Source organism: Falco peregrinus, chromosome 3 (assembly GCF_023634155.1).
Source record: "Falco peregrinus isolate bFalPer1 chromosome 3, bFalPer1.pri, whole genome shotgun sequence".
In the NCBI taxonomy this organism is placed as follows: domain Eukaryota; kingdom Metazoa; phylum Chordata; class Aves; order Falconiformes; family Falconidae; genus Falco; species Falco peregrinus.
In genome coordinates, this window is record NC_073723.1 from 21,830,718 (window position 1) to 21,974,896 (window position 144,179).

The 144,179-nt window shown below is 39.9% G+C and overlaps 1 protein-coding gene across 1 annotated transcript; it reads left to right on the forward strand.

The window, feature by feature from the left end:
* Positions 1 to 6,243: 6,243 nt before the first annotated feature.
* On the forward strand, positions 6,244 to 95,192 carry EIF3H (eukaryotic translation initiation factor 3 subunit H). The gene is made up of 8 exons (XM_055799412.1): positions 6,244 to 6,456; positions 29,304 to 29,460; positions 77,796 to 77,963; positions 79,488 to 79,587; positions 81,031 to 81,180; positions 89,651 to 89,771; positions 92,348 to 92,480; positions 94,931 to 95,192. Exons 1-8 carry the CDS (start codon positions 6,337 to 6,339, stop codon positions 95,026 to 95,028), a joined length of 1,047 nt encoding a protein of 348 aa, XP_055655387.1. The 5' UTR covers positions 6,244 to 6,336; the 3' UTR covers positions 95,029 to 95,192.
* The last annotated feature ends 48,987 nt before the right edge of the window (positions 95,193 to 144,179 follow it).

Here is a 144,179-nt window from a genome sequence, read left to right on the forward strand (position 1 = left end):
GCAGATATCTATACAGGCTTTTAAGTGACTGCTTATAGTAGCAAGTACTTTGAGAATTCTCTGGAAAGTAAGGATTTTGTAGGCAACTTTAACTTTCTTACTACAGCTGAAAGAAATTATAGGCCTGAAAATAATCTGTGGGATTCTTGACAGCTTCTCAAATGTTACACCTCTCTTTTTTGACCTTGAGCTAAGTTTGCATGAATGATGAACAAAATCAGATCTTATCTAATTTCACTAAATCTTTTGTTGTTCTGAATAGATACACATCACTGATAGGCATCATTTAGTTTATGCAGAATTTTTGGTTGATGCAGCTCTTTAAGATGTACATGTTAGACAACTGGTTTCATGCTGCTGTAGGACACCCAAGGGCATCCTTTTGGAGCAGCTCTTCCTCCCTGCACTCTTCACTGAGATCTGCAGTAGTTAGGTGCCATTCTGCATCACGTGTGACATGCTGCAGTACTGCTCTCTCTATACTCACAGAGCTTGTAGAAGCACTTGAGTGATGTAAAAGTGCCATAACCTAGACAAACAGGAAGTTTTTGTGTAGTACCCAGGACTGGAACTGTAACTTCAATTTGGGGAGCAGGAAGAACGCAGAAGACAGGAAGATATCTTGCCAAACACTGATTATGTGATAGCTGATGTGCTAGGTAGATAGAGGGAAAGAACGGAGTGATGCTTTACATCTTGTCTCCTATTGTGCCTATGAAAGTATCCATTGCTGCATTTTGAGCAGAACATCCCTCTCTCCTTGTTAATATTTGATAAAAAGTAAATATATCAGGTACATTTTAGTTCTTTTAAACACCTACATGGTTTTACTTTGGAGATTACAGGAAGCTGGAAGACCTAAAACATTTCTAATTTTTGGCATGCTTGCTGCCATTTGTTTTCTCATTTTTTGTTCTCCTTAGAGAAGGTTGTTATATTCAGCATGTAATGGCTTGTGTGTCATCAAGAATCAGAAGGTGCATTAGTTGATTATGAAGATAAGGCTGAACAAATTGACATCAAAAGAGAAATTATGTGGGAAGCCTATCTCCAACAAGGAATTAACTTTATGGCCCAAATTCTGATTTGTGCAAGAGAATTCAGTTCAATTCCCTGAGATATTATATGTGTCTTTTCACCTTTTAATTGATTTCAGGGAGAAATCAGTTAACTGGGAATAGAGAAATAGAATCTTTACATTGTGGTGGTAAATGATATATACCCTCTATGTTTACATAATTTTCTAAGTTCATACTTTAGGAAGAGTCTGGCTTTTCTTAGAAACATAAAATAACTTTGTGCAAATAACTTTTGGTTTAAAGGTGAAAATTAGCACTTAAAATGTCTCAGTCTTTTTTATTGAGCTCATTTTCAATTAGATGATTTTATTGTTAATTCCTATGTAATTCCTGCTAGTCATATGCTAAAGGTTTTGAGGTGCTATAGTAAATGATCCATTAATAATAAAAACTAGCTATAAACACTTGGAATGTAAAAAGAGTGGATAAGAATAGAGGGTAACTAAAACCACTTATTAGAAAACAGTTAGTGATAAAAGCAGAGAAAAAGTTGAGTGAAAAAAACTCACCAACTTTCCCAAGAAAAGAGCTTTTGTTTTTAAATATTTCCTTCATGTGTAGAAATACTTTATTATGCTACTGTACAGGATAGTTGCTCCATTCTTTTTTAATACAATGCTTTTACATTTAGTCAAGCAAATGCTGAAACGTTGCCTGTCTAAGAGCATGGCTGAAATCACACAAGGCCTCTGAAACCTCCATTCTTACAGAAAACAAACTGAATTTTCAAAGCTCACATTTTGGTCCTGTAGTCCCTTTGCTGTATTTGTTGTTTGTCCCTGGGGGTTTCTATGCTGTTGCAGCTCCCACCCGTATCATTTTTCTATCACTCTTGCACCCTGTTGCTTCCCATTTCCTATTTAAAATAGAAAATCCAATAAACCTATTTCTTCACTTTGATTCTGTTGAAGAAAATTAGGAAAAAAATGTGGAATGGACTTCAGTATTGGTACCAATAACTTCTAAAATCACAATTAGCCTTATGAGAAATACTAGTGCTTAAAAATTCTTTGGCACAAAATGCCATGCAGTTATGTAGGCTAATGTTAAATTTTCACATTGAGCTCCTCTGTGGAAAGTAGTAGTAAGCACTGGATGAACATCTGACACTTCAGAAGATTATTATTTGTAAGTGAAACAGTATGTTGTTGATGCTGTAGAAATGAGTACGCAAAGGGCCTGACTTCAGTAACTTGCATTTGGTGAAGTGATCAGTGATATCTGAATAAAGTGGGTGTAGAATGCTACCTTATTTATGAAGTACAACCTTTGTTAGCATGGATTGATAGGCCAGGGGATATTTAATTTGCTTTAGAATTAAAATGCTATGGTCAGCAGAACACAAATGGCTGAAAGCCCTGAATTACACAAGGCTTATTTGCAACGTTGCTTCCTGAAGCTTGTAGTTGGTATTCGGAATTGCCTGCACATGGCACGCAGCGCTACTGACTATAACTGTAGTTATACAGTTATATATAGTTATACAAGCATGCACTTGACAAAAGTGTATCTACTGGAGACCTGAGGGTCCCTGTTACATTTTCTTCTGGTCCCAACCCGCCCCCCCCCCCCCCCCCCCCCCCTTTTTTTTTAAACAAAGGAAAGAAAACAATGAGCATTTAAGACATCTTGTCTCTCCCATGGCTTCTAAAATGTGATTCACAAGTCGTCTTGGCATCCTTCTGCTCTCTCTCGATCCTGTGGGAGGAGGGCGAGTGAGAGGCTGAGTGGGTGTTTGCCTGTTGGCCAGGGTCAACCCACCGCAGATGCCTTCACAGATACATGGAGGGACCTTCTTGTCATCAGGATGTTCACTCTCCCTATGGGATATGAGAACGGTAGATAAGCAAGAGGCTACTGTCAAAAGGCATCCTGTGAATAAGAAGGGGATTTCAAAAGGAGAAAAGAGGCCATGCCATGTGTAGAATTATGTAGAACAAGTTTTTTACTTGAATGTGGGGATTAAGTACAACTTTATATTCACTATTGTTCTCCCAAATACAAGCCTTACTTTACACAGAAAAGATTCTTACTTAATTTTTAAGCAATACATCTGCCTGCTGAGCCACAGTAGAATGGAACTAGTTACATAGAATGGCACACTGGAAAAGGTCAGCAAAATATTCATATGGAGATACGCCACTTGCCTGTGTTTCTTGACGTTTGAAAGTTTAAGCCTGAATACCTCATCTCTTTGAGAAAACTGAGCTTTTCTGAACTTGAAACTTCTTTAAGGGTGCAAGTTACTACAAGGCAATTATAAGTTTGTGTTAGGATAATCTGTAGCCACTGAGTTTTGAAGATTATTTTACTGGAAACAATTTCTTTTTGTAGATAATTAACATTGTTTTAGGCACTTGTAGTTACTAGCGCAACTTTGTATTTGGGGTGGTGGTGTGTCTCAGTGCAAGTACAGACTGCTATATGTGTATCATGATTCTTCCCTGTTCCTCTACACGTTGTGATAATGAAATTAAGGTATTCGTTATGCTTAGAAATATTTGGAATTGCTGAGAGGGTAGGGAACAAAAACACAGAATTCAAACACGACCCATTCACCAAGTGGTAACAAGTCATTGCAGGTTGGCCCTTCTCTGGTAACTATTCATGTGCATGGTCTTAGCCTGCAGCAGACACAAATGAAATTCGGGTTGGTTTAGCCCTTAAGGTAAAGTCAGTCTGGAAGTTTGGAAGGGATTACAGCTCTGAACCCTTAATCAGGTAATTTCCATTTAGCAACACTAGCTCTGCTCATAGCACTGATACGGTGCAGTGATGCTGTGGAGGGAAATGACAAGTCTCAGTTACACTAAAGTTTTTACTTAAGCAGGACTGGGGAATAAAAGGGTTTTGTTTGGTTCTAGCTGTGTTTTGATTTAAGAGTATCATTTAAAATTATTAATGGAGTTTGTGCACTACTTGAATTTTCTGAAGTATTTTGTGATGGAAGTCTTATGTTTTGTGGTTTTCCCAAGCAGCTTAGGCAATGTTACTAAAATTCTTCAGTCTGACATCCTTTATATGGACTCCTTTTCAAGAATTCAGGATTTTCAGTGGTGGAATTTTCTATTGCCTCTTGCCTGCAGTAATTTGGTGAGTTCTGAAAAGTGGAAAGTTGATATTTCTTTTCACTTTTCATGTTAATCTTAATTAGCCAAACTGACTGAATTATCCTGGCAGTGCATCAAGTAATGTGAGCCCTATGCCAGTCCCTCGAATAGGGCTATTTTGGGTGCTCACAGCAACCTCTTTGAACATGCTGTTGTTCTGTGCTGTAGTTACTTGTTGGTTTGGGGTTTTTAGTTTGTTGAGTTTCTTTCTTGTTTTTTTTTTTTTCTCCTTTATAAATTACATCGAGTTTCTTTCAAAAACTGATAGGCAGGAATAATGTACCACATTTGTTTTATCCCAGGAGTTTTCCTTCCTTTTCAGATCCCTAAGAATTTGCAAGTGGTAAAACACTGTGCATTTACTGACAGAAGGTATGTTTATCCTATTTAAATACCTTTCAACAACATATTTAAAGTAGCCCACAGATCTCCAGCAGTCCATGTACTGGAGTTGAAAACCACTATATTGCCATAATACTGTTTCCTAATTCTAGTTTTCTTTAATTAAACCTATTTGATCATATTTGCAAATTAAAACTGGATATGCATGTGTATATCACAGCAAATCAAATCATTAATATTGAATCAAGCAACTTCTTCTCTAGAAAAAAAAAGTTCTCTAGAAAAACTTCAAAAGGCAATGCTAGTGGGAGTGCAACATTTGGTCATGGAGCCTGCTAAGTGTAGGAGTCAAATTTGCAACACCTACATAATGGTTGAGCTCATTGGCCACAGCATACTGCCTTGAAACTCGGTGTTGTTATTGCATCAGCCTCTCTATAAACCTATGTTTTAGTCCCACTGCACATGCACACTTCAGCCTTTTTGGGGAACAAGGCACATTTGACCTCAGTGGTGCTGCAATTCTAAACTTCCCCTTCAATCTCCCTTGAACAGTTTTTTTCCTAATGGAAAATGAAAAATGGAATTTGTCTCACCCAATGTTAGACATCTATTGCAAAGTGTTCTTAGCTAAGCTGGGTATCCAGGTTTCTTGTTGAGAGTCAAGGCAGGTCTAGTCAGTAATATCAGTGGCATTTAGGATATGATTTGCCAGGTGGGGGTGATTATTATACTAGGTTATTTGCTAGAATTTGTTCCAGCTCCAATGCAGGCAGCTGGTAGGGAATATTCTAAGTGATGTTAAAGTCATTTTATAGCAACAGGCAAATGCTGGGTCTGTGTCTGCTGGAAAACGCAGATACATCTTGGTATTGGTGTTGGTAGATGAGTTCCCCTCCCTTAGGTAGAAATTAGTATCAACTGTTTTAAAAAGGCAAGTTTTTATGAGATCATATACCTGGCATAGTGTCTGGACAGCTTTGGAGTGTTTGGTATGTCTACCTTTCACAGCCTGTTTCATTTTTCAGAAGAATGTGTAGGGCTTGAAAGACTTTAAAAAAACCCCTAAAACCAAAAGAAAAAAAGAGCAGCAAAGCAAACCCTAATACAACACTTAAACCTTGTCCTGACAATAACACCAGGGGTTAATAGTTCAGGGTTTTCTTTGTATCTAATGTTAAGATTTTGTATCCCCTCTCAGTGCACTGATGCCTTGTTACTCATGCTCAACAGATATTCACCTAACTCCATACCAGCTGGCATTTTTAAAGAGTAAAATCTAAAGCCTTCAAGCCTGTTATCTCTTGGAAGCACTTCCCCCTCAACATCAAACTGGGTTATCAAGTGTCCCCACGGGAAGAGCCTCCCTCAGTCCCGGTGGGGAGCCCTCACCGCAGCCCGCAACATGACCATAAGCACCAGACTGGCCCAAGGAAGCCACGGAAATGCACAGCGGGAGGTTCCCCGGTTGCCATAAACGGTTTGCAAGGGGCCAACAGGCATGTGGAGAGGAGGAAGGCCTTAGAAGGCCTCCTTGGCCCCTCTTCCGTCCCAGGCGGGGCGAGTTGGGATGGCCACAGGCTTCCTGCACTGAGGCACAGGGTTTCTCCTTCTCCAGGCGCACCTGAGACTACCGTGTTGGCTGGCGAGGCCAGGCGAGGGCCGCCCCTCGCGGAGAGCGCCGGGGCCCGGAGGGAAGGCTCTGCGCGTGTTTCCGCCCGGAGCCGTTTCCCTGCGCGCCGCCGCGGCCTCGCTGTCGCTTCCGGTGTTTCACTTTTCTCTTTCCGGCCGGTGCGAGGGGAAAGATGGCGTCGCGCAAGGAAGGCTCCGGGGGTGCCGGCAGCAGCTTCGGCGCCTCGAAAGGCAAAGGCAAGGCCGCCGCCACGGGCGACTCGGCCGTCAAGCAAGTGCAGATCGACGGGCTGGTGAGCGGAGGGGTCGGGGCCGCCGCTGGCGGAGGTATGGGCGGGACGGCGCGGCCGCGTGGAGCCGCCGGCGGGGCCGGTCCCGTCCGTGGGGCGGTGCTGCGGCTGGGGGACAGGCCGTCCCGGGGCCGCCGCGGCGACCCGAGGGGCGCGGGTGGTTTAGCCTTCCCGCCGAGCTTCCTCACCCGTGGCCAGCCCCCGCCTCTGCTCACCCGTGGGGAGCGGAGCGGCGCCCTCCCTTGGGTAAGCGAGGACGGGGACAGGGCAGAAATTAATGTTTTTTAAATAAGCCCTTTCATCCTTCAGCTCCTCTGCCCCGGTGCCCGGGTTTTCTGTTTCCACCTTTCATACTTCAGACAGTTGAAAGCTACGCAGGTGTAAGAGGTGGCAAGCACGGTGGGTTTTCCTCTTCTCTGTTAGGGCTGCCAGCACCTACTGTGTTTTCTTCATAAGAAATCCCATGAAGTGACAGACTGAAGGGACTTAGCACAGTATGGAGCCATCCTAATAGAGGCAATCCGTGCAGACCTGAAGTGGAAGAGCATCCACTGAAGTTGGTTCTTGGCTTTGCTGCTGGCTATTTTTGTGTCAGTTCATGTCTCATATGGTTGATAATAACTCTTAATGATACAGTTTGGGGAAAAAATACTCACTTAAACTTTTTAAGGGTAGAAGCATTGTTTGTTACTTCCTATATTTACCAAGTGTCACCAGAACACTTTACAGCTGAAGTGTGAAGGAGAATGGATATACCAGTAATGAGAAGGAAGACATAATTTTGAGGCAAGCTTTGGAGCCTACTTGGCATTTATTAGTGATAGTCCCCAGCCATTATCCTGGAGTTATATGGTGTAATAAATACCTGGGAAGAGGAAGAATAACTTATTTGTGTATAGTGGTTCTTATGAGATAGAAAATTTTAACAGAAGTATTTCTGCAATATTCAGTTCATCTGTCTGATTATCTGGTGCTTTGGTACATATAGCATTTTCAAGGAGTGGTGAAAAATGGCCAGGTGTGAAACATAGCCCTGAAAATATAGCAGCTGACAGCAGACTGCTGCGGTTGCAAGCAGGCTACTGCCAGACGGACAGTGTGCTGTGTGGGTATTTTTATTAGGAAGTTTGGGGGAACAATGAAAAGGAATAGTGAAGAGCAGGATAGAGGTTGGCACCTTTAATTCAGTTTCTGTGGGTGTAAAAGCTGTTTGGTCAGTTTTGGACTTAGTAACAACTGTTACATTTGATTTCTTTTGTTCCTGCTTTAATGAAATATAGAGATCAGATGTTTCAAAACTGTTCTCTATCAGATGTGTAATCTGCTTTGTGAACTACTGCTCATTCAAATCAATTGTGAGTGGCCCTCATGGTCTGCTTCTGAAACTCCAACAAATGCCTGTGATTACTTTTTGTTTTATGCTTCTCCCCCTTCTTGTGTATTATTCCGGTACAGCACAGTGGTGCCTCTTGCACGGAGTCTGTACAGAGGAAGCTGACTTACTGAAAACAGTTGAAGGCTTTCACCTTTTCACCTGCTGAAGATGTCTCCCAGTGGGCCTTACATAAAGTGTTCTCGGGACACTAAGTGTGGTTCACAAACTTCCGTGACACCTGTGGTGAACAGAGGCAGAGGCATTGGCATAAATTTGCTTGCTTTGTAAGGTGGCTCCTATTGCAAGTCCTTTGAAGTCTTACTGAAATTCTGCTAAAATGTTTCTCATATCTTATTTGAAAGTGTCACCTGTGCTGTCACAAAGTAATGAGACTTTGTCAGTCATCTTGGTGATGACTGGGGTGATTACATGCCAAAACTAGGGATGAATTTTAGTGGGCATCATGGAAGTTGGCGATCTCTTTCTCTCTGCTGGCGCCTCATCTCTTGGCATTGTCATAAGTAATCCTTTCAAATGGGACTGCTTTGAAAGGAAAGGTACGGTATGTAGGTTGCTTTTGGGTCTGTGTATCCAAAATAGAAGATGCATGAGACTTCTCTGTGAGAATGTGAAGGTATTTTTAGAAAGCTTGTTATTTCAGAGGAAAAGTAAAGTAAAAGAAAATATTGTTAGTAATGCAGAGAAGTTCTAAGTGTCATTATGTCACCTTAAAACATAATACATAATGATGCACCAATGCCTGCTTTGCTGGCCGCCTCCTTAAATCTAGTGCAAGTAGAGCATCCTATAGTTAAACCCTTTCTTATGTTAACCTGAATAATTCCTTATTTTATTACGTAATGGTATAATTTGGATTTAGATCAAGTGCAATTTTGTTTCAGGTAACAGCAATAAATTAAAAAGCACTGCCATGGCAGAAGTAAAAGCAAACAATGAAACCCTAGCTAATAAGAGAGGCTAAATTCACATAACTTTTAAAAATGTTCATACTATTGGAGTATTTTGCATGTATAATAGCACCAAAATTTAGGAGGACAGAGAGAACTGTCACATTGTAGACACTTCATAACTTGAAGTACCTGAATGCTTGTTTATAAAATGCTCCTGAAATTAAATGTGAATGTAGATTTCCAGTCTTCTTAGTTTGAGAAAAAGGACAGGAAAAATACAAGTTTGTACCCTTTTTTTGTTAGCTTTTCTGCTAGATAGTTAAGGTCTCAGTCATCAAATGGTACATATGGCTAGTTACTGTATCATTTTTGTGTGTAATGCATTCTATTTTTGATAGCTTGAACATGGTTTTATTTTCTGATTCATTTTTGAGACATTTGTAGCAGACAAAACTATCTATGTGTACAGCGATACTGACAGTTTTGAATGGGGAATGTCTTTTGTAAGGTGTGATAAGCACAAGTGGATGGTATTCTTCATCCAGCTCAGGAATGTGAGGAATGACCGCAGTATCAAAAAAAAAATTGACTTTATACAGTTGTTTTTACAATATAGAAAAAGACACTGATTGCATGTGGGTTCAGAGCCATTGATGCTGAGGAGGTTTGTTAAATAAGGCATCTTTGAGGTGTTTGGAACTGGTCATCTTCTGAATTACTGAGCTGTGTGGGTACTGCAGCTTAAGCTAAGTGGTGAATAGAAATACGAGATTTCTGTTACCCCTTTTAAGACAATATTGTGACTACTTTGTGTTTATTGAGTAATAAAGATCAGTAGTGGCAGCCTGTACTTGTTCTACAGATCACTGTGCTTAACTCATCCCTAGTGAGGAGGGACGTTTAAGCTGTATAAGTATGTGTGCAATTGTAAAGAATAATGTGTGTTTAGTTGCATATTATGGGAAGTCCTAATGTGTCACTGGTTGATGCCATCATGAAGTGCTTGGGTGGATTCAGCTTGTATTGGTTCAACAAACAAAGTATCCCATGTGTTTCAGGTTTTATGTTGAGCTTTTGTTGATGTAGCAGCATGTCAGAAAACTTGTTTGCTTAAGGAATAAACCTATAGTGAAAGCAGTTTCCAGTGCAAGTGGTCAGTCTTTCTAAGAAATTAGGAATTGCAGGGTAAAAAATAACTCCAGAAACTTACAGTTATAATGTGCTTTTTCTTTCAGATGAGATGTAAGATTTTGTATATTTGTTTTTGGCCATCCTGAGAAAAAGATCAGAAGATGAGTGCAATACATCACATTTTGTTGTCTTTGCTTGCTGTTGTAGAAATTTGGATAGAGATTCCATTATGTTCACTCCACTCAAGTAGCCCAAAGAAAACTTGCTTTCACAGTACTGGTGATCACATGTACAGGATATTTCTGTCTGCAACCTTCTCATGTTTCTGCTTTTTTGAGAGGGTAGCACTTGCCCAGTAACTCAAATTTGTGATGATTATGACTGCAAGGAGCTTTATGAAGACTCTTCAAAGCCTTCTGGACTTCTTAGAAACAGTAATTGTAAATTTTATAGCAAGTGTCCATCTGCAATAATCACAGGGGAGCAAATGATGATTTTAATACAAGAATGGGGGTGGGGGGGGAAGCAAAAGCATGACTGGGTTTTTACAGTAGGCTTTTGGACGTAATTAGTTCACACCTTCTTAAAGTTTTGTCCATTTGGAGTACACAATTTTTTTTATCTTCTGTGGATAGCTTTCTAAAGGCATTTTTAGAAGGTGAGTGAGCTTATTCTTCAGATGGTCTCTTTACTCAGCTGTCTGTTTGCATGGAGTCCATAGGAAGGAGAGCACTCTTGAAGAAGTAAATTTAGTTTCCTAAGTTTAATGAAATCAGTAGCAGCTTTGGAAGTATAGGATGAACATGACATCATGTAGTGGTTTGACCTTGGCTGGATGCCAGATGCCACCAAGCTGCTTTATCACTCCTCAGCAGAATGGGGGTGAGAAAATAAGATGGAAAAAAACCCTTGTGGGTCATGATAAGGGCAGTTTAAAGAAGCAATAGCAAAAGTCACGCACCTGGAAGTGGAGGAAGACAAAAGATGTTATTCTCTACTTCCCATCAGCAGGCGGATTGGCCACTTCTCAGGAAGCAGGGCTTCAGTATGCATAGTGATTGACCTGGAAGATAAATGTCATAATGAATGCCCCGCCTTCCTCCTCCTTTCTCTTAGCTTTTATATTTGAGCAGATGTCATATGGTATGGAATGTCCCATTGGTCACTTCAGCCGGAGAGCTGACCCATGTCCCCTGCCAAGATCTTGCCGACCCCCAGCCTGCTGGTGGTGATGGGGCAGGTTGGAGAAGCAGCCTTGGTGCTGTGTGAGCACTGCTCAGCACCAGTCAAAACACTGGTGTGTTGTCACCCCGTTTCTAGCTACCAATACAAGCACAGCACTATGTGGGCTGCAGTGGGGCTCAGCCAGGCCCAATTCACATTATATAAGTTTCCCTTCCATAGGGAACTAGACTAATAAGTCTACTGACTCAGTGTCTTGGTATTATTGGAACGTGTGTAGCTGATGTGGTCACCTCAAAGTGTTTTGTAGTTGTGCTTTAAAAGAAGTACAGAGTTAAGATCACTTTATGATAATCTCTTGCCATTTGAGAACATTAATTTAAACAGAATTCAGACACAAGAAGACTAAAAATTACTTTGGTTTATTATTAGTTCCGAGGCTTCTGAGTACTCTGACCTGCCTGGTAGTAGATCAGGGCAGCTAGTTCCAGATGTACCAGCTGCATTCACAGTTGATTGCAGCTGTATTTAATTGCAGGCATGCTACTCGGAGATTGGAGATGTTGTGGCTGTGACCAGACATCCAGGAGTCTCTTGCAGATAATTAAATTTTGTCTCTGTTCACTTTTTCATTGATAGTAAGGATATATAACATACGCTTTTTCTAAGCTTCACATATTGATGAGAAAGTAGCACAGCCGTGGGGGGAGTGCGTGTGTGAGGAGTGCAAGGAAGGACAGAACATAGGTTTTCTTCCCAGTTACTGGTGTGCAGTGGATTGTCTGATCCCTTTTTCCTGTTGAATGGAGAAGTAGCAAAAGATGGAACAAATGTTGTAATTTCTGGCTTTTACTACACTTGCTGGAGGCCATTCTGATTTTTTCTGTAGCTAGTGGGGTCCAGGTATAAGAACTGTATTATAGCTTGAACACATATATTTCTGACAGAATTCATGGATGTAGTTTGGACTAGATTGTGCATGACTTTGTGAGCCATTCCTTCAATGCTTACAAGCTTGCTAGATTTTCAGTTTCAGTTTTGTGACCCTTCAAAGCAAAGGACTCAAAAACCAGTCTCAGGATCTTCCTTAAAGGGTTAATGATTATCACATGCTATCTGACATAAATGTAAAACAATGCCATAATTTTCTTACCTTTTTCTTCTTTTTTGGCAAGAGGTGTTGATGGACTCCTTGTTGTATTTCTAGAAATTCTTTAGTAGGGGCTGATTTTTTTGGAATTCAGCTGCTGAAGTTAATCAGATTTGGTTCACTGACCTTATTCTTTTCCTTTAGTAAGGTGCAATAAATTTCAAACTCTAAGCTGATGGATTTTAGAACATAAGCAGTAGCAGTAGTTATTCCTTTGCATGGAAAGAAATTTTCAGGTTTGCTGAACAGGCCTAGCAGTTTTCTTCTGCGAGTACCTACCTGTGCAGTCAAGTGACCTTCAGTGTTAATCTACGAAAAGGAAATATATTTGTGCATTCCTGTTTCTTGCAAGACAGCAAGGGAGGAGGTTAGGTTACCAAATGATTGCTTTTAGTGATGTCAAAACGCAGAATAAAGTCCATAAATTTGTTGGAACTTTTACAAGACTCTTGTACTTAAAATTAGTCTGAGTGATCTGAATTTGTAAATTTGGGTGTAAATTTTAGTTTTTCTTATTTCTACAAAACTGGTCTTAAATCTGAAGTTAAACTTCAATTGCATACTTAAAACTTTTGTAGCTGTCCCTAAAAATCACATATTTTCTGGGAGTGCGGGCAGTGGGACTGTATTGTTGATTTATACAGAGAGCTGTATTGAAAATATCCTTTTCATGGAATCACATGAACATCTGCTTCAGGGTGGTGGTTTTTTTTTTTTTTTGGTGACTTGGTGTTTGTTTCCTTAAAGGTAACAAACATCATCTTTCCCCTTTTTCATTCTTTTCCCTATACCTATTTGGGATCTGCATTATACCACAGAGATAATGTAACAAAAAAATGTCTGTTTTTGTTTGATGTTATGGCTGTGTCATTAAACACTACTCTGTTGTACAGGGTTTCAGATGTAAACCCACTTGTGGAATATTGCTGTTGTTTCCAGAATGCTGCTGTTTACTTGTTTTCCAGCGGAAAATTTGAAATGAGAGAGGGTAAAAGGGAAATACAGTGTTAATTTTGTGCTTCCTGGATGAATGGTAAGGGTACTTGGATTTCTTGCATCTGCAGTTTTAAAGAAGAGCCATTATAATTGTAGAAAAGAGTGTAATGAACAAGTCTGATCAGCTGCATATCATATTTATTATCTCTTAAGTTTTTTCTCTCTCCCCCCCCCCCCCCCCCCCCCCTTACTGTTCTGCTGGTGCAATTTTTATTTGGCCTCTTACATATGCATTGGATTATAGCCTTTAACTGTATAGGTGCCAGCTGTTTGCTCTGTAGTATCTTTGCATCCTTTTTCTCACACAGCAAAGTGAGTAAATGAGGCAAAGAGGACAGAGAAACTCAGGTACTAAAGCAACTATGCTGTGACCATGAGAGCAAGTGGAGCGAGTTGGATTTGTCATTAAGAAGTCTTGTCTTCCCTTTTGCTGCCTAATTACATTGGAAGTTTGCAGGGTAACCTTGTTTCATGTTTGTAGTGATTCTTCAGCATTTGCTTTTGCAAGATTAGTGTCCTTTTCAACAAAGTGATCACAGGTATGATAACATTATTTAGGGTCAGTATTACATTGCTTTACTGGAAGTAGTAGGTTGATGGCTATAGGGTGTTGTGAGGCTTTGGTGGGTTTTCTTCATTTGCAGGCTCGTTTGCTGTTGCTACGTAGCCTAATCTTGCAAACTTGTACTCTTAGATAAGCTTATTCCTGGGATACCAGAAAGCTGAGCTTTGTATAAGGGAGCAGCGTGCAGACTCTCCAGTTTTTATGTAGTCTACTGTTGGAAGTACTGGGAAATGGTGTAGTCCTAATAAGAGATTCTGAATTTCCATCAAAGCTTGGAGACTTTTCTGGAATGCTTTTTTAGTAAAACTTCTAACCCTACTCAGCTGTCTAAAATTGCATTTACCAAGGGCTTCCTTGACATATTTCTGCAGTTCTCACAATTGTAGAAGTTGTATCAGGCAAGATATAAAACTGTGAAAGCGGAGATGAACTGGTATATCACACTCGGAGATGTAAGATCAGGCAAGATATTTTTACTAGATGAGCACGAAAGCTTTTGTAATACAGAAACTGAACTGATATTCAAAACCAGAATTACTCCATGTGGTGGGTTGTGGGTCATGGCTGACCAGTAGTATGTAGGTAATGGATATATGGAAACTTTCCTCTAGCAAGATAACAGCTCTGAGTTGGGAGATGGGGATCTTTTAGCAAGGCAAGTATGCTGGCTGCTAGGCCAAATAAGTGTTTTTTATTGATCAAGCTTGCCTTCAGAGTAGTCACAAGGAAGTATGTTGTTACTGGGAAGCGTTTGCACTGCACAACTTGTGCATGAGGTTATTCTAGGAAGGCAGAGTAAAAGTAAAGTAATTCCTCGTATGATTAAATTCTTAAGCACCAATGTATGACTTTTTTTCTTTTTTAAATCCTCACCTCTTGAATTTATGCATGCATTCAGAAAACTATATCCAGTAATGCTTTTGGAGAACAGTGTGACTGACTAAGGTTTTCTTACATATTGCTCTTGCATAACAACATGCTAAAGCATATGTGCATTGCTCTTACTTCATTAATGGGGATGATGTTTCCTTTTTTTATTAAACCGCTATGTATGAATTATTTTTACACTTATGCCCATTGCACACATTTTACATATTGTAGAAAATAGCAAAAGTTATGTAGGCTTCTCAAAATGGCTATAGGCTTCTATTCCTTTGTCTTCATAGCTGCTGATGTGGAAAGCCTTAATATTAGTAACAAATTGCCATTCTGTAGTTAATTAAATATTGCTAGAGCTTTTAACAGAAGCCTTCATGGATAGCAGTGAGTGAGGGATACCTGAATCTTTAAATCATCAGACTCTGAAATAAGGATTGGAGGCCATGTTAATACTCAAGATTACCTTCTAATGCCAAGTAATACTTGTTCCAGCTACTTAATTCTGAGTCTTTGAATATATATATTTAGATGTACTTCTTGAAGTTTGTATAGAACTTAAGCTAAACCTTAAGATATACTTGTCAGTTAATTTATATTGAATAAAAATATACATTGGCTAATACACAAATATGTCAAGAAGATGGTGAGAAGCTGTAGGCCTTGTCTGCACTTGTATTTGCACCAGTGTGGCTGTAGTGTAGATATTACTCTTGTGTCAGATACGACTGATTTAATCAAAGATTGTTACTTTAAGCATTGTTACATCATCCCTGATTTGGTGATGGTGTCATGTGCCTAATGGTTTGCATTCTCATCTATGGTATGTAGAGTTCTTGTGTGTTGTTTTTTTTTTTTTTTTTAACATGGGTAAAAACATGTAAGTCTGTCTTTTTAAAAACGCCCTAACATTATTGAATTGTTTTTCAGTGATTACTCTGCTCTTAGCTGTGGTATTTAAGTTGCTTGTGCCTTGTTTTCTATTACCAGCCCTTTTTGTCCTCAAGGTGTATGATAGATAGGATTTGTATCCCCAGCTGTTAATAGGGAAAGCCTATTTAGCTTATTGAGTGAGGAGCTCTTTAGGATGACATGTTTGATCATAGTAAATGAAATAATGTACAATGTTTACTGAAAATCAGTTTTTGAGACCCATCTTGCAAATGTTTATTTAAGGACTTTTTAAAATGACAACTTTTGACACTCCTGGAAAGAAAGTGATCAATTTCCATAGTAATGGAGTAATTGGTAATAACAGTGAAGTCTGTATTGAACTGTCTAAAAACCTTTGACATTTCTTCAGTTGTGAAGATAGTGCATTTCCTAGCTTTTCTTGTGGATTCTTCTCTTATACTTTACCCTTTTTGAAGACTTGGCAAGAATGCCCAGACTCTTGTGTTCTGCCTGCTGTTCTCTGTAAGGTTCTTGACATTGCAGAGCTATAGAATGGGATTTTAGAATATAATGTCCTTCAGGCTGTATTGTTTTGTGTGTCCTCCAAAGGACTTCAGATAAAATTTCAAGTTGACGTTTAATCTCTTTGACTTTTTCCTGACCTGTTTTCTTAAAAATTTAGATTGGATCATGCTGGCACTGAGAGTTCGTGTGTGAATTGAATACTAACTTGATGTGTTCATGGATACCTTGAACCATGAAGACAAGCGTTTTGTATGAGTTGGGTAATATGTATATACTTTCTATTAATCTTCAGGTTCAATGAGTTGCTTGAATCTAACCCAGAGGGGAACTTCTGGCATACAGTCTGTGTTTACATTCAGAAGACAAAGCATTGATGTGTACTGGCAAGCTGAAGGGTCAAGGGCCTCCTTAGAATATAACACTTTTCAGGCTTAGTGAAGATTTCTTAACCTGAAATGTGTTAAGTACCCTCATCATGGTGGTCTGAGGATTTAAAATTTCAGTGTATTTTGTCAATGGATAGGAGGTATACTTGCTAACAGAGCACAAACTTTAAATGATTTGTAAGAGTGCATTGGTGCACTCAGCATCTACTGAGTGTCATGTAAGTATACTCTAGTGAGGCATTTAAAACTAGAACATCTGGTATCACTTCATACCATGAAACTAGTATGCTGACAAAAGGAGTTAATCTAAATGTGGAGGTGGCTTAAATGTGTTGAGGAGTTTTACACTTCAAAATTTGAAGGGGAAATACTATTTCAAAACAACCTTTTTTTTTTTTTCTTTTTTCCCGCTGCGTTGCTGCATGCAAGGAGAATTAATGTGTTGCCTTCTACACTACTGTCTTTAACAGTTAAACTTCTCATTATGTCTTGTTCCTGTTATGTGCATATTAAACTGGTCTTTTGCCTGGTAATTATGTATGTGTAGCTGTTGAAAACAGTAAATCTTGTGATACTTATTTGGCTGTGTTAAAAGTACCAAGCAAAAGCGTATTTCCACCAAATATCTTTCAAATAAACAACATTTTAATGATTAAAATGTTGCATCAGAAACAAATGAGATGATAAGCACTACCTTTGTGTCTTACCTTAGGTGTTAAATTTGACTGGGGTGTTCATTAGTGGGGAAGTGACAATTCCTGGCTTTGCTGAGACAATGTATTATGTCTTCCTGCACACTGAAACATTGTTTAATATTCTGTTTTGGTTTACAGTTTATTGTAACAAAAGTAGACCTTTGCAGCTGACCTGCAGCATGGTATAGTTGAAGGAAGGTTACAAGATAGAGCAGGCACAGATTTTGAAAGGCCCTTTGTGGTATGTAGAAAATATGCATCATTTATGCCCTATTACATCTTAGGACTTTTTCTTCCATCTTTTAAATAAATCTTAGACCTTATGAGAGGCCTTGGAAAAAGAGGATCAAGTCTCTTTCTTTTTTTTTTTTCTCCTAGTCTTTGACGAAAGATAATGGATTTTCAACTTACTGTTGATATAGTATTTTTTTATTAATCTTTTTTTGTCAGAGACATTTTATGGGTATGATTACTTTGTGTGTTATTTTTCCATATTTACCCACTGGTGGGATGGTGGGAGAAGCAGGAAGGGCCTTGGCTCTGTGTAAGTGCTGCTCAGCAGTAACAAAACGTCCCTGAATTATCAACACTGTTTTCAGCACAAATGCAAAATGCAGCCCCATACCAGCTACTATGAAGATTAACTCTGTCCCTGTCAAAACCAGCACATTTTCTACCCATTTTTCCATACCATTTATGTTATGCGCAGGTCCCACACTATCCAGTACATCCTCATTTAACCCCCACCCTCTTCCCTTCCTTTGATATAATATGCAGATAGCATTCTCTTAGTCTGTAGACCACCCCTATATAACGTCTGTAAAATGTCCACAGAATGTCCATTGAGTTTATTTAGTCCATGACTTTGGGGTCCATCTGTTATAGTGGTCACTCAGGACAGGAGAGATGGTGTGTTGGGTGGAATTATTGGGCACCGAAGCCAACTCGGGTACGGTCACTGTTGTACTTGTACTGCTACTGTAGGGATTGTCCTCCCACTGGTTCAGGTGGTTCCTGCTATAGTAATTCCTATAACATGCAACTCAAAGCATGGGTTACAACAATTTAAAGGTATTTCCATTACAATCTCCACTCCTGGTCCCTTTAGGTCAAGTTACAGGGTTTAACATTGCAGTGAACCATTCCCCTTGCTCCTAGCCTGGCTAGCAACAAGGAGTTCCTGCTGTAAGTTATTCCTATAACATGCAACTCAAATCCCAGGTTACAACAGTTTAAAGGTATTTCCATTACGGTCTCCACCCCTGGTTCCTTTGGACCACACCATAGGGTTTAACATTACAATTAACTTCCTCCTCTTGCCCCTGCTCCTGCTTGGATTTATCCACAGACTGCAGTCCCTTAGGGGTGTACCTGCTCCAAGTGGAGCCTTATCATGGCCACATGCTTTGAGGTGCCCCAGCATGACCTTAGGCACAGCCACTGCTGCTTCAAGGTGTACCTGCTGCAGCATGGAGGTATTTAGAGACGCAGATGGTTTGAGGTGTTCCTTCTCCACTGTGGACTTACCCTGGGGAACAATCCTTTCAGAGGTATACCTGCTGCAGCACAGATGTAACCATGGCCATAGATGCTTTGAGATGTACTTGGTCTGGCATGGGCTTATCCATAGCCACAGATGCTTCAAGATGTCCTGCTCCCGTGTGGACTCATCCACAGGTCGCAGTCCCTTTGACTCAAGTTCACACAGGAGTCCATTTTCTTATATAAATATTTGGTGTTTTATTGGAAAAGGAGGGTTAGGATGCTGCTTTGAGAGTGTAAGGCTTGTCAGTCTCTGCCTTTGTTTTACTTAAACGTTGTATCCTGCTTTGCAGTCTGTTTGCTGTGCATCCCTGCTATGGAGCCCCTTACCTGTGCAATATGCAGTATACATACATATTGATTTTAAGCAAGTGTTGTGCCCCTTTGATGTTTAGGATTTTAGTTGGAGATGTAAGTCACTCTTGTCAATATTTGGGTTTTTTTATCCGTATCTGAGGAAAATAAGCAATCTCATTGACAAAATTCTTCATTAACATAGGGCTGGGTTTTGAGGACTTAGGAGCACTCAATTATTTTTTACTATTGCATTATTATGAATGCAGAAAACCCACCTGGTTTAAAGCTTTTTAAACTTTAGATGACTTGTAGGGTATTTACTGCAGCTATAGTATCACTTTTTGGGAACAATCTGAAAGCTATCCTGCCTTATCCATTGGCACTCCCAATGATAATATTAGAATGGTTGTTTTTAATCTCACTGTCACAGTAGCTGTTACTGGAAATGGAGTTGTTCTGGAAGCGGTTTTCACATGGCCATGTTCAGATGGTGATACAAAGGCAAGTCTTACTCTATTGGAAAGGCTGGGAAGCTGAATATTACCAGCAATAATTGATTTTCATGTTTTTTCGTTAGGTTTATGCTTTAAGTCAGCAGGAAAACTGAGGCTCAGTCCAGGCTTGGTTTTCTGGATTGCACTACCTGTTACTACGAGAGTCTGTCACTGTCACAGCTCCTTAGCACAATAACCAAGCATTTGCCAGGAAGGATAAGTGCTTGAATGTGGAAAAAATTGTTGCACAAAAAAGTTATAAATTGTTACAATGATATGGAAGTCGTGTCCAGTAGGGATTTTACTGTTACTTGGAAGCATCTGTTGAATGCATATGGAAGTAATGATTTTAAAATACATTCTAAAATAGCATCCATATTTCAGTTCTGTTGTGCAGGGTATGGTCTTTGAAAAATATCAGTAGTCTCAGATCAGCCCCCGCTCCCTCCTCCCCATCTAGCTCTGCCTTATTTTACTAATTTTTGAAAGCCAAATAGATAAGGGTAACTGTCTTGCAGTTTTTCTTCAGCTTCAAAATGATAACAGTTTGGCACAATCTGATGAAAAAATAGGCTGCTAAATAAAATCTGCTATTGCGACTTTTGGCTGTCATCTCTAAATCTTTCTATAGGAAGCTGCTAGAAGTTGATACTGAAGAGAAAACCTTTTACTTGCAAATACACTAGTAGCTCAGTGAGCACTATAAATATTTGAACGATGGTGATTCACTAATACACAGAACATACGTACTGACTGTATGTTGAAGTGTAAGTGTAAGGCTCTCGTGTATCAAGCGGAAAATATTGAAACTGCTTGCCTTTACTGCTTCTATATAATTTCCATATGTTGTGCTCTAAAGGAGTATATTAATCAACTTTCATTCTTGAAATGATGGTTAGGTATTGAATTCATTAAACATAATAAATATAAATTGTATTGGCAATTTACAAAAATTGCCTGAAGTACTGAATATTTTCAGAAGATTTGAGTTCAGTGAGATTTATGAAATAGGAGGAATGATACACTAAGTAGTCCTGGGGAAATGCTCTATCCCACTTGTAACTAGCAGAATTTCGGATGTTAATCTTATTATAGTCATATCACTGCCTCCTAACAGTGTGCTGATAACATCTAATGCCCTGCTGCTTGCACAATTGAAATCCTGGGGCTGCTTTATGGTTTCTACAAGGAAGTTATTCTGCAGTGCCCTTGGCCCTGATGGTTTCCATGGGAATGAGCATGAATCCATGTACTGTGAAATGTGTTATGAAACTTTGTATTGCAGAGAAATACATTATACCAGTGTGTGAACAGGGCAATGCAGAATTTAAATACACAAATGTAAGGGTGCATTTTTATTTGTGTTGAGGCAATACTGAAAGTGTACAGCCACTTGTGAACAACGATGGAGATTGTTGTTAACCAGGACTGTTACACAGTCTTAAAAAAAAAAAAAAGTAAAAAATGTAGTGAGACAAAAATCAGGAAGAGATTGGTCTGTTTAAGTAAAACACGCCTTGATTAAGATTTGATATCTTCCTGTGTTTCTATGTTTTAATAAACTCCTTTTCTCCACTCTTTAGTGACTTTTTCCTTTGGTGCACTGCAGTTTAACTTTCTCCTTTTGCAAGAACAAGGAGCTTGCTTGGACATAAGTAAATAAATTACTTAAACAGATGTTTCATGGTACCTACAGGACGCTAGCTGTTTAACGTGAGTTCCTGACAGAGTCAAGGAAACCATAGCCTATGAAAACCCAACAGGCCTCTAACCAAAACTCAGTAATCTCCCCTTCTAATGTATTTGTACAGAAACAGGCTTAGTGTCTGTACTATTTCAGTTCTTCAGGCTGAATTCCATGTACCTATTTATGTTCGTATCTAAAATATAAAATGAAAGATTTTGCTATTTACCAGTTTTAGCTCTAGGTATTAAGTAATGGTTTGTTTCATGTTCTGTGTCTGGCTTTATATAAAATCAGTGATTTTTATAATTTGGAGTAACTTTTTTTTTTTATGTTTTAAGTTTGGATTTATTTTTTTTTTTTAAATCCCTATAGCTTTTGAAGTATTCCAGTAACAGAAGAGTGAGAAGCTCAAGTTTACAGCAGCTGGGTGTTCTTCCAGTAAATACAATATATGTGTCAATCACTTGGCAGTGTCCTGTAATGAGCTGGGACTTGCGCTGTGTGAACGACCACCTTTGCTGGAAGACTGACTGTTGGAAGGTGCAGGCGGGCTGTATCGTTGTAGAGGAAGGCCCTTCTTGTTATGCTGGGTTTCCCTCTTGCTTGAAGGGAAATTCTAGAGCTCTTGCATTGCAGTGGTTTGGAAGTAGTTCTTCTTAAAAAGCCAAATAACAGAACAACTAAAAGAGCAGATACTTGGGAAGTATTTTGTATGGGGCATTTCCTGGTGGTGGTTTAAGCTTTGCATTCAGTTTGCATTGAACGTGTTGCTGAGATATGGGTAATCTGTGTAACTTGAGTTACATAAAGTGAAAAATGAACTGAATGTCTACTTTTCTAGACTGAGCTTCAGTGTAAGCAAGGTACAGCTTTTCCAGCCATGCCCTGAAGAGTGCACATAACCACTTAATGTTCAGGAAGGAGCAATAAAATGCTTCTTGGCCTGTCGCTGACTTTGAATTGTGCTTTGAGTCACCCACTTACTGAGATAAAATGGCAAGTTATATCTAGCTTAATGATATGTATGGATGTTATCCCCTTCTTCATCCTGTTGGGGAAAAAAAGATCTACAAGAAAGTGTTGAGTTAGGACTATAAGCACTATATAGGCATGGTATGCATGAGGCAGGAGGTAATATGGAAAACCATCTAGATACCTATAATTACAGGGTGATATAATTCCTAAACCAAGTAGAAGTGACAGAAAATAGTGGGTTTAAATCAATAACCTGTTACCTGTTATGATTTGGGTAGTTTTCTCAGCATAATGTACATGTTTAGAGCTGCACTCCTTTTTGAAGGTTACTGATGTTTCCTTTTGTAGTGAAATCATCTGAAATCTTGGTGTTTACAAACTAAGCAGGTGGTAGGGTACCAATTGATGTAGTAAGTCACCCAGGGAATAATAAGCTTTGGTGCTTCCAAATACTCAGAAGTATTCAAATAGTACAGAAGCATGTAACATCCTGTCCCCACCCCAAGCCCGACAGTTCAAGATGGAATTTTTTTCATTCAATATAATACAGATTTCCAAAATTATTTGGTACTGACAACCTACATGAGACAAAAAGAACAGAATCCTATGATTTATAATTTCTGTGTGAAAATATATGTAGTATCCTGTTTGAGGACCACCTCAGATTGATATGCATCATTCATAATAGTTGAATTCAGGCTCAGCTCCAGGAAACTTCCACTCTCATGTCAGAAGGAGATTTGATAATTTGCACCTGATTGAGATGGTATGAAGCGGCATGCATCATTCTGTTACGCGTCCTGTATTATTATTGATTTTATACCCTCAGATTTCTGTCAAGTTCAGAAATAAGACTTTAACATCTGGTGTTTATTAGCTGTTGAATGACATAAAATGTAAGGTTACTATTCCAAGAACTGTATTTTCAAAGGCTTTGTAACTGTTGGTGTTAAGGCTCTAGCCAGTCAAGATAAAGGTAAAATATTGTTGGATGTTTGAGGCCTTCTGTCCAAAGGACAACTGTTATTCTTGCTAGACAGAACAGTGAGGGCCAAGACTCCTTATTTCTGCACTTGCTGTTCAGAAACAGCATTTTTCTAAATTTACCTTGGTTTTCAGGTCTACTCAGTCTTGTCCTTTTGGCCTTAGATTTTGGACAGTATGTTCAGATTAAGTATCTTTCTGATTACTTTTCAGGGAATTAAATTACTTTTTTTTTGGCCACCAATCGTAGTTAGGATTGAAGATACCTGTCAAAGCAATTAGTTTAAGATGTTGTAGGTCTTAATGGAAAACTCTTTATTTATTTATTTATTTTAAATTTCTGAGATAAAATTGGTCTAACAGTGTCAAGAGCTTTAATTCCAGTTTGAAGCACGAGGAAGAAAAGAGTAAATGTTTAGACATTGATCATGTCAGAATGGTAAAAAATTCAGCACTATTGAGTAAGAGAATCTAGAAAAATTCAGAAATCTCTGCAGATGAGCTAGACTGCGTATTTAAGTGAATTCAGCATTTGATTGTCAGTAGAGTTTGTGATTTCTCGAGATTAGTGTAACGTGGAAAATTCAGTTTCACTTCTCATCCTCAGTTCACTTCATGCCGCAGCTTTGTGTGGTGGCAGTCTTACACCATGAAGCTTCATATCCAACACCTAAAAGACTAGGGTATAAACCTGTTAATTTTGTGCTTTTGATACCTTACTGTCAGACTGTTTTCTAGAACATGTTTTTGTGGACTGCACTGGTTAAGTTGGAATTTCTTGTGTGTGCCTGTAAACATCTATCTCCTTAGTCATCCAGAGCAGATTGTTACATGTATTAGACACATTTTCTTACCCTTAACCATTGCAGTGGTGTCTGTACTTCACTTCAGAGTTCCTTTTCTCCGGGCAGGAAAGTTGAGAGGCTTTGTTACTGTCTTAGCAAGCGGTGCTATAGCCAGGAGACAGATCAGTTCAGGGCAAGGTTTTGCCTCGTCAGCTTCTAGAACTTGTCCTTTTAAAGTGTAGGATAAGCACTTACCGGTAGCTTATGGGGGGAAAAACCCTCAAAAACCACCAACACTGCCCTCCCAGCCCGCATGTCACCACCCCGCCCCCCCCCCCCCCCCCCCCAACAACAGACAAACAAACAAAACAAAACAAAAAAACCCAAACCACATATCCCACCCACCCCCCATCTGGAACTCTTCAAGTTGGACATGTTTTGTTATATTTTGCTCTAGTTTTCTGGTTTTTTTTTTTTTCCCCCTTCCCAAGTCTTTGTTTAAAAACAAAGGCATTCAGTGCTTACCTGAGTATTTCAGAGCTGTTTAATTAAATTTCATTTTTGCATACCTAATTGGATAAGTTTCAGCACAACGCAGGTTGTAGATTTGCTTTTAGTGTAGTGTGAGCTGGGGAAGCAGGCAAGACAACTAAATTAGTATAAAATTTGATATGTAAAATTTGGTATGTCATCATCTGGATATTACTAAACAGCTTAAGTAATGCTTTTTCCAGAGGTGATATATATGCATTTTATATGTATCAGGTAGATGTCTTGATTCTAGGCATCCTTGAGTTTAGCACAATTCAAACTCAATTGCATGAGTCATTGTTTGTAGTGATAGTTGAGATCTATCAGTTTACAAAACTACATCAACAGTTATCTCTTGGTCTTTGTCTACGCTAGGAGTTTAAGTAAAATTACTCATGCTGGAATGCTTAGATATAAAAGTTCTCTGTTTGCATTTTACAAATTCCTGTAGAGTCCATATGTGATACGGATGTATTCAAAGTATTTCAGATGCTATTAGCAGTAAGAGCTTTCAAGACTCTTTTGCCAAACTAAATATTGATCACTGTTTCACTAGTATTAGGTATTGAGAGGACGTGGGAGTTGTGGCACCTTCCACATTTGATGCCCATGTCTCACTTATGGTGGGTTTGAAAACAGCTACATAACACAGTCTTATTTATACTGTCTCCCCATCCTCTCCCCAGATGCTGGCAATTGGTGCTGGCTGTGCCGACAGAGCTTTCTTGGGTGGGAAAAATTGCTGAGCATTGAAAAAGATTTAAATGCTTGATTTAAGACTGTAAATTGGCTCATTACATCATGTATCCAGTGGGTTACCAGAAGCTCTCTTGTTTGATATTGCATCTGTAAGACACAACACAGGTACTGGAAATCTGGTTTCAACGTCGTGACTTTCAGCCCTCTGGAACACAATCGTAAATGAATCTTCAGTGCTTTGATTTGCCGTTGTCTCTCTTTAGAGAAATACAGAAATGTGTGTCTTGGCATATTCATGACCCCAGGAATCTTCTCAGGACCTCCCAAAGGCTTATGATACTTCAGCTGGTGATTCATGTTATAGGTGTTTCTGTAATGAGATACAAACTTTTGAATTTAACAACTGTGATGTCAGGATGTAGCCAAAATTAAAAATTGGCATTATACTCTTACAGCTGAAATATATATCTTTGAAGATTTTTAATAGTTTCAGAATGGTTCTTTTTTGTAGTATGACTTCATTCTTAATGTTAGAGCAGTGCTTTGAAGATCTGAAGATTAGAAGCATGTTGAACTGCAAACTTTTTTTTTGTTAATTGAGGATTAACGGCCATTAAAATCTGTCAAGTGGCTACTCCAAGTGATTGAATTGCTTTGGTATTTTGAACACAAAATTTACAAGGCTGGGGGACCCGAGTTTTAGGAGTTATTTGTGTATCCTTTTCTAGAGTTTTTGTATACCTGAATATTTCTTATATCCTAATTCTATTTAATAAAACAAGCTGCATACCATTATTGGTTTGTGTGTTCAGACGTGTCAGAATTTAGAAATCTTAAGTTTGTTTGTTTGTTCGGGGTGTGTGTGTGTGGTTTTTTTGTTTTTTTGTTTTTTTTTTTTTAAATTCGTCAAATTACTTGACCCATTTTCTACTTGAGTACATAGCCTTTCCTGGCTGGCCAACTGCATTACTTATTTAAGTGAGTTGAAATGTGGTTTAGTTACTGTTAATTCCATGTAGCAATTGTACAGCAGTTAAGGGTCTAAGGGTATTTAAAAACAACTACAGTTTGTACAAAGGGGCACTATCTCTTATTAGATGAATAGGAGGATGGGAATTGTAAATAGTGTGTGGAAAGTGAATCAGCATTGGATGAAAGATGGGTTATACTGGTGTTCATTTAGCTTTCTTTGGGATATTTTTTTTCTATGTGATTTGGAAAAATTTATTTGTATTTCTCAGTGGGTTGTGTTACTTTTAATATTTATATTAACACTTTATGACATTTATTATCAGACCAGTAAAACTATTCTGATTCTGTTCTGATGCTTCATAAACATAATGTCTTTTTTGGGAAATGTCTAGTACAAGTTAGTGCTTTTCTTTTTTGTTTTGGGTGTCTATGTCGTTTACTCAATATGAAGTATTGGTTTGTGCAGTCAAACAGGGAAATGTCATGGTATTGTCATTTGTATAGTGATCAGCTCTCCCTGCTGTACCTAGACTAGCAAACAAATGGAAATGAGATTTTTAATGTTTGAAACTGATCTTGTTATCAGTAGAGAAACAGTTCTACTTTATGCTTGAAGGTCTGTTTTTAGTACTGAAACAAAAGCACCAGTGCACGTTTCCTTGTTGGTCGTATGGTAGTATTTTGGTGGCAGGTTTTTCAATCCAAGTTTAAGAGCCTGCTGTACTAAAGACTTGTGTCTTATGTGCTAAATAAAACTCTCCAGAACAAAGAACAAAAAGAAAACAAGAATCATGTGTCTTTGGATGCATTTCTCAGACTTGTCCATTTATCTTTTTAAAAATTATTTCAGTAGCTAATGTATTTTCCAGTGCAGTCATAAACCTGAACTTCTGCAGCTTGCTAACGGGTGTGAAATTGAGAATAGTGAGTTCATGACCTTCTCTGCTACCTTTCTCAGACTCTGTTAGAAAACAAACTTGCAGGTAGGCCTGAATTGGAGTCTGTATCTCCCTGGATAATATCTGCTGTAGTCTTCAGGCTGGAGGTTGAAATCTGCAGACTTGTATAATAACTTTGTTGTGTATTGGGGTATTTGGTTAGCATTTAAAAGTTTTGAACTCCTAGTTTTATCTCCCTGGAAAATCATCGATACTACATGACAGCCCATGTTTATTTCATTTGCAGCTGCTTTCTGTAAGCAATTGTAATCAGAAATGCTGCAATAAAATTGTCATCGTATCGCAAATGCTCCTGGAATGGAATCAAACAGGTGAACAGGAATTGCAGTGACAGGGAGAGCTGGTGGGTATAGAAAACTCAGGAGCAAATGAGGAGAAAAATACTGGAAAAGGTGAAGCTTACAAGATTGTGGAGATGTTGAGAATAGCTGCATAGTAGGCAGAGAGCATGCTGTGGTGTAATCTGTCTGGTTAGTTATGGATTCCTTGACCGTGGAGCTTATGGCAAATACATGATAAAGCTTAACTTTATGCTAAATGCAAGTTGAATGCTATTTATGTGCTGGCTCTCTGGTGGTAGACAGCTGTCTTCTGCATCCAGGTGATCTCAAACTGGTATTTGCTGTACTGTTTTCAGCCCTGTTAAATTCTCCTTCAGTGCTTGCTGATCTTAATTTCCTTACTGTTTTCCCATGAAATGAGATTTATATAACCGAAGTATCTATTTGTCAGTCTGCTCTGTAGACCTGTTCTAACAAATTGGATAAAAAGGTATGGCTTCAAAGGACTCGAGGGACAGATGTGAATGTATATTGGGGTGAAACAGTATCTACCTGTGATTGAGAAGCTTCAATGCAAGTGTGTCTAGATGCAAGAGAAAGCACAAGTGAGTGATACTGTGAATAAACAAGGCAGCACTGAGTGTTAGCCCTGTTTGGTACTTAGATCCAACTTGGATGAAAAATGTATTTGTTCTTCATTCCCTGCTCCATCCTTACCTTTCCAGCAGGCTGTATATGAGGCTTTTGTTTTCCCATTTAGCCCAAGAAGGCAATGTATTTGTAAAAAAATTCTTTTCTACTCTTTTCTCCCCCCCCCCCCTTCCATTTAACCTCTACTGTGCTGCTGTAATTCATTAATAGTGTGTTTACAACTGTGAGATAAAGTTCTGCTGAACAACCAAGGAGAAAGCTAGGGACAAATGTATGTTCCTGATGTATAAATATGACCTTAACTTTTTTTTCCTCCCCTGCAGAATGTTCACCAAAAACCAGTATTTGTACAGAATCTGTTCTTGGGGTGGTTGAACTGTAATCTATTGGATTAATCTGTTTGCCAGCAGGCACTGAAGTACTATTTCTTTAATGACAACACAGCCATTGGACATTTTCTAGTGTGTTTTTGCTGGGTGGATTAGGGTTTAGTGAAATAAACCCCACTTATGCTGGACGAAACATAAGTTCTTTCAAGTCTGTGTTTGTAGGTAATGTCTTGTTCTGGTTCGTGTTGTTAAGTGTAAAATGTTATGTAGGTTTAAAGTGTTTCTTGCAAATGATTGACTATTTTTGAGGATTTTTTTCATACTGTTCCAATTTACAGTATCATCTCATGAGAATTATTCATTGTAGAGTTCAGATTTAGGGAAGGAAGTGAAAATTATTAAAAACATGATGAGTAATTTTTGCTCCTCTTTCCTTTCTGTTATCATTCATTATTCTTAAGTAGCCTGTGACACACAGTTTACAAAATATAAATTAGACTATCATCTGAAGTAAAACTGCAATGAGATGTAATTTTGAAGGTTAATGCAACTGAAATTTTGTACCTTTCAAAAATTTTCTACCAGTTTCTGCTTAGTTACTTTCAAGGAATTTTGTTAGTTTCTTGCGCAATGTTTCCCTCAGGAGAGAGCTTATTGCCCCTGTAAGATAGCTTTTAACAGTTATAGTAACAAGGTAAAGTAAAAAAGATCAATATTTCATTTTAGAAGGGTGTTTTAGAAAATTGGTTTAGAACTGCATTTTGACCATACATTTAATGGTCTTTTTTATTCTCTGGTAATGTTAGGATGGCTGCCTACTTTTCAACCCATATTAAAACTGCTGTTGTTAAAGCCAGTAGCTCACTTGGTTTGCAGCTCTAATTTATGCAGCACTTCAACCAATTTGAAATTCCAAATGTGTAATTTGAGGACAAAAAAATCCATTGCATGTTATGATTTTCTTGTTTTGTGTTCTAGGTTGTGTTAAAGATCATTAAACATTACCAAGAAGAAGGACAGGGGAATGAAGTGGTCCAAGGAGTGCTGCTGGGTCTTGTGGTGGATGACAGACTTGAAATCACAAATTGCTTCCCTTTCCCACAGCATACAGAAGATGACGCTGACTTTGATGAAGGTAATGTTTACTGTTTTGCAAAACTTTAGGTAAAAAAGAAAATCCATATGTGCAAAAAAAGAAGAATTTTTTTCCCAGTGACCAGAAGCTTGAATGTGATCAGAGAGTGTTTTCATTTGACTTGAGCTATCAGTGGATTACTTGCAATGGCATCCTGAATATCCAACTGAATGCCTGTCTGTATAAGGAAAGTTGTAGGGATAAATACTGTATTACATGGACACAGTTTAGAGTAAGACTGTCTACACAGGAAGTTACATTAGTTTCCAGTCTGTAATTCATGTAGACTTTAAAGCTTTTTATTAAAATGGCTCTGTGTATAGTGTATGTGTGCATAATATATGTGTGTACGTAGTCAGGCATATAGATTGCCTCTGTCTGGGTTTATTTGTATGTGTTAAGTGCTCATTGAAAGCCTGGTGAGCAGAGCTTTGTAGCCTTAAGAGGATCTGGTTAACTTGAAATCTGGGTGATCTTTTTGCTTCTCCAGGTGACCTAGTAGTAGCATCAGTGGTTTCTGTCTTGGTGTTTCCTTGCTGGTCCTAGTGATTTTTTGTTATTGCCACTGTAAATCACCATAATTGGCTTGACACAGAATGATATAAAATCTTTAAAATAAACTTGAAGGGCTCACAGTTCTAGTCTTGGTAATACATATGTGTGTGTATTTAATGGTATTAGTGGAAACACTTCTTTATTAGGGGTTAAAGAGAGACAGTTTAACTTCAAGAGTAACTAAAGAGGCAATGTAGTCAAAGTAGTTGGGGTCGGAACCTTGATTCTATCTAATTTTGGTAGTTTGGCTTGAGCAAGATTACTTAATCTTTAAATATAAACTGCTTTTTCTTGCCTATAATGAGCTTAGGTATTATTAAATTTATCTTATTACAAAAGAATCATGGACCCTGCCTTTAAAAGAGAGATCATTTCAAGAATCCTTTGCAACTTGGTAATATTTTTTAGTTGTTTATTGCTTCTGTTGTGGGATTATACACTTTGCTGTATGGAAAAAAAAAAAGAAAGTGCAAAACACGAGGGACTCTAAATTGTGTTACATTAATATGGTGCTTGAGTCAGAACTATATTTTATTAAAGCCTAAAAGATGCTTTAAAGATTCCTTGTCTTCTAGAGCTCTTCAAAGCACTGGAGTAATCTAAATTTTTAATTGGAGCCCGTGCTTCAGTTTTTCCTGTAGAAAATGGCTGAACTATTTCCATGTAGCTGATAGGCAAACAAGGAGTGAAATACATTTCTTAGTTTCAGAGATTAATTAATCTCACTATATGATGATTAGCATGCTGATGCTGTAAGCCTGTGATCTGGTATGCAAGATTAAACTGTTCCTGCTTGGGAGAAACTCCATTCCAAGAAAGTGGTTTTTGTTACTGGTCTGTCTTTTTCCTGTTTTAGAAAGTAGGCAGTAATCCTGGCAATAATTAAGGTGCAAAAGGCGATGCTTGTGGAGCTTCCCTCACCTGGATGCCTTAGCTTGTCAACCTTCTGTTCCCATGCTGCAGGCACAGACAGAAGAGCAAACTCTAGCTGGAGTGGAAAGTGAACCTGTTGCAGTGACGCTGATCCATGCCTCTAGCAGTGCCAGCGAATTTGCAGCCAGGTCAGGGGAGCTTGCCTGTGCTGAATCCTATAAACCAACCTCAAAAGCCATTTTGTGTTGGTTTTCATCTTTCCTAGCCTCTATGATGTGGGTCACAGAGAGGTTCTCCCTGTATTCTTCTCAGTGAAATACATTTAAATAGACTGAACCATTCAGGACGCGCACAGAGCTCACGTTCATTATGTGTCCCCTTTCCTTAGGGCCTGTTCAGCCCTCTGACCTATGTGGTAGAGGCTAGGGAAGATGAAACCCCAAATGAAATGGCTCTTGACGTTGCCAGCTTGAGCGTTACCTACCTTTTTAGCCTCTATATAGGGTTGTCTTCTGTCTTGCCAACGTGAAAAACAAAGTTTTATGGATACTCTTTGTTTGTTTTCCCTGGAGCTATGTTTCCCTATGCAAACGCCCTGCCAGATTTTCAAAAGATTTTTTTCTTCTAGATACAGATATTCCAGCAGAGAAATCTTTTGTTGTATGCCAGAACTTTAAAATGCAGGATGCTGAAACCCAAACCAAACAAGACACCTCCCTTCCCCCAAGACTTCTATGTTACATCAGTATCGTGACTGGCTTTATATATTTGAACAATTCAGGCCCAGAGATGCAGAAGTATGAGGGTCTTGGCACTTCAGTGCCTCCATCACCCAGAATGATACTTTACAATGTTATTCTGACTAAAGAGAACAATGTTATGTCTTTTCTTCTTCCTTAATTTGTATTTTATTTTGTAAAAATGCCCCGCCCCCCCCCTTCCCCCCAGATTCTGGAATAGGAACAAGCCTATTGAGATACCAAGTTTCTGGGCCTGCGGAAAGCATTTTTTTGTGGACTGTGGTCACACTTGAACTTATGTTAAGGCAGGGATTGTTTACCAGGCTGAGGGGCCACCCTACCCCAGCTGCCCTTCTTCTGAGGGGAGGAAACGAGGAGCAACCATGGTGTGATTATGTGTTGGGAAACTCCTAACCTGCTATGCTGAGAATTGAATGAGTACACCTGTATCATTTTGCAGAAGTTCTAGGAACAGGTCACCTGAAAAATACTCATTTGCCTTGTGGTCTTGAGGTGATCATTGTTAAGAGACTTGAGCTAATGTACAGGAGGGTGATATTTGAGCAAACAAACTGTTGGATAATTGGCAAGACACATTTAAGCTAATATTTTCCTTTTTGAAACTGAAAAAATTAATATAAAACATGTTTTTGAGGGTGCTGAGAAAATATCCTTTATTTGAACTTGAAATAGATATGCATGTCATTTAAGAATTGGTTTTATAAAGATTTATTTCTAACTTGTAGCAACAACCATTTCTTCAGATATGCTTAGACATGCTTTTGTTACGGTGCCATTTTGTCTCTTGCTGCTAATTCCTGAGATAATTTTAACTTTTGACTGTTTGCTGCAACAGAATTCCTACAAAAATGAAATTTTTGATTTAAAAAACAACATACCCAAACTTGTTCTTTTAATGCAAGAACATTTTCCAGTGCCGTTTCAATTGGACTATTTCTAGAAAAATATAGAAAACATGAGAGGATATTTTGTTAGCTTCAAGTAATTCTTACTACAAATCTGGGAGGATTGTCTACCATTTATGAGTCCACAGGTGTTTTTCATCTTAGTTTCTCCTGCAGTGTTGTCTTCCTATGATTCTTTTTACAAAGTGTAATTTTTTGCTAAGATTTTCCTGTCAGGGAAGTCTTAAACACTTAGGTTGGCCTGCTGCAGCACAAGATCTTTGGAGGGGGTGGGAAGGTTCAGCTCAGCTCTCTGTTAGAAATCTGTAGCTGAAGTTTAGTTGATGATGTGTGAGCTAATGGAGGGAAAGTGCAGAACAGGGGTACGTTGTTGAGTCTTCAGCAAAAGAAGCTTCAACATGAATGTTTGATATTTTGGGGCTGCACTCTGGACTTCTGGTCAGGCGTTTACTTTTCAGGTAACTGTGTTTCCTTATTACTAGTGCACTTAAATCCTCATAGGTGTTGAAATTATTTCTCAAAACACAGATCTTTAAGAAGATTCTTCCTGTTGTCTACACATACAACCCCTATTCCTGTGGCCCCCATCCTCCACCTGATGGATTCAACTCATTTATGGAAAATCACATTTCTGCTGTAAGGATTTTTGGCTTAGGCACCTCTGTGAAATGATGCCATACCCCAGCTTGCCTTTGTGAGGGTAGTTTTTTGAGAATTACTTTCACTTTAGGGCACTTGCAAGCTTTTGTCTGAACATATTTTTGCTTTCTTTCAGTTAAGGTTCAAAAAAAAGGTGTCATGCATGAGGTTTTCTTGCTAAGAAATACATGTATTATTCTTGACTATAAATTTTATGTCTAAGTGACATGTTAGGTTCAATGCTTTGCACTTCATTGTTTTTATCTTCAGTGCTATTTATTGAGTAGCTATTCCCCCTGTTTAAAGGAAATTTATATTCCCTTCATGGAAAGCAACAGTTAAAAATGTAGTATACATCTTGTAATTCATTATAGCTCCTGTGAGACATTATTTTGAAATTTATATGCCTTTCATGGAAAGCAACAGTTAAAAATGTAGTATAAATCTTGTAATTCGGTATAGATCTTGTGAGACATTATTTTGATAAGGTATTTTGAAAGATTTTATTTCAACCTGATAGATTTTAGTACCTTACTTGCAAAGCTGAGATAATAAATTAAGTTCTGTGATAATTATGCCAATAGAAACTTCGAGGCAGTTATGTAATACATAACTGTATGTATACATGAAAATAAGTTCTAGAAGGTTGTAGCTTTTTCTTCTTTTATAGCTATGCAGAGTTTCCATTAGATTCCTTCTGAAATGCTACAGATGAAAAGTGATGCTGCCTTCTCCTCTTGCCCTGCCCCTGATGATTTTTACTTTCTTACCTGATGATTAAAGATTCTAATAACTGTATTTTTTTGTGCTGCAGGTTGTGTTTAGTTGTATCATCAGTCAGTAACAACTGGAAATAACATAGTACAGGATTTTCACAAAGACACAGTTTCCTTTAGTCTCAAATGAATGCAGCTGCATATGGAGAAATGTAGCTCCTATATAGTACTTTTTCAGGGTTCTAATTGGCCAGGGCTAGCAGCAATTCTTACTGCTGAGCCTTACCTCCAGTGTTGCATGTACAGCCACCTGTGATATGTGTTCCATGCAGAAGCAGAGTGCTTCAGGTAGCTGAAAAGAACATGCTGACAAAAGTTAATTTAAGATAAAGCAATGAACTAAATGTGTGCTTTTGAACTTTTGCCTGCTGCAGTGAGAATGCTGTATGTGTTGCTGTGTTGAGGCCCCTCCTGTTTTATTGGAGAACTTGTTCTTGAGGTTGCATTTCTTGAAGTAAAGCTTGTGGTCTGCTACACTGGTTTGACGTTACAGGGGCTTCAAGACCAAAATCACAGGATTTCGCTTTCCAGCATACTGGGTCTCAGTGCATAGGTATGGTGGTGTTTAGTGGACCATTTTGGCTTTTCAAAAAGCATCTTTATAAAGAAAGGCTACTGTCGTTTTTCTTCTTTTACCAAGTTAATAGTGTAGCACCACAAACAGCCTCGTTGAGTACAACTGGAGAGGTAGTATGAACCCCCGAGGTGCCTGAAACCCCTGTATGGTCAAACCATAATCTCCCAGACAGTATGTAGATAGCTATAAGGACCAAATGGACTCTGTGAAGGTTGATTTCTTGTGCTGGTATTGCTGTAGAAGTCCTCATATCATTAAATCACAACCCCCTAGGTGTGTTGATTGGCCTTTCTGTGAAGGCATCTGTCAAGGCTAAGTTTTGTCAGTTTCTCCTGTGAAAGCACCTTCCAGTTATAATACTAGCAGATTTAAAATGGGAATAACTCAAAGGTTTATCATTGTAGTCATATCTTTTATTTCTTTTATGTTGTTGCAGGACAGAACTTGAGCATGCTGTAACTGTTCTGAATAGGCAGATGCAGTTTTAGATGACAGATTTTTTTCCTTTTTTTTTTTTTTTTTTTTGTTTAGGTGTATTCTCCTTAGGTAGAAGGTGGCAAAAATAGAGAAGGTCATCTGTGTTGTCTTCTATTGTAAGAGAATGAAGTGCTTATGAAATGCACAAATCTAGTTACATGAAATTTTAGGTTTAATTTCACTAAGGACAGGAACAGATGACCCAAAAGCTCCTAAATCACAGCCCTGGTTCTGGCTCCAGTTGTAGTCCATTTATCTGAATTCCTCAACCGTGTTTTTCATAAGTTCCAATAGTAATTTAGGAAGAAAGCTATACTATGTAAATGTTGACTTTTCAATTACTAAGTGCTGGCAAAAGTCCATCAGGTTTGTGCATGCATTTATGAAGTTTCACTGTGTGCTCTGTGTAAAAAAGCATATTGAATTTTAAGTTGGATTTTTTTCATTATCATTTGGGTGTAAAGAACTCATGAACTAGTCTGTTGGCTTGGCAAGGATTAATTTATATAAGCAATTCAGATGGTTATGACAAAGGGTGGATGGTCAGTTGTTAAATACTCCAAATGGTCTAATCTAGTCTTCCGTATTTCAGTTTTTTTGGTGGGTTGCCAAAGTTGATACTGGAATATACTGGTTGACAGAGAGATTGGGTATTAGGTGTGCTTAATTGCAATGTGATAAGATGTATCACCTAATCAAGGTACTTTAAATCTTCTAATCACAACTGAGTTATTTTGTACTTTACCTGTCACTAGTGCGAGTTCTTGATTTGTTTCCTAAAAGGAGACTAATATTGACACAGCTTGCGTAATTGTAATGGTTCAGTGGAGTAGCAGGCATGCAGCATGTTAAATGCTTCGCATAAGTTTTCGTACTTTGCAGACTTATCTCTTCTGAAGGTGGTTGTCTTTATTGGGCAAAGAAGAAGAAATTCAGATATTATGGCTACTTTTTCAGTGCATAGCCTAAAATGCCGTGTAGGTGCGGATATGTGGACTTACCTGTATCAGATACAGCAGTTTACCGCAGAGTATGTTCTTGTAATAAAAAGTCCTAAGAAAAAGTGCTTTTAATTACCTTAAATACTCTTCCCCTTTCTCTGCTGTATGTGCGTGTATCTTCATCTCCATTTTAAAGCGCTCTCCGATCAGACTAGGGGCGGGCAGCAGCGTGAGAGCCGGCGGTCCCGGCGCGGCCCCCGTTAGAGGGCACTCGTGCCCAGCACACCGCCTCCAGGCTGGGCTGCTCTGAGCCAGGGAACCTGGGGCGCGCAGACAAAAGAGGGATAAAAATTATTTTCATCTGATAAGGTTCATACGGTCTTTTATACAAAAAGTGTTAAAAAGTGCATGGAATTAAATACAGCCTCTACTGACTCAAATGTCTCTGCGTTTCTTAAATCAGCCTAAATGTGCTGCATGTTCTAAGGAAGTACATAGATTGGTAGCATTTGATTCAGAGACTTTTGTGTGTGTATATGTATTCTAAGAGCAGAACAGGAGCTTTCTAGTTTTGCAGGTTCTCTTCTTCGCTTCCCAGTTCTACCACATGTAACTAAGAAAGAAGAGATAGCACTTGTGGTGGAACTTCCTAGGTTGTTTAAGTGGGTTTATACTACTGGACTGTGCAGACTTAAATGCATATAAACGATTGCTTCTCTGATAGTATTGCACAAAATGCCTGAAATGCTTTGTTTATTGCATTTCTGGATTTTCAAGTTGGTTTTTACTGTAGAGTCAATGCTTTAAAGTGGTAGGTAAACCCTTTTGTTCAATGTCTAATTTTGAATCAAAGGAGAGAAAACATTTTGCTCTTTAGAGCACCAGGCGTATTAAAGTTTTATTTAAATCCATTTCCATTAAAATTTTGTTGCAAAAAAGTTACTGTCATTTGCTTTTAAAAGGAGGGAAGTTATGCTATATTTTATCTGTCTCTCTTTTAAAAAAAACACTTTTATTTTAAGAAAACCTATTTCATGGCATTTTCCCTTGAATACTTTTAAACATAAAAACCTTATGGCTGTTCGATTCTGATAAATCCAGTCATAGTTTGTTTGATTTTTTTTTAATGTAATCCACTATTGCAATGGATATTGTTGTCATATCGAATAAACTCTCACACTTTACTAAAAATTATGCTTAAGAATAATCGTTTAGTAATCCTGAAAATGAAGTTAGAGAAGCATCTATTTTAAGTGATACTTTGCTGTATGTAACTCTTAGCAGCGTTAGAATGAGCTGGAAGATTGTATCCAGCTCAGTTTTGCATTTAACCATTTCACTATATGCAAGTTTTGAACTTGAAACCAGGAGATTTTTACTTCATAGTTTGTGTTCTATCTTAGCTGTATTTTTTATTAATAATCATTGTATGATCATTTGGTTTGCTATATGGATATTTCATATAGTTTTGTAACTTGCAGAAACTCATTAACTTTTATGTAATCAGTAATATGAAAGCCCAATTTATTTTACCTGCAATTTGGGTAAAATATTACAAGTGAACTATTCTGAATTTGATCTTTCTTGCTAAATGTCAGAGCTATGTCAGCTCGACGGCATAAAAGTGCACAGAAGATGATAACCAATTAAATAATAGAAATATATTCAGATGTTTAATATCTGTTCTTTGATTTCAGGCATTAGTCTGAATTTTATGCCTATATTGTAGTTCTGTGATAGTGATTTGGAAACATTAAACTTTACACTCGCTGTTTATTAGGGGATAGAAAATTTACAGGTTATTTACTCCGAGTAATCAAAAGTTCTTAAAATAATTTTTGATTAATTACAAAGAATCTGAAGGTTATTTGATTTTTACAAATCCATTTAGTGTAGTATTTGTTCATTTTTGGGAGTAGGAAAGGGCTCTGAAATAAGGAGATATTTTATATTCCCTCACACTTTAGATTGCACAGATGCAGATGACCTCATGTTTGTATTTTATAATTGATTTGTGAAATATTATGGTAAACAGTATCTAATGTGCTAGTTGCTATTAAAAGCAGAGACTCCTAAGTAATTCTTTTAGCTGTTCTGCTACAGATTAGTGTATGAAACGGTATTGCTGTGAACATATGGCAAAGATGAAACTTGCTGGCTCCCCCCCCCCCCCCCCCCCCCCCCAAGATACGCTCTATCTTTTACTAAACATTTGAATTTTGCTGTACCAAAATTCAGGAAAAAAAAGTGTGGATATAACCATTTGTATTTTAAGGAAACAGAGTTTTTCAGACAATTGCTAGAATATATAATAGACATCCTGGTAGATCCTGTGTTCATCTTGCCCAGCTGAGGTAGGTGCTGCCTTGGGTGCCTAAAAGTCAGAAAAGCAGTAGCTTTAGGGTACCTCTGTGTTTGGAGCAAGTAAAGCTTCATCCAGAAGGAAATCTAGACCATGTAAAGATGATGATGATGTAAATTCTGCTAAACACTTTCTACTTCTTCATCTTTTATTATGGTTCTTCAGTCTTGGACAACGTGCTACAGGAGTGGACGTTTCCGTTGGACTGCCTGGATCACACTCTGTGCTTTTTTGCATGTCTTGTTTTGGTCTGTAGCATGTCCTTTCTTAAGAGACCAATTGCTTGTGGTCCCTGTGTTCCCCTGTAGCTTTGGCCAGATATTTTGACTATGCTCATTTGTTCCTTTGGTAACACTTCTCCCAGTGTGACTGGACCAAGAGAAAAGAGTGTTCTTTTAACACCTTCTTATTACCTCTTTCCATTCCCCCTCCTTTCCTTTTTTGCTAATGCAAGTATTTAGCCATTTCCTTCCCTGAAGAATGCTGCAATAAACTTGAGGGAGCTAAAGAAAAGCTCAGCAAAATGAACAAATCCCACGTGCTAATATTTCTTTTTTGGGAGCCAAAATGAAGGAAATGCCAATAGTTCTATTGAAGAGCTGTTCAAATCAATACATCTGTGTGAAAAATAATAAAAACTGATTAAAATAAGTAGTAGTAGTAAATTAAGAAGAATATTTTTGGTTCTTGTTTCTCACTGCATAATGTCTTACGGATTTCTCAACTCCATAATTGGAAAAACTATGTAGCATTATTCTCTTCTAGAAGAAAATGATACATGCTGAAAGTATAGAACACGTTAAACCCAAGTAATCCTTTTTTTTTTTGTTTGTTTGTTTATTTTATTGATGGAAAGACAGAGACACGTTACTGGCCCAAAGTTCAGTACTGAATATTGAATTGCATACTTCAGTAACAGACTTGAAATCCATTTTGCTAACAGGAAACCTGCTGCAGCAGTGGAATTGAAGGAATAAGAAATTGATTCACAAAGATTACTAAACAAAAGATTTTCTAGACAAACACTCGTCTTTGGTAGAAAAGAGAAAAAGTCCTTGGTAGAGGTGAAGTTTAGATCTATATTTTAGCATTATTTATTTGTGATTAATATATATTGTTAAATGCAGTGGTGCCATCAAAAATATATGTAGAAACTGAGAAAGCACAAACAGAGCAAATCTTGCATGTCACTGTAGTCTGGTAAGCCAGTGTATAGAAGCTTAATAACAGTAATATTTAAGAAAATAAAAACTTTAAAGCTTTGCTGAAGATGAGCAGGGTATGCATAGCTGCACATGTGATAGTGTATAGTAGCTTAAATTTATATAATTCTTTATCAGCTGTATCTACAAAATGTATTTATTGCAGATAAAGTTGTTCTCACCCATCTAACTTCAAGACTGTATTTTGGTTTGTGGTGTGTTGGTTGAGAAGTTGCTGTAGCACGCAGCTTGTCTTTTGTTTTACTGTTTGCTGAATACACAGTTTGATTTCTTTTATTGGATTACATGCTTCAGTTCAGTGTAAATTCATGCAGTAGAAAAATACACATTAAAATAGATTGTTTACTCTTCAGTAAAATACTCATACGATTTTGTACATTTAGTGTGATAAATCCTCGATGCACATATTTATAGCCAACACGCAGCATTGTGGAGTTTTAGTCAATAATAGAAATGGAAAGATTTCTTAAAACTTTTTTAGAAGGCATGTTCTTTGTGTGATATATTTAGGTCATAAGGGACATCTGCTAAGGATAATTTTTTAACACTTGCTAACAATCCTAATATAATATGGCCTATTCATCAGTCATATTGTTCCTGACTTGGCTAGTGTAGATTTTAGTGATTCCCGATGTGCATCTCCTAATTGCTAGTTTCTTGCTGTTCTATCTTATTGTTTTGTAGGACAATGCATAAACGGGCACAGAATAATCAAAATGGTTTCCCTGGCCATATTAGGCACCTAACAGAGATATATTTGCTGTGCAATGTGTGCATGGTTTTGCAAGTGGAAGTCTCATTGAAATAAAATAAATCTTAGTGGGGAAGTAATTCAAAATTTGAAGATGCTATTCAATACGTGTCTGTGTGAAAACATATATTGATATATGTGCATATACATATATATTTATATATGAAAAACTAATCTGTATGATGTATCTTGGAACTTTTATAGCATGCATTTATGCAGCAGAGAAATTAGAGGGTTGAGTTAGGGAGGCACTACAGTGAACATCAGGATTTTAGAGTTCTCGATAAAGTGCTAAATTGTGCTAGTTTTGTGCCTTTGGTTGGGAAAGAAAAGCTGGTTCAGAGATATTTGCAGTGTAACTGAGATCTAATCTTTCACATTCCCATGAACTCGGAATTTCACTCAGCTGTAAGGCGCTTGACTCCTGAAGAGGTGCACGGAATGTTCCTTGAACTAGCACATGTGAGGCAGGTAGTGAGATGGGCAATGCAAAGCTTCATTATTTGAGAGGAGAGAGGTTATGGTGGGTGTTAGGTTTTGATTTTGATAGTAGTGAAACAGGAAAACTGACCAGCTGAAGTCTGGCAAAATACTGAAAGGGGTGTTAGTGATTTGACTCCCACGTGTATATGGAAATAGACAACCCCCCTCCCTGCCCCAGCATGTTCTTTTTTGTTTTTTTTTTTTTAGCAGTTTGTATTGCTCCATACCGCGTTCTTGCTTACGTATAGAGTAATAGCTGTTTAATGTTTTAGGATAATCATTCTAATCATTGAGTGTTTTATCTTAGTCCAGTTTGTGCAACTCTGAACTGTTTGTGATAGTGAAAGAAAAAAAAAAAGAGAAGTTGTAGCTTTTGCAGAAGGTTGGGGGAAGCTTTTTTATAGCTTACTCCAGGTGTTAAATCTTGTTCAAATCTAAGTCTTATCCCTCTGACCAATTTTGGGAAGAAACTTTTATTTGCTAGATTTGCTTGTCTCATTTTTACTCAGTTGTCTTAGCCAAGCACAATAGATGATCTTTAAAGTCCTGTGTAACTGCAAAAAGTGAAATAGATTCTAACACACACACCCCCCCACCATTTTTTAAGTTGATTTTTAGATCTGCCCTAACAAAGTAGGTTTAGGGAAACCGGTTTGGGCTATTAAAGCAATACCAGTGATCAGGAATAAATCAGCTTATAGCTGCGAAGTCTGTTGTTGAGTACAGTTGAAAGACCATAGTCTGCACAAATGTTGATTTCATTCAGAGTTTAAATCTGTAGCAGTATAGCTTAATTGAAGTATTTTATTGGACCTGGTAGTTGTTCTCTACATTAAATAACGGAAAATATGATTCATCTATGCACTGTTGATTAAAAGTTTGGCAAAATTTTTATGTAAACTGCTTTACTTAAAGTGTACTTTATGAAATGTACAGTTTAAACATAGAGCTGCTGATTTTCTGTGGCTGCAGCCTGGGAGGAAGGAATGAGGGAAGACCGTTTGAGAAGGAAACTGAAGACGCTGTTGTAAGGATGCAGTTTGGACACTGGGTGCCACTCCTGGTACACACTGAGGCTCAAAAGCTGTTTTCACACAGTGGAACAACAAGTATTCTTAAAAATGGAGGTCCTTGTTTCTGGGGAAATTCTGAAGATCTTCATCCCCTGAGCCTAATGGTTCTTCTAGTTGAAAAACATATTCCTGAGTCCTACAAAAAGTAACTACAGATACAAGGGCAGGTTGGTTTTTTTTGGGTTTTTTTGGGTTTGTTTTTTTTTTTTTTTAGATTATTTTACTTCTATTGAGGATGATTTTCTAGACTTGATGTGTTGCTCTCTAGTTACATAGCTCCCATCGTTTGCAAGAAAGACAAGGTTGCAGCACCAGGTATTCAGGAACTAGACCAAACATGGCAATTCTCCTCTGGAATAGGAAGAAGTAATTTCAAAACAAAAAAAAGGAGTGAAAGGTCTCCCTGGAAATACATCTTTTTTTTTTCTTTTCTTTTTCTATCATGTGCTTGTTGCTTCTTAGAATGGTACAGTGTCAAAATCATTGTGTGGTGTGTTCCCAATGGAAGATTAGAGGAAAGGACAGCTGAGGACTGCTTTGGGGTTGATCAATTTACAGACAGTAGAACTGGAGGCATATAGTTGTTGTTTCCAATAGGCACCAAGTGCTGAAGATAAGAGGAATGCTGAGGAGATGGAGTGAGGAGTGGGAATAAGAAATGTTTAGATGTAAATTGGAGCAAGGTTAGTGCTCCCATCCTGCCTCTCAAACTAGGAAGCGCAACCTGATTTATGCTTTACTGTGCTCATGCCCAGAGGCGTCAGCTAGCTCTGGGTGTCCTAAACATTCTACAAACACATACTTGCTCAAACATTTTAGAAACAGCACAGGATTTTAGGTGTCCAGGTCTTAATGGCTTTCAGTGGAATATTGGCATCTCTACCTGGCTAATTTGGAAACAAATTTCAGTTATAACTGAAAGGCAAATGGGGATTTGGAAGGTTAAATGCCACAGCATTTAAAAAATGTTAGACTTCTAAACCTGATTTCTATGCAAACTTTTTTTTCTCTTTTGCTTGAAAATGAATTGAAATAGTAGGTCAGAAATTAAAATGTGCTTGGGGGGGTTGGTTTGCAGAGGGGAGGGGAGCAAGACACTACTTGAAATAATGAGTAGCAGGGTGAGGCATGAGTGGGTTCCTTGTAAAATTTTACTTTGATATAATGATGTAGAATTAAAAACAAAAAGTCCCTTTGTCCTCAAATATAGAAATTTGAGCTCTTGGTTTTACTTTTTAAAAATGATATTTGAAAGTGGGTTCCTCTTATTCACTGTGCTCCATTCTGTGTCATTTGACTGAATCTTCCAAGACACTTTTCTTATAATGATGTTTCAAGTGAAAAATTAATTGTATTTGACAAATAAATGTCAAATAATCTTTTTTTTGTGTCTGCTTGCTGTCAGAGCTTATACTCCTTTTAAAGGTAAAGACTTTCAAAAGTAGTTAAAAATATTGACTGTGTTTTTAATTGAAACTTGCAAGTTAAGTCTCTTAAAGCTGCCATTAAATTTTTTGGACTTTCAAGGACAAACACACAGAAAACTATGGCAAACATGAGTCATTCGGTGTCTCCTTTGTAATTATTTAAGCTTTATGTAGATAGCAAATAATACAAAGCCACACTGGTTTCTGTGGTTTTGCCAACTGTGGCAGAAAACATGACTCTTAAGTTTTAACTTTTCTTTTTTAATTAGACTTTCTTATCAAAAGGCACCAGATACATAAGCAGAGCCAGAAATGAAATAACTGGCAACAAACCTTTTTTTGACACCTGGAAATCTATTAAATGGGCCACTTGAAATAATGAGTATGGCATATGATAAGCTAGAGCCACCTGGGTTTTATTAGGCTACTTAATGCTTTGATCACAACTTTATTTAAAGAGGTGTCTGTTTATAGTGTCAATGTTCCTTGTCATCGCTGTGCTTTAGATTTTAATCTACCACAATACCAAGAGGGACTGCAAAAACCAAGACAGTACTCAAATCAGAAATTGTATGGGAGCGATGCTAGTTCAATGTGTCAACCTTGGAACAAGAGCACCTGTTAAATGGCATCTGTAATCTGGAAGAGCATTAGGTGATTTTCAGCAGATCTGGGACACATCTGCATCGTGCCGTGGAGAGCAATGGTAATAACTTATGCTTGCTGGGATCAGACAGAGAAGTTCACATGGAGCGGTGCACTGCCATCTTGGGTGGAGGGAGGAGGGTGGTTATCGATAAGGATGCGTGTGTGTTAGCTTGCTGCAGCCATGTCCCTTAGGAGCCGGTGTCATGAGTAAGCATGGCTGTAGACCATCTGCACAGTTCCACATTGCATTGTGAAACAGCTGGATTCTGGTCTAGTTTCAGGTTCCCAGCACTGCCCTCTGTATGATGCAGAAATGCTCCTTACGATTTTCCTTTGATTTCCCTTCATGCATTTGAATGGTATTTTAACATGAAAGAGGGAACATTTAGGTCCATCCTCTGATCCTACTTATTCTTGCTAATAAATTAATAAAATCTGACCCATCTTAACTTGAATATGGGAAATACCGGTCTTTGTTCTTTCTCTTAATAAAATTTTGATGCAGTTTCACAGTCATGAAATAAAACCATCGCAATGCCTAGGTTGTAACTTTTTGAGGCTTTGCTGATTGACAGAGCTAGGAGAACTGCTTGTTTGATAGCATCAGTATATTTGGTTTGGTTGTGGATACTTAAGTGTATTATTCAACCTCTAAAAATACTACTTTTCTTGCTGAGTTTATCTGCTACTGAAAATTCCCTCCCCTCCCTTTTTTTTTCCTTTGTATATAACACAGTAAAAGCTAGTGTTTAATAATAAGGATGGCAATAGCTCTTAATTAGGGTTGACTTTGTTTCTATTAGTGTTTTTGGCCTCTTCAGAGTAGATAGGGTGAAGGGACATTTGATAAAGTCTCCATTAAGAAAGAAGTATCTTGAAGAGTAAATTTTTTTTTCCTGTGTCCAAGATGCAGTGGGTTTACCTTTTATCACGGGTGAGTCACGAGGAGAAGCACTGTGAGGGTATTGCTACACTACCACAGGTTGAGGGGAAGTCTGGGAAGGTCTCAAAGGATACATTAGTGTGCCACAAACAGTATAGAATAGGAGGAAAGGGCTATCAAATGACTTTTAACTTTGTCCCTATGATTTTGATATCCTATTTATCCTGAATTTGAAAGAGACTTTTAAATTACTAAAATCTATGCATTTCAACTTCTGTAATTTGATCAACTTGTTTGGTAATATTTTCCATATATACCTCTACATGTGGAAGTCTTCATTTGTGCAGGGGTTGATGTGAAAGTGGTTTGATTTCACTGAAACTATTTAGGGTTCTGAAATTGAAAACTGGGGTTTGTATGAAAACATCTCAAACATTGTAGTTTAACTATCTCTCAATAGGATAAAAAGATATTATGTTTTACTTTTCATTATTTAACATTTTACTCAATTTTATGTTTGGCAGTATTTTCCCTTTAACAGAGGAAGGTAGTTGATACGAACATGGTAAACACAGCGTAGTGTTCGTATGATTTTGAGATGTACTAGGTTATAAAATGAGAACACATCATCTGGAGAAGTTTCTTGGGGATTGAGGGGGAAATAGGGTGAATACTCCCCACTTTGAAATGTTTGATTTTGTTGGTTGGTTTTTTTCTGTTTCCAGGTTACAAACAAAAGTTAGTTTCCATATATATATACACATATTACTGAAAATCTAACTTTTCTTGATATTTTTTAGCGATTTTGAGGGTAAAATCTAATGTTCATTAAATACATGCAAACAACTGTTTCATTAATCCACCTTTTCTCTTTCAGAACAAATAAAGTTTAATAATCAAGCTAAATTTTTAATTAATTTTACTGTTCACTTTTTTTGCATTGAAGGAAATGTTATAATCTTAGTTAAAGTACCAGTAGGTCTGTATTTTCAGGTCGTGCGCATGCACTGTATATATAACCTTCTTGCGTATTTCACATTCTCCTTTCTTCAGAAGTTCTCTTTGTGTCACTGTACTTTTAACTTGGTTCAGAGCTTAAATGAACCTCTTTAAACACGTGTCCACAGGAGCTGCTGGACTGACTTGTATGGGCCTAAGTCCTGTAGTTCCTTGTAGTTGTGCTTCTGCAATTAGCAAGGGCTCTGGCTGGTTTGCAGTTAGTGCTGCTGCGTGGTCCTGGGTGGGCAGGGGCCCTGGTTGCATGGTTTGCTGAGCAGCTATTCCAGCAAGACCTGTAGCCGAGCCCTCGCTTGTACAGCCGTGAACTGGAAAATGCCATGTAAACGGGAATAGATCTGTGACTGTCTGTGGTTATCTGGACCTAGCCTGTGTATTTTAAGAGACTTCCAAATATCTTTCATAATGAGTCTATTTCTGTTGGGATCAGCTCTCAAATATGGTACCCTGCTTAACATTAAAAAGGTGTTGGCCAAACGAAGTAAATGTTAGCGGTCAATTTTTATATTCAAGTGTCAAAGCGTAGTATTTATGTGCACTCCCAATCCCCATTAACTCTTTTTAAAGTTAGCTGAAACACTGACTCAGCTTCCACTATGCTTACTCTTTCTGTCAAATGTGTTTGTGTAGGTATGGAAACTAGTTGATCCAGTGCTTTGTTTATCATAAACTAGGACAAAAGTAGTGGTAGTTACTTTTCACAACAGGCTTTTGTATAAGCTGTTGTTAGGAAAACGTGCTGCTAAATTCCGGGCCTTCAGCTCAGGCAGGCTTTCTTGTTTTCATTTCCTGGTAGGGTCTTGCAGATCTTTGGCTCGTCCCTAATTTTTAAAAAATTACAGGAAACTCTTAGGGGAATAAGTTCTTCCACTCTCATGAAAGATCACGATCATATCTTGATAAGAACAAGATCACCATTCCAGTTTTATCAAGAAATGGCTAGAAGTGTTGAGAATTGTAGATGTGGTTGAATAACTAAAGCTTTAATTAAATTTATTTAATAATACTAAATGTATTTTGCCTATGAATCCATTCAAACTCTTAGAAGTTACCCCCCCCCCCCCCATTTTTTAATGTAGGAATTGAGTTAATATATCATGACATGGACAATGTAATTGATCAGGTGTTTTTAAACATTTCAGTGGTCTTTTAAATTGAAAATTATTAAATATTTAGAAGTGCCATTGGTATTTTTCTTCCTAGAATACTTTTCTTCTCCAGTCAGAACCTCTGTAAATGTATATGCATGCTTCTTTTTGTCTCTGTATAGCAGAAAGGTGTATAGCGCACTGAATATCTATAAAACACTATTGCTGTTGGCTCTGTGGAAAGGGAAAAGTACTCAAAAGAGACTTGGAAGAAAAGAATGGAAAGGGACCTCGGTTTCAGGCCTGGGGAACTGCAAAGCACTTTTGAGCTGCTGGAAAGAAAAAAAAAAAGGCTTTGTTTATACTAGTAAATCATAACTATAAACTACAGTGAACCTACAACTAAAGTGGATTTAGCCAGTGTTGTGTAACTTTGATCATCATTATGGTTTGTTTTGCATTTCCTTCATACTGTCCCACCAGGCTGTCTTTGAATCAGCTTTGTTGTCATCATGTCATCCACACGCGCAGGCTCCAAAACCGCTGTTCTTCCATCCTATCTGGGACCTTGAAAATGCTGTATTTTCTTTAACTTTCTAAAGTGTTTCACTTTTTGTTTCATCTTTTTGTATGGAATATCACTTTATGGTAAATTAATTTTTACTGTCACCTCTTTTCTAAAGTCTCTCCCATCTCCCATCCAGATTATGGCATTAAGGGCAACAGTTGATTTACAACTATTTTCATTTCCCTCCTTGATCTTTCTCTTTCCTTCCCCCAGCTTGTCCTGTTAACATAGAGCAGATCTGCCCTTGCTTGCACTGCTGCTCTTTCCCCTGCACTTCCTGCTTTGAAATTTTTTCTCTACTTGATCTTGTGACCTGCAGACCAGGCTGATAAAAGCACTATCTCTTTGTCACACCGTCCTTTCTGCTGCCTCTGCTGGATCTGTGTCACGGGTGAATCATGACTCTGAATTTTCCAGTGTTTATGTTAATGCCTGCTCCAAGCTTAAGATTGTTTTATTAATTTAGAAGGAAGTCTTTAGCTAATATATTATTTAAATAACATTATGATGAATGAAGTGGAAGCATTCTGACTGGTTATAGAACTAATGCACATTTTGAAAAGTATACAATTAAAAGTTAAACTTGAAAAGATGGCCGGTGGTCTTTTTGCTCCTTCTACGCTACAGTTTTTATGCAACTTAGATGGTATCTGGCAACGTATGTTACATGCAGTGACAGAAGTCTCATGGATCTTGTAATATGGCAGCCAAAACCTCGGTGCCTGCGTGCAGCTCACAGGCTGTGTGTTCGGGCAGTCTACCTGAAGCTGCAGATGTCTTGAACCAAATGCCCTGCTTTATGCAGGAAAGTGTAGGTAGCTGAACCACAAAAGTGCACTGTGTCTAAGATGTCTGCTGTGGGGAGCCCAGCCAATATTATGTAGTAGAGAGTTTAAACGGTTGTAAAGCTGCCAACACTAGGTAGAAGGTGGGATAAGAGAATGATTTGTACCTAGAGTGTGAGATTAATACCCTGCACTTGCATAGCACCTTTCATTTGAGGATCTTGGCACGCTTTATGATCAGTTAATTGCCTCATAACCTCTCTGTGAGGTAAACTATCACTGGTTTACAGTTAAAGAAACTGATGCATAGAAGAATTTCAGTAACTTCTTTGGGATGCCTGGGTAGTTGTGGGAGAAACGTGTGAGGTTTGTCCTGAGCTAATTTTGGAATGTCTAACATCGCAATGCTTAATTTCCTTAAACAAAAGGCGATAACGGATTCTTGCTCTTCCTTGCTTCTCCAGCTCTTCGGTTGTGTGCGTTCCTTTCCTGTGGTTTTTTTCCCCTGTGGTTGTTTGAACTGTGGTCTTACAGGTGGGAGCTGTAGGGAACTGTTGGAAAGGGAAACGAAGTGCTCTTGTAACTGAGTTTATAAGCACTGCAACTTGTCCATCTTTTTTAAATGCTGAAGAGCAGAGTTTTATCATTAAAAGAATTGAAGTCTTTTGATTTGCTCTCTTAAAGCTTCTCTCCGTGTTCCCTATTGTTCTTGTCACTTAGAGGAATCATAAACCAGTAATCCTGTGGTGCCTGAAGTTTTACTGTGCTTATTCGCTAAATGTGTGTGCTGCTGGTGACAGTCTAGCAATGCTAGGTGAGCTAGACACTACTAGCTGGTAATTGCTTATGTTAAGGCACGGCTTTGTTGCTGTTAGAACTTTGAAACATTAAATAAAATTGCATTTCTGTTTTAGTGTATGAGTGCACCTCTCTGTGGCCCAAAGAAAACTTTCACAGTTAGTTTATTCCTAATTGGCCTTTTTTTCATGTTAGGAATAACAAAATCAGAGCTATCTTTTTAATTGTTTTAACGATGTGTGTATAAAATTCCTGCTTGTCTATACTAATTATATATCAAGGCAGGAGTTAGCAGGAGTTAATATGTGCCGGGAAAAGGATACATTGGGTATTCAGCTTAAGAGGTGTTAGAATATGAAAACTAAATTTATCTTTTAGGGAAACAGTGTCACAGGCTATATCCTTCATAGTATCTTTAGAAAGGCAACAGAGTATTCTTAAGATAGAAAAGTGCTTCAAAAATTTTTTGGAACTATGACAATTCATATTCTGGTTCAAAGTATGCAAGGATAAAAATGGACACTGCATGCACACCCACAACTTCATGAAATGTGATTTCCTTGTTACATGCACCAGTTCTTGTGTAGTAGTGACTTTCTTCTGGTTTTAAGACACTGGACAGTGAGAGGTGGTGGAAGAAGGCTGGTATTAGCCATGTGCTCAATAAGCAAAACATGTTTTTTGACCTTGGCCTTGGAGAAAAAAAAAAAAAAAAAACCACCAAAAAAACCCACCCCCACAGGATTTTCCCTTAAGATAATGCAGACTTGACAAGACTGATAATTGGTTTTAATCTTTCATTTCAGCTGCTGTTGCCTCACAAGAAAAAGTATTTTTTCTTCTGCTTCTTAGTAGGCAATAATGCATCTCATGCTGCAGGGCAAAATCATAAGGTCAAGTATTCAGGATAGACAAAATTGTTATTTGCATATTTCTTTATCTCAAACCTGCTGTTTAATTGTTCTGCTTTTGTGATATGCATCTCATTTAGCAAAGCTATATGCTACCTCTTCCTTAAAATAAGAGCAACTAAAGCTGAACATAATTTAGGTAATTTCTTAAAGAGAGATCTTTTGAAACATTTGTACAGAGCTTGTCTTTCTTACAGGAGACAACTTTAGAAACTTTAGATAGCACAAGGATGACTTGTGATGGGAAAGGTAATGGATTGTCTCCAGCAAGAAAACTTACCAGCTTTAAGTTCAGAAAACAAGTTTGAATGGTTTTGAGCTGAATGCATCTGTTGATGCTGTTTTTAAAATTGATGCTTTTACTCCTGTAATGTATTGTGTATGTGTAATGTTAACCAGCTCACTCTAGCTTATCATCTGATCTCCGAGAAAGTTAATTAGGGTCGTATTAGTTATGTTAGAAATTTCAGAGGTTCATACTGGTAAGTGTTCAAACTTGCATGATAGATAGCTGAGGGGAATTAATCCCTTGTCTTGGAAGTATACCTGCTGCAAACCTTCTGACGATGGCTATTTTCTTTCTGTGTTTAATGGTACCTGTTGGGATGTAATTAAAGAGCAGGCATTGTTGGAGTACCCGTTGCTGTAGCCTCAATAAAGTTATGGTTGTCTTGAAGAAAACCAAATACTTCTGGTTGGTTTTCTCTTCTGTGTAGTACAAAATGTATGATGTTGTGGGGGTTTCTTTCATTTATGTGCTCCTTCTGTGTGGGGTTCCTCTCCCGGCTAACTTGCATGCGTTTTTCATTGTTGAAATGGTACTGATGCATCACCCATTTTCAGTGCTCAGTTAATTTGTCACACAGAAGATAACTGACTCCACTGGCCATAAAATTTGTTTTATTGCCAATACATTTAAACACTTCTGATTAACTTTTATTGAGGTCATTTTATTAAATTTGATGCCTGCAAGTATCATGCTGAGGTAAAGATTGCTACTTCAGATGCCACAAATTTTATTAAATTGTTATCTGAGAGCATGGTGGTTCTTTGTTCCTGGCCTGGCCATCAAGTTGATTTGGAATCTGGCAAAAGAACATGTTGTTTTCTTTTAAATTGGTATCATGCCAAGTAGCAGGGCCTCTCAAATGTTTTACACAATTATTTTTAAAAGATGCAGAAAACCCCAGAAATATGAAGAGACTTCTTTTAAAAGCTTGGATGGCTCATTTGAAGGACAGATTTGTTTGCTTTGCCTCTTCTACAAAAAAACTTCACAGAATAATAATGCTCAAGAAAATGTACCTCTTTGCAGGTAATTTTATTGTCTTTACAGAAAATAATCCAGCTGACCTATTTGAAACACATACTTGCTGTTTCCCTTCACAGTGGGCTGGAAATGAAGTTTTTAGTATTTAATGATTCAGCCCTGGAGGAGATTATTTTTTTTTTTTTTTTTTTTTTTTAACTGAACTGGCTACTTTTAGTGCAAGTTAATTAGATTTCACTCAAGAAGAGTAACATGGTAGTAGTCTCACTGCAGCTCAATATTGATTTGAAGATTACATTTTATTAATTTATACTTAAAAAATAAATACGTTATTTAAGAAACATTGCTGTTAAAGTAGATGTTCTCATTTTTATTGATAATAAATAATTTTAATGTAACATAATGGAAGTTATATGATTCTGTATCATGAAGACTTTACATAGTAATTAATTGATATCATAGCAGTCAAATAGTGTTACAAGTCCATTTTTCTGAGGAATAGAGACATGCCAAACAGTTTCATACTGGGACTGGAACAAACCAAATAGGTTATTGATTTTAAGTAGGAAATGCTTACCTACAATTTATACTAGGGAAAAAGAATGTTCTTAATAGGCTTTTGGAGAAAATTTTAGATGGATAAGCCCCAGGCCCCAGCAGCAAATTGAAAGAGAAAGAAAGATTGGCAAAACATATCGGAGTAATGCTTAAGAGAAATGCAGATGATGATAGAACACCACTTGTATGTTTACAGGGTGATGGTCTACTACTTTTCTATTTACTTGGTGAGAGTTGCATAAACGTAAACTAGCAAAATTTAAGCAGCAGGGACAATGGAAAGAAATATGGGCGTTAAATTGACTAAGAAAGAGACCACAGAAAAAGTGGAGAGAAAAGAGGGGAATTTATACATCAAGAAATAATGTATTTGCTGTGGTGTGAATTGTAATTTGGTGTTATTGGGCATGAAATGGTGATGGGAAGTAGAAGTTATAAGCAATGTATTAAACCAAAAAATTATTTTTTACCATAGTCTCTCTTTTCATAAAGATAAGGCTGAAATGGGTAAGTTTATTTCCTACATTGTAAAAATGGAAGGATTTGATTCAGTGCATATAAAACCAGCATTTGAGAAATTTGATGAACTGTGTGTTAAGTGATTATTTTACCTCCATGAGAGACCCTGAGGACCTGTGAGTTTTTGACACTGAGGGAAATGTGTAATTCTTTAAAATAACTCCTGCTGCTAACCTAAGTAAAGAGAGAACTTTTGTATGGAAACCTAATATGTGTGTTCCCTTAGCCATGCCAGAAATGCAGTTATGGTGTTTCATGTAGGCTTTTCTGTGGCTCTCAGTAACACAGTTGCTGAACATCTGACAGCAGTGAATGTATTTCACCATAAATTGGTAATAATCTGTATTTTGGATGAGATGAGGATAGCAGTCTTTTGCCTTGTGTCATCTAATCTGATTTTCAGTTCTTCAGTTACATAAACACTACAAAATCAAGATGTGGGCATCTGTTCTAGAACATTTGGTGATTTCTTTTTTAACAGTGTTTTCTATTTTCATTTTGTGTCTTCTGTTAAAAAAAAATTTTAATTTCCCCCCACCCCCACCCCCCCTCAGGCTTTCATGGACTAATCCTTTCTCTTCATATTAAACTATGGCTTTTCTTTTCTGAAAATGAAGGAAATAGCTGTGAGATGTCAAATTTCTTGAGCATTAAGTAGTTCTTCATGTGAAGAGCTAAAGCATACCAGCTCCCTCCCTTTTTTCAGAGGAACATCCTTTTTGTGCTTTTAAAAAATTACTAGATATACTTTATCCTTGTGTGCTCCATCATGGTAGACAGTATATCATGATAAACACATATCAGGTACGGATTACAAAATCTTAGTGTACTGCATAGACGTTATGGAAAGTGATCTGTCTACATACTAGGAAAGGTGTTTGCTTCTAGTCAACAAAACCATATTATTTTCTTAAGCAAGAGAGCTGTTCATGCAAAATATTGTCACTTCAGAACACGTATGAAAGTAATAATTAAATGAATCTGTTTGAGGTGCCATCAGGTGGTGGTATGCATTTTTGGCACACTATACTTACTAGTATTCCAATGTTTCAGGCCAGAATTTATTTTAAACATAATTTATCTGAAAACTGGGCATATAAATGGTGCGCTCTACTCCTCCTTTAGTTGAAACATGCTTTTTAAAAATATTGTCTGAGATGTTTAACTATGTTGTTGTAAAACCAACTGGAGAACAAGACCCAAACAGGTATGAGAGTCACAGTATTTGAAGTTTGCTCCTTCTGCTGTTTTTTGTAGGAATTTTTTTTCTTTACAAGTAAGAAGAAAATAAATTGCCATAAATTACTATAGCTGGATGGCCTTCATGGAAGTTGAAAAAGAAGGAAAAACAGCTGACTTGCTAATAGATTGTATAATTTGTACTGAAAAAGAGTATACTTCACAGCTATTGGAAGACAGTGGACAATATTATAACCAGCTAGAGGAAAATGGGTTGTAAGTCATTCCAAAATAAATAAAGCTTGTGGTTCTTACTGTGATACTGAAGGGGGGTGGGGGAAGTAAGAGCTTTAGAAATATTTTAACATGTTGTTTTTCTAAGTATAATTAATTAATGACTCCTTAGTTTTTTTCCATGTAATTTGTATAAGTCAATTACAACTAATGGGGGAAAAAAAACCCCAAGTCTTCCAGTTATTTTGTATAAAATTCCACAAAAGATGATGAATGGTCTGGTAACTGCACTGTTCCTTGCAGTGGGCAGATTGAAACAGGATTTTAAAGTATTTCTTTAGAATAAGACGGCTACCTACCCAGTTCTGAAAATTTTACTAGTGTCAGATAACGGAGGGAAAGGACACTGACAAATTGAGTTGACCCTAATCTAGTCACACTCAACACTGTGGACAGAAGAAATCCTGCTGTTTTTCAGACTCCTTTTTCGACTTTCTTAAATTACATGAAACGTGAAAGTTTTTATGGTACTGAGAGTCTTTTGAGGGTCTTGGAAGTGGTGGGCAACTGCGAAGGGAGCAGTTTACAGAGGTGGGAGAAAGATTGGGTGGTAGCTTGTGAATGTTTCTTGACAATATCTCAGAGGCCAAATTTGTTCTATCTAGACAGCTCTCCTTAGACTTGCTTTTCATTTATGAGAGGGGGAAGCCCACAGAGAGTAGCTAATTTGGTGGCGGGGAAGATCTCAACTGACATTTCGCCCCAGGATGGGAAAGGTATCTGTGATCTAGCCATAATAAAGGCATATCATTGAATGGAATTAACCACAAATGATAAAAATAAAAGCTTAAAGCAGTGCATAACTAACCTGTTAAATACTGAAAGTATTTACTGAAGGAGATGATGATTTTTTCATTCCAGGTTTAAAAGGCAGTACTTTGTTACACCCTCACAGAAATATGCAAGTGAAGAGAGAATAAGGGGAGATACTTTGTATTGTACTAGAGACAGGAATTGCTTTTCAATTTATGAGAAACTTTCTGTGTAACACCATGTGTTTTAAATTAAGGTACTAGCTTTTAATCAAGTCTTTCTTGTGCTTTAGCGGATACATTTTGATTTTTTGCAAAACTCCTCATAAGTTCATTAAGCACTGTAATTGCACTTAACAGCCCCCTCCATCTCACCAGAATGTGTCTGTGAGTGTTTTTTGTTTGTTTATATACTGAAACGGTTTTTTACAAATATTCTACTGTTTGTGTCCTTATGGTACCTCAGCCTTCCTAGTATCAAGTTTAATGAACTGTCTCTGTTCAAATACAAGCATGTTTTCTCTGCTGTTTCTTACTTGCCTAAAAGCTCTGTCTCTCAGATGGTTTTTAGAGTCATTCATAAACTGCTGACTGAGTTTTCATGGAATTCAGTCTTTTTCCCATAAATTACATTTCAGTGACTCAGAAGTTGTAAATGGGTCCTTCAGTTCCTAAGTGCATAGGAAAGTGTCTTCCTCCCTGCAACATCCGTTGGGTGGTGTAGCGGTTAAAACCTGTATTAGAAAGGTGGGCCCGAAGGGGTTGCTATACATTTGTTTATTCACGTTAAGATATTTGTCAAACCAAAATGCGATCATGTTGCATTTGTGCAATGCACCAACTGCCATATTTCCCTGCTTGTAAGTGTAAGCAACTTGAGCATGGGTATTAAAATAGACCTGATAGATTAATAGACTTCTATCAAGCTTTCTTAAGCATCCTGACAGAGGAGTGGCTTCTCAAAAGAATGCAAAGGATTTGCAGCAGGTTTTGGACAGCTCTTCATGAGCATAAAGGGCAGGTTTTGCGCTTTTCTTAGTAAGTTTAGTTGAAATACTGCAAAAAGGTAATGGAGATGGGATGTAGTAATAGCAAAAAGTAAATAAGCCTTTCTTTCTTTCTTGCAGAAAATGGAAAGGCAGACAAAAGCCTTAAAAATGGAGAGATAAGTCAATTTGTTCTAACTATAACACCTCTTCCCTTCTGCTCCAGTCCTCTTTATACTGTAGTACAGTGCATTGAAGTGGTTGTATCGGAAACTATCTGTATTAGCTTTGTGAATTGATATGAAGAAATTATCAGTATACTGGTCAAAGTCAAAGGAAAGCAGGTGTCAGATTTAGAAGCAAGAAAATATCAAGAGACTGGGTCATTTAATTGCCCATTTGTTGTTCCTGTACATAGGAATGGCTGTGTTTTAAGTTGTGATTGGGTTCTCTTAAGGATGGGTCTCGCATAGAACTTGAGAGAATCCCCAGGTGCCGCTTGCAAGCAGTATATTTAGTGAGCTTTACTTATCAATAAAAGCAGATGTATTCCAAGGTGGTATTTTTCATGTAAAGTAAAGTTTGCTTGGATTGACAAGAAAATGAGCCGTAGATAATGTCAAACTAAGGAAGGAGGCCAACGGGGAAGAATAAGAAAATATGCTGGCTAGTTTTCATCAGCTGTCCAATTTAGTGAGGAAATTGAGAAGTTTTGAAAAACGGGGAAAAGGTGCTTCAGACTATTGATATAAAGCCTGAGCTGGTGAATTAGTGTTCATTCAGTAGGAAGACGCTCAAAGATGCCACTTCTCCAGAAAGGGCATGGAAGTGTTAGCTGGTGCTGTGGGAAGATTCATACTTTTGTGATCTGATCTGAAGGATCAAACTCTGTTTGGGGACTTGATCCTGCATTTGCTGCAAAATTAAACATATGGTTCAATCCTTTTAATAGTTCTGCTATTTTCCCAGTCTCCCAGGCACAGAAATCTCTTTCTTTCTCACAAGAAATGCAATTCATGGTTGGAGTTTGAATAACAGTCTTTGTGATTAGTCTTGTCTGTACAGAGTTCTGCAGAGGGGAAGGCATTTTCTTTGATGGTTCCTGTCTTGACTTATTTCATGTAGTTGTTGGTCACAGAGTGCAATATAATGTGTACCATTATTTCCTCTGCATAATTCGACCTGCCGACAGCACCACAAAGCTATGTATGTGGGGGGACTGGTTTTCATGCACTGCAGGGTGGCGAGAAGAATGCAGAATGACTTAAAGACATGTCAACATTTCCAAGCCTTGCAGCTCTGCTTGGCAATATAACTTTTCAGAGAGTATTTCCAATAATTTAATTTTATATTAAAATACTCAGATCAGTAATTTTAACTTCAAGCAGCCAGGAGACCTTGAGTATTAACACAGTCTTCTATTGCTTGTTTTTCTACTTCAAACTGTCTTGGAGCTTTCCATTATCATTAGAGTACTTTCTGTATTTATACATATAACCCCCCAAATACCTCTTTAAGTTGACAAAACAAATGCTTACCCTTCACATAGCTTTATACATGGAAGACCTTTTTTTTTTTTTTAAGAAAATATTTTTTCTTTTGGAATTCTGACACTTCTTTTTAATCATTTGCTGCGTAAATCTTGTATCCATACATAGGGCACTCTGAGTATGGATTTGTCCTCCTCCACATTCTAAACTTTAGTGAATTAGTTTCCAGTTAGTGTTGCAGAGCTCTTGCTTTGAGTTTTACAGTGTTTTTTCAGTTTCTCATATGTGAAAAACAAAGTAAGGCTGTACATATGTATTATTTGATAAATTCCTTAAGTTCTGGATGACTTTAAGTCATTTTAATGCTATTTAAGTTTCTTTCTTTTGATTCTCCTAATTAGTTATAGCTCTTGTTAGGGCATGCATTACTAGGAGCAGACCATTTCATTGCACTGCCATTTCTGAAGCAAATGATCATTGTTACAGGGAGACCCTTGTAGGTAGTGTTTAATTTAAATATGTTCTTACAGCAGTCTCTTGGCTGTTAAATTTTGTAATTCAAGCATCTGTCATTGAGCTCACTCCCTGGCAAAGCGAATCTTAGGTAACAGAGGCATTTATATTGTGGCCTGGAAGCAACAGTGTATTGATTAAGTTGGATGGTTTTGAGAATGGTAAATTAACTGTAATGTATAATTTAGCCCTTCGTTGTTATTTTATTAGGACAGGGTTTTTGAATGATATATAACAAAAAAAAATATTGATTGGGTGTTTCTAGTTACAGTACTGTTCACTCTAGAAGGAGTGATTTGTTGTCTGCAGGTGAACTGTAATATATGTAATCTAATCTAATAGCCAAGGGATGGGAGGGGTCCCAACTGTTCCTCAGTGTGCTTGGCTGAATGCTCCTGCCTCCTCCCTTGAGTAGAATCTAGCGATTGCATGACCACAAAGTCAGATTTGTTGTTCTGCTGGAGAGTGAATCCAACAAGCTGCTGCAGCCCACGTAGCAGGAGGAAGAGGAGGACTGAGTAGGGACCACTCATTTCTGCAGCAGTTTGGGGTAAAGGAATGAGTGTAACATGAAACGGTGTAATTTTTGTTCCCATCATACATGCTTTGTTGTCTTTTAACACAGTGGAGATTTTATCATAAAATGATCAAGAGCTGTAAATGTTGTGGGAGGTGACTTGTTTTACTCTTAGCTTAAATATCTAGATAATGTGTCAGATATAGCAATTCTGAAATAAGCCTGAGCAAAGTATTATCTGTATCACAGCTGTAGACTTATTTGTCAAATGGTGTAGAAAAGCTGAGCAACTGTTGTGTTTCATTAAGGGAAGAACTAAATTTGAGCTCACAAAAACAGGTTAGTTGGGTATTTATCTTTAAATGATACTTAGCTTGAGATTCCTCCAAACTGCTGTACATGGAGAGGGTAGTATAAAGAGATAATGATTTATAGACCCTAGCATGTAAGTTTCACAGGGCTATCCATGTCAGAATAACATTTTGGTCATTTGTACTGGTTTTATTTTGGGTTTGGGGTCGTGTCATCCCTGCCTCCCAGCTCATTTGAATTACGAGAAGCTTTTGCATCACACTTGTCTTCAGGGTATTCGAAGTTACATTGCAAGGTAGACTGTTTGCAACAGTTATTTGGAACAGAAGTTGAAGCTTGCTTGCTTTTCCTTAAAACTGAACAAACGTGAGTGCCCCCTCTGCCTCTTTGTTTTCATTATGTCAGAGGTGGTCCCTTTCTTTATCCATTCTTCTCCTGGAACCTTTCATCACTTTTCTGCAGGGTGTCAAGGAGCAGGACACAAGCCTATCGACACCTAATAATTTGGTATGCTTGGTATCACAATTCTATTTCTGTGTAATAGATTCTTGGTATCGTGCATGATTTATATCATGACACTATTCGCTTAACCATGTTTTCCATGGCCAGTTCTTAATCTCTGTTTTCCCTAGTTGACCACATTACATTCATCTGTTCCCTGTTATTGTCTCATGTCTCGCATTAAGTACATGTAAAATTTTTTTATTATTGTAATAAAGGCTATTATGCAAAGGTGAGTGGGAGAAAAGGTCCCTGTACTGAAAGAGTTCTCTGCGATGTATTTTGTGTAAACGTGTGGTCTATTCAGTGGAAAAGTTTCAGTGTTCCTGTGATGGCATTAAACATTTTAATTGCTTTCAGTTCTGCTGTGAAATTTTTATCCAAGAAAAATAAGTGTGGGTCTGGATATCACTTCTTCATCTTCTAAGTCTGACTAACCAAATGCCCATAGGGTATTTATTCTTCTGATTTTTGTCCCAGGTTTGATGTTGGAATTGTTTAGTGACCAATTCTGTTTGGTCACTAAACAATGTTTAGTGACTAGTTCTGTTTCCACTGTCAGTAATGTTCCTACCATTTATAACACTGTGTAAAATCCAGTCTCTCTTTCATCAGCACTAATGGAAGTGAATGATAGTATGAGGTGATGGAAACATTTTATTTCCTAAACACTTCTGAGTTTGTCGTTGATTTCGGTTACTCTGGAGGACTGATCTTTCACAGCTGTTGCAAAATGTAAGTGGCTTTTTTCCCTGCTGTGCAGATATCTGCCTTTTTCTAAACTCTGGTGCAAAAGGGTCTTTTTAAAATGTCACGAATACAAAGCAATTTATGTTGACATTAAATGTAAACATTTTGCTGTCATTGTTTATGGAAGAAATTGAAAGTTTAGGAGTGAATGGGTAAAAAAAGATAAATATTAAGCAACCTTCATATAGAAACAGGAATGCTAGCTGCACATAGTTTATTCCTTAGAAAGCATCTTACATTCAGTTTTATCAGTTACTACTTGAAAATACTTAGGGCTTCACTTTTGTATAATTAACAGCAACTGTGTCTTTTACTGTCTACTCTTGTTTTTTACAAATAAGTTTTGTCAAATGTAATGACATATGCGTGAATTAATTGTTGTAAGTTTGCTTGTGGTCTAAGGCTAGTGAAAACTATATCTATCTGTCTATATGTATGTATGTCTAGTTTTATCGAGAGAGAGAGAGATATATGTGTATGTATATAAATATGCCGAGATAAGTAGTTGCATATGCATAAAACTGCCTAACAACCCCCCACCCCCCCCATGATATAAAATAATAGGATAGGTTTTAAATGAGAACTTTAAGAAATTATTTTCCACTGAGGGTTAGTGCTGGACATGAATGCATACATATGGAAGCACAATGTTGATTCAGATGGAAGAGGAAATATCCATTTAGATTGAGAAATGTGTTCCCTATAATCCTCCCTGTTCTCAGTTATTCTTATAGAGCTTTGCATAGAGCTTGTAGTTATGGTGCGGGAATACTAACTTCAGTAGCAGATGTGAGCCTGAAGCTTATTACATGTTTCACCAGATGTTTCATTTATCTTTAGGGCAACCTTCTGGTTTGTTTTTTATATCAAACACTGTGAAAAATAAAATTCAGAATGTATTTTAAACATGTTATGGGTATTTGGAGATAAAGGAACCCTTTTATAACCTGAAGAAGCATTGTAATGTCTCATAGTAAATGTATTTTTCTTTTAAACTGTATTTCAACAAGATACTTTATAATTTCATGTATTGATCCAATTTGATTTCTACTGAGCTTGCTTGTAAAGATAACGTAACCCTAAACTGACCAGGTTTTATTTATTTAAGCTCATTTACCTACTTTTGTATGTCTTCATTATTAACTCATGCAATTTAATATCTTGCATAGATGCCGTTAAAATTTTAGCAGCTCAAAATAATCTTTCAGTTGAAGAAACCTCAGTATTTTCAGTAATAATTATGACTCTCAAGAAGAGATCCCTTAGAGTGATGCAGTTGGTAGTTGTGGAAGGAAATTGATCTTTGGGACACTTCTGTGGCTCACGGTCTTTGTCTTTGCACAGCAGCCATCACCTCTGTGCAGGATTGGAGGTCAGAAATTCAGCTTCTGTGTTCCTGCACCTGCTCATGTGCATAAAACAGTGTGCTATCCCTGCCGTGTTTGAGTTACAGGGCTGTTCTAAAGCTGATGTGTGTTTGGTGCCTGTTAACGAAAATTTTAGTACTTGTGATTTGTGGTTTAGGAGTATAACAAAACCACATTTTGGAAAGTTTTACCAGTGAAAATTGTAGGGGACGGTGAGTAAAATGTCTATAAAGTCTGCTTAGTGTGACTTTTTGTTTCTCAAGTACATTTAATGGTGTTGCTCATCAGCCACTGTCTCTGCCTTCTGTCTTTTCTTTCATCACTTGTATTGGCTCCATGAAAAAGAAATATCCCATTCTCAAAATTCACGAAAAACCCAGAGTGGGTTGTTAGTCAGCTTCAACTACAGGGTAAGTAGGAACCGAGTAAACACTTAAATCTGACTGTTCTGTAGATCTGAATATTACACTTGAGTTCTGGAGAAAAAAACAGTCAGACTGCAAAATCAAGCAAAGATCAAGTGCAGTTCTTGCACTTGAAATGCAGCATTGGAAAACAAGTTCGTTATTGCTTTTGTCCTTGAAAGGAGAAGTAAAGAGATAGTCATGTTAAAAACACTTTAGATCGAGAGTCTGTGAACGCTTGTGTAACATGGAGCAGGCCTTGACAAAGACTATTCTGTATACACGCTCTTCCGTTTGTGGATCTCTCCTTTGTGGCTGTGCAAACGTCTCTCCCCTTTGGGACTTAATTACATAGCCTCCTTGTAACAGCTACAATTGCTTACATAGAAAAGTAATATCAGGGGAGTATTTCATGTATTTATAGCTATCTTTTAAAACGACAGCTGGCTACCAGAGCCAGTGTGATGTGATCAGCAATTGCTCTCCAAAACAGAATTTGGAAGTCTATTTTAAAAGCTAATTGGCATATCTTTAAGTCCTGGGTAGTATTTCTGTTCCTCCTCGTGCTTCCAAAGTAATGCCTGAGAAAGGAGGCCTGGAAGATAGACTTTCATTGCCACATGGCCTTGTGGTAATAGAGGAGTTGAGGAGAACAGCATGGGCTCCACTGCTCCTTTAAAAAAAAAAAATAATAGTTGAACAGGCAAAGTTTCAGTTGTGTTGGAGTGATCATATAGCTGATTTAGCCAGTTGCCTAAAAATCTCACTGAAGGGCTGTCCATTCCAGAAATGGTATAGTTTACCATGGACTGGGTTATGCTGACTTCCCTAGTGGAAAGTCTGGATTTGTGAAACTGTTGTGGATTCAACTCTCCCATGCTGAGGTTTTGATAGTGCAATTGTCAGTTTGTCGAGTGTTTCTAACTCACAGGACTCTGGCAAGGCCATTTTCCATGTGGCTGTTCCACCTGCCAAAGGAGTGGGACATGGTTTCCAAGACCCATCAACTCAGAGTGTAAAAACTCAAGATGATTTGTAGAAAAAGTGTATTAGACTCTTAAGCTAAACAGTAACTGAAATGATTTACTGCACAGAAAAAAAATCTTTATTATGCTACCAACCAACACAATCTAGTTGGTGTTTTATGGCTAAGGACTCTGTGCATATGCCCCACAAGCTCTGTGTCTATGCGGATGCATTAATGCTCTCTAATCAGCAGTGCTGTGGCTCACAGTCTTCCTACAGAAGGAAGAATTTATTGTTTTCTTTTTCTTTTTTTTCCAGTCCCCTTGAGTATATTCTTATGATAAAATATGGAGGAGGTGTTGGAAACACAAATTGCAATTTTTAAGTAGTTGTTTGGAGACTCTGAGAGTAGTATAAACATCTTTCTTCTCAGGAAGAGAAAAGGTTTGCAGTATTTCCTGCTGGCACCTGGTGCTATGAATGCGATACATAAAAATAAAATAATCTGGAAAGCTTAAAATAATGATTTAATTTATATAATAATTAAGTAAACAGAAATGGAGCTTATTCTTTCTGAATTATCACCTTTCCAGATACCTCAAAGTTGCCATTGTTCAGATTATCAAACTTGCATTGTTCTGATATGAGTGTGTAACTGTGGCACATGTAAATTTTGGTTTTCTGTGAAATACTTCAGAAAACAGGATTCTTTGTAATATGTTGCAGAGAAGGATTCTTCAGCAGTTCATCTAGATTTTATTCTGGTTATGTTATTATTCAAGAGAATTTACTGACTTTGCTGTTGATGGCTGCAATAGTATTTCTCAATTTTCTTGATTTAAGTGCAGCTTTAAATGGAGGAGATCATGGTCACTGTGCTAAGATGCTTTTTAATTTGTATTTCATTCTGCCATGTTTCCCCATCTGTTGAACAAAATGAATTCTCTAAGCCTCTCTTTTCCAAGTCCTCTTGAACTTGCAGTTCAGTGTTATTCAGTCCTTGGCTTTGTTTCCTTTCTGTCCTTTTGACAGTTCTGTATTTTCATGTTTGCTTACCATATTGAACTGCAGTCCCAAAACTAAGCACAGTTTGGGAAACAAAATATTTTCGGACTGGCTTACCCATGTTAATTTTTTGAAACTGTTTCTGTTAGATTTTTGACATTCAGTGAGAATGGCTAAAATAAATATAGTCTGTGACTGTTAACCAAAGATTTTGTACCTATTGTGACTAGTGTCTTGTTTGCATTTGAAAAAGTATTTAGGCTGAATCCTTTGAGGATTATATAGTGCTCTGCATAATTGCTTTTAACGTTTTCAATAACCAACAAAAAGATGAATGCAGAATGAAAATAACTACTTTTAAAACGACAAAAAGTTGTCTTTGCTGAAATTTCACACTATGGTTGGTTGTTTCTAAAAGCCTGTATTTTACTCAAACCGAACTTGGTTTACTTGGATTGCCATAATTTTTCTTAACGATGTAGCAGAACGTTTGTGATCTTGGCCCCATTTAAAAAAAAATAAAAAAATCAAGCAATGATTTTGTGACTTGAATTAAGATTTGTTGGGGTTTTTTTATTTTTCCTTTTTTTTTTTTTTTTTTTTTCTTCACTGTGTCCTAACTTACTAAACCATTTTTTCCAGTCATAGGTTTGTTGAATTGCTGAGGTTGGAAGGATGTCTAGAGGTCTCTGGTCCAATCCCTCTGCTCAGAGCAGGTTCAGATAGGACAGGTTGCCTACTTGGCATGTCTCTCCTATACTGGGGAGCCCAGCACTAGACACAGCACCCCACATGTGTCTTACCAGTGCTGAGCAAAAGGAAGGGTCACCTCCCTTAAACTGCTGGCAATGCTCTGCCTAATGTAGCTCAGGATGCAAAATGGCCTCCTTTGCTGCAAGGGCAGGCTGCTGGCTCATGGTCAGCTCTGTGTCCACCAGGACCCCCAGGATCTTTTCTGCAGAGTTTCCTTCTAGCCCGTCACCCCCAGCATGTGCTGAAGCCTGGGGTTATTCCTCCCCAGGGGCAGGACTTTGCATTTCCGTTTGCAGAAGTTTGATATTCCTGTCAGCCCATTTCTCCAGCCTGTTGAAGTCCCTCTGGATGTCAGCACAAACCTCTGGTGTATCAGCCACTCCTCCCAGTTCTGTATAATTACAAACCTGAGGAGAGTGCACTCTGTTGTATCATCCAGGTCATTAATGAAGAAGACAGAAGAGTATTGGACCCAGTATGGACTCCTGGGGCACACCACTAGTGACTTTGTGCTGCTGATCACAACCCTGCATGCCTCATCATCACCACGTCTTTTATCTGAAGTCTGTTTGGGTAGTATTAATCTTGATGAACTTTTTTTTCCTTCAGCTATAATTTAGGTTGTAAATATAATTTAGCTACAAAGGCATTTTGGCAGTCAGTGAAATATAGGTACCACCAAGTGATTCAATGATTCATCTTTTCCTCAAACAAGGAAGCTGTTTTGCTTTGGGGTGAATGCTGTCCCAAGGGTTTATAATCTTCAGAGAAGAAGCAGGAATGGAAAGAATTGACTTGGCCAGCCCCCATCAGGGAGTCCTTCAGCTGAGCGAGCGGTGGAAGTGCAGCCTCCTCCCTCCAGCTCTGATGTACTGCACATTACACTGTGCTTTTACTAGTTGGAGAATTGATTACCGTGGATTTGTCCCTCTGCTTCCCAACTTGTTTCCCATGTACAAAACCTACTTTAAGTTTATAACTTCCTCCTTGGCACAGAGCACTTTTCTGCCTGTTTAAACAGGGTGTGAGTTTAGTTCTTGGCTACTTTAAAAGAACAAGCCACATTTAGATATAAAAGTTGCAAGTGCTATATTGCTGAAATATTAGCTTTGGCTTGCAGAATCCTGCTGTATGATGTTACAAGCCTTAGAAAGGGGAGAAATTCACCCTAACCACCCTAACTTTGTCTTGTGTAGCATGATCTAAAAGCCATGAGCTTTATTTTCTAAATCTAATATTCTTAAATTGTTGGCCATTTTAGTTCAAATTATTTGATTTTTTTTTTTTTTGCATTTGAACATAGTGCATGATTTCAAGTTGTTAGATGCCAAAGGCTGCTTGTGAGAAGGCATGGCTGTCTTTCACCTCAAATATCTAACCACTCCTGTTTTTATTGTTCCTCTTGCTGTGCTATGGAAAAGGCTTTGTGAGGCTGGCCTGAATTCATTGTTTCTTTGAGAACACATTGAAGAAGTTATACTAATGACAGGCGTCGCTGGTGTTAGCCTGGGCTTTAGAAACTCTACTGAGTAATACCAATGGTACTGCCATTCAGCAGATACCGCTCAGTGTTACAGCTCCGAACTGCAGCACTAATGCACAACGAGATGGGGTTTTTTTGTTCTGAGTTACCTTGGTCTGAATTCCCTAACTGTCAGGTTATTATCTGGGCAGTGGTGTGAAATCATAAGCTGTATTTTTTTTTTCTTTTTTTTTTGTTTTGGTGGGGGGGAGTGGGATAGAAATGAGCCTTGTAATACTGCGAACAAGCACATGCTGTCAGGTTTCTGTCTTGTTCATGGCTGAGAAGTTGTTTTTCCTTTGATTACTGTTGAACTTGCTTTACAACATCCTTTTTCCATGTATATAAAAGTATGGCCATGTGTGTTACATTTACCATGTTCTGTCCACCTTGATTCTTGGTTAAATGCACATTTAAATACAGGCAGGGTTCTGTATATTCTTGCCCACCCCTCCCACCCCCCCATGCGTGTGTATACACATACGTATACATACATCAGTGAGAACAAGGAAGCAATAAGTGATGATGTGAACTCTGATTTCCTTGGGAAGAAAATGGGACCTGTAATAGCTAACCATTCAGTTGTCCAAGACAAGATGGAAGTCTGATACAGAAATAGTTATGGGATTTGGAGAATGTTAATGCATCAGCACAATTGGGCTGGATCTGTCTTGGCCAGTTAAAATGTCATTTAGTTGTACGAGGTTTTACTTTCTTTAGGTCCGTATGGAAAGCCTCTAAAGATTAAACAGTGCTTGTTTAGGTACCTCAGTAGATTCTTGCGTCTTAAAACAAGGACTGGTGATGGCAGCACCCACCCTGGAAGTGTGGCATGCTAAATAGTATTTTTCTTCCCCAGATTAAGGAGTGAGCGTTCTGGTGGAAGGGTAGTGGGAACTGGGGGGAAAAAAAAAATACTTCCATGGTTCTTGTGTCAAAATTGTGTAGTTGGTGCCAGCGAGTCTTTCAAAACTGTCTGGTGGCTTTCCATGGCACCTGTGGTGTCAGTTGCTAACTCTGTCTTGAAGTCATATTGGAGTTATTTAGAAATCTGTATGTTTATGCCTGAAACTACACTTTTAAACTGTTAAGTACCTTAATACTGTTTAACTAATCAAATGTTGCACATGCTACTTAATCGATAGCTGTTGCAGCAGCAGTCATGTGAGGAAACAGTACAACGATGTGAGTGATGTCCTTTAACATCTTTGTGTTGGAATTGGCATAAAACCAAGGTTTCACCTAATGAGGCATGACATACTTCCTCAACTGATTTAGCTGCAAAATTCTTAACACATTGTTTTTTCTTCTAACAGCGGTGCTTAATTGTATGGGATGAGATGTGTTGAAAATTTGGATGCTATAAGTTCTGGATGATGATTTTCTGATCAGCAAGTCACGTGTCTCATCACTGTAAGCTTTTGCTAGCATCCATGGCCACTAAATAACTGCATCTCCAATACCCTGCTAATGCTGTTGCCTGTCATGTTGACATTTACATAGTGTTATTTGGCTTCAGGAATTGAAGGAGGCAGGTTTTCACATGCAGAAAGGGACTGTCTATCAGAATTTGATTTAACCTGCTGTTTCTTGGTGCAGCTGGCAGCTTCCAAAATGATTGTGCCATGACCATTGGCAGGGAGGATTTAATAAAAAAGCGTGAGTTTTCATGAGATGTGAAAATGTCTTGTCATATAATTGCAATAATGTAGGACTCTTTTAGGCAAATTCTTTCACAAGGTTTGAACCACTGGTACTACTTTTCCTGCAAAACCAAGTATTTTTCTTCAGGCTCCCTAGAAAATGTTAATCGGGATCTTCTATTCTTGAGCTCACCTACAGTCAGTTTCCTTCATATTATTTCACAAACCCTAAACTATCCTAAGAGAGAATTGAGAACAGCTTTTGGTAACCAACATGCTACAATAAAATACTAGTGTTAACATGTATCCCTGATGAATATTTTCATGTATTAAAAAAAAGGCAGTTATTTCAGATACTCAGTTCTGGCTCTCATTACACATCAGCTAAGTATGGATCTACAGCCTCCACATGTGCAACACAAGCCTTTCACTTCATCTATAGAAATGTTTAGATGGAAGCATTGTTCAGTTATCCTTTCAGAAACATGCATGTTAAGAATTTTTTGTGCTAGCACTAGGATAGTAAAAATTGCTGCTTTTTAGTTTTTTCTGCCCTCTTCCCAGTGATAAGAAGTGATGTCGAACGTCTGTCTCCTGTGTAGTGGTTGGATCTGTAGCTCGAGAACTTAAATCAGCAGGGAACCTCTCACTCTCAGATCTTTCTGTCTGCAAGCAAAAGAAGGGCAAAGATTTTTATCTTGGCAGGGATTGCAAGTGAGAAGTCATTTTATCTAGAAGTTGGTGCTTGGTAAAGTGAAGAGCTGTCCCCTGGATCTTGTAATGGAGAGATGTTTTCTCATCTGTCTACTGGGTAGTACTGCCTGGATTTGGACTTACTCATACCTTATGTGAATTTTTATTACTTATGGCTTGAGGACTTGACTGACGAGGAGTGTGCATAGATGGTAGTACAACAGAGATCCAAACGAAGCTACTCTTGGTAGGAGCTTTCATATAGTTTAATCATTGCTCTCTAAGCTAGTTGAATGGGATGTCTCCATTTTCCTTTGTGTTGTGGACAGTTAAATGGCTACCTGCTCAACGGGATGTGTTACAAAGGGGTGTTAGATGGTGTTTTAAGAGTGTTGTAAGAGGTATACTGAAATGTCCTTGTGACATTGTGTTCATCTAGGTATTATACAGAGCTCCCAGTTGTTGCTTTAAATGAGAGATGAGAGTTAAGTGCTGTTCTTAGTGGAAAGAAAGAAGTTAATATGACGCCTTTGATTAGCCAGTAACAGCACCTGGGCTAGATAAAAGTGGTAGATTTTGTAAAACTAATGTGAATTTTGGGGATTGTGTGTGGGACCTCCTTTCTTCCTTAAAGGAGCAGCAGCTGTTAACTGCCTCAAGCCTTGCTGGTGCACAGGGAGATCTTGCTCTGCACATGTAGACTCCCAGTAGAAGAAGCTGTAAGCCTGAGGCTGAAGGCATGCTCATCGGGTTTTTTTTTTCTTTCTTTTTCCCCCAAGAGCACTTAACACATTTGAAAGCTAGATACCTGTGTAATTTTGACTCAAAATGCATGTGTTTAACGGGGTAGTTACAGTTTTGCCAAAAATTGGAATTTTTCCTGACTAATTCTCCCTTCCAAATGTTTAACAGTGTTGTCCCTACATGATGGGTGGATAGAGGTCATAGAAAACAAATAGCTTGTGTAAATTTCAGTTGAAGAAACAGTCTGTAGCAATGAATTTTCTTTTAATGAATCCTGATTTACTAGAAGAACAAGTCAGGAAAAATGTACGAGGGCTGTGTCTGCTTCAGTGTTCAGACCATGTTTTGTGAGCTTGTAACTTAAGAACAGTGTGAGAGAGTCTTCAAAACAGACGTGTGGATATTTAATACCAAGGCATCAGAAAACCACTTGCTTTGTTGTATCTGGTAAGACAAGATGGGTGTTTTGGCTTCATGTAAGCTGTTGAAGATGGCTCCTCTTCCCCCTGCCCTTTGAATTTTTGCGACGGAAATACTAGGAGCGGTACAAGATAGTCAAACTTTGAAGCTTTACAAAAAAGAAAAATAGTTTTCTGCCATTCAAGGGGAGGTGGGGGATTTAAAAGCCCCAAAACCCCTTATGTGAAGTCATTATTGTTTTTCTTCATTTATTGAAAACTTATTAATAAAATGAGACTGACTTTCTTGTGGTCTGTACTGTATGACAGTACTGATTTTGAAACTGCAGCGATTACTAAGTTGTTTCCATTTCAGTGTTGTCCCCAGTCTGCTTTCAAATTGTTGAATGTGAAAACTTTGGGTTAAATTAAAAAAGTAGAAATGACTGTGTAATTCATTGATCTATAAACATTTCCATTTTTTTCCCCAGATAATTTAATAACCTCTCTGATCATTTATGTAATACCAAATTTCATAAAAATACATTAATCTGACTGATTGACATTTATGTAGGAAAGGAATTAGATTTTCACCACATTTTTCTGTTATTGTGTGCTTAATTGCTTTGTAACTTTAGCACTAAGGTAGGCATGTTGAAAATATTTTATAAAGAAAGAGCTTTAGTGAGGCTACACTAACAGATTAGAGTAAACAAGCAAAAATCAATGTCTAGTAAAGAAACTTAAGGAAATTTTACTACATTTTAAATTTTTTTTTTAAAGTTATTAGTGTGAGTTTGTTCTAACATATAGTTGGGTTTTGACCATGTTGATCCCTTTCGTGCCTTTAATCCTACTTTGCATTTTAGTGGCTAGAATGGGACCCATTGGACAAAAACTGTCAAGTGAAAGCTTCAAGGTGCTGGAGTTTATGGGAATGCATTCCTAATAGAAAACATTCGAGGCTTTCATTACGCATTTGATGTTATTAGGAAATGAGATAGCATCTTCTTGCTCTTTTACAAGGAAAGCAAGAATTAAGCTGCCCAGATGGCATTTTTAGTAGTATAATTTACTGCTGTCATGGCAATGTAGGCTGACTGGAATTTTTTTCTCGATAAAGATTTTAATCTTTTATCAAATCCATGTTCGGTCAACATAAAAATAGTAGTGTAGTAAGCCAAATGGATGCTTAGGTATGGATGTTTACCTGCCGTATAAGAGAAGATTGAGGATTAAGTGGTAAATGTTTGTAAGATACTGTGAAGGTATCCATATAAATGCCAAGAAACCTACTCTGGATACATGGCAGAAAACCTTCAAAATATGTTGAATTTTCTTCTGGCAGTCATCTTAAAGATCATTGTCAACGAAATAGGGAAATTATATTGCTTGATTCCAACTTTAATTTCAAGATGCTAGTTTAAAATGAATTTTTGAATTAAAAGATGCTTTTAGAAGACTCAAGTGTTTTAGTATTTCTGGAAGATGGTATTATAATGCTTTTATCCTTTGGTATAATGTTGAATACCTTAGAAGACAATTTTGCAAGTTATCTTGACAGGTCTACCCATGTTCTTTAGACTATTCTTGAGGCTTGGGTGTTTATTTTAACACAGTACAAGTTAACATTACCTTGAGTAGTGTAGAGAATTGGGTGATCAGTGAGATTTATTTAGTTTGTCCAAAGGTTTATCTAAGTGTTTCCTCGTGTGTTAATCAAATAATATGATAGCTTGATTGGTTTGATTGCCTCCCAATTCAGTGGTTATGTGCTCAGCCCCAAGCTGGCTCTCAGAGAACGCTGGGTGAGTGCCAGCACATGTGCAGGAAGTGGTGTGCTTCCATTTGCTGCTTTCCCGTTGTGCCGTCACGCACATCCCCGTGCTCCCCATTCCCTTGTTTTACAGCTTTTCTCTGAAAACTTGTCCTTACCCTCCTTTATTCCCACCAGCAAAAGAGCTACCCTCCCCTACCTTGCCCTGCTTTGGTAGGTAGTATGTCCTTGTGCTGGCCAGTGTCTTGGAACCACCTCTGTAAAGCAACAAGGTAGTGATGGGCAGTTACTGCTGCATTGGTGTGGTGTCCCAGACTCCAGGAGAGTTACCTCTGCCCATACTGCCAAGTCATCAACTCTGGTAGAATCTATGCATGGGCAACTGCTGGCTAAACTGGTAGTAAATAAGTCTGGAGACACATGCTTGCTTACGTCTTGGGTAAGTATCTCCAGACAGAAGCACTCCAAACGCTGTTTTATTTCTATTATGTTCCAGCTACTTTTCACTGTTCACCTACTGAGACCTTCTCTGGGTGTCCGCACGTTTTTCTGTAAAGCACAATTAATATCACACAGTGCTGTAGTAAAACTAACTCTGAATTGTGACGAAGGTTAAAAATGAATGAGTTCACTGCGCATACACAATGAATAGTTACTTTAGTTTTCCCTCTTCTGTTTCTCTCCTTTCTCATAAAGTGAAGGACTTTCTGCTTTAGAAAGCATTAAGGCACTAGCAAAGCCTCAGTTGCTGTAATGAGCATCTGCTCATGGAAGACGATTGAGCTTCCTCTGACTAGAGCAGTAGCATCAGTAGCATAGGTGGAGGCAATTGCTATAAAGAAAATGCAGATTTGTAAGGCATGCTTTTCAAATGGTGTGCAGTTCTTCCACCACAGTTGCTAACTTACTTAAATATGACAATTCCTCAAAACAAATTTAATCCACTTTGGACGAATATGTTCTGCCCTGTTCTTCATCCTTGAATTTAGCAATTAAAATAGAGTTGAATTAAGTCTTCTGACTCACATTTGGTTTTGTGGTCTTGTGATTGACTATGACTCTTGGACTTTTGCCTATTTTCAGGTGATTTTTTTTTTTCCCCCATCCAGCTACTTACAGGCCCTGGTCTGCTTAGCTTCCAAGTTTAGAGGAGATCAGGTGCTTTCAGCCCAGTATAGCAAAAGTGCATAAAATAAGAGTACTGTTTTGTAACCCTGACTTGATATTTTGGAGGAGGAAATGAATATTATTGAGGAAGGCAATATTTACTTTTAATTTTTCTCTGCCTGAATAGGAGAATTGTTGAGTTACTGAGCTTGTGCATTTGTCTTGGGAGAAGTGTTGGATATAGATAAAAATCTGCAAATATATGCATGCATATGTGTTGCACACTTAAGCTTAAGAAATATATTTCAGCAGTATCTAAAGGCTTTTTCAGATAAAGCAATGCCTTTGCCAGAATTAACTGTGAATTCTTGTTTTCTCTTTGCCCATCCTTTTAATTTGCATTTTTTTTAACCAGAGTAAGTTAGTTGTGGTACTAATTATATTTGTGTCTTCACAATTGGAATTGTTATCAATAGATGCAGCCATTGTGATTCATAGTTTTTTAGACAAATAATTGAGATTGTGTGTGTGGAGGGAAAATGAATTAATCTGTTGTCTCCATAATTCTTCATGCTTAATTAAATCAAATAAATCAATTTTCCTTCTTTTCAAATGCATACGCTGGTTCCTTGAACTAGCATCTGCTAACTTGTTTTAGTCATTGAAGATACTGTCTGAAGCATACATGTGGTTTGGCAAAGCTTAATATGTATAGAAAAAACAGAATTTTTTGTGCTGCTAAGTGTATAGCACTTGTTCAGTACGCATGCTACCACATGGTAGCACTTCAAAAGAGACAAGTAATTGCCTTAAAAATACTATCCACATTAGTAGTAGTGTTATGAAAGGAATATTTTAGCTATTTTCGTATATAGTTTGACCAGAATACCCGAAATTTGCCATGTTCATGTTGCCAGTTAAATTCAGAGAAGTGTTAGCGCAGAGGCTGGATGCTGTTTCTTCTGATGGACTTTCATGTCCCTTGGAAGACATGCTCAGTCTTGAAGTTCTAGTTAGTGGCAACCCTAGGTTTTAGTTCATCTGTCTTCTGTATGCCCAAGATTCTGCAAGGAAACTATTCATCCTCAGATACTCCAGAGTCTTTTGAGGAGGCTGTTGTAGGTGAGGGAGCCGCGAAGGTCTGCCTTGTTCTTGAAGCAGTGACCTGCCCTCATGGAGATGTGTAACTTCTGCTGTTTGGGTTCACACTTTAAGGACAAATTTGGGAAACTTGAGTCAAGACAAACACTTCATTGTGAAACCCAGACTGAAGGCTATGCAGATATTAGTGGTTCATGGCACAGGGTTAGTTGTTACCTCCTTTGGTAATGCTGCTTGTGTCCAGCATGCGCTGCAGCGAGCTGGTGGGCAGCAGTGTAAAACTGGTCTGTGACAGCACCTGGCACTGGGTACAAAGTTCTTCCACTTTGGTGGGTCTTGGCTTTTTAGACTCGTTGGTTACTGCTCTGAAAACCATATCTTTTAAGGTGTATCAACTTAAAATACATTTCAGAAATTAGGACCTTAAGCATCTGAGGTACCATTAAAAGTATTGCCTTCAGGCCATCTTTGATCAGGGTTTCGCATGTCACAATGTTTACCAGCAGTCTGAATGTAGCCAGGCTGCAACGCGTCTCATCTGATGGTAACGGTAACTATTGAAGGAATAAATTTTGGCAACATGTACATTGTCATGTGACCTGAGAGCTGGATTTTAATGAGTTGTTTATAAAGAAATAAAAATAATATGGTTTTACTGATAAATGAACTTGCATCATGTATCAAGTTGTTGCAAGAACACTTGTTTTGGAATCGTTTAGAAATAAGCTGTTATTGCAAGAAGGATGTGAATTTGTCTGTTGTTTGTAAACTCTGGTGTCAGACTTGTTTGTGTTTAAAAATCATCACATGGCCATTTTTTCCTTTTTTAAAGTGCCTCAGTTGAGAGAGTACGTGGCTGAGTTGTCCCAGTGTTGAATGGGTCATCACATTAGTGTTCAGTTCTTGGCCTTGCCTCTGATTTATTATGTAATTTTGGGTATGTTATTTTCTTATCGGTAAGGTAGGGTGTATACCTCCTCTATGTTAAAGCCCAGATAAAACTTCTAATTTTGCCAGTACTTTTTAGAAAAAGAAAAAGTGTTTACGTAATTTTAGTATTTTCTTTAATCTTTTACAAGTTTGTGAAAACATAGTTGAATTCAGGGGAAATAATACCCACCACACAACTGTAATAGGGTTTGGTTTACTGTTTTCGGTCAGTGAATTTTGTTAGTAGAAATTCACAGAAATCAGTCATATTCAAGCAAAACACCGAAATTGTATTGTTTTGCACTCCTGCTTCCAGACAAGTTATAGTAACACTTTCTAGCTGCATTAATGCCCCTTCCACCCCAGTTTATTTGCAAACTAACAAAAAAATGGGCTTTTTAGGGGAATGTTGGTGTTTTTTTTGTTTGTTTTTTAATACAAGCAAAAAAGAGAATCTTCTTTCAAAAAAAAAATAATCCACTGCGCAGAGGTGTTTGGGAGACGGGGGCTGTGCATTCTCTACGCAAGAAGCACACTGAGAAGTGCAAGCATGACTGTTGGCTGTCCTCATCATAAGGACACTCCTGAACAAATAATTTGCTTGAAAATATAGGTGGACTGTTTAAATATGCAGGAGAGGGGGGAAGCATCCTGGTCTGGCTGTTCCCCTGCCCTTTTCCTTGCTCACCTTGGTTCTGGGCTCTCTCAGACTTGGTGGCACTTTTTAGTGGCACCTTTGTGGCATGGGTCCTTGGGAAGGACTATGACTTGGAACAGTGAACTGTTGTGCATGACTGTCCCATCTCCTAGCAGACAGAGGACTGGGACAGTCTCATGCCTAGTCTGTGCTAAACTCCTAGGTAAAAAGTTGATCTGTAGATTGGACAGAAGATACAAAGAAACTGTGGTAACTATACCAACAAAAGCAGCTTGGGGGCTGTTATCCATTTGTGCAAGTTGGCAGCTTGTTGGAGCTATCTAGCTGCTAATACATGTTATAAAATATATATATATATGTTTGGTTAAAAGAGTTTCCATTTCTCCCTGGTGGGGACTGCATCATGTTTTAATTTCTGCAGTTGTTTTCCCAAGGCAGATATGTTAGCTATTGATGCTTTATTGGTTCTTTCAGATTTTTCCGCTGTTGCCTTCATTATCATCTAACTGCTTACAGTCATGAGAGGAGGAATTGCTGACTTGAAATCTGGGTGGTTTTCAGTGAGTCCTTTTTCTTCTGGATGTTATGTTCAGTTACATATTGCTGGTTATACGGTGTTTAAGAAAAGGAGTTGTCCTGGAACTTGTTTACTGGTTACCTCTCAGATGAAAACTTTTAAGAGCATGATATGCCTTTATTCAAGTTTGTAAAAGATCTGGATGTTTTCTTAGGGTATTCCCTCTCTTTGACATTACACCTCTCAAGGGAGAAATGGGTCAACCACGTGATTTCATAGGAATCTATATAAAAGTATCTTTTTCCTATCATTACATGACCATCTCTACTTTGACAGTGTCCTCAATTACAAGAGAAGTGTCACTGCAAGAAGCAGTCTGGCTCAGCTCTCTGAAAATCTGTATTTAACTTCATTCTCAAAAATCTTGTATGTCTTTTAGCTGCTTTTAAAAATATCTTTCTAGTTTCTCCTTTTCATGACTTCATTTGGCTAGAAAGGATCTAACCATAATTTCATCTTTTAGCTTGTTGTAGCACGTCATGTCAAAAGCAAGTCTTACTTGCTTTCCACACAGATACGTCTTTGAAAAGCTTCTTTTAACTGAAATAGTTTATTCTAGCTACATTTAATACATGGATCGTGTGGCTCTTCAATTGAAAATCATGGTAACAGCAGGTCTTTTTTAGTTTGTTCTGAGGGAGGTCTGTGTTCTTTATGTTTTAATTTTAAAATTTGGAAACTTTACAACTTCCCCCCAAAAAACCTGAACAAAAACTTTAAGTTGAGCTTCTTTGACAAGCTAGATCGTAGCTTTGGTTTTGTGAGAAGCATTGAGAGACTATCCACTAAAACATTGCGGCTGCTGTTGAAGGAGTATGCCCCAAACTGGCCACTCTTTCTGGAAGTTGTGCAATGAAAGTGGGATTAAAATTTATTTTGATTGTGCCAGGGGGAAGGTTTTTATACTGACTTTAAAATACCTGTTTGATCAATTCTGCTGTCTGTCCTGAAGAGTGTAGATTTTCAGATTTGCCTTGGTTTAGAGACAGCCAAATGGTATGGGCCTTTGCTTTGCTTGCAGCATATTATGGGATTTCAGGCTGTATCCCAGATGGTTCTGCTGTATTAGTTTTGGAGTGCTCTGTTATCATGGTGTCCTGGATGAAACACAATTTGCAAGTCATTTCTATTAAGATATTATGAAATAGAATGCAAGCACCAACATACGCTGATGGAAAAAGTCTGCAAAGGTTTATGTAAGTGTATGTAGATTACTTTAAAAATACAGTCAGTAAGATATGGCAATTTAATGAAAAGGGCCAGCAGACTGCAGAATGTAGTTTGTGCTGTAAGCGTGATAAGTTGGAAAAACATTTGTCCAATCTTGAAAAATGTCTCCTCGTATCTTTAAAGAATATGGTTGGATTTTCTTTTTCTCTTGAAAGGATATGAAGTGGGATCTGAAAATGTACATTGTGTTTTCTAATTTATATTGCTTTCTTTAATAATGAATATCATATTTTCATCTGCACAAGGAGAACTCTTGAAAAAAATTAACAAAAATGAATGCATAGGAGGTAGTTGTTTTTTATCTTTGTAAATTTTGCAGCTGCAGACAAAACTGAAGGGTTGTGTAGTGTTGTTACATTTGATTTCCTATTAGTTGGCTGTGAGTGTTAGTTCATCCGTTAATCACACTGAAATGTTTCCTTAAATTTAACCAGCAGGCACAGTGTCTGTCTGTTTAAAAGGTCTGATAAGTGATAAGGTGTGTTGATCTGCTCAATGGGATTATGTTAAACATTCCTGAATAGAATTCTGTTCTGTCAAGGCAATCTGAGCGAAGCATTTCGTAGAAATGGAATTTATGCGTTGGTACAATGAAACATTACAGCTGTTAGTGTAAAAAGCCTGATGAAAAATGTTCTCTACTGTCAAAAGTAACTTATTGTATATAAATACGTATGTGTATTTTGTATTATATATACATACATGCATACTTATGCATTTATAGACATCTAAAAAGAAGAAAGTGTAGAAAAATTGAAGATAAATGCAATCAAAACTGACAGCTATAGCTGATCCCCTAAACTCTAATACTGAAAATGTAGTTTTACATTGTGAAAAAGACATACTTTATTTTCTATCTCATATACTCTTTAAATAATTTTCCCATTTGATTCCAAATGTTATCTAACTCCAGACAGTATTACAACTTAAATCACAGTATTTCTTTGTTATTAAACAGTAAAATGTTCCTGCTTAATGAAACCCAGTATCAGAATTTTTTTCTTTTTATGAATGACCAAGGTAATACACACTGTAAATGATGTGTAATGGTTTGTTGATCGCTTTAGCAATTAACTGCAGCTGAAAAAAGTTTGCTTACTCAGGCTGGTCTTACTCGCGTTCTGTGAGGAAGCTCTGGATTTTGGCAAAGACAGTCTGGTAGTGAATAAACAAATTTCGATACAGTTGCAAAAATGAAAATAAAATAAAATGCAATTTACTCATGTAATGTCAAGGTCTCTCTAAATCATGCAGATTGTGTAAGTTTACTTTTTAAACATACTTTTCATTTAATCTAGTTCAATACCAGATGGAAATGATGCGAAGCCTTCGCCACGTAAACATTGATCATCTTCACGTTGGCTGGTACCAGTCCACGTACTATGGCTCTTTTGTCACTCGTGCCCTCCTGGACTCCCAGTTCAGTTACCAGCACGCAATTGAGGAGTCTGTAGTTCTCATTTACGGTTAGTATGAGGTTTCCTTTATTATTCTTTTCCCCTCTTAATATTATTACTACTATTTTTGTATTCTGTCTTTTGCCTGTAAGAGTAGCCTGGCAGCCCTTTTCGAGTAAATACCAACCCTGTGTCTACGGCAGCCTCAGCAGCAGCTAAGTCTAGACAGGGTTTCCTTCTTTCTGTTTATTTTTCTTGCTATCAGAGCCCTGATGTGTACGTTTTGGAATGCTGGAGTAGCTGCTTCATTTTTATTCCTTCATCTCCCCTCCCTCGTGGAAGGGGCTGGTGGAACCCGACCAGATGTCTAACAAACCCTGCTTGCTAGCGTGTCTGGCTCTGTACGTGACTGACCAATCATCGCACGAATTGCCAAGTTTTTTTTTTTATACCTCTGACAGAAGCATACAAAACCTGGACTGTTTCTTAGCACAAAGATTTTTTTCTTTTCTGCCTATTTAATGGTGTTTCCTCAAGCTCTCCAGACCAGATGTTCTGTGCTGTATCAGAACCGTAGGCAATTTAACAGCTTTATAGCCTCCCCCTCCCCAAACACTCACAGTTTGCCATATCTGGCAGACTTGCATATAGTTTCCAGCTGAGAAGTAAATGTAACGTCCTGAGTATCTGTCAGAAAAAATACTAATGAATACGATCAATCTTATGAGCTGCCCCAAAATTGTTTCAGTATGTTAACAATTGGATTACAGTAAAGAACAAGTTGTTAAAGTATACTTATATTGGCTGGAAACATTGCATCATCAGACCTTGATGAATTTTCCACTTGTTTCAGTCTATTTTGGTTTTCATTTTATCACCGATTGCTAAAAGTTTTACTGTGTTAAGTTTCAGACAACATGAATGTTAACACAGCTTTTATTGTCATGTTGGCATGCTTCAGCCGTTATCATGCTGCAAGTGTTAAGCTTCTTTGTCCTAGGAATGTAACAGTTTGTTTAGAAAATTTACCCCTAAATTCAGTGGAGTATGTCAAGGCAGAACTAGTCTGTTTATATACCAGTTACATTGTTGTGCGTGAAGCAGCAGGGCATCTTCATCTGAATTAGCTTATTACTACTGTAAATTACTTTTTTGGGTCTAAAATGTAGTTTAATTAATATTTTAATTTACTGCACAGTGACTGGAGGCAAAAATCTTTGTTTAAATGCAGTAGCTCTTACATAAGCTCTGTGGATAGTTCATAGGAAAGAAAAGAAACGTGTATTAGACCTTTAATGAGGAAATAATGTGAGTAGAATGAGTCTAGATCCCCCCATGTTCTCCAAGTTAAGTTTATTAATTAGCTTCACTCTATATAGTTGGATGTATTTTACATTTCAGTACAACAGGTTTACTTCTGCTATAGTGTCTTTTCTGTGTTGGTTGTCTTAATTTTTTTAATAGGACTACCTAGTTATTTTCCTATTGTTTATATCATTCACATATTTAAAAAAAAAAACAAACAACAACCCCCCCCCACAAAAAGGCAGTCTGGGGTTAGTAATAATGTGCATCCTCCATTTTTAATTATAGATCCCATTAAGACTGCCCAAGGATCTTTGTCACTGAAGGCATATAGGCTGACTCCCAAACTGATGGAAGTTTGCAAAGAAAAAGACTTCTCTCCAGAAGCGTAAGTAACTTAAAAGAATGTTTTCTCATTGATTTTGCTGGATTATTTGGGAGGCACAAGAGTAGGTGGGATAATGAAATACCGTATTTTAAAATTTCATGTAACTGTGTGCTGGCAAAGCTGGATATATATAGGTAGCGACAGACATGCACTGATACAGTGGGCTGAGAATGCATGAAAGTCTGTCTTTGGGCATCTGAGTAAAGGTTGAAATGGTGGAACTTGAACCATTGTGGAGATGGTCAGCAGGCTGGCTGTAAGGACTGTGGTGAAGATAGCTGTATCTGGGAACAGAGTCAAAAAATATAAAAAAAGAAATGGAGAAGGGGAAATAACTGGTCTGTCATAAAGCTCTTTTTTTCCAGAAGGAAAATTGAACAGGTATTCTGGAATAGCTGCTCTTCTGTATTTATTCCAAATTAACTCCCCCGTGTGGACACAATCTTTTGGAGTAAAGTAGGATAATTATTCTGTTTCGGAAGATTAGCTGCTTGTAATAGATGTAGGCCTTAGCTGTCATCTTTTTCCACAAACAGCTTGGTGTTCAACAGCAAAGCACAAGCACTTGTTAAACTGTCTGCATTGAGGAAAAACAGAGTAATTTCATGGCTTGGTGTCTAAATGTAACATTTCCATGATGAGCAAACAAATTTGTGCTTAGTCAAAAAAAAATAAAAGGGGGGGGGGGGGGGGGCGGGGGGGGCGTCTAACAAGGCAAAAAGCAAAAGACTTATTCCAAAATCCAGTATGCATACTAAGAAGTTGAGGATATATTTCCTTAGAAACTTCTACATCAGGGCTTTATTTCCACATTTTATGACAAGTATTACTGCCTACTTGATTGTAAACCTATGACAATAGTTTTTATACCTATATTGTAAAAAAACCCCCACCCAATAAAACAACTCTGGAAATTTGTATTTGAATATCCATCACAGAATTTAATTACTCCAAAACACACACTATTTTATCAATCTAATTTTTGGTCAGTAAAAATTTTAATTATTCAGCTATTCAGGAAATTGTTTTTTCATTGTAGTATTTATGATTTTAAAGTTATTTCAGTGTCGATTGGTAACTAACTGTTCACTTCTATTTAAGAAATGCTGATGGCAGGGAAATGAGAAAAATATTTTGGAAGGGGCAGAGTTAATCCTGTCAGTACAGTCTTTTGCTGGAGGCTTTTTCATGTAAGTAATGTACTAGCAAGCAGAGCGGCCGCTTGACTTCTGAGAGTTTTTTCCTAGAGCAGCTTTTCCTAGTCTTTGTAAACGTGAGGTTTTGCTATACAAATGCTCTCTTACCAAAACGTGACTCTTTTGTTTGATTGTGGAACTACAAGAATTTTTACCAAATTGCCAGTTGTTGGAGCAACAATTCAACAAAAAGAACAAGAGAATTACTGGTTGTATTAAATAAATACTTTTAAACTTTTTTTCATAGCTTGAAAAAAGCAAATATTGCTTATGAAAACATGTTTGAAGAAGTGCCCATTGTAATTAAGAATTCATACCTGATCAATGTGATGTTGTGGGAACTGGAAAAGAAATCCGCAGTAGCCGATAGACATGAATTGCTCAGTCTGGCTAGCAGGTAAGTACTTGTTACAATAATGGATGTATTTTTATTCGCTTTCCCAAACCACAGTTTAACACCTTGGGTGAAATCCCAGTCTCATTACAGTCCATGGAAGCTTTGCCTTGACTTTTAATGGGGTTAAGACTTTACCCTTCATGTTCTTTTGCTGAAGGAAAAACTGCGTGGTAAAACTATAGCATTAGATTCAAGGACTAAATTTAGTCTGTAATCCACAAATACCTATACTGCTTGAAAGTGTATAATCTTTTCAGTAGTATATATTTCTTCAAGAAAATATTAGCATTCAGAAAATTCAGGCAAATAGATCTGGAAATAAAAATTGGTTTTGTTAAATATTTCTCAAGTAATTGTGTAGATTATTTTAGCAAAAAAACCCCCTGCATTTGTTCTGCTTTGGTAGCAGGGTGCACTTGAAACTAAAACAAAATAATAAAGCCTCTACCTGAGAAATACTCAAAGGGTACAAATGATCAAACTGATTGGCATGACAGCCACCATTCATGATGTCAGAAATTGTTTAAGAGTTTCTAGAATGATCTCATAATTTTTTGTTCTCATAGCACTTTGCCCTGAAAATACATTTATGATCACAAAGTAGGTATGACTTCTAGCAATATGATTTGGTGATGCTTAGATCTTACACATCTCAGTACAGTTAATTGGATTATTATTGGGCTGACCAAACTAACCAGGTACACAAAACGATGCAGTATCTTGTTCCATGTTGAAACTGCAATGTATTCACTAATAGGCTTTTGGGATGTAACACTTCTTTTTACATCAAGGTGTTGCCTGCCAGATTCTGATCCACTCTGACACCAAGTTTTCTGAATACTAGTGGTGTCTGTCTTTCTTTTCCCATTTTTCTGCGCCCCCATCATGTAAGGTTGTTGTTAATGGATCCGTATTGCCTAGTGGTCCTTATGTTGCCTGAGTGAGCAGAAATTTTCCACTCTGTTTTCTTGAGCTTATTTGGATCTATTGAGTGATCTGATAGCTTTTAGAGAAATTGGTCGAGAGTGTAAAGGTGTAGGGTTGAACTCTGCCATGGAATTTACAAGAGGTTTCCCAAGAGATACTTGGTCTGTAATTTTGTTGTGACTTTGCACCTTGGAATTAAAGAAATGAAGAATTTTTGCCAAGATGTTCAGCCTGCTTGACTTTGCAGTCTTTCTGTCAGGCTCTTCCCTTGCTGAAAGATCACGAAGCTGTTACCGTCTGAGGAGAGGGTGGGCACTGGGTGTAGGAAATGACAATGATTTGATTCCTCATGAGCTCTACCACTTAACTGTGAAAGGATATTAACTTAACTGTGCTGAGGATATAGAGCAGGTTTCCGGGTGACCTGACAGCATTGCCCTTGACTGTTTCTATGGGCTTGCTCCTGTAAAAAGGGTTGGGATTATCCAACACCCTGGATCCTAGCACAGGCTGCTGCTAGTCACTTCATACAATTCTGGAAATGGAAATGAATTTGCACAGATCACAAACCACAGTTGAAGTTTCTCATCAGCTTTACATCTTATGTAGTAACTGGTACCGTACCACTGACCTGACTCAAGATGAAAAATAAGAACTGTACAAAAGAATTTCTTTTCTGGAATGACAGTGTTAATAGCCTGGTGTAAGACAGGCTTTTGTGTTGGTCCTCTTTATCAGTAAATGAGATGAGAAGTGAACAATAAAAACAAGGAAGCATCATCATTTATGTTTTGGAATCCATTACAACAAGAAAAAGAACAAGATAACTTTTTCCTCAGTGAATCAAATTTTCTTTTCAATGGGTGTTTTCTTGGAGCAGTGCAGTGCTGTTCATAACGATGACACAAGTGGAACTGGATTCATGATAAACCTGGTTAAAAGTGCCTTTTCAATTAAGTTTGAACTTCAGTTAAGTTACTATCCTGTATACTGGCAGCAATTTCTTGAGCTTATTGAAGTCTAGAATTTCCCACTCATAGAGAATTAACTCAACAGATTCATCAGTTTTTAGAGGTATTTCTGAATTACATCTCCTGAGCTGACTTTCCTGGCAGCTTTCTTCTGGTTTACCTTGTCTATTTGAGGAACTTAAGGTGCTTAGTTTTGTTTGATGGGGATTAAGTTTTGGAAGTTACCCCAGTAGGTTTATTTGGAGATTTTTGTATGTGTCTTTTAAATTTATTTATTTTAATATTTGATAGCTACTTTTGCTTACCAAGCAGGTTACATTCAGTAATATCTTAAATTGGTATAACTCAGCAGCTGGCAAATTAAAACATTTTAAAGCTCGTTTATTCAAGGTAGGGTGACTTGTACTGTCTGCTGAAATATTTAACTAGTTTTTACTTGAATTCAGCTGTGAAGATTTCTGACAAATAATATATTGCCTGAAGTAAGGGAGTTCAAACCCCCACTATTCTGGAGTTTTATTTTCACTTTGCATTTCCTTATTTTGTCTTTGAACAGTTGTGGCTAAAACATTTCAGATGTCAACTTTAAATTTTGGTGCATATCCTCCTCACTTAAGTTTGCTCTTGTAGAATTAATTGGCAGTAACTTTAAGGCTACTTCTTTCTTTCTTTTTTTTTTGGTGTTTTTTTTTTTTTTTTTTTTTTCCTTTTCATTTTGGGTGGATTGGGGGTTGATTGGGCTTTTGGGGTTTTTTTTTCTGGTCCTTTGGGAGCATCCTTGAATTTTTTTTTAATCTTCTGAAGCAATGGTTTTGGCAATGAAATTATTTACCCATAGCTGTTCTTCTCTGTAGAGTTTGTTTCATCAAGATTCTCACATGTTCAGCCACCCACTGTGTCTGAGTTTGAAGCTGTACCTATTTGAGGTACTTTGTCTACACCTTAATATCTTTCTCCTTTTGAAGTACACTTGTGATAATTGTATAAAGTAGTTTACTTTTTTGGGGTATAAATTTTTGTTTGTCTTGTGAAATCTGAATTGACTGGAATATTCTAGGGAAAAAAGTTGAAGGCAGAACAGCACAAGGCTAGCAAGTAATAGCAAGTAAAGGCCTTTTGCTCAAACTGTTATCCTCCTGCTACCCTTAAGGACCAAAATGTCTTGAAGACCTTGGAGTATTGCCAGTCTTTTGATAGAGACTCAAAAATTAAAATCCTGTCAGATAATGTTCCAGATCTTCAGAGAAATAATTACAACCAACTTTCCCATTCTCATCCATCTCTTCCCTATTCTATCGATGATCTAGTTTAAATTAAAAAAAGCTTTTTTGTGGTCTAGCTTCATAATAGGGTTGTTCTATAATATCTCAATTTGTCTCAAGCAATTTTTCTAATAGTGTGCGTCAGTAGAAGCAAACATGTGCTGAACATTTACTGCAGTAACATCTACTTGGCAGATATTTTTCAAACATCAGATGCAGTATTTTTGCAAAAGTGACATAAGGAGGGTTACTTTGGCTTTTGAAAACAATATTAACCTTTATACATGGTACTGCTTATTCAGAAATCTCAATGTGCTTAACGGATTATTAAGATAATTATGAAAATCTCTAATTTGCAGATGGGGGAAGCTGACACAGAGAGGGTAAATGTGTTGCCCAAAGGCACACATCAAAGTCTGAGTAGAAAAGGGAACAGAGCTCAAGACTCCTGACTTACATATCTCATTCAAACAAAATCCTCTTAAAAAGAGCACAGGTTGAACTCGGGCTAAAATGCTGAGATGTAAACAAGTTCTGCTAAGCGGTGGGAATGTTCCTTAGAAATATTTAATCAAAAAGATGTGCTTTGCCCAGCAGTACCTCTCTAATCCACCCAAAGCTGTTCCCACCAGGAGGAGAAGTGCTGTACCAGGGTGGCACCTTTCCCAAAAAACAGTGACTCTGAGAGGGGCCTCAGTAGAGCTGATGGAAACTGGAAAAACCGAGCAGCAAACGCAGCATTTTCTTATGCTTTCTGTTGCTGCTCCCTGATCTCATCTTCCTTAACCAGGATGCAAGCAAAATTAAATAAGTGGGTCCATTGATGAAAATTGTAGGCAAGTTTAGGGCACCATCTTTTTTAGATATCTCCAGCTTCAGAATTGTTATACCCCAAAATTAAGTTCCTAGGTGCAGCACAGTGATTCAGACCTCAGAGGCTAGGAGCCTCTACTCCCTCCCGGGCCACCACAGGTAGGTGGACTTCTCCAAAAGTGCAAGCTGAGGCCCACATGCTGTGTGTAGATACAGTTAAAAGTAATAAGCAGGACACGGGAAGCTGAGAACAACATGAATTACTGCCTTTCTTCAGAGCTTTGGTGCTGCATTTTGCTGTGTTTCAAACAGACCTTTAGTGAGTGTGTGTGTGTGTGGAGTCCTTTCCTGATTAAAGATGCTAAAGTAAATGTGGGCTTCATGTGTAGTTTCCCCGTTACAAATCCTACAGAAGCAGAGCCAGTTTGAGGTTCCGTCCCCAGCTGCTTGCATCATTCCTCCCTGCTACCCCCATTTCATCTTTACACTCCTCCCACCCTCAAAGATTTTTATTCCCTCATCTGCTTCACAATACGGCTGTACAAATAGCTTTGTGGAATAGTCTGGTGGAAAAAGTCAGGCTCCCACTCTTCCTTTCCAGCCTTTCCCTCAGCCTCCCTAAAAAAAAAAACAAACCAAAAAAACCCACCCAACTGAGGGAAGAAACCCCAACTGAGGGTGTTTTTGCATTTACAGTAGACTGTTTCACTGAAAGTCTGAAGTGTGCCCATGCAAACAGCTGAATCCATACAGCTTAGAGTGCTAAATCCTTGGGCAAAGAGGGAGGGAAAGACTGGAAGATGCTGATGCTGGGACCTCTTAAACTGGCTTTGTGCACCTTTGCTGCTCTTAAAATATATCTGCAAAGGGAGGCCCAAGTGGTACAAGGATTCCCTCAGGAAGAGGGAGGCTTGCATTGAGGTCTCTTAGCCAGATCTGTACCCTAACAGGCTGCTCTCTTATATTGAGTGATCTGTGAGTTCTGTCAGCGTATAGTTATTGCTTTCTCCTTCTGCGGGTGCTAGACCATACCACCAGCAAACAGAAGGGTCACCAGGAGGACGAACAAGACAGAAAGTGCCATGACTGTTATCTGCAGATTAGGCTACTTTGTGAACAGGTTTCTGCTTCTCACCCTCTGAACATTTTGACCTTTGGATGTGATAATTGTTAAACAAGGAATCAGAAGTAATCCATGAATCCAGGTCTTGATTTCATATCTGCCCTTTTGGGTGAAGGATTGTACCCTGTCAAGTGTAAGGCTGTTACAGCAAAAATGCACAGCACAAGAAATTGCTTTGGAGGCCAAACTTTCTAGTTAGTTTGTTGGGTTTTTTTTCTAAACAGACTTTGACAGTTTCCCTTCGACAGTTTGTATGTGTGTGTCCTTTTTTGGCAGTTTTTTATTGTCATCCAAGCTACACAGCTAAGTCTCAAATGATAAAATTCTGGAAGTTTTGAAGGTCACTCACTACAGGTGAATGATCCTAATAACAATTCCGTTGAAGAAGTGCTCTCAGATTATTTCTTCATTAGATGTGTCAGAATCCACATGATTTTTTTTGGTGTGTCTTAACTGCAGAAGTAGCTCCATTCTGGTTTTTTTCCCCTTTTATTATCTATATTTCTCCCCCAAAATGAACACAGTCCCCATGTGTGGACATTCTGATGCTTAGTGTGATAGCAATTCTGCAGCTGATGCTTTTCTCCCACGAAGATTCAACAGTACCTGAGGTGTGGTGATCTCCTGGTGCTATCTTAAGGTGGAACTGTGTCTTTTAGTTCCATTCAGGAGTGTGCTCAGACCGTCACCACTGGGTGATCTCAGACCTGACTTGTTTCAGATGAAACTAAAGTGAAAGTAGGCTTTGGGAGGATACCTACTGTGCTTCAGCTACTAATGGGCTTTCAGATCACTGGACCACATCAGAACTAGTGATAAGAAACCCCCTGAAACACACATAGCATGGACATTTGTTTCTCAGGGCCAGCTGTTTTGCTTTATAAATCTGTTCCTGTTCATCTACACTACCTGCTAATCTAATGTAAATTCAATTTAATTGACTCTTTCGCTGAATCAGCTGACTGAAATGCATCCATTGAAAATGCAGTTTATTACCAGTGCCCTCAGAACAACAAATGCAAGTGCTGAGCTCCACATTGTCTACATTTAATTATCACAGAGCCTTGTAGGAAAGTGAGTCTTGATGGGAATGTAAGCAGCATTTACTGGCACCCCTGCCCCCCAATTTTTTTAGTTGCATTGATGCATAGGGGGCATTCAGGTACCTAGCAGCGTGACCTTTGAGCTCTGCTGCAGGGGTGTGCACAAGGCCAGGAAAAGCCTTTGAGCTAAGTAAATGTATGATGAGTCTTATGGGCCGGAGCAATGCAATTCAACTTCCTAAATCTCACCAGAATAAGTTTCAGCTGAATAAAACTTGCTTAAACATTGTATGTATACATTTTTATGAATTACTTCCTATTGGTCTTTCTTTTTTTTGGCTTTTTTTTTTGGTTTTGTTTTGTTTTAAGAGGTGGAGCAAAAGAGGGTATCAACCACATGAGAACTGAGGAAAAAGCTGGTCCTGTATTTGCAGCATACTTATCACTTCATGTCTAAGTTCACATCTGTTTAAGTTATCTGTTTTTAGCTTTTTGTTTCCCTGGCAATGAGAGAAAACACTATATTACTGCAGCTTCTAACAATAACTCTCTGTTTCTGTATTCTGCTGTACTAAGCTGGTCCCAAAGAGATTCACATAAAATCATTCTTTGTAACCACCTATATTTCATATGGACACTATCTGTAAAATAATTATGTATTCCTTCTGTCCACATACCCTACAAGGCTATTAATATGTACCTACGTAGGCATTTCTGATAATATCCAGTTCAAACACTAACTCTGTATAATATAAACTCTATAAAAAACCGAAAATATTCACACCCCTAGCCATGGCAATATTCCACAGTTCTAAATATCATGCGCTTGAAATGTTCAACAAAAAAAACCCCAGGAAGTTTAAAAATAATTATTATAGTGGCGCCTTTCTTGCTGCTGTGTAACTGAAGTCCTCCGCACCATCTGCCCCTGTACCCAACTGAGATTTCAAAACTCTGGCTTGTAAATAAATTGTGGTCTGAAGTTACAGCCTTTTGTTCAGTGAGCAGGCAGCTCGGCTCAGTAAAATAGCTGTCCTAGTACTCGGAGATAAAGCGGATCTTCAGCTACGTTCTCAGGAGGTATCTTCTTGTGCCTCGGTGTGTTACGCGTTTCCAGCTATGACTTTGATGGATTTGGGGAAGAATTTGCTCTTGAAGAGGGATGTGCATAGTATCACGTATGTGGTTCCCTTTTCACTTCATGCATGTCTTTTCCAGTTAAGAGTTTTTCCAGTCCATAGGCTGTTGGATGGTGGGAATGTGTTGTAAAAGACAGAAAGAATCTCAGATAACGTGGAGGAGCAGTGACGGAAGGGTATGATTCTGAAGTGCACCAAACTTTTTAATTGAAAGAAACTCCCATGAATAGTAGTGCATTTCAGTTGGGGGAGGAGAAGGGTGGTATTTAGCTTTTTCAGTCATTGATCTTCAGCCAAGTAGGATTGGGTAAGGCTTAGATCAGATCCAACAAACTAGCTTCTGATCAAAAGGATCAATAGAGAGCAGTAAGTATCCTTCTTTTACTGCTCTACCCTGTGAACACAATTTAAGATGAATACTGTCTCCATGGGCACCAACCTAAAAACTTCCAAAACTTTAACTTGGAAGCTATACCTTAAGTTGAACATTCCTACAAAATATTGAATCCTTTACTAAAAATGGTTACAATAAAAGTTGTTTAACAGACTTCATTTGTCTGGCCAAGGCAGTAGATCGCATAACTGGAACTGGACGCGCCCAGCCTAGCTGCTTCCATGTTGCTTATGGTATGGAATGTGGAGCTGGCTGGACTGGACGCAACACTCCCTCTCAACAGCTAAGATCAAGCGATGTCTGCCGAACTTCCAGGCGTGGTTTGATAGACTAGTTAATGAGATGGAGTTCTGAAGAATATTTAACTATCCCTGCAAAGGGATAGTTAAATATTTGTGAAAAAGCTAGCAGTAACTTGAAATCAAACTCTTTGAACACATCTCCTGGAACATTGTTCGGGATTATGTGTCACAAAAGCATCAGACTTTTTCTTTTAAACATTTGACCTGCATCTGTAAATTCACGCAAGGCATTGTTTTTTTTGTGACTATGAGGTTCCCTGCGAAGACCAAAAACTTAAGTATGGTATATGCAATGTGGCATAGATGGTAGAGGAAGAGATACCATACAAAGTATCGTCAAATAGATATATGAACTAAGATAACCAGGAACTTAAAAACTGCAGACTGTGCCAATAGTGCGGAAATATTGGTTGAGTGACTTGAAAAGAATTTAAAAATTTAAGATTTTTTTTTTTTTAATAAAATCAGACTTTCATTAATGTTTCTTGTATTTCAGTAATCACCTAGGGAAGAGTCTGCAGCTGCTGATGGACCGAGTGGATGAGATGAGCCAAGACATTGTTAAATACAATACCTACCTGAGGAATGTAAGCAAACAGCAGCAGCAGAAACACCAGGTTGGTAACATGGGAAACCTGAATGAGATTTTTTGTCCCACAAAATACAGTTTGGGTGGTGTTATCCAAGACAGATGAATTTGGATTTAAGCAAGATGGAGTTCTTACAGAAAGATGTCCATTAAGTAGATTTATAAAATGTGCTAATCAGTGAGGAATTATCAAATGGATTCACTTCTGCTGACATTTAATGCGGATTGGTCTTTCTTTGCAATTTTACACGTTTGTTAGTGATATACGATAAACCTAAATCATTGATAAATATGCTGTGGACACAAGGATTAGAGGTGTAGTAAATGAAAGAGCTGAAACTACAAGTGAATTGTTCCAAAACAAACCATGTTTTAATACCATCACAGGTAGTCATGCATCTAGAAATAAAGGAACATAGTCCATATTTAAAAGACAGCAGACTGTTCTCTGATCGAAAATTACATTTTAGTCAGTTTTGGATTAGTGGATAGTGATACCGATCAGGCGATGCTGACTTTTAATTCCTGACGCCAAAGGGCCTCTTTAAAATCCAAAATAGTCTGATTAGAGAATGCTGAGTACGGAGACTGGCTCTAGGTGGCCCTGCTTGAGCAGAGGGTTGGACAAGGTGACCTCCAGAAGTCCCTTCCAACTTCAACCATTCTGTGATTTGGAGACTGTGTTACTTTATGTTACTTGCTGTAGCTGCATATGATAAAGCAATACTGTGTCTAATTATAGAAGAATGCTGGTAAAAAAGCACTATGAGAATGATTTAAAAGCCTGGAAAGCAGTGAATGCAGTACATTTCACGCGAATTAAGTTAGTGAGTGACTTGCTTACTCAAGAAGTACCTGCATGAAAAATAAATTCCAGCTCTCTAATCTGGCAGCAGAGATATGACAAGATTCAGTGTTGGCCAACTGAAAATGGACCAGGCGACTTTAAAGATAAAATATTGCATATTGCTACACAAAGTAGCTAATAATTAAAAAGAGCATCTGTGGTTCATCTGAAATTCTTCATCACTGACTATTTTAAAATCAAAATTGACTTTTTTCACTTAAGTGTAGTTTGAAGAGGGAGTACTTCAGGGAAGCAGCACATGATCAGTGGTCTCTCCTGGGTTTGTAAATTCCTGAGGACATAGAAGCTTCATGCATGTTATCTTCAGAAAATTTATTTTCCTTTGCTGCCTAATTTGAACAGAAAGATGGCATCCACTTCAAATGTTTTTGTTAATAACAAGGGGATCTATTTATTTTGAAAAGCAGAGCAAAGTAGGTTCCATGGTGTCTCACTTCATTTCTTTACTAACTATAGCTGCTTTAGTAGTGGCTCATTGCAGCATAGTTAGTGGTCTTAACTTCATTTTTAAAATGGAGCAATTGTGATTAAGAGCAAGCTGTTTCAATAGAGAATAATAGGCAGACTGCTGAGAAGTGAATGGGGTAATGCAAGGAAAGAAGGAACTACATGCAATTCACATACAAATATGGGCATTTAAGATTTTATTTTTAACATTGTCCAAAAACATGTATTTGTCACTACTACTGGAAAAAAAATTACTTCGTTTGAGTATGCCACCAAGTATGAACTGTTTTCAGACTCTTACGCACAGATACATTTAAGTGACAGAAAACACCCTGTACTCTTTGGTCAGTTTATGTTAAAGGGCTTTTTGGTGTTGAATATGAGGGCTTTGATAGACAAACCTTACAGCTAATTCCTGGCTGTGACATACGGTATGAAGTGTCACATACATGTTTTGGAACGTGTGTACTTCTGCAAGAACAAATGTCTATCCAATAGCTAAAAAAATGGTCTGCCTTAATTTTTATAAAGTTTGAGTAACCTACATGGCAAATGGAAGCACTGAAAACAAACCTGACTTTTTTTTTTTTTTTTTTTTTTTTTTGTAATAGCAGAATAATTTATACAAACTGCTACTCTGGTATATCCTCTGGTAACCCACAAAGAAATGGCATCAATGTAGCAGAATATCTAAGTAACTGGAATGGAGAAATGAACCATCATACTTTATTTCAGCTACCACTTTGTTCTCAGTTTACAGTTAATGTTTTTTAGCTTAAAACACCGTGTTTAATCAGGTTCTCTTCCCCTTTCAGATTAATACTGTTTTGACCTTTAACTCACATAAAATTGAGTATTTCTGGTTTCTATAACATTTGAAGTAATGGCTTCTCATACCTACATATTCCAGCCTTGGTTTCTTTTTTTGCATGGGGAAATGGAAGCCTTTATCTACCATGCTGTATTCTTTCCATCAGATACAGTATTCATCTCTCTGAAAAAATCTTAAAAATTAACGCCGCTACCTCAGTACCACATCATTTTCCAGTGCCTCATTTACTTAAGGTGACAACTTGGCGGGGGGGGGTGGGGTGGGGCGGAATGCTTATTAGCAGTGAATTGAAATAAACTGTGAGTTGTGTTTGCATTATTTGAAGTAAATTGAATTGCATTGTGTAAGTAAAATTTTTAATACGTACTTGCTGGTTAGGTAAAAAGCATCTGAAAAGAAAACCTTTTTGCTGCTTTCGAAGTCCTGTTGCATTCTGTTCCTGTTGCTTTACTTTCAGTACCAGCAGAGACGTCAACAAGAAAATATACAGCGTCAGAGCCGAGGAGAAGCCCCTCTTCCTGAGGAGGACATCAATAAACTTTTTAAACCACCACAGCCACCTCCAAGAATGGAGTCGCTCCTTATTGCAGGTAGCGTTCTAGCAGCCTCTTCTACTCATCTTTTCATATATGAATGTTAGCTTGAGAAAAAGTGAAGTGGTCGCCTTGGAAGGTATCTTAATTCTTCATTACCTTTGCCATTACTGGCAGTATTCCAGATACTGCCCTTTATTTGGACAAAGGCAGTGGTTTTAACCTGTGATCTGTAGCCCTGTTGTCTGAAGTATTAAAAAAAAAAAAAAAAGTTGGCTTAGAACAACAGCTTAATGCTAGTAGGCAGTCCACGCCTCTGTTAGAAAGTAAGCTTACACACACACAGGAATTTTAAACCATCTAGGTAAGTCACAGAGGCGTGTTACCTATGCAGATACAAACATGTAATTTTTTGAAAGCAAGCCACTGTGTTTAATCAGAATGCTGCATGAAGCTTTAAACTTGATGTATGGGAGACTTTCTCCCTTTATTTCTTATTTTGCCATGGTACCTAGCTCCTGCTTGCCCATCTGTGTCTCCTGGGTTGATGGAAAAGGGCAAGGAGCAGCAGCCAGAGATTCTTCCTGGTGCTCCTTTCTGAGCAGGTGAAATGGGATTTTAAAGGAGAGCTGGAGAAATGCCCCACAGAGCAGGCTTTCTGCATGAATAGGTGTAGCTACTACTGCAGTCAATAAGCTGCTTCCTCAACTCCTGAAGTTAGGGACTGTACAGACAAGAGGCAGGAATAAGCTGTTTGGGCTGGAACTACTGATTCAGAGCAGAGCAGTAGTCTGCAGCCTTCCGTTACTGGTAATATCCCTAGATGTTGAACTGGCTGTTGCAGCAGCTGAGATGATTTTACTTTTAATTTCACACAGAACTGGGGTAATTTCTTTGATTTGTACCTCCAGAGTTTTAGGGAAACTATCACCATCTTCCTGTACCTCAAGGTGTGAATAAAAATTTAAATGGGAACAAAGCATAGGGACAGATGCCATGGCCCCCAGTTTCTCCAGTTCACTGGCATGCTGCATTACATAGCCACAGTTTGGTACCGAAGTCAGTGCCTGTCGTGTGCCTCCTGGAAGGGTAAAAATATCTGGGACCTCAAAATGGCAACACGGAACAGAAGACATAGATGCTCTCCTAAGTAATCTAAATTTGGGAAACGTTATAAGAAAGCAAATTGTTTAACTCTAAGGTTTTTTGATCAGTTAGATATCACAGTGTGTTCTACTAAGAGAAAATTAACAAAGTCCTGGTAATTTAGTGTGTGGAAAAGAGTGCTTTGGCATTAAAAAACCCTGAATTTGAACTACCACTCTTAAATTTTGGAGTGACCAAGAGATTATTATTTTAATATTAATACTGTTTCACACTGCTAGTAAGTGCTGCTTTTAGAAGAAATAATGGTCTTGATTTATTATTCCTTCCAGAGTCTTTCAAAAAACTATTGTTTTGATAGCTTTTACCAGTTAATGAATCCTAGCAGCATTAAAGTGTTTAAACATTCAGCTTTAGCATAGCTTAATGCAACAGAAGTGTGCGTGTGTATACATGTGTGTTTTATGAAAGTGATAACTTAAGATGAATCACCTCTTGTAAGAGGAGGAATTGAAAACTATTATACTTAAAGGAAAAAACAGTTTTCAGCCAAAGCACTCTCTTCATTTGTTCTTTTACCATAGTCAGGGGAAGAATTGAAAGCATCCACTTCAACTTAGATGAAGTAAAGTTTGGGGATAAAGAATAAAACTTAGCTCTTTTGTCTCTGAGGCATTTAAAAACTTTTCAAATAGAGCATTAAATTGAGAGTTTATTGGCCTTCTAAACAGCCTTAATTTTGATTAAACTGGCTTCATGTTTTGCTATTCCTAGCTAACAAGGGAAATAACTTGTAGCAGTACGTGTATAAAAATGTTTTGATGGGCATGTTTGATTTGTAAAGCACTGACAAGTCTTCATACCCTGATGATTTTTGAAATAGCTAATAAAGTGAAATATTAGGTGGAAGAAAAGGCTAGCAAAATGTCAAACAGAAGTACCACAATTTTCAGTCTGCTACTGAAAAATATTTGTTACAAATATTTTAATAGGTACAGCAGCTGCATAAGAGCAGAACCAAAATTCAGTCCTGTAGTATTTTTAGAGCAATTAAATTGAACAATTAAAGTGACTAAGCTTCCAGTAGAGCAGCAAGAATTATTTATTCTTTCTATTGTCATATGTCTCTTCAGAAATTGTATGTAGTAGAATTGTAGGAAAGTTAAGGGGGTTTTGAGCATACCAGTTTACCTATTCTGCTAGTTTAGTTTCTTCTTCCCAAACCTGTTTGGTGATATTGAAAATGTAAAATTCATAAATCTGGAACAGTTGAGTTGTTTTAGTTGCTTCTCTGTATAAATCCTGAATGATTCATGCACATTTGGCTTTATAAGAATTATGTTCTAGGATGTCTTTCTGAATTTCAAAACTGACAAGGTTTTACCCTTCTTTCCTATTGACAGGTCAAATTAATACCTACTGCCAGAATATTAAGGAGTTTAATGCACAGAACTTGGGCAAGCTTTTCATGGCTCAGGCTCTCCAAGATTACAATAACTGAAGAAGCTTTGCTGTAGACCTCAGCAGGAGGAGTTATTTACAGTTTTATACTGTCCATGATCCTCTTGAAAATTTAGTATATTGGGAAAAGAGTCTTGTAAAACAGTCACCTTGGTTTGTGTAGAATTCTCCCGTAAGAAAAATAAAGGCAAATTTTAATGATAATTTAGTATTTCCTTATTTGTTGGCCCTATTGGACTGGAATTTTCTGTGGTCACTCAGGTTTTCTAAATGTTTGGCAGTTATTCATGTTTAGTCATAGTAAATAATATAGGTTTTATTTGCCTTGGAATCAGAAATAAAAAGTAATCACTACACGTGTTTGGTATAGCTGACTTTACAGCAGAAATTTGAAATTTCCCAGTTTTACTTGAGAATTTACAACCATAATGTCCTAGTCAGTTGGAGTGGTTGCTCATCTTTATTTTAATCTGTTTGGACAGTCTGGTGTGATAGACCTTCCATATCACAAATATTTCATAGGCTTCACATTCAGAACATACAGAACTAATGTTATGCGGAGACTGAACCCCACCACTTTGTGTGAAGCTGTGTTTCCGTTTTCTGTTGCTGCTACCAACTGGATGGAAGTCAGAATCTGGAATGAAAACTGGTTATTGGTTGGAGTCAATGATCTTAAAGGTCTTTTCCAACCTAAATGATTCTGATTCTGTGAAAGTCAGTGATGCTACTGGAGTCTTCATGACAGAAACTGTAGAAGTAGCTAACCTGGAGCAGCTAGTGTGGTGTAAATGGACAACATACCTACTCTGCATTAACTTTGCCGTCTGGATGTGTCTTTACTCCTGAACTCAGGCTACTTACCTTTTTATCAAGAATGTTAATTTAAAGGGTTAATACGTGGCCAGTCACACGTAACTATCACTGATTTTTTTTTTTTCACCCTCTATCTTTTCTTTTCTTGAGTTCTTTCTTGCATGTAATTGTGTGATGAGTTCTGAGAGCCTGAAATGGCTGAAGGAGCGTGGTTTGGTCTTTTAAAATAAATGACATCCTCTAAATACGGACCTAGCATGGAATATTTCAGCTTCTAAAGTGAATGTTTTGGAGAGTCAGAAGTGTGTGAAAACTGTGGGTTAGACTAATAACTTACTCTTTTTACAGTCTAAAGTCTAGTGATTGCAGTATTTAAATACAGATGCAAATTTGCAGCCGTATGTGATATGTGAGTGCAGCCCTCACATATCTGGCACATTGCCAGTGTGATCTTTTACCGTGGAAACTTCAGGCACCTTTCTGTTAGCTTTCATACAGTGAACTTCTCGGAAGTCAAAGATTAGTTCAGTATCCTGCTACAGTGCCAAACGACTGAGTTTCGTTTCCTATTACAAGTAATATTCAAACCGTGTTAATTTTCTAGTTTTCTGAAGGACCAAAATAACCACCAGGGAACAGAAGTAGAAGCAGATCGTTAGAATAAGATGAGGCATTTCAGATAGAAAAATCCATCTTCTGGATAACTGGGAATAGAAGACAGACTCTGTAGTGACTGTATAGAAGGAAGCAGCACTAACATTTGTACTAGAAGGTCTGCAAAGGAGGTGTTAGCAAGGTAAATGGTTGCCATAGGTTAAAAGCAAGCTGCGTGTTTTGAATTAGTTCTTTAAGATTGAGGATCTAAATGTGGGAAAGAGGGCAGTAATATTCTACTGTGCCAGAGTTTAACAAGACTGTGAATTTTATATAGCTTGATTGAATGTGGTAAATGTTAAAGTCCATGAAAAAATATGGAAGCCTTCAGCAGAGATCTGTGCCTTCTAAAGGCATGGACTTGAGTCAGACCGGGGAATGAGATACAAAAGTAGGTGAGAGGTGTTAAGTAGACTTTGGAGATGATTTGACTGTTCTGTTCTGAATCACATTTTGGTCTTCTGTCATGGTGGAAATAATGAGAGGAAGCGCCCCTGAGCGAGGGAGGTAGCATCAGTTGAAGCTGTTGGTCTGTAAATGAGAATCAACAGCTGTGGAGGTTAGGAATTAAAAGGGATGGGGCTGTGTCTCCATGCTGGGTTTGGTGTGAGCTTTCCTCTCTATCTCTGTACTCCTGGAACCTCACTTTTACATGTTCTCCCGCTAATGTGAGTGAGCTGACCATTCATTCACAGTAAAACATGTCCTTTTCATTTTTAATTATCATAGCACTACCTATTTTTTCCCCTTTCTTCCTGTGGAAGGCTTTTCTCTATACTAATTAAAAAAAAAAAAAAAAAAAGTAGTGACATTAGAGTCCTTAAAAATCACCTCTAAAGAAGTTAGAACTGCTTTTCGATCAGCGAGCCTATTGTCACTGCGGAAGCAAGCAAAGCCTCTGCCCTGTGGTTCTGTCTACATCTTGTGTCCACAGGTAACGTGTGCGCACAGGAGGCAGAACATGCACACAAGGGCATGCCTGCTCTGCAGTCATCAGTTAAACACATAGTCCACATCTTGCCATCGTCACACTCCTAACCGTGCGGATCTGTGTTGAGATAACCATTTTGTAATTGTTTTCTGTTTGTGCAGAACTACAGTCCTTGTAAAAGAAAACGTGACTTTGGAATCCAGCTGTCACTGGCATGAGTCTTACAGGCAGGTCTTCTAAGTCAGATGTTTTGCACATCTTTCAAAAGTGAGATTTGAAAGTAGAGGAAAGGGGATGATTATTTTACTTTTGATGCTGAAGAAATAACTATTGGTTGAATTGGTCGATACTTGTGATCCTCACCAGTACAGGTCCCGTTTTGCTGTGCCGTTTTCTGCCTCTTCCACTGCTGTGTGTAAAATGCTCTAATTGCACTGATAATTTGAGCCTATGTGGCGTATGAAGTGCTATCTCTTTAATTGTAGCGCTACTTTAGGTCATGGTGCCATGACTGCCTGCTTACGAGAGGGTGTAGTCCTCTCTCCAAACTCCCTTTTCACATGTAGACAAAATATAAGGGCTGTGCTGGTGTAAGGTAGGGTGGATGCAAGTTGGTGTTGCGTAAATAGTTACAAATTTGGTGCTCCTGTAGTTCGAGGTGACGCTTTCCCTGAGGAGTCACAGTAATGGACGGTGCACGCTCTTAGTCCCAACACAGTGTGGAATAGGTTCATCTCTGAGCCTTTGTAATGGCCTGCAATGTGTCTGGTTATACTGGCAGCCCTGGGCTTATCTTCAGGACAGGCAACAGGAAAGGATGCTAGACTTTGGACCATCCACTTGCTTAACTGAAAATACAAGTGTAATTCCTCAGGTACGGTTAACTGCCACAGTTGTTGTCAGACACTAAGCCTTAACACTAATATTAAAGGAAAGTGAAACTTAATGGGAGAGCTTTGCTGTAATCCAGACGTACTTGGTGTGCCTTATCTTGGCGTCATGATATGATGATGCACTATTTCCGTTCTCCTTTTGGTGCTCTTAAAGTTGGACCAAACTCTATATAAACTGTAAGCATTCTGCTGCTGACTGCCCACATGGAGGACACCCGGGCTGCTCGCCCCCTTCTACACAGGTTATAATGTCCTTTCTCTTCTCAGCACCACACGATGTTCCCCCAAATACTTAAACATTTTAGAGGCTGAATTTCTGCTCCTGCGCATCCTGTCAAAGTTTGGACTGCTGTGCAGAGTGGAACAGTGGGAGTATAAGGCACTGCCAGGTAAGAACAGGTAGCACTTGTGCACATTGTAAACAACTGCACAGAGTACAGAGTAGAGGTCTGGTGAGGTTGCAGATGTCCTTTTTGGTGCTAACAAAGATGTTGGTTTCCACTGCCAATCCCACCCAATAACACTTGTAAAGAGCAGAGTCATTCGTTAATTTTCTTGTTGGTCAGCATTGCCTGATGTTTTTGCCTTCTGAGGAATCTCCGATACGACAAGTCACTGGTGACAATCTGAGATAGCTTTAAGAAGCAAGCACTGTTTAATGGTTCTCACTTGATAGTCAAAGGACTCCTCATGCTCCGTAAGAAGTCATTAGGAGCTGGTGATGCAAATAATACCACCAGCTGAAATAAGAAATACGTGTGATATGTGCAGTAAGAGGAACTGAATTGCTCTCTGTAGAGCTGCTGCTCAGTTTGCTGGCCCTGGGGTGAGAGATACATCCCTCATGATTTTCCATGCCTGTGCATTTTCTTCCCTTGGATTTTATGCTTCAATTTTCTTCAGATTTTGCCCACAGCTTGTTGATTTTTAAGCAAAAAGAGCATACTGCTCTAAATCCAATGCCTTCTGTCGCTCTGTGCTTTACTTTTCCATGAATTCTTCTGGAAATCTTTGTCTGCAGTTGGAAAGGTGCTTTAAATTTTGTGATGGGAACATCAAATTAATGGTGGAAGTTTCAGGTGGCAGGTGTGGTCCTGAGTTCAACTTTTTTATGCCCCTGATTTAAGATGCAGGGGACTGAATGCACTGGCACTGCTCAGGAGATGGTGGTGCAGCTCTGTGGGACTAGTCCAGAGGGAGTGGATCACAAGCTTTTCATACCAACTTTACAACTGGAAGGAGGTTTATACAAAGTTGGGCCTGTGTTTTATTTTTTGACCTTTTAATTGAGAGAACAGATTGCTGTTGACATAACGCATCGTATGCCGAGCAGCCGTGAATTGCACAGAGCTGTAGAGGATGTCTTTAAAAACAACAGCTTTGGCAAAAAGCTCCTTAGTGAGAGAAACGTTAATGTCTTATTTCAATTAAAGCAAACATTTATGTGTGAGGAAAACGGCCAGGTCCATTTTACGATGATACTAAAGGGCATTAAGGTGTCAGTAAAATAAACAAGGAAGGGTAGCAATGTATTTATCCAATAGAAACACAGCTAAAGACTTCAAAAGCTTTATGGAATTAAAAGAATGTGTGCAACAAGTTTTCTTTCCAATTTAAATGATCGATATATTAATCTTTCACCATTACTGAGAGGTGGTATTCCTTAAGTATTGTACAATACATCAAAGTTTGGTGGTTTTTTTTTTTCTTTTCTTTCTTCTGGATTTGAGCAATACAAATTTAGGACACAGTTTTGTATATGAAACTGCCTTCATCGTTCAGTGTGTGATTTAGTCTCTTAAATATCAATAAAACTGATGGAGAATCATATCCAACAGGTTAGAAAGTTGAAAGCTGATCGAAATATCCAGGGATCTCATCCCACATGCAGTGTTTGCCTGATTGTGCATCCTGATGTTTGAAAGCAAATCAAAGGATTTAAAGTAGGCTTTGTCTGTCATGGATTTTGTTGATTTTTTTTTTTTTTGTTCCCAGATCTTTCACTTGGCTTCTTTAACATTAGCAAATGTAGCCATTAGCTTGCAGATTGCAGGTAAGGTAGGAAAATGTATTATGTAACAGGAATACACCAGTTGCAACAGACTTGCCTGTTTCAAGATGTGGCAATACATACGCCTTAAAGTGATGTCTAACTAATAATGACCAGTTTATATAGTTCAGGAGAAGTGAGCAAGCAGTGTGATGATCAAGGCCAGTCGGTGTTACCACAGATAGTAGCACTTGAGCAGTTTCTGCTTTGCATCAAATGTGTGACTTCCACACAAATATTTACAATTTTTTCTTCTTCTTTTTTTTTTTTTTTTTTTTTTAGCAAAAAAGTGTGGTCATATTAATTGCTGTAATATTTAACACAGTAGTCAAGCAAACCTGTTGTTACTAGCTATGAAAAAATTAGTTTCCAAAGGATTAGCAATTATGATCTTCAGCAATGTTAACTTGTTTACATGGACTACAAGGTTATATTCAATTAAATCAGTTTTGACGTGGCTCCTGAAGTCATGTTCTAAGGCTGTCCAGCTTTCTAGTACAATTAGGGGGAAAAAACCAACAGAGTTTATAGAAAAGCGCTTTTTACGGTTATGTATGTGAGCACAAGCAGCCATGTACTTTGCTTCTTGTGGCTTTTTAGTCTTTTTTAGTTCAACCACAAATAGCTGTTCGCAATGACCCCTACACACAACAGCCACGTACCTTTCACTCCCTCCAGGAGTTTCTCCCTTTCCCTCTTTGGAGCCTGTGCTGGCCCAGCGCTGTGCCTCAGCTGCCTGGCTCCTGGCGGGCGTTGCGGCTGCCTCTCCATCACTGCCTGCTCCAGCTGCTCCAGGGCTGGGTGTCGGGCAGGTCTACTCCAGGACCTCAGAGGCTCAACCCACCGATCTATCATCTCATTGTACCTGGCTGATGAGTTCAGAAGTTACCAGAGTGGAGTTAAGAGACTGCGTAACTGCGTAAGCTCTGATTCTTTAGAAAAGTTCAACATAACCCTTTGTTTATGCTGATATCAACTGTGCCTAGCACGAGGCGGGGGTGTGAGGAGGAAGCAGATCTGGGTTTGCGTGGACCACCAGCATCTGTTCTGGGGTAGATAACGTGGATCACAGTTGAGCAAGCTAAATGGAAATGCAAAACTCTCCCATTCGCTAATTGATTTTTTTGTAAGACTTCAATGAATATTTGATGAATCCCCAGTCTCAAAAGTAAAACTCCTGCTTGGGGAGGATACCCAGACATTTTAATTTTGTATATCTGTAGAAGGGGAAATAAGGTGATATATGAGAAGAGAGGCTTCTGAATCGAGCACTAAACCAGTTGTGTGGTCATGAAGTAACTGGATTGTGGCTGTCTGCAAATTACACATGATGGCATGAAAATAAAATCCTATAGCATTTGTTGGTGTGAACATTTCTTTTAAGTCACAAGAATTTTCATTGTATCACAAAATTATTAGAAGAGATGCCTTTTGTATACTTACGGTATTTTTCAGCTCTCTTAAATGACTAAAGTGGTTTGAATCAAGCATTTATCTGAAATTTCTCATCCCCTTCGTAGGCGGCTGCTGCTTCCTCTCTTGGGACAACTGAAGCTTTGTTTTTCTCCTACAAAATGTAGGAGGGCTTTCCTCACTGAAGGAGGCAAAAGGGAACCTCAGCTGTATAAGCTGAGCAGTTCCAAAGGAGGGAACCATCACGCCTGGAGAGAAACATGTCCCTGTCTTGTTGCCCACTAGCCACAAACTCTCCTTGCCACCACCTCTGCTGGCCACCCAGGCAATCAATAGCTGTGAACTTGCCACTGCTGTATTAGAGTGTAAGTAGTGACGTTGGTAGACGTAGGTGAATAATTTCCTTATGTAAAGAGCAGTTATTGATGTGAAACATACGAGCTGCTTCATCATTTGCAACTGCCTGGCAATGTAGACATGAGCCTGGCGGGAATCCTGTGTCTAAACCTGGATACAGTAGATCCGGATAAACACCCTGAGCAGGTCCTTGAATGCCGGCGCTTCACTCCTCCAGCGCAATAAGCAGCGATTTTGTCTCTCGTGTTTTCGGAGTGTAAGCTCCTTAAGACAGATGCCATGTCTGTCATATGCGTTTGAAGTGCTTCATGTGCTCAATCCAGCCCATGCTCAGCAGGTCCTTGATATTATTTGGAGAATCTAAGTATAATTGCCCAATTATTACATCTTGTAGAGAAAATAGTACATGATTAGGCCATTAAAAGGTTGTGTGCTGAGTAACTGGATGAAGATTGCACTGACAATTCAAGTTTTTCCTGTCTTGAGGGCTCAGATTTCTGAAGTCTAGTAAAGCAGATTTGATTGTACGAATCTGTGTAGACTGCCATGCCAATTGCATTTTGAGGCTGTATTGGAAGCACAGTTATCCCCTCTCAGAGCTACGAGTGGAAAGCAGCAGCACAATGCAATTATCTGCCATATGTACCTGACAGTGGAGAGGTGTTAATGGGCTTCTTTGCTATTTGCCAGAGCGCAAAACAGCGTTGAGGCCAAAGTACGTAGATGTGATGAACCATCCTAGCCTTGAAACCTTCCCAGCCAGACAAGGCTGTTCTGCCTAGCTGCTTCTTAGCACCTGCTTTTAATTTCTTATGTCTCTTAATTCTGTAATTAGCTCATCACATTATTTATTTTCAGCCATAATCTGTGCTGTTTTTCAGCCTTCATCCCTGGTCTTTCTTTGAATTTTCAGCAAGGGTGATGATCAAAACTCTTGTTTCACTTTACGGAAGCACCAGCACTTTTCATGTGAAACTGTAGGGTTTTTTTCCTTTTTTTTTTCTTTTTTTTCCCCCCCTTCTCTTTTCTGTAACCTCAGTCTTGGAAATAGCTGAATCCCTTGAGCAAAAGCTTCCCAAAAAAGATCCTATTAGTCAGACAGCTAACATCAGGAATGTTTAGCTGAATTGTTCGAAGTTATCCTGAAGCAGAGTATTACAATGGAAAATGTTAAGTAGCCTCTGCACAAACGCAGCTACTTGTGCTGCCATTAATAAGCTTGGCCTTGTAGAGAATGTTCTTGTGCTAGCTAAATTAGATTAACCAGTAAATTTTCTCCATCTCTTAATGTCTATCAGATTTAAGAATTTTGGGCTTAAGCCTGCTGCCACTAAAGATGATGGTAATACTGCTGGATTCTGTGTGAACACGGACTTTTCAGGAATGATGTCAGATTTTTGTACTGTTGAAATCTGTGAGTATTAAGAACACAAGAATATAGAAATTAAAATGCAAAATTAAAGTGAATAGCTTTCAGATCAAACTTCAGTGTGAACAAGAAACGTGTATGGTGTTTCAGTCAGTTTTAGCATTAGCTTGTAAAAGTCTTTATATTAAGAACATAGGAGTCCCCCTGGCTTCTGGTAAAATTACATTTTTAATATTGTAAAAAAAATAATAATTGTGTGATGAAGAGTTCAATTCCATTTTTCTGAATGCTTCATATATCTGAAGAATTACAACTCTCAGGAGAGCATAAAATAATATCTAAAGTCATATTGGTATTTAATGTTTTATCATTGCAGTTCTGCTTGCAGCCTCCGTACCTTATTCCATCACCCTCAGATATGCTGTGGCGTTACTCAGATTTAAATAGCTTTTACGACTCTCTGGCAAGACAGCCATTCCAAGCGTATTGCCTGCACTGATCGCTGAAAAAACTGGTAATATAAGCTGCTGCCCTTTTCAGCTGGTGATCACTGCCTGGTGCCAGTATTAAATACTAGGGAAACAAGCAGTATCCCAGGGTCTCAGCTGGAATATTGTCACTCAGTGGGGTAATATGTGCTCTGCCCCTGCGTACAGGTGCGACATATACAGATTTAAAATACAGAACAAAACCCCTCAGTATTTCGTGTGTGCAAGGCAATTGTTGTCCCCGTGAAAGTCTACAGTATCTTCAATGTTGTTTCATGTTGGTTGTGAGTTCCCAGAGGTTGGGTTGGTGGGGTTTTTCTGAGCTAAATGCTGCCCTGCCAGGGCAATGGCCAGACGAGGGCTGGCTTTGGCAGCAGGTAGTTCAGTGGGATGAATCGTTACCTGAGGTAACTCACCGTGCTGGACTCATGTGATATCCCAGCTAGCTGGAGTATTCTTGTGCTGCTCTGCTGTACATAGTATGAACAGCCTTCATTCTTCAGCAAGGACAATATGCTGTGTCGGTGAGCTGAGCCCCTCCGCTTAGCCTGTGCTTCGTGCCCCCCAACGTGCCAGGGAGAAGAGAGGGAGGTGGGAGGTTTTGGTACATTTGGGGTGGGAAATGTGTGCCACATCCTCCCCAGTTTAAACACAAAAGGTGATGGTGACCGAAGAGTTTTACTGACCGTTCCTGGAGAGCAGGAGCTTATTCCTGTCAGCGGAGGGCTGATGTCCCATAAAATGTGCAGGGACAGCAGTGACTTCTGACCCCTGAAATACAGACTATCCACAGACTCGTGAATACACAGACTCTATGAATACAGAGAATTCACAGCAAGTAGCCATGCTGGACCACCTTGCAAAATGATCAGATCAGCTACAAATGAGCATCTCTCAGTTGCTCTGCTGAGCTAAATGGGAGAACCTCTCTGAAGCTTGTTTGTGGATTATTTTAATAGCAGCAGTCTCATCTTGGTGTGTGGGACTTTAATTGTGCACGTCCCATTAGTGCTAATGGAGTTATGCACCTGAAGTCCAGTGGATGGAGATGAGACAATAAATCTAGGGTTACAACCTCATTAAAGTTGTTTATTTCGTGTGTAATAGCCCTTTTGCCACCAGGATACCTTAATTCATTACTTTATTTGTCCCTTTGAATGAAGTCTCCTCATCTCAAGATCATAGCTGCCTTTTCTGCGCTGTGCCCTGGGATGACCACTCATACTTTTCTCCATCTCTGTTGCTCAGCATGGCAAAAAGAGTGGACCCATCTTCTGAGAGTTACTGGGACCCTCATACAGAGAATTTTTTTTAATCTTTCAGGCCTCACCGATTTCTGTATTGTTTTTCCTTACGAGTGCTGGAAGGTACTGCTAGGCTGTGCCATTTCTTAGCACAATTTTCCATTACTTTTGGGACTCCAGCTGCACTCAGCGCTTCCCTACGGGCAGTGAGTGGAAGCAGGGGGCAGTGGAAGCAGGGGGCAGCAGCAGCAGCCAGGCTTGCACTGGAGAAGGCGTGTGTGGGCATCCAGGAATGAGCTGCTGTGGCACATGGGGTCTGGGGTAAAGGCTCTTGAATAAAAGCAGTGGAAAAAGAGAAGGTGGGAAAGCCAAGAGAGGGCTGGAGCTTGCAGAACCAGAGAGAGCTCACTTCCATGAAGAGCAACTGCCAACAACCATTTATAAAAAAGGGTGGTTTGTGAAGGGATGAAGTGTACTGATGGCAAGCAGCCTAGTAGGGCCACTGGGCAGAGGAGATGTCTGCTCTAGTCCCACAGGAGAAACTTTTGACAAGTAGGCACGTCGTCTTGTATCCATCTTAGGAAGATGGATGCCTTCATCCTCTGCTGCCTTGTACTCTTTTGAATCCTGTTTGTCTCTGAAGAGTGATACATACAGGCATAACAGGGCCTTTTCCAATCCATAGCAAATAGCAGGTGACAAAACAAAACAAAAATTTACTCTAATGGCCTTTGTTGTGAACTTCTTGTTTTTTCAGCAAAAGTGATTTTGTTTGTGCTGGTTATGAAAAGCTTTGCCAGGCCAAGACTTTCTACAGCAGTTAATAAGTTGGGTTCCTATCACAGTATGTCTTAAAAAGACTGGTTTGCCAAAATTATTATTTGAGATTATGATTATTGGCCTTTTCTGGCATGGAAGGGTTGAAAAACCTGCTTTAGGCCCACGTTTCACAATTTGAATGTTCGTGAGTGTTGTGCTTTTGGCAGGGAGACCCTGAGGTTACAGGGAGGATTGCGGGGAAGTGAGTGCCTGTGCTTTGGCCAGCCCAGTATGTCGGAGGGCAGCAGAGACAGGGGTGTAGGGGCAGCTTGGAAACAAAATGTTTCAAAAACACTGGTAATAGGGTGATAACCAGATAGGCAAAGGGTGGATCATTTAGGAAAGTCTTCATGGGGGGAAAGGAAAGGGGAGGAATTAGGGAGACGAGCTATTTACCTGCCCTAGGAAATTAGCTGACTGGAAGTAATGCTCGTGTGAGAAAAACATGAAAAGCAGATGTAAAGAGGGATTTTCATATTATCGAGTGGGAAGTGTGCAGCATGGAGGAAGCTGAAACGAGGTAGAAAAATCATGAATGTAAGCAGACTGGAGCCAACAACAAGCAGTCTGCTGCAAGCAGTTGGACAGTGTTGGTGAACCGGGAAGGGAAAGTAGAGATTTGAGTAGAGGTGATGCTAAATGGAAATGAAACTGGTGGAATAGTAAAATTTTTCTCAGGTATTAGCTATTCCCAGGTATTTGTTCACAGATGACACTTTCCTGTGGAGAATTGGAATGTGTCCTCAGCAGTTAGGTCTGCAAAAGTGGAGCTCAACTCCTTCACCGAGGCCCCCATGCTAATCACATCTGCCAGCACCATCCTGCGTTGTCTAGTGATTGCCATTTCTGTTGATGTGTGTGAGTCTGTTTTGCAATAAGCTTTAATAAAGTTGCAGAGCTTCCACTTCACTTTTGCATTTGTTTTTCAATATGCGATTCACCAAGTTAATCTGCATGGGTGGTTATCATGGTTTGAAACACCTCCTTTGGAGATGGATCCAGATGAGACAGCAGCAGGTATTGAACTCGGTGTTATGCATCAAAATAATAACCAAAATGGACCTTCTTTACCTTGTCCTTTTGATTTCCACTTTATTTTCTTATTCATTGAAGTGAGCAATTAAGATAGAGATTGCCCTCAAGTACCTGCTTCACCTGAGCTTGCATGGTACCCTGGGCAACTGGACCTACAGAAGCCACCTTAGAGGTGTTTTAAATTCATTCAAAAACTCATTTATTTGAGACAGCTCTGAGATTTCAGCTGTACTTGAATGTTTTGTCTGCTCTGCTGTGATAAAGGTATGCTTGCCATTGGCACGCTTTCAAGCTACGGCATCACAAGCACAGGCAGTATCCAGGCACAGCTCTCCCTCTCCCCATCCATAACTGAGACCATCATTTCTCAGCTATCCATCGGTGCCCTGCTGGCATGGCAAGCAGCGAAGCTGGCTTTGCAGTCATACAATTTGTGCAAGCCTATGGAGAAAGTGAGGGCTCTTCAGTTAAGGACTCTTCAGTGAAACTGCTGGCTTTACCCCTTTTGTGATAATCACAGACATTTATCTATTAAAAGGAACAAATTCAGACACTTTCTGTACCAACTTCTTGTTCTTCTGTCCTGATCTGGTTTGTTGTTCCAGAGCTGTGCAGTTTTTTGATTGTTTTAAGGGGTTTTTATTTTTGACCAAGTCAGCACAAAGTAGTAGTGGCAGTAAAAATCAGGCCATTTTATTTTAACGTCTGGGTTTGAATCATGTTTGACATTGGTAGGGAATAAATAAAGGCATTCTGTTGTTTCACGGTGAAACAAGATTTATTCCCCACCACCACCCCAGGCATTTAGGTGTGTACTGTGCTCTGCAGAAAGTGCATCCCATAGTTCCTCACAAAACTTTCCTAATTGTAGGCTGGGTAGGATAAATGTTTAGCAATTGCCTTGGCAGGGGAAGTGCTGCTGAGAGCCACCACCCAGGGAGCATCCCACCACCTACTGCTAGACCAGATCCAGCAGTACTGGTACCACTGAGATCCTGGCTGCTGTGCCACCCGGGTTGCTGGCCTGGGCAAGCCCTTTGATGAGGCCACACGAGCTGGATTTCATCTAGAGGCTACCATCTGCAATGGGCTCTTGTGTATCACTCACCCACAGCACGGTTCATCTCAGCTGGCTTCTACTGCCTGTGTTGGACCTGATCTTCTGGGTGCCTCTCAGTGAAGTGTGCAATGATCAGGGGACCAGATATCAGCACCTACTTTGAGATGTTTGTGCCCTGAGCTCTGCTGACTGGAGAGGAAGCACAGGGTTACTTGCTCAGGTGCACACAGCCTCTGATACCTCCAGTGAGATCACATTAGGGTTGAGAGTCCCACCTTGTTTCTCCTGGGTCACCTGTATCTTTTGTACAGCCTTTATATGTAGATGAGATCTGTCTCTTCATTCTGGGCACGTGCTACTCTGGATTTTCACCTGGAAATGGGGACAGAGCAAGTCTGCACGTGAGGAGTGTCCTTGCCAAGCTGTGCCACCCTCAGCGGCATCTGCCAGCAGGTGCTTTGCATGTGCACTCCTGCGTGCTCTGAGAATTGAGTCCCCACTGATCATCAGGCTTCAAAATATGGTGCGTGCCTGTCCTAGTGAGACAATCGTGTTGGTTACATGAAGTGTATTGTGTTGCTGGCTTTGTCAATATATTTGTATAGCTACAAATATTTTCTATCGAGTTTTATTAAGTGAGACCCACATACTTCTTCCAGCTGTGACTGTGCGGTCTGTTCCTACATAGCTGTTCACCCCGCCCTTGCTCAGCAACACTTCACAGTCATGCTGTGGTGCAGATGAAGAATTTGGGTTTGAAGCTGGCAATCTGATTCCCATTAAAGCCGTATGGAAATTTGCCACACACCTGCCTAGGAAGCTGGAATAAATAATTCAGTGCTGCACAGTGATACCTAATGGCAAGCAGATAACTTGAATAACCTTGTACTGGGTTAAGCTCCTCAGTGCTCTGTCCTTTCATGACAAGAGAAGGAAAAAAAACCCCCAGCAACCCAAGACAGATGTGGAGAGGTTTGAAAGAACTGTGGACTTTCTCGGAATGAACTTTCAGCTTTTCTGAATGGAAGGGACTGACATCTGGTACAGCTGAGGAATGCAGTGAGGGGAGCGAACTGTGAGACCCAGCAACATTCACTGGAGATAGTCAGCAGCAATGAGAACGTGGCCAGGTTAATTGCTACATGTTAATAACCATACAAGGCAAAAAACCCAAAACTCAAACCCAAACAAACGAAAAAAAAAAAAAACCAAACAAACCAAAAAAACCACACCCCATGTAAATCTTTGTATCTGACTCCCTTCTTTGGAAATACCTTTGGACTTTAGGAGAAAATGTCATAAGTAGGATTTAGGCTTTTCATTGTATGGATCACTTTTGCAAGGAAGGCCACCTTCATTACATACATCTACTAACCATTAAGACTGGAGCAACCCTTTTACAAGCAGAACTGATTTGCCCTCTCTTGGATGCAGCTACAGGAAGTTATTTTGAAAGCTAGGAATGTGGAGCTGTGGGCAGAAACGTCTAGGTTTAGACTGTGCGCTGCTTAGGAAGTCAGTTGGTCATATTGGTTTCCTAGTGCTTTCTCAATTTTTTTTTTTTTTTGCTATCTACATGCCTATAGGCACCTGGTGATTAATATCTGGAGTTAGAGCGCACATCGTCAGATCTAACTGCTGTTGTTTCATTTTACATATTATAGGTCTAACAGGTCAGGCATCTTACATGCGAGGTGAAGCTATCAAATTTTTCTTTTGGAGTTCACAAGCTAAGCGATGAGAAAATAATCTTAACAAATGCTGGTTTACATTTAAAAAAGCTCACACTTGATTTGTATAAAAGCATATTAGCTTTTTGGTTTCAATATTTTAAAATTATAATTATTTCTTATTCTTGAAAGAGAAATAATCCAGACCTCCAGCTGCTCGTGCTCTGTGAGTTACATTGGAGACCGTATCTGATTCAGCAAGAATGATGCACTAACTCCAATACATGGTGCAGGCTGTTAAAAAAGAATCTAATCTTGCTAAATATATGAATAGATTAACAAAGTAGCAACGTTAACAATTGAAGTTTGTGGCTCTGGGCTCATGGGCTTCAGTGACAGCTCTCTCCCTCCTACCCTGTTGCCAAGCCCACAACTACATCCAAGGCACAGTAGATTGCTGCTGTTCGTTATCACCAAACCCCAAACCCTATCAGCTCTGCAGAGACACCTGTTCACCCTCTGTAACCCTTTTACCTATGAGCTTGCTGTTGCAGGCCTGATCTTGAATATGGGGGCGGGGGGGGGGGGGGATAGATCTTGGACAGGACCAGGTATGTCAACCCCAGCTGAAGAGGTGCCTCCCTGTAGATCTGTTTGCCCTTCAGCAGCAGTGGTGGGCTCCCGTCCCCACTGTGTGGCCCCAGGCCCCTTGTGGGGAGTGATCCCCAGGAGGAAGGGGTTTGTAGCTACAACCACAGCCTTGCTTTCAAAGCAAGCAGCCGAACAGCTGTAGATATAGATAGAGAGAAGATCTGCTGCACGGGAAGGTGTCATTCCTATAGCATTGCTTTCCAGCGCTGTAAACTCTCTGGGCTGACGTAAATACTATCAGTGAATTAAACAGAAGTGGTTTCTACTATTACGTAGTTACTGTAATTATTTCCAAGTTGTATGGCAAAGAGATTTTTCCGGCATGTCTGTGCTTGGAGGGAAACTGTAGGTAGGTCTGTGTGCTCAATTTCAGCATTTAATCTTGGGACAAGTAGGTTAACAAGTAGTCTCTCAATGACATTACAGTATATTGTGTTTACGATGTCAAACTAGGGCCATTCTGATTTTTTGACTTCTATAAAACACCCCATATACTGTACTAGGAAATAGTCACTTTTTTACATATGATGTGCCAGGTTGGTATAGCGAGACAGTTTTGGTACGTTTCCAAAGAAACTAGACTTCTGGGATTTTTTTATTTCATTCCACCCAATGCAATCTGATCTACTGCTGGTCCCATGTGAAGTTAGTTTATGTACCTTTGGCCACACAACCCCACATGATTACTAACTGACTTTCTTGGCTCTTAGAAAAACTGTCAGACAATTTTTTGATGTCAGCTCCAAACAAGGAGAAACAGGGAGCTCGCTGGTCTTGGTTCTGCACACAAATGGTGGGGAAAAAATGCACATCTTTTCTTTAAATGTAAGGTAATTAAAAAAGAATAAATATCCCTGAACTACATTTTTCTTCTGCCTGAGCAATTATAAGATGCTGGTTTCTTTATTGGGGAGAAACAACATTCTCATGCCCCTAATTGGAGACTGGAACAGATCTGGAAACAGAAAAATCTGCTTTACTAATAAAATCTGTCAATCTGCTAAACGTGCCTACCCAATAACTCCTAGCAGGTCATGGCAACTGTTCACTGGAAAACTGTGCGATCTGTACTACTTGAAAATATTTTTCATCTGTTATTATTTCTCAACCTTTATTTTCATTTGGTGATGTCAGGATGCCAAATTTATAAATAATTGGGTCCTTTCACCTTTTATTTAACTATCGGACAAGATGCATCCCTCTGGTTGCAGCTGTGGTTTAACTCCATTGCACTGGAGACCCTTCAGGGTCAGGTATTTCTTGTCCTGCTCCCGGGCAGGGGGCTGTGGGCAGGTTAATCCCGTGGAAGGCAGATAAAGCAGCATTGCTGCTGGAGTGGTAACACTGCTTGCCAGGCATCTCAGCAAGGTGGGGTCCAGCTCTGCCCCCCACTAATGCTGCTGACCAGGGGATTTGGGGGCAGGGTGGGGATGAGTTTTGAGGAAATTTGACTCAAGAGACAGATTTTGCAGCTTGGACCTACTCCTGTTGCTGGCCAGGGAAAATGCTGCCGGTAGTTTCTGCGTGATGGAGGGACAGTGGGGAGGAGGTGGCACGTTCTTGACTGCAGTGTGAGAAGGCGCAGGCTTTGGGAACCAAAGTCACAGCTCTGCTCTGTTTCACAGAAGCTAAATGAGCGTTTCTCAATCTTTTAAAATCAAAGGACCTACAAGCTTTTTGATCTGAGCACCAGCAGCCAGGGAGTGAATGGTGCCCGTGGGCAGGTGCTGACATAAGCGCCTGCCAACTGCGTGGGATGGCGTGTGTGTTTTGGTTTAGTTTCTTAATTATTTTTCTGCATTCGGTTCACGGACCACCTTCTGTTGCCTTATAGATTGCGGGTTGCCCATGGGCCCCACAGAGCAGTGCTGAGCTGGATGACTATTACTTATGAACTTAGGCTGCACCAGAGGCATTATAGAAGAAGGATTTATGTGCTGTTACATATATTCCCTGAAATAATCACCTCTGTCTCAAGTACTTTGATATTGATAAGTGACGGGTAGAATCTGTGTTCCTATCTAGTCCTACATGCCTTGCTTTTCAATTGCTCACCTTCATTGGTTTCCTTGCGTAAGCTTCAATTTAGCAATTATTTTGCAATAATTACATTAATTCAGACACCAAATCCAAGGGTTGAATCTAATGTGTGTATTTAATGAGAAATATTAGAAACCTTCTAGCATCTGTAATAATTTTTCTGTATTAAGTGAAGAAATTTTTTTTATTTAATGTTAAAAAAATACACTTAAATAATATAAGCCAACTTCAAAGTGGCTACAGACAGGAACCTGGAAGGTGGATGCTCTCTTTTTAGCCCATCTGAACATCAAGTTTCACAGGAGCTGGACTTCAAGGCCAGCTCAATGTGGTCTTGTTTTGCTGAGATTGCTGCTTTGCTGGGAACGTGAGGTCCTTCCTGGGGATGGAGGAAACTCTGGCAGGAGACTGGCAAGCATGTTTGCCTTGTGCAGAGCTGTGTGCTACTGCTACCCTGTGCCCCTGTTAGCTGGGGTCCTTCCAGGGGGACGTTTGTCTCTGTTGCAACAAATCAGTTAGAGCCTGTGGCCTTTGGAGTCAGCAGGTGTCAGCTGGTGGTCACCAGCTTAAACAGAAAATCCTGTCTTCCTCTGAGGAATGGGCAGATGCACCGTGGGCCCAGAGCGAGAGTGCATGGCCAGGGCAGACAGCGGGAAGTACCTGATTTACATCAATGCATTAACTGCTGTTAATTCCTGTTATTTGAGGCCTCAGCCAAACACTAAGAAAAAGCTGGTCTTGCCTCAAAAAGGCATTGTGTACTGGTGTTTACCACACAGCTCGTGCCTTCAGGCTGAGACCTGGTGGTCCTGCAGCAGCGGTGGGTTCCCGGTCCCTGCATCCACCTACGCGTGGAGCAGTTCCCAGAGCAACAGAGGGTGAAGGTAGCCTAGGAAAGGCAGGTAATGATATGATAATGATAAAGAAAAGGTAAATCAATTATTGTGTGTGAAAAGGGTAATTAGTGAGCAGGGTACTGCTTAGCAGCTGGGCTTTGACTCTGTTTGGTCAGGTCAATTTTTTAGGAATGGCTGATAGGCTGTAGTATTTGATCTCTTGGGTACATACATCTCATTCTGTGGGTAACTGGCTGAAGTGATAAATCCGGCTATGCTGCAGTAGAGCTTAACCCTGCTTATGAACAGCCACTGTAAAAATATTTGGAGCATGTGCTACATTTTAAACACTGATGTGGCAGCCGGTTTTGTTGCTGTTTCAAAAGACTGGAAGAGACAAGGCAGCAGGATTATATAGTTCTCCAGCAATCTTTTGTTTGTTCCTAATCTTAAAGTGATTTTTTTTTCAATCATAAATAGCATTCTTTTCATTTTCTTTTAATTTTGTCTGCTGCTTTGGATGTCAGATCCGGTTTATATACTCAGCGTACACACACATTCCTTAAAATAAAGGGATCTTGCTGTTCTGCCTCAGGCACTTTGCAGCCCATTCCTGCTTATAGCAACAGCAAATCTACTCAAAAAGCAATACCATTCTGCCCTGCTGAGTACATGAGTCACAGTGGAGCTGGTGCAGGCAGCATTGGACCTCTGTGGTCTCCTCACACCCTGCCTGTCTGGTGGCTAAGGAAAACTAAATCTTCCCTCCCAGCTGAGCAGTTAGGATTGTTTTGGCCAAAGGAAGGGATGTGGAAAACTCACCTGCCCTGTAGGAACGTGGACTGTCCTGTAGTCTGTTGGAAAAATGATGGTGTAGCAATTTTCTTGCATGGCTCTTGATTATTTTCTTTAAGTGCCATTTCCTGTGAGTGCAGAAGAACCTCAGGTTTCTTTTTGTATTAGAAGAAAGTCATTTTCTAAGTAATGGTTTAACTTTCTTGAAGAAAAGCTTGAGAGAAAAACTTCAACGCTCAAAACCCAAAAGGTGAACAAGAAGAAACCCACAGTTTCTGTTTTATTATTAAGACAGACAAACAAGCTAACCAACTAACCAACCCAACAAATAAAGACCATCTGGCCTGGTTTCTGATTGGGGCTGGCAGTGGTGTGCATGTCTGTCTGTAGTACTGATGTTGTCAATACTCCCTCTATTCCTCCTCTTCCCCCTTGTCTTCTAATTTTGTGGCTGATATTGCTTCTTCTTGGATGTGTTCAGTGTTGGTGGAGGGAGAGATGCCATCATTTGGTCCATCTGGGCTTGGTTGTGTTTTTCCATGCATGTTTCTCACTTGCTGGCCGTGCTGCATGCCTCCCTGATTGCCTCTGTTCTGGGTCAGCGGGTGTCAGTGGCTTGGGAGGGTGCCAGGTCCTTGTAAGGCTGGTCTGCTTCATCGGGACACTTTTACAAATACGCCTTACATCGATCTAATTGTCCTCTGCCCTGACGGAGCTGACAGCCCTCAGACCTCCCAGGATGTCCCCTTCCTTGCTTTGTGGCTTTCCCTCTGTCATTTTCCATACTGTACCTCCTTCACTGCTAGAAGACCTCAAGTCTGATCTGGAAATGGAGGTACTCTGGCTTTATTAGGAGGATCTGGTATTGTTATTTACATTCCCCATGGCTCCTATACTAATGGCCATCACAGATCATGTTTTATTTTGGTCTGACATTTGACAATTCATTTAAGAGTAATGGATGCTTAATTTCAAACTTTGCCTGAAAATATCCATAAGGCTTATGTTAGAAGTTACAAAAAACAGTAGCCCCATAGAAAGGAGGCTGCTGCAGCTCCACGTCCCCTGGCCCAGCCAGCAGTGACATGGAGCATGCTCTCCCAGTAGGCACATGAATGCACACATGCACCTATACGCACAGCCTAGAAGTAACACCAAGCAGACAGAAATATGCAAACACAGATAGCACAAATGACCTAATCCTGTCCCCTTGTCTGGCTCAGCAGGATTGAGGTCTGTTGGAAGGAATATATAAATGTGCATATATACAGGGTGGACCCCTCCAGCAGCTGGACTCAGACTGGATCTCAGTCTCCCCAGTTGCTGGCACCTGCACGTGTGACGTCCCAAGACCACAGCCCCACTCCAGCTGCTGCCCTTAGGCCCCCTTGTGCACACGTACAAGAAGAGAGCCCCACATCCATAAAATTGTTAGAAATGGGGTTGTTTAAGAAGATAGGACAGAGTGCTGTATGGCTAGACAAACATATTGACCAGACTCCTTTTTATGTGCAGCTAACCCCTTTGGTGCTCTTTTCCCTCTATTTTCCCGTATCAGTTCCTCCCCAAACCACACCAGTTCCCCCCTTTCCTAGCCTTTCGTTCCTTCTCTAAACATTGTATAATGTTTCACACATTCCCAGCATGCTACATCCCATAACAAGCCGTGTCCCTCAGGGCAGGGACACCCAGTTTGTGCAGTGCCCCAGAGAGCTGCACTGTGGACTCATGGTGCTGGGTCTCACCCAGCCCATGGGGCTGATGGTTTCCTGGGACAGCCCTGGGGGGGCTGGGACAGCCTCACCTCTATCCCTGGAAAGGTGATGGAACAGCTCATCCTGGAGGCCATCTCAAAGCATGTGGGGCAAAAGAAGGTCATCAAGAACAGTCAACATGGATTCACCAAGGGGAAATCATGCCTGACCAACCTGAGAGCCTTCTATGATGGAATGACTGGCTGGGTAGATGAGGGGAGAGTGGTGCATGTTGTCTACCTTGACTTCAGCAAGGCTTTTGACACTGTCTTCCACAGCATCCTCACAGGTAAGCTTGGGAGGTGTGGACTAGAGGAGCGGAGAGTGAGGTGGACTGAGAACTGGCTGGATGGCCAAGCTCAGAGGACTGTGATCAGCAGCACAGAGCCTGGCTGGAGGCCTGTAGCTCGTGGTGTTCCCCAGGGGTCCGTGCTGGGTCCAGTCCTGTTCAACTTATTCATCAACGACCTGGAAGGAGGGACAGAGCGTACCCTCAGCAAGTTTGGTGACGATACAAAACTGGGAGGAGTGGGTGACACACCAGAGGCTGCGCTGCCATTCAGCCAGACCTGGACAGGCTGGATGGCTGGGGGGGAGGAACCTCATGAAGTTCAGCAAAGGCAAACGTAGGGTCCTCACCTGGGGAGGGACAAGCCCACACACCAGCACAGGCTGGCGTTGGCCTGCTCGAAGGCAGCTCTGCGGAGAAGGACCTGGGAGTCCTGGTGGGCAGCAGGTTGCCCATAAGCCAGCAGGGTGCCCCTGGGGCCAAGAAGGCCAATAGGATGCTGGGGTTCAGCGGGAGACGCGAGGCCAGCAGGTCGAGGGAAGTGATCCTGTTGCTCTACCCTGCTCTGGTGAAGCCACATCTGGAGTCCTGTGTCGAGTTCTGGGCTCCCCAGTTCAGAGGGACAGGGAACTACTGGACACAGTCCAGCAGAGGGCCGCAAAGATGATGAGGGGACAGGAACATCTCCCTTATGAGGAAAGGCTGAGAGAGCTGGGCCTTTTTAGCCTGGAGGAGACCAAGGGGGGGATCTTATCAATGTCTACAAACATCTTAAGGGTGGGTGTCAGGAGAATGGAGCCAGGCTCTTTTCAGTAGTGCCAAGCGACAGGACAAGGGGCAGCAGGCACAAAATGAAACACAAGAAGTCCCACCTGAATATGAGGAAGAAGTTATTTACTTTGAAGTTGACAGAGCCCTGGAACAGGCATCCCAGACAGGCTGTGGAGTCTCCTTCCCTGGAGACATTCAAAACCTGTCTGGATGCAACTCTGTGCAACCTGCTCTATGAGAACCTGCTTTAGCAGGGGTTTGGATTAGATGATCTCCAGAGGTCCATCCAGCCCTGGCCATTCTGTGATTCGTGTCTTTGATTGGTTTTTCCCCAGTGCCTCTGTGCTCCTCTGTGTGGGTGAGCCTTTTATCATATAACTTAACAGATAATTTCTGGAACAAGAAATTCCCCAGAAACACTAGAGGTTACCCCCTAGGTCAGCCATGACTCAAGCATGTTCAGAAATGCCTGAGTGACTTAGCAGCCTCATGTCCTTCCTTGAGACTTAGGAACATAAAACTCATCAAAAAATGGTTGCTGTTTATGGACCCAGGTTACTTCCCAACAGGGAGCTGAGGCTATTCTCTGCAATATTTACCCCTGTTCTGACTAGTATTGCACAAGCTATACATTTTGTATTATGAAAACTGCTTCCAACATAAAAATTTATGTTGAAATTGCGGCACATATTTTAGAAAGATAGAGACTTTGAGTCAGGCCTGGGTAAATAATGGGAAATGCATCACACCATTCAGCAACTTGTTCCAATAGCGACTTTGTTCTAACAGATAGTGATTTGTCAAAATCCACTGTCTGAAACCTAATTGAAGTGGGTTGCGCTGATTGACAGACTTGTAGTCAACAACGTTCAATGTAGAAATAGGAGGATATTTTCTTCCCTGTGTGCTTGTTAGATTAAAGAGCTCTCAAGGATCAGAAGACGTGTCTCTGTCTAAGGAACAGAGGCATCTGTGAATGGTAGGGGTGTAATTTCCTAGCCACCTCCAATTACACTCTCTTGTGATCCATCTGTCTGGGAAGCTATCAGGTACTGTGTTTTATAATTACTGCTTGTTAAAAATATCATTTTTGTTGGAAGTTTAAAAAAAGAAATCTCAAAAGACCCTCAAAAAATGAAAGCAAAGCTACTTTTAGGGAAAAAAAAAGCACTTCTAATGAGAAAGAGATTAAAAATGGGAACACTTGAACACTTTACACAAGGATTTGATTTGAAAAAAAAACAACCAAATAACCTATGTAGGGCATTTCAATGATAAGAGGAATGTACATACTTATGGAAATGGTTTTTTTTGTCAAGAAAGTGCATTAAAATGTTTAGATGAAGATGTCTCAGTATAATCATAGGATTGCATCGAGATGTCCTTTGCCTGTTCAGGTGCAAGAGAACTCCGAGTTTGACCTTCAGGGTAACAGCTGTGTTCAATTCCATTCATCTGGGAGCAAAGTGGTACACATAATTGACAGGAAAGATGGATGAATTTACTAATGGGATCTGGGTCTCCTTAAATAAGAGTCCGATTTCCCCATAGAGCTGAATTTAGACAGGGAGAACAGGTGCATCACAACCCCATCTTTCCCTTCAGCTAGGTGAGAGAGGACACTGCTAGCCCCCTTCCAACCTACATACCTGGATTTCCTTCCCACAGAAAGAAAAGGTTGTGGCTGAGTTACGCATCTGGACCTAGGACCTGGAAGTTCTTCCTAGCCCCTCATTATGGATATAGCCAGGACTCACACTGTGGAGGTCTCTGAAGGCACTTCATTTCAATAGTGAATATATGAGGAAGTAGGAGAACCATTGCATTAAGCATTAGAGGAGCCTTAACTAAAGGGATTTGATCCCACCTGGACCAATCTTCACCTCAATGCCACTGTGAACTGTTCAAGCAAGAAAGAACTTTATCAGGTAGCAGGGACTGAAAACTCATACATAATCCTAGTGATGGTGATGGCACAACTCGGTATACATGCTGATTTAAAACCAGAATTTGGCCTCTGTTGATGAAATTAAGGCATTTTGGTACATATCCCATTCCTTATCCCCGTTCTGCTATCACCATTTGCTTCTATGCAAAACTGGATGTCCGCAGCCCAGCTGAACCATGTATTTGAGAAAACCAATTCAGTTGATGCTCTCTTACTCTTTCCAGTTTATTCCTAGTTGCTTCCTGCTTGCTGTTCTTGGTTCCTAGTCACACAGATTAGGAATCAGTCATCTAGAGCTGCAGAATTACAACATTTGCTTGTGTGCCTCCTGTTACAGAAGATGACCCATCTATATCAATAACAGCTTGAGAGGCCACCTAAATCCAGCTGGACTAGCCCCTTCCTGTGGTGGTACATGCCAATGATGCTTGGTGGGGCCAGCAAGCTCACTCCTCATGTCCAGGTTTATACAGACAGACTGGAAGATGCTGGCCTGATCTATACTGCAGCAATGCAGGGTCCTGGATTTATGCAACCAAAACTGGAAGACAAGAAAGGGATCAGCCGTGGTTCATGACCATGGACTAATTGTTATTTTGGAACTAAGGGCATAAGTCCTGATGTTGCATATCTTCAGCATGGTACCTTCAGTGAAGCCATACCAATTTTCATGGGCTGACGGTGTAGATTAGTAATTGTGTGGCTATTCCTTCCTCTTCAGATGGTCAGCATGGAAGGGAGAAAGTGGGGTGGATTTTCAGACCAGAGTTCAAATTGACTGGTCAGCATTAGAAAGAATAACCCTAAGACTACATAAGCAGGGAAAGAGTCAAAAAACAGAATTCCTCTTTGGACATTGAGGGACATGACTTTTACTACATCCCTCTGCCCAGCAAGTATAGTAACAAACTGGGTGGATGAGGATCTCTGTTTGTAGAGACTGAAAATTATGGTATTTGCACAGCAATAAACTGCTGTGGGAATAAAAACAGCTCTCAGATGTTTACTGCTGGCAAACATGGAGATCCTGAAAAAAGGGATCACATAAGGATTTATGTTTTGTGGTGGAGACACTGACAGTAAAATATATTTTTTAAAAAGCCAGTATTCTTACCTGATACCATGGGCAGGCTCTGCTTCTTCATGATTTCACCCTGCTGGATGTTATTTCACACTCTTTGCAGAGGCAGTACACTTTCTTTGCAGAATGAGAGCGTGACAACTTCTCTCTCATCCTCTGCCCTGGAGGCTTGTTAAAAGGAGGAAGAATAAGTGCATCTGGAAAGTGACTGGCTAAATTACCCAGGAGCCAAAGAACTGGGTATGTGGAGGGAGTTCAAGTACAGTTTGTGGGTTACTCTAGCTAATATCTGAAACGGCACATCCCATGAAGTAAAGATGGGGTAACCAGAAGGGTACTTTACTTTTAGTTACAATTCACGTGTTGCCTCTGGATAACCCTGTGCACTGAATGGACTGTTTTCCTAAGGAAAGTCCATAGTTAAAATACTCTTTAGGCTCTCCTGTACGTACCTTGAGTTCCTGGGGAACCCAGAGGCAAGTGCCCAGCCATAAAACTCCTGGGATTTCGTTCACTGGGCCACACGTGTGTATTTCTTCCAGGGCCATATGTGTTTTTTCTGGTAAAAGTGGTCTGAGCCAGGGCTGTCAGGGGGGATGGGATGAGCGGGACGGGCACACTGCCCTGCAGGGATGCTGGGCATGGCATGGCCCATAGCTGCCAAGACTTTCCAGTGGTCAGGGTGCCCGAGGAGGGGCTGCAAGACCTCCCTGTGGCAGCAGCTGGAAGCAGAGTGGGAATTTCTGTATCCAGAAGGGATCCAGCTTTGCATAAGGAAATAATCTCGTACGACAGTGTGATGAATTTGTGTGCATGTATATCCCCGCTTGCTGCTGGAGGCAGTCCAAGCTACGTGTCTGTGTGCCATAGGCCCTCTGTGGCTCACAGCAAACAGAGGATCCCTTTCAGCCTACGTGGTGGGGAACTGTCCTCCTGGCACGAGGCATTCCTAGGTCATGGGTCATTCCCAAGCTGGGCATTTCAGCTTAACAGTGTTCAGGAAAGAGGCTTTGATTTTTTGCTGTTTTATAGTAATGAAAGCTGTGGAGAAGGAATGGTTGATTTTGTGCTGTCATGCTTAATTTAATTTGGGAATGGCAGAGCTTTACTGGGGAAAGCTGCCTTTTTCTGGTGTAACCCAGAGAACCTGCCTGCGCTGCTCTGCCCCAGCAAGACCCCTCCTCCAGAGGTAAGACCTGATGCGAAGGGGTGCTCAGGATGCGGCTGGTGCTCTCCGCTCTTGCATGGAGGGGTCTGGCAGCTTCACCTATCTGCTTCAGCACAGGAACGTGCCGCAATGAGAAATGGGTCGTGGAGCATGCGGGCAACTGTGCTGGCAGCCATTCACAGCAGGAGTGAAGCTGTCCGCCCGGAGCGAGCGGGTGGCAGGAGGAAAGCTGCTCCCTGCCAGCAGAGCCGGTGTGGGGCAGTAGGGCAGACTAAGCCATCTCTGTTCCCCCGCACCACGGCCACCATGGCCTCCCTCTTTCCCAGTACTTACGTCAGAGCCTGTGCACTTCGCCAGCAGGTTTGATACGACTGACTAAAAGCACCATTTTTCTGGTAAAACAAACACAGACTCCTTTTTAAAAACACCTTTTGATACTTTATGAGCGGGGCTGGTATATGTTACCTATCAAGCCCAACATATGGCTTATTATGACATTTAGCTGATTAAAATAGTCTAGACATAAACTTGAGATTTCAGAAATGTTTAAGCTACGACCGAAATACATTTTAATGTACAGTAGATGTATGCTGCAATTTGGGCCACCTGTGTCCCTGTAGGAATTATGGAGCAGGAAGTACTTTTGACTCAAGAAGTGTGTCTGAAAATTGAGGCTGTAAATTAACAACAGCTTGTCTATTAGATTATTTCACCCATAAAGGAGTCTGTATATTTCTAAATGCCTTGTGATTTTCAATACCTTGCTGTTGTTACTTTTATTAAAGAAGGAGGTTGGCAACAGTCTGGGCTTCTAGGTCGAGGCACATTTTTAGAAAATCACGGAATAAATAGCAGCAGCCAGCAAGACGGTGGTGAAGCATACCTGTGGCTGCAAGAAGGAAACCCCAGGCTGGCCTGTTAGCAGGCATGATGGTGCTGGTGTCCCCTGGCATGCGGGAGACTCAGCCTGGCTTGCTGCAGATGACGGGTCTCCTGCTTGCTGGCCATTTCAAGGCTGAAGGCAGGGCGCTGTGTGCACATTGCCATTAGCCATCCCTGCAAAAGGCCACATAATTTACCTCTTTGTCAGCTTTCCGGTTGCACCGCATAACTTCACGTCATCATCTTACTCGCCTGCCTTTCTTCTTTATTTTTCCTCCCTTCCAAGAGTTTGGTCTATTTACGGTTGTTCAGCTGTCTCTGGAAAGGCTAGAATGGGAAACTAAGGGGAAAAAAAATAAAAGTGCTGCCACACAATCTGTCCTGAGCTTCCCTGGAGTAGCTCTCAAAGTGGGGGAGCAATGAATCCTGAAAGCTGAGGAGAGGGGGCTGTCTCTGCAGGGTCCTAGCAAGGAGCATGTGAATAAGGTTGAATAGGGGTAAGAGCAGTGGGGGGACAGGGCTGGGGCAGAGAGAGAAATACCTACAGGGAAATTTCCACGAGGAGGAAGTTATTGGACAGAATATGCACCCCAACCCACATAAATTGCTATATAATTCCCATTTTGCTCAGCAGTTCTGCCACATAAGTTAGGCCTAATGACTTGCACAGAGCATGAGAGAGTGGCCTACATGGGGGTGATTATTTTGGCAAAGAGCTGTGTTATGTTCAGTCTGGTCATTATGGAGAGGGCTAGATACATTACCCCTCTGTGTTTCATCCTCAGGAGAGGTCTGTACCCCCTGCATGGTCACCCTGCTCCTGCTGAATGGAATAACACATTGGCTGAGGTACGGGATCCTGTTACACGGACAAATGTTTGGCCAACAAAAAATATGAAACCATGAGTGACATTGCATGGAAACTCAGTCAGCTTGGAGATCAGGGGGCTGTGGTTTGGTAGCCAGTACTCCCATGGTCTTGCAGTGCTTCATCTGCAAGGTGGGTCGGTAGGCAGCTGCCAGATGAAAGTGGCAGAGGATGTGTCCTTGCTCTGGACCTGGGCTAAGATACAAGTGTCATTTGTCCAGCCAATGATACCTGATGGTGGAATGGTCTTGTTCTGCCTGCAGAGAGGTCTCCTCGTTGCCTTAGAGCTAGTGGCAAGTGTTCAGGCTGCCTGCAGCACAGATGTCCTGTCTAGCAGTTGCAGCACTTGATATGCAAAAGCACGCCGCGTACAGAGCCCAGCCTATCTGAGGGGGTCCGGACAGAAACTTATCACAAGCTGAATCGAGGCAAACACACACGCACAAAACTGAAAAGTTCTCTGCATCTTCCTTCCTCTTCCCTGGTTTCTTCCTTTTGCAATTCCCATGCCTTGTTGGCTTGGTGTTGCCCCCAGCCCTGCTCTTCCAGCCTTGGTCCATCTGGCACGTCGGTTGCTAAATCACTGGTAGGCAGGCTTGCCAGAGCGCCTGGCTCCGGCCGCCTGCCTGAAGGCCTCTTGCTTGCCTTTTAATCCACAAATGAAAGCGAGCCAGGCGGAGAGGAATATTCTGGCTTTGCCATAGGGTGCTTGGTGTGACTGTGTCAAGCGCATAATGTAGTTTCTTCTGCGCACGTGTGGAGTCGGGTTAAGCAGGCTGGTGTGAGCTGCAGCCAGAACCTGCTTGCACCACAGACCCAGTGGGGACAGGGCAGCGAGTAGGGGCCAGTGGGCGGGTGAAGGACCCCCGTGCCGGTGGGTGAAGGACCCCCCAGTGTCAGCAGGTGAGACTGGGGAGCGAGGCTGTGGCGGTGCTGGGGGAGAGGGAGCAGTTGTCACTCTGGATCAGCTTCTCCCATCCCAGAACACAGCATATTAAAGCAATTAAGAAAAGCTCTGCTCAACGCGGGGATTTTGAGGGGAAATATGAATGTAAGGATACAGCATTCCTCGATCAGAGGGGAGAAATAGCAGAGGGTAAATTAAACACAGCTGGAATGAACATAAGAAATAGATTAATTCCACGAGAATGTTTTTTTTCTTTCCGTTCTTTACAAATTATAGGAGCTAGGAAAACTAGCACTTCTTAATTCCACTTGGTATGCAACTCTTTAATCCTCCAGCCTGTCAGCCAGCATGCACTGAATTCCAGTGCAAGCCATTCACCACACAAACCCTTAGCTGGGGCACCTCTGCTCTCCCCACACCTCCTGCACATATCCTTCCTACATCCCCTTATGCTGCTGTGAGAACGAATACTGTGGACAAGGGAACATTGGAAAATATATTGGGAAATTATATTTGCCAGTATATTGTGATCCTGGTTCAGAGCATTGAACAGTGCTTATTTGCAACAGCTATGTCAGGTTTTCCTCCCGATATGCTTCTCAGAGCAGGGATCATCACTCAGTTCTGAGGTTGTACGGCACCTGACGCAAAAGTGTTTTGGTCCATGGCACAATGAGGTCTTGGTCCGTGGCTCAGGTGTTTAGTTTAATGTGATATATATCATAAATAATAGTGCGGTTTGTGGACTGAGGCTCGCAAGCTGCTGCTGTTGTGGCAAGTGCTCAGCTCTTCTTGGTTCTGGGTACCTTATGACAAGGGTGGGCAGGACCTGTGAAATCCTGAGCTTTGCCTGAGTGCTCCTGAGTTACAGGGGAAGAAAGAAATCAGAGCAAACAGGGAAAATATAATTGTGTTAGTGCCAGTATTGCTGTACATTGCTCTCACTCCTGCTAGATCCTAAGTAAAGTGGCTGGGTAAGTCCATCTGACCATTGCTTCAGGACAGGGATCAGCCTCATGTTAGTGCCTATAGGGCCTGGAGCATATGCTGAGAGAGTAGCTAAGTCCAGGGATCTGAGCCTAGAGATGTCAGGGAGAGGGAGCTGGTGCCCGGAGCTGGCCAAAATCTGCAGGAGTATGAAGCATGCTCCCCTGCTCTCTGCATATGGGTGCAGGCTTCTGCAGAGTCCCACAGCCCAGGGCACTCTCCGTACCAGGACACAGCAGCCCCCTGGCTCAGCCAGCTGCCAGCCCCCATCCTACCCCTCCATCCCTCCATCCCTCCATCTTCCTAGGCTTTGCCTTTCCCAGGAAAGTCTGTCCTTGGGTTTGGGGCTAGGTTGTCAAACACCACCCCCCCACCAAAGGGCTTGGGAGGGCTTAGCCCCACACCTCTCCCTCTGGCACCCTCCTAGGGTGCTTAAAAAAGATAGAAGATAAAAGAATCAGGAAGAAGATACTGCTGGGTGCTTACTGTGGGCACTGTAAAAGCAGGGAAGTGTTTGACAGAACAGATGGGGCCTGTTTCCATAATGTACAAATTGGTACATTAACCAGCGCTGGACAAGAAATGCAAGTTATGGCTGGCACTCGGCTCTTACCTCATATAGCTGTCAGGTAAAAACATAAAGGATAGCCTTGACTTTGAATCTCTTGGCTTCTCTTAACTTGTATTGCAGCCATAATATTAAGAATACATGTTTTCTTCTGGGAAGATATTTTCTTTTTTTTCTTTGTCAATAACAGTGGGGGTTTTGTTTTTTTTTAAAAATTATTATTATTATTTATTTAATAAAATAACATACGGTCATAAATTGCATATCGTTTACCTCAACTACATGGATGACTTTGTTGGAACTTGTCCAATCTTCATTTAAAGATATATTTAAGCAGGTTTAAAACACAGTATGTATTTGCAATGAGGTGAATAATCCCTGAGGCATTTTGAAAATGGTGTTTAAGAAAAGTCTGTTCATGGTATATTTTGGTGTCTTCTCCCCTGCCCCACAGTTAAGTACAATGTCTTCAGTGACGTACTCAGGCTATCATAAATGTTAACCTCAGCAGGTATGTATGGAGTCCCATGCAAGAACACGGGATGGATAAAATACCCTCTGGGAGGTCTGGGAGCCACAGCTGTATTTCCCAGTGTTCTGGGGTGCCTCCTGGGCTCTGCTGGGTTTCTTGAGCAGCATCCTTTGAACTGTGCCAGGGCTTCCAGGCACACTCATGCTCTCCATGCTCCCCTCTCCATACATGTCTCTCCCCTTCCTCATCCTCTGCCCTGGCCTTCCTGTTGCTCTCCTTCCTTCCCTCCAGGGCCACTGCCTTGAGAGGGCCAAAGCCATGACACTATTCCCAAGCCAGCTGGCAAGCTCTTTTATGCAGATGATATTTCCTAGCAGAAGGGCTCTGATGCCTTAAAGAGATATTTTTTATTTTTTGTTTTGTTTTGGGGTTTTCTTGGGGTTCTTTTTCGGGGGGTGTGTGTTTGGTTTTGTTGTGGGTTTTTTTTGGTTGTTTTTTTTTTTCTTTTTTCTTTTTTTTTTCCCCCATCAGTTGAGCAGTATAAAGGAGCCTTAAAGAAGGAGAAAAATTGAGACTACACATCTGGAGTGAATGGATATAAATGTAATGTAATGTAGTACACATCCCATAGATGCAACTGCTGAATTTTGGCACATCAGACTCTGTCTCTTCCACTTCCCTAAAGAAGCTGATTTTGTTGCTTCCTGTTCAGTACGGCGGATGCCCCAGAAACCTTCCAAGAGCAATCAGAGGAAGATTTTGCAAGACCAGCAGGAAGTTTAAGGGGTGTTCAAAGCATGCATTATAGACTTCAAACAAAGCTGTGCAGATAATTTAGGCTGCAGGACTGTAATTAGATAGAGGAAAATGTATGCTGTGATAAACCCAGCTGCCATTTTCATAGCTTGTGATTGATATAGTGGGCACAAGGCCAGGACCAGAAAAGGTCATAGCTGTGGTTAAAATGCCACCTTCCAAAATGTATCAGATCTGATGCACTTCTTCAGGATGATGAAAAACTGGTTCAGATTCTCCTCTCATCTCACCTGAGGAGGCCAGGGAAGCTCTGCCCCAACACAGATTGCTTGCTCCCCTTGCAAAACTTAGTCAGAGACTTTTCAAGACCATGGGTGACTACAAGCTGTGCAAAATAAGGGCAAGGAGAAGAGGTCCTGATGAGATGACCCATTTGCATTCTGCATATTTCATCCAAATGAACATTCTGTGGTGGCTAATATCATTGCACAGATCTTGATCAATGGCACTTCTAAAGCTTGGCTCTTACAACTCCTTCATGATCTTTGTGATTATAAGGAGACCTCCAAAAAGGGGGTATGTCAAATAATTAAGACATTGTATGATCCACACTTTTGTCGAGAACAGGCAAAAACTCCACCCCTGGCAGGATTTTGGTGTAAAATAAATATAAGAGTCATAGTGAGATCACTGAGAGACATTCAATTTGAAGATCTTGTTTCTCCAGTTAGACTTACAATCATTGCCAGGTTGCAGTAAAAAGATTAAAAAGAAAAGCTTGACATCTAACATCAGAACTGAAAATGAAGCAGCCATGCTCTCATCTTATCTCTGACATAGGCTTGCCTTGGCAGACTTGACATGACGTCTAGTGGGTTGATGTCTTAGTTTTGCCACATGTAAAATGGTGATATCTGTTCTGTTTTCTGAAGTGGCATGGAGGACATATGCTTAGCAGCTGATAAATGTAGAATCTGTATTTGGAAAAGTATGCATTTAATTATATAAAAATTCTGTGATAAATCAATGAATTAAAAAATCTGATTGCCAGGAAGGCAGGGGCTGAGCGAGACCTGCAGGCCTGTAGGTCAGTGGTGAAATGTGATGGTAGGACTTAATTTCTGGTTTTAAACTTTCCCCCCCCCACCCCCACCCCCATCTTCTCTGATACTCTCATTTGTTTTAAAAAAAACCCTAAATTATATCTTAGGGTTTTGAAATAGCATCAAAGCATAGCTGGAATGCTTATAAATAGCTGTATCTTTTCTTGAAGGTGTGGTGTTCAAGTTTATTTCAGGTTTTGAGGTAGGGAAGCGCTACAGGCCACGGGCTGCGGGTGCTGCACGGGCCTGACTCCTTGGCAAGGCCTGTATTTACCCTCCTCTCTTTCTCACAGACCCAGACCCTGCTCCTTCATGGCCACCCCGCTGCTTCTTTTGCCCTGCTGGTAGCCTCTGCTACCTACCCTGGGGATGCCAACATGTGTGCTCGCTTGTCCCATTGCCGTGGGACCTTTGCCATCCACTATTTGCCTCCCCAAGCCCTCCCCTTCTCCCCCTTCTCACTTGCCCCTCCTCTCTCACCATCCCTTTCTGCTGGTTCTAGACACATGGGCAGAGCACGGTTCCCTCCCGCATGTCTCCTTTGGAAAGACCTAACAACGTGTCCCCTCTCTCTGTGGGGGCCTGAAGGCTCCATAACCACATCCTCCAGCACTGCCACCCATGGGGCAGCCGCCTCTGTGGCTGGCCGGCACACTGTCTCTGCCACACGCAAGCTTGCAGTGAGCTGTGAGCAGAGGGGAGATGTTGTGTCAGACAGCAGGGCAAAGACTCTCCTTTGAAGAAAAAGCACTGGAGAGCTGTGGATGCTGATCCACAGAAGGGCCTTGGATGCTCCCTGTGGCCCGGGGGAAGGCGGCTCCCCAGGGACGGATGAGGAAGAGCCACGGGATGGCATCTCGTGGTGTGGCAGCACAGGGGACGGGCTGCTGGGAGTAAAACCCAGCATTTCTTGGCTCAGAGTTCACGGAATGAACTGTAACCACCAGCCTATAAATGAGAACATCCAAACAAATAAACAGAAATAAGACCAAATGCCAAAAAAAAAAAAAAAGAAAAAAAAGAAAAAAAAAAGAAAAAAAAAATCCAGCATGGTGCTGCTTTGACTCTGGGCCCTGTCGTCTTCTAGGACTGATGAAGCGACTGGGTGGTTCTTCAGATTCCTGTGGTCTGAACACACACCCTAGTCATCACTGAGATGAGCTCGGAAAAAAACAGTAATGAAAGAGGGCTCTGATTTATTTCCTGATAAAATAACCTTTGCTCTCAAAGGCTAACATTTCAGCTTCAGCTTGCAGAGAATGATCTTTTATTTCCATCCATCAAAGCCTACATCTTGCTGGATATCCAGAGAGTATTCTTCACACACAGACATGTGTTGGCCAATGAAGGAAAATTACTACCTACAATTTTTATTTTTTTTTCCTGAGGGAGGAGAAGAAGGAGGGGGGCTCAAGTCTGTATTAAAGACTGGAATAATTACTATCCATTGCAACCCTGTGACTACAGTATGAGGAAAATTGCTTAAAACTAATGTATGAGCCAAAGTTTTTCTTTGCAGTGTAAATAATCTCAGTGTTTTTTGCAGCCTTTTATCTGACTCATCATCCAAATAATTCCTATTTATTTTTGCCCAGGTAGAAATCTTGAATGAGTATTCAGAGGCTTTACGCTCGGCCGCTGTGTTAGATCTATACCAGTACATCATGTCTGTGTCCACTAAAGGTGTCATTTTGGTGTCAGGTAAGAGCCTGCAAGCTTGACTGAGACCTACAAGAGTAAAAGTTAAGATTTCCAGTTCACACAGACAATTTCACACCACATTGTGCTGCAAATGGCTATGGGGAACAGTCAGTGTAAGTGAGTTAAAAGCAAGGCAGATATTTATTTGCAATCAAAACATTAGGCAAGCTTGATACATGAAGAGCCAGAGGCACCTGTTCTGTGAAGGAACTGGTTGAAATAATGATTTTTTTTCCATAAAAGAGAGCCTGATTCAGCTCATTTTTTGGAAAGTATGACTTTTTTTATGTCAGTGGGCTGTAGTTGGACAGAATAGAGTAAAGGGTCTTGCAGTGTTCATACGATCACCAGAACTAGCAGTGCTGAGCAGTGAGACCCGGTGCACAGCTGGTCAGGGTTCACATGGCTGAATGCCTCAGTACTCCATACGCTTGAGAGAACTGTCTGGGAGTGTGAGCTCAGGGTAATGCCACAGTTTTCCCTAGGTTGTGGTGGTGGATTTGTAGAAGGGCTTGGAGCCCTCTGAGAAGGCTCTGCTCTCACAGAGCTCCATTTTGTTAGTCCTGAATATTTGGTGGGTTGGCAGAACCTCCCTGCTACGCGGGTTTACTGGTGTTTACAAAGCTCTGTGAAGAGGCAATCTTGCAAGAAGAAGCTTGTGTAGGTGTAGAAAGCAGCAAAAGACTGTTTTCCTGTGAAGGTGGACAGAGGATGTCCATGGGTGCATGTACTGTATGCCATCCAGCGTGTGGGAACAAATATTTCTACATACTGAGATCAGTGCACAGAAGTGAAAGGCGAGAGGAGCACGGAGGCTATGAACCCAAAGTCTCTGGAAGTCAGCAGGAATTTACTTTTTTGCTAGGACCTGAGCTCTGCTTTTTCCTGGAAGACTTCATGCTGTCACAAGCTCACAGAGGAGATCCAGAAAGGGTGGGATGAGGGGTAGAGAAAAGACTTTTGTGCAGATGAGTGGCGTGATGCTGCCATAGGACATCAGTAGGGACTGACTCCCCCTCCCCTCCCTCCCCTGCAGAAAGCACAAACTTATTTCCTTTGAGCTAAAAAGAGTAGCTTCCATAGTTGGCAAGTATTACAGAGATGCTTCCCATGGGCACCAGCCACTACAAAGAGGTGAGCAGAGTCTCCTTGCAAAGGGTGCAATAGGACTAAAGGTCAGCCTCCTGTGTCAGTGCTTCCACCAACACTCAACATGAGTTTTAAGGGCTGAATATCCTCACTGCAGTCGGTTAAGGCTTTGATAAGGCAAGTTAACACTGGTTTTATTATGAGAAAGTATAATAATGGAATGGGCAGTCCAGCCATTAGCATATCTACCTTGGTTATAGGGAAACATTCATGGGCCAAAACAGGAGTTGGAAAAAAATCGCAGGACAGAAGTAAAGAGCCATAATTCCCTCATTTCCAAGTTCTGGTGTTAAGGACCTACAGGATTATTCCCTGTTTCTCAGCTAACCAGTCTTCCCAGCACTTGCTGTAAGCAGTTTTCACGTAGCTTGACTTTCCCTCTAAGTGTACCCTCCATCCACAAGGACGCCATAAAAAGTATTAGGTGAAGATTAAACATTATAAGCATATAACCAGCTCATAAAATGAGTTTTAAATGCTAAGCATGAAAGGGTAAATTTGCCTAAGGGGGCTGCTCTGAGCTGCATTGGCTCAGGGAAACTTGCTCCTCCAGAGACTTATTTATCACTATAGTTTATTTGCATTACAAGAGGCACCACTGGAGACTGGGGACTTCACTATGTGGAGTGCAGCTCAGACATCCAGTAGGAGTCAATTCTCTCTGAATATTTTATATCAAAACTGATAGGAGAGGCCTAGACCTATAATAAGAGAAGGTCTTCTATCCCCATTTCACGGCTTGGAAAATGAAGATGTGCAACATGAAGGGCTTTGCATGTTGGTGGTCATGTAAAAGCACAGGAGCTCAGTCCAGCCCTACAGCATGTCTCACTGCAGGTCCTTAGCACGATCAGGCCCTGACCTGCCCTTGCCTGTGATCAGTACAAGGCCTGAGCTCTCTGCACCATTCTCACCTCATGCCTTCTTATAATATACCACTTCTATGATCAAGATCAAATGTGGGCAAGGTAGAATAAAACTCTTGGAATATATTCTCCCTTCACAAGTGCAGCCAATGACCTAGCCATTAGCTGGAGAAGTGAAAATGCTGTTTTGTTTATGTGTGTGACTTACACAGCCAGAAAAGAAGAAGCTGCAAGAAGAAGGTGCATTTTTGCATGGATCATTTGAGATCAAGGATGTTGGGAGAAAAAATCCAAAATGGAGATAGACTTATGTTTATAATCCTTTATAGTCCTTAATAACGGATCTGATTTTTCAGGCCTGCCAAACATTTGAGAGGTTTCCCAGAATAATTTATTTTACACCCAACTCCTCAACAACTAGCCTTTATATCTGTAGAGTTCGCAACCAAAGAAGCATTGAAAATTACATGTGTCAAAAGAAGAGTTAAATTTTGCATTAAATTCCAAGCCTTTCCTTTCCTCTAGGCTAGCTAACGTTTCCTATCGTCATCTAACCAGAGTTTGTTTTCATGTCTCATTTCTTTTTCTATTGATGTATTAGTCTGGTAGGTTGAGTTTTCTCAGAGGGTGGACTTATGTGCAAGTTTCATTAAAAATATTTCACATTACCTCTCTAAAATGTGATCTGTGCTTTTATGCTGATTGAAAATGGTACAGCAGCTTGTTAAAGCATATTCTTTTATATTTCATCAAAACAGATATGTTTTAAATGGAAATCTCAGCTATTATGTTTCTCTATGGAGATTAAAGTGAGGTTTTTCAAACTGTCAATACAATTGCTTTGAGCCTGATTCTCTTGTCAGACATATCTCAGTAAATAAGGAGAAATTTTTCTGAAATCAGTGGAACTATTCTGCTGAAAAACTTCAGTGCATGATCTAGTGAGGGCCCTTGTTTTTATTATGTATCAGCTAGGCTGTCTGAGCTGTCCCAGTTAGTATTGTATATTTAACTAGAATATTAATGAAGGGAAAAGTCTAAGTATTGGCAGTTAATGTATTTCTTTAAAACTTCACAATAGGAAACAACATGTTTCACATTACCACTTACCTCCTCTAAGGCAAGAGTTGTTCCAATGGGTCGACTGTGTGAGAAATTATGTTACATACCACCACGGAGTCTCATGTACCTCTAAGCAATGTGAAATTCTTAAAATCTGCAAATCAAAATGCTGCTGTGTATTATAACAAGCTGTGTTGTACCATACCATCTCCTCTCAAGTCACAGAAAGAGATGAATAATTCACTAGAGCGTTTTTTAATTTCTAAAATAAATACTTTAGTGCTGTTCATTTTAATAGATATTGCAGAAGGTGACTGGTTTTTTGGAATCCAAGTTTTCTTATCATTGCATCAGAGTAAATACTCTGCACTTTTTGTCTCCCTGATTTGTGTTGTTTGGTTTTGGTTTCTGAAGCAGTACAGAACCTTGAGATTTGCTACACTTGTCTGCTGCCACATTGCCTTGAGCACACATCTTTTCCTTCCCATTGGACAAGCAGAATCACGCCTGCTCAATACACGTACGGGATATCTCCAAGAACATGTGTGGTAGGAAACAGCGTCATATATTCAGGTCCTGACTCTCCTCTCCCTGATTTAGCCTGGAACTGGAGGCCTCTTGTAACGCTAGAGAAAATTTTCACTGCTGGACTTTTCTCAGGAGCTGGGTTGCTTATTCCAACTTCTTGATTAACTCATAATGATGGTGATTATGCTCTGCTCATTCAAAATTCTCCTATATAAGAGCTTAATTTAAAAACAATTGGCTTTTCTCTCTTTTACCAATATGCAAGTATTAGAATAACCTGCAGGTGCAGACTTTTGCTAAACCAAACTTAAAGGAGGTGGGAAGTTAAAAGATGATCCAAAGTCTCCTCTGTCCATTTCTCCTGGGTTATGTAAACAGCAGAGAACAAAGGCTTCAGGCTCACTGTCCTTGTCTTGATCTCTTTGCTGAGTAGATCTGGTTGGAAAACAGAATTTCTTTTCACGGGAAATTTGACTCTTCCAGATTTGTTTTTGTTGTCAATGAGAAAGTTGTTTCTTAATTTTCTCACAGAGCATTCATTAAGGGGAAAAAAAATAAAAGAAAAATTAGGAAATGTCACGTTATTTTATTTTTATTATGGGAAATTATTTTGTTTGGGTAATATAGAAATATTTTGTTTTGGTATGCTGAAGATGTTAAGTTTTTCAGGAAAAAAACAGAAGAGAGACTGACTTCTTTCTTTCTGATTTCTTTGGAGATTAGCTTATTTGTCCAAATGAATTTTTTTGATTAAAAGAAAGCTCCATTTCCCAAAGAAAACTGTTCTATGGAAATGTTTATTAATCCCAACTTGCTTTTGTTGTTGCAGAATGTTGGTCAAAATGTATCATGGCTCCAGTTTTCAGCCAGTAAGTGACCCAATCTCTGTAACCCTACCTGAATGTGTGTATGCATGTTGCATGTGTACATACATGTATGCACAGGACTAACTTCTGCCCTCAGCTACGTATGTAAATCCCAGTGGAGATTTCCATCAACATTATGCGTAGATGAATGAAAGCAGAATTTAGCTCAGGATTTGTAATCAATATATAAGGCTTAGTGAGTGATTTGAGATGCTTGGAGAAAGCTGTTACATAAATGTTAGTCACTATTATTTGTAATAATTACCTACAGCTGTAACTATGGCAAACCTCCATAGGAAAACAGCTAGCCCCTGACATATGGCTTCTGTGCTTCAGCTCCAGATTCCACCAAAGTGCACAATAAACTCTTTCTTTAAAAGCATGTGCCTAAAGGGAACATGTAAACTCTGGCACATGATAGCAGCCATAACGACGAGGAGAAAATTATGCCATCCTTATTAGCAGGAGCTAGTAAGTCTGACTCTCACAGAAAGGAATGGGTGTTGGATCGGACCCTATCATGTGAACAGCATGCTCCTGAGATGCATTACAGCCATGGGCAATGTAGGCAGCAAATTAATTTCAGGTTGTAACTGGGTCAGGGCTGAAGAACACTTTGTAACCATATTTTTCCAATGTGGCTGCAGATTAACTGGATCCTTATTTTGGGGATGTCTTCATTCTTTTCGGTTTTACTTTTAAACTATATAAATAATAATTACAAAAACCCAAACCAAACCAGCAACAGCAACAATAAAAAAACCAACACAAACCCACAAAGATCCTCCCAAGACAAATAAAACCTTCCAAGTGTCCACTTACCTTTTCTAGCTTTTCCTATTTCTGACATGGGCACTACAGCCATTTAAAAGATGAAACACAGAAACTGTTGAGCAGCACACAATGCTGCTACTCAATAGTCTCAGGAGGAAGCAAGGAATATGGCATCTGACTGAAACTGCCTGGGAATTTAGGCAAACAGCCTGTAATTGCCAAATTGATTTTGGCCAGGAGACCAGGGCTAACACCCACAATAAGTATAAAGTGCCATGGGATCTTTAATGACCCCACTGCTTTGGACACAGTTTTACATTTATTTAATGCACATTTTATGTTTGTGAATAATATACTCCATAAAATATATACAGTCAGGAAATGCCAAACATTGCCAGTTTCCCAAAGGCAATTTCAGAGCTTGCAGAGAGCACTCTCAGGCCTCGATTCCCGATCGTGTTAAACTTTGTTTATATGAGGTAATCCAATATTTTATTCATTAAAATGCACCATGCACCTAAGAGGAATTAAACAAATGTTTCACTATGCACTAAAATTGTTCTTCCCCCTTCAGTGAGGATTAAGCAGGAATAGTTTGTGGACCCCTGGACCTCGCACAGTTGGGAAGGCTGTGGATGCTGTCTCTGCTGGCTTTGCAGCAGCCCTCCAGATCTCCTGCTGGCTCCTTGATGGCAAAGGCAGGGCAGAGAAGCCTAGAGAGGGCAGAGGGCAACTCGTGTAATGAGCTTCCCAGGACTCAGAAACCCCTTGGAGCGGTCTTCACTGTTGGTGAGAAGCTTATATCCAAAGACAACAGGTGGAGATCCTGCCTTGCATTAAGATGCTCTGAGGCTGGTGATAGTTGAAGGTAAAAAGAGATGATGGGTGCCATACTGAGGAGGAGAGACATACAGCAGTCACCCAACATAATGTAGTATTAGCTGATTAGTGATGAAATGGGGGAAATGTTGCATCTCTGAATTCATAGTGGCATCTTCTGCAGGCTGCTTGGCTCAGGGTTTAATTGCCACTGAGTAGCTGTGATGAAAATGGAGGTTTCTCTGTCTTTAGGCCAGCTATAACAGCCCTTTGTGTTATACTGATGGTAATTTTGCTTGGGTGCAAACAGACCAAGATTTTCAAAAATAGGTCACTAAACTTAGGCTCCAAGGAGTTTATATGTAGACACTTAACTCAGTGATCTGATTAAAAAAAAGCAATCTGAGTGCCCAAAGTCTCCCAAAGTTGTCAGATCTGTAGCCAGGCAAACACAGAAAGCTATAATCAGGTCTGCACAATTATGTACATATTTGTAATGTTAAAGATTTTGCTTCTATTCTGGAAATGACTGGGGTTTTAAACAGCCTTTTGTATTTACTTTTTTTTTTTTTTTTAAAAAAAAAAATTAAATGGAAAATGATGGTGATGGTTTCCTGAAATTCAGATCAGGTCTCTTTGGGAAAGACCACAGTCTAGCTCACCTATAGCATCCTGATCTGTATCCTGCTCAACACAATGTGCAGCATCTGGAGTCAGTGTCAGAAGTAGATCTTCATCTGTCTGTAAGGATCCAACCTCCTATCAGTGCCGAGAGCTGCTCAGACAGTCTGCACTCAGCAGATGGATCAGATATGACAGCAAACACCTCCTATCTGAGAATAAGATTTCATACTTCCGTATCAGTTGTCATGCATGAATTCCAGTCCTTTTAGAAAAACATGAGCAGTGAGAAAAGCTGTGCAGTATTTTGGGGACACAAATGGGCATTGTCCTGAGAGCCACCCTGACATAGGTAACTTGAATTCTCTCTTTAAAATTTATCTCCTAAGAATCTTTCTGAAGATTGACAGCTGAAAATGTCATCTTGTGGCATACATTAATATAAGGAAGAAAGGGTGTCTTTTTTTTTTCCCTTCTGGGGTGGGACTGAGTCCAGGTATTTCTGTCATTCCTCCATTGCTGGCACAGAGCAACTCTGGACTTTGAACACCATTTGTAGTTTTCAAGGATCGCAGACTTGCAATACTCAATGTGCACTTCTGACGTGGATGTGCCATTTGGAAGACATCTGTCCTGCAGAGCCTCAACATCTGACCTTTCGCTGAAGACTTTATTGTCTGATAACAACTGCATCCAAACCAACCTGATATGTGCAAACGTGTGTGTGTGTCATCCATTTACGCTTGTGCTTTGCTGTTGCTCTTTGCAGCCACTCCCTCCTCCTGCCCACCGAGCACTGCAAGGCTGCTGGAGGGAAGGGAATCACTGCCAGTGCCTCTGTGGCCAGCCGCTGGAGCAGCTCTCTGACGGAGGCTCACTTCTCATGTTTCCTTTCTAAAGAAACCTTCTTGTGCTGGACTCAGTCTCTGCTTGGGACTCTGTGGCATGCAGCACAGAGAAGGTCAGGGTAGGTAATCTTAATAATTTATTTGGCCTAAAAATCTATTACTCTCCTCTGTTTCATTAGTCACAGCCCCAGGAGCATTAAGATGGGGTGTTGCCATGATGATGTCTGGTGTCAGGAGACTCATACCAGGAAATGAAGGCCAAGACTGTCAATTTCCAAATTTGATATAAAGTAAAAGGGTGTTTCTGTAAAAATGATCAAAGCAGGGACTGATCTGGTGTGGGTATTTCAAAAAGTGTATCTGGAGCAAACAGGCTGTGAGCACCCCTCAGACAGTAGTGATGCTTGGAACAGATCATTCTCCTTTTTTAAATGTCAAGTCTCCAATATATCATTCAGCAGGAGATCCTTCTAATTAGTTTAGACTTTTCTCTCATGGGTCACACCCTTTATCACTTCCCACTCCGTATGATTTGACTTATGGAACACTTGGCTTCATATGCAGTCTCAGTCCTGCTCTTTGCATGCTATTTGCACACAAATTACTTACATCCCTGTATTAGTCATTCTGCTGTTTCAGTGATACATTTTTTGTATGTTGTGAGTCTGAGGCAGAAGGAGTATCGTTTGGCTACGTGAAATCACTCCCAGTGTGGGAATAAGTCCTGCCTCTTGATTAAAAAGTAACACTTCAATGCATGTAAAGTAGCATGCCTCAAGTCAGCTCGACCTGAGCTAGTTGTGTTCCTCTGTGCAGTCCAGGTCTCGTGTGAGCACATCTGTTCTTTGAAGCATTGGAAATACAGGCTGAAAAGGCACATTTGGTGTTTCTCATGTCATCCGCATTAAAGTATCTTGGGCCAGGGGATAATGTCTGTGTCTCTCTGGGCCCAAGGGAATGCCTTAACTACTAGACTCAAGCACCAGTTTCCAAAACAGAACAATGTCAGCAGTGGAGTTGGAAGACCCCCTGTGCCAACCAGCCCTTAGTCTGCTGGGTGAGGTGTCTGCTGTGGAGGGGATAAAGTGTGAGCTTGCAGATTTTTGGCTAGAGGGCTGGATGTGAATCCAGGTAAGTGGACAAGACAGCTACTCTAAGAAAAGACACTACTTCTCTCCTATTCCTCCTACTTTGTTTTGGTGTGGTGCCGAAAAACTACAGCAAGTTATATCAAGCTCAGATACATAGTCAGAGTGTTGCCATTAAAGTGGCCATCAGAAGGAACATAGCCCAGGTGATGACAATATTAGGATCCTAGCTGGGGTTAAGAGAAAGACGCACACACACGCACACACACATATGTAGATCCTAAGAGAGCAGAAGGTCTGAGTAAATACAAGATTTTTGATAGCCAGGGAGCTCTATCGGCAATGAAATTATTTACATCCAGGTCAGGGGGTGCCATCACATCAGTGGAAGTAAGTACCTGACTTATATCAGGAGCTGAGGGACAGCAGAGACAAGACTCATTGTGTCAACTCCTGCACTACAGCCCCAGCATCTGGAGCCTCTGCTCTTTTGGAGTTCTGTGGTACAGGGCTCATCCCAGCCCCTGCATGTGGGGAAAAGCTTGGGAATGCGAACAGAAAGTACCACACTTGCCACGCTGTAAATCAACAGGCACATAAAAGGAATTAACAGAGCAGGGCTTTTCATATTGTGATTTTGAGGAGCCCTCACTGAAGATTTTTAAGCACTCAGACTGACAGTACTAGTAACACTACGTAACAGGGACTGGAAACAGGCCTTACGAAATCACTACTTTGAGATAGCTGTTCACCAGAGACAGCTGGAGATCATTCTTCATCTTTCACTGGAAACAGCTAGTTCAGTTTAGGATCAGCGCATGGAAGGGAAGGTGGCTCTGCAGCTTCTCTGATGTTCTTGTTTTTCATGGCTGACTGCAGAGCAGCAGTGGATTCTCTGCTGGCATCCAGGTGAAATTATAAGGAGGTAACCACGTCCAAGGCTTGGTGGGTATCTGTGCTGCCTGCAATGCCAAGACTTGCCCAAGGCTCAGAGGTTTCATCTCTGGGAAAAATTAGGAGGTCTTGACAAATAATTGTAACATGCTGTTAAAGAGAATCACAGGAAGGAATGACAAAATCCCCAAATGATTGGGTATTCTGTTCCTTTGTAACATTTTGCTTTTATTAATGAAAATTGTGTGCACATATGTTATTCAGTGGCCAGTTTGCTGCATCCTATGTTTGAGTCCCTTGTAACATACATAAGAATTAATACATTCTTCTGCTTTTACCTATTCTGTCTTCACCTGCAAAAACTTTCTGGAAAAGAAGAGAGACACTGAGCTATAGATAATCTGCATAAGATCATGCAAAGTTTTCTTACGTTTCAACTGATGAGGGTCCCTATCATATGAGTTTACCTTCTGTTTTGGCTTCAAATGAATCCCATGATGTAGAGCAAAACTCAGCAGAAAGAATGAAGTTTTCCACCCCAGATGGTAAATTGGTCCAGTTTTACTTGAAAATTGGCTTCTTTGCAAATGTTGTTGCACTTGGCCTCGTAGATTATAATGAAATTTCAAACTAGGATTGTTTCACTATGTAAATTAAGTATTGGGCATATTTCATTCCTGGATGGTGCAGGACTTTCCAAGCAATTACTTCTCTTATCTCCAGGGGCTACTGTGATATTTGGAACTTAAAACATGGAGAGTGACTCTCTTGGACTCTCACTCCTCCCACTGCTGGCACTGTGGTAATATGGAAGGGAAGGACTGGAAATGGCCTGCCCCTAACACCATGTGGAGCAATGTCTAGCCCCTTGGAAAGGAATGGGGACACTGGATGGACTAGTGCAAGAGCTGGGCTGGAAAGTGATGGGGTGAGGAAAGGAAAGCGGAGATCCAAAGCTTTTGGGCGTGAGGGCAGGAGGGGCAACTGCACTGTGGGTGGAGGGAGACAACTCCTGAGATGAATGAGAGGGAAGGTGGGGTGAGGACAGTATAGGGTGAGAAATGATCTGAATGGTCTGTGGGAGCAGCAAAGCATGCTGTCTTTGCATCCCAGCCCAGCTCTGCTCTAGGAGATATAACCTGGAAATGACTAGCAAAGGGGTGTGTTGAATGCTTGCCATGCTGGCAGGTCTGTGAACAGGGGGACAATGCACTGCCACCAGGCACCGTCAGCTGAAGTGGCCAAGCCTATGTAGGAGCTCTCAGACTTCTCTGCTTGCACCCTTCATGGTACTGCCTTTTGTTAGAGCATCTCAGCTGGGGACACCCACCAAAGGGCTACACTGTTCAGGGCCGGTATGGATTGGATCTGCAGGTCAAAGAGCATTGAGCTTTTCAAGCTGACTGTAGTTTTTGTATGTAGTAATTTATACACAATAATTACGTAGTAGCCTGGAGGAAACCTAGATCCGGGCCACACTTTTGTTTGCTGACAGGAATTTTATCCCTGGCTTCAGTGCCAGAGATGATAGTAATTTTTTCTTGACTTGCATCAGCAATTCTATGTTTTCGGATAGGAAATTAGGTCTTGTTCTTCTTGGACATTGAGGAGCCAGAAGATGCCAAGATATTTCTAAGCTCCAGAAGTAGAGGCTATAGAAATGAATCAGAAGCCAAGCCAAAAGCTTCTCTTTTGGACAACTGCAGCTGCTGCTTTCCTTGAGCCCGAACAGACACTTCTGAACAGGCCATCCTGAGCACTTTCCATTTCATCTGGCATGTGGGGTCAAGTTTTCATACCAGAGTTGCACTGATTTTGTCCAAAGTTTTATTTTTTCTTTTGCCAAGACTAAGATCCACTCAGAGGTTCTTATCCAGCCAGCTCTTCTGCAGGTGCCAGGACATGACTGGATGCTTTAAAGGCTTACTCTTTCTTGTAAATGACATGCCGGCCAGGCTCCATCACTGCTCCAGAGAGGTCCAGAGGAACTCACAGCATCTTAGGGAAAAAGGGCTGGAAGGGATGTGAGATGACTCAGTGCATCTCCTGCCTCCATCCACTGTGGTTGTACTGTCCACAGGGGTAATGTTTTCAGAAGCACTGAAGTCTCATTTTCAGTCACCAGTTTCCTTTGTTACGCTGGAAGCAGAGACTTGGGCAGGCTAACTGTCTTGAAGAAATGTGTGTTCATCAGGTGTTGAGACTACTGACGTTGAGACTACTGACATCTCTCTGGTTTCAGGGGATTTTTTTTTTGCAGCCATGTGCAGGACTCTAAATACCTTTCTTTCAAACTAGAAATACACAATGCATCTTTTATATTTAGCTATAACTAAGTTCTGTTTGGATGAGATAAATCTATTTCAAAGCTCCTGTAAATTATCTCCAATAAAATGGTGAGTTATGTCATTAAAATAATAGGCTTGTGTTTGTATTTTCTGTTGTTTATAGTTCACTTCATGGCTATGTTCCATCAAAACATGCCTTGAGATTCAGTCATCAGCTGCCTACTTGCTATTTGAAGGTATATTCATCCTGCTTCTTACAAATGTAGAGTGTTTTTAAGTGCAAGGAATACATAATGTGATGGAAAATTTCACATCCTATCTGACTAACACCAAAACCCTTTTGATCTGAAAGGTCACAGAAAACCATGTGGTGCAATGCACCTCTCCACAGATTCTTCAATGTTTGCCTGTGGTTTAACTTCCAGCCTCTCTATTGTTGTGCTACTATCTAAGCACCGTTTCCCCAGTGCCTCTGGAAGGCACTCCCTCGGCAGCCTTGCCCCTGTTCCTCCCCGCAGCCCTGCTTCCTTGTCAGCCTTCAACTCACTTGGGTTGAGGTGACAACATAATGGAGCTGCTGACGGTCAGTTTTCAGAAAACAATCAAGCACGTTATGAGAAACAATCACTAAAACACAAGCACTTAGAGGAGCCAGAGATAAAAGAGTCTCATTTTCTTGGCAGCCCGTGTAGATGTTCTGCAATGACTGATGATATGACTGTTATCTTGACACCATACTCTCCCATGTTGAAACTGTTTATGGGAAACAAACATCATGTGAAAAACAGATTGCCAGACACTAAGTAAATCATTCTGATGAGGAACGAGTCAAGTACTGCCAGTTTTACCCACACTGTCATTGTTATGATGTAACACATTCCTCATGACTGATATTGTATCCAAATTAGGGCACAAAACCTTCTCTTGATCAGTTAACCAAAATTCCCTGCCTTGTAACGACGACTGCACACACACACGCGCACATGCTGGTTCACACACGCACACACAAAACCTGAGCTCGTACAAAATGACACCCCATGTTAGCAGAGGATTAAGAAGGTGGGCAGAAATTACACAAACCGTAAATTTTATCCCTTGCCCTCTTTAATAAGCTGTTGCAATTTTCTGAGTTCTGCTAGTAATGATTAATAAACATTTGGTGTGCTGAACATATGGAAAAATCATCCCATCTGGACCATTTAAAACTAGGACGTAGACTTTATCTTTGTTTATTTCATCCTTAGCTAAAAGGCTTATTATGAATTGCAATAATCCAAGAAGCCAACCATGGAAGACAGACAAGCTCTTTAGATAAAACCAAAAAGGCAAGTTTTCTAACCGAAGACCAGATGTATTTTTGGGTATTGCCCTTGTACATATTTAGCTGAGCTTTTCAAGTGGTGAAGATTTGCATGTTTGTTTTGCAATACTAATGAATATGTTTTAGATTTACATTTTAGAAAATGGAAACTTTTATCTTCTTGGGGCTTTGTAAGTTAATGATTTCCAGAAGATAGTTTGGTATCCTCTTTTAACCCTTCACCATTGAAAACATATCACTTTCCGAGGCACAAGGATCTAGGGCAGTCCTGCTGAACCAAACCCGGGAGATATATGTGACTCTTTCTATTGTTTATTTCTGGAATTACATAAAATGTGGGTTTTTAATTTTCAATCTAGTGAAAACATATGTAAATGGCAAATTATTTTAAAACTAACTTAATGTGGATCGTCGGGTAGGCATTACCATACATATGATCCTTTAATCAGACAAATAAGGAAAATACTTTTGGAAAAATATAGTTTTGAGAGACAGTATCTTCCATGACTGAGTGAGTTTCCTCCAAGATAAAGACTGGTTTAGTGTAGGAAGGAAAATGTGCAGTCTAACAACATTTTTACTTCTAGTAGAGAGAGAAGTTGCAGTTTCATAACATAGCTTTTCACCCTTTGATTTTCCTTAGAGAGGTTATGAGAGAAAATAATTAATGAATAAAACATAATTTTTCAAAGGCTTACCGTCAGTGGCAATTTTTCTTTGACAAGACTCCTATCAGAAATGAAAAATTCTTCCTTAGGGAACAACAGAGCATTTTAACACAAGAGATAACTAGAGCTTTGAACTTTGGGTGGTTGAAAAATCAGTCTGAAACAGCCTTTCTTCCATTTTTTTCCAATTGTTCATGCAAAATATGAAAGTAAGCATGATCTTGAAAGATGCTGCTTATTGTGCTTACATTATGAAATGATGCAAACCTCTACCTATCTAGGATGCTAATAAAGGTGAGTGTCACAGTGAGGTCCTGGCCTGGAAGGTTGTGTTGTCTACACTGCAGAGAAGCTGAAGCCAAGTCCAGTAAAGACTTAGCAGGCCATTCACACACGTCCAAATGCATGTATGTATGTATGTTGATGTGTACATATGCGCAGATAACTATTAAGCTCTCAGTTGCCTGTGTGTTTTTGGAGAGGGGCTCCTAGAATCCAGCTGAGATCCCAGCCACAATATGTAAGTCATTCAGTAAAGTAAAATGCTTTTCACCTCTGTTTTTAAAGAAAATGTCCAAAGTCAAAGCCCTCACTCCTGTGTGTTCTTGGCATAGCAAGGGATGGCATGACACCATACATGTGTGGCCAGTGGTGACATCTCAACACAGTGTCTCCAAGAATGGGAACATCCAGGTGCTCTGAGCTGCATAACCCCTGCGCTGGTATTGATACAGCAACACGTCAGCTACTGGTGGGAAAATCCTGGGTTTCCGGGGCACTTTTAACAGCTGCAGAGCCTACAGATAGGTTAATGTGATCTCCAATTTGCTTTTCATACCCATGTCATGCTAACAGTAGACTGCAGATCTCAGCTGGGATAAACCAGTGTTACTACCCAGGCAGCTCCTGTGCAGAGCTAAGGACCCGAAGGTGCGTGTGAAGGCAGGAGGTGGGACAAGTTTCTTTCCATGGCCATGCAGCTCTGTTTGGTAGATCAGCGTAGGCAGGGGGTCTTAGAGCCAT

Excerpts from the sequence above, each read along its gene's own strand:
- EIF3H (XM_055799412.1), top strand. The coding sequence starts at position 6,337 with ATGGCGTCGCGCAAGGAAGGCTCCGGGGGTGCCGGCAGCAGCTTCGGC. Across the intron at positions 77,964-79,487 it reads GTCTGTAGTTCTCATTTACG|ATCCCATTAAGACTGCCCAA; the intron begins GTTAGTATGAGG and ends TTTTAATTATAG. Across the intron at positions 89,772-92,347 it reads AGCAGCAGCAGAAACACCAG|TACCAGCAGAGACGTCAACA; the intron begins GTTGGTAACATG and ends CTTTACTTTCAG.